Raw genomic sequence first — 144,179 nt, 5'->3', positions numbered from 1 at the left:
TCAAGGTCAGGACAGATTTAGTGATACAGTGTCGCTTGCTATGCCATACAAATGTAAGAAAGGCAGATTGAATTTGCCACAAGGTCCCCGCCAGTACTCTAACTGGGAGTGTTTCAAAAACGTAAAGCAATTTGGGTAAGATCGACATCTTAATTGCTGCTATGCGACCCAGTAAGGATATATGTAGAGGTCTCCACTTATTAAGGAGTGTGTTTATAGTAGCTATGACCGGCGGGAAGTTTGTTCCATATAAAGCAGGATAAGTAGGGGTGATATTGGCTCCCAAGTACTTAGGAGAGCGGTTTTGCCAGGAGCATTTATACGAGTGTTGTAAGGCTGAGGGTTTGTGGGGGTATATTTAAGGGTAATGCTTCCGTTTTTGTATTATTTATTTTATAACCTGATAGCCTACTATATGTGCCTATGGTGGCGTGCAAATTCGGGAGCGAGATAATTGGGTCCGTTAACGTTAAAAGAACATCGTCTGCAAAAAGAGAGATGGTGAAGGACCGGTCCCTTATTTTAATGCCCCTGATGTCTGGGTTCGTCCAAATCCGAGAGGCTAGAGGCTCAATACTCAGTATATAAAGAAGCAAAGCCTGGTCCCATTTCTAATGGGGAACACCGAGGAGCAGGCATGGGGTAGATTGATATGTGCCATAAGAGCTGAGTACAGTCCTCTAAGTGCTTGCAGAAATGGGCCTGTAAACCCAAACCTCTGCAGAGTATGTAACATAAAAGGCCAGCTAAGGCGGTTAAAGGCCTTTTCTGTGTCAAGGCTGAGGAGAAGAGCCTCTGTTGACTCCTTATTAACCGCATCAATCAAGTCTACCACCCGACGTGTATTATCCCCTGCCTGGCGGTACCGGACAAACCCCACCTGGTCTTTGTGAATCAGTTGGGGGAGCCAGTAGCTCAAACGATAATTGGGCAGTAGCTGGCACATTCTGAGGGATCTTTTTCTGTTTTAGGAATAATTGTAATAGAAGAATGAAGCATAGTTTTTTAAAATAGGTTCCCGTGCTAAAAAGGAGTTGAAAAGGGTGACCATATGTGGAAGTAAAATCTCAATGTACGTTTTATAATATTGATACGTGAGACCAACAGGTCCTGGTGCTTTGTTTCCCGGCATATCCTTTATTACCTCCTTCAGGTCCTCCAGTGTGATCTGCTGGTTCAGGTCCGCTAAAGCCTCTGGGGAGAGGGTGGGCAAAGTACAGTCAGACAAATATTCGTCCAACATCTGGGCCCTGACATTAGGATCTCTAGGGAGTTCTGAAGGGAGGGAATACAACTTAGTATAATAAGATTAGAAAATGGCTGCTATTTTTTCCGGGTTAAAGTATTGAGTGACTGAAGCATTCTTTATACCCAGGGGGGTAGTAGTAGCTTCCCGGTCACGCAATTGTTTCGCTAATAACATGTGGGGTTTATTGCCAGATTCGAAGAAACGCTGTTTGGAATATCTCAGTAACTTCTCTGTTTTATTAAGTGCAATTAATTTGAATTGGCTTCTGAGATCCAGAATCCTCCTCAGTAAGGATTTTGATGGTCTAGTGGCTAGGTCTTGCTCTGCCTGGTGCAGATCTGCCAGGCATTTTCTATAGTGACTATCTCTGTCTTTTTTGATCTTAGAAGCCGTTGAGATGCAGCATCTCAGAAAGAATGCCTTATGGGCTTCCCACAGAGTTCCAAGTGAGGAGACTGAGGGTGCATTAATCTAGAAATAATTTATTAAGTGAGTTTTCAGTTCCTCCCTTGAGATTACATTGGACAATAGAGTTTCATTTAAACGCCAATGGGTGCGTTTCGGGGACGGAGCCTCAGTCCGACCAGGAGATGGGACCTAATGTCGCTGAAGTCATTGCTCGGAGGGTCAGTATATTCCCAAAGAAAGAATCAATTCTCATATGAGTTTGGTGTGGATGGGAGAAAAAGGAGTATTGACGTGCAGTGGGGTTATCAATTTTCCATAAGTCATATAGGGAATGGGCATGTATGAGCTAAACGGGAGGAAGCTTGAGAAGGAGGGGAGGAATATAACGCTAATCTATCGGCTATATCCGAGAAGTGTACGTTAAAGTCACCACCAATTATTAAGGCCGTGTTATGGTATGGCCTCAAGGCCAAGAAGACAGAGGTAAGGAAGGAGATCTGTCCTGAATTAGGCGCATATACATTGCATAAAGTCACCTTCCTGCCATATAAGATACCATGGAGGATAAGGTAGCGACCCTGTGCGTCAGCCTCTGTCCTCTCAACCTGTAAAAGGCACGTCTTAGCTATTAATATGGCCACTCCTGCAGTTTTGGTCCGAGCATTCGCCCTGTAGGATGTAGGGAACCAGTGCTTTGCGAACACCAGTGACCCCGTTCCTGATAAATGCGTTTTCTGTAGAAAAATTATCTCCGCCTTAGACCTATGCATCTCTTGAAGAGCGAGTCTCCGCTTGGAGGGCGAGTTCAGTCCCTTAACATTTAGAGATAAAAACCTAACCATTTTGGAAGATAAAAACCCTGGGCAGCAAATTAAGGAGGGGTATGTAATGTCTACCACATTTTCCCGGGGTAATTTTTAATGACACTCTGCACCACCAAATTCAGCACATGCACCAGGCAAGGGATGTGCGTCAAACCGGCTAGTCCTAGAGCTGCTACGAGATTTCGGCCATTATCGCACACCACCAGGCCAGGCTTGAGGCTCACTGGCACCAACCATTCATCGGTCTGTTGTTCCATGCCCATCCACAGATCCTGCGCGGTGTGGGGTTTGTCTCCCAAACAGATACGTTTTAAAACGGCCTGCTGTCGTTTACCCTTGGCTGTGCTGAAGTTGGCAGTGAAGGTGTTACACTGACCGGATGAGGAGGCGGTAGAGAATGAGGAAGCGGAGTAGGAGGAGGAAGAAACAGGAGGCAAAGAGAAGCACCCTGCAATCCTCTGTGGTGGAAGGACATGCAAAAAGCTGCCACTGCATTTACCCAGTGTGCTGTTAGGAAAATATATTGTCCCTGACCGTGCTTACTGGTCCACGTATCTGTAGTTAGGTGGACCTTGCCACAGTTGCGCAGTGCACACTTGGATTTTGTCCCCCACTTGGTTGTGCAGGGAAGGGATGGCTTGCCTGGAAAAGTAGAGGCGGCTGGGCACAACGTACTGTGGGACAACCAGTGCCATAAGGCTTTTAAAACTCTGTGTCTCAACCAGATGGAATGACAGCATTTCAAAGGCCAGTAATTTTGAAATGCTGGCATTCAGGGCCAGGCATCGTGGGTGGGTAGTGGGGTACTTCCTCTTCCGCTCCAGTGTTTGGGAGGTAAAGAGCTGAACGCTTCCATAGGACATTGTGGAGATGCTTGGTGACCCAGGTGGTGGTGTTGCTGGCAGATCCTCTGTTTGCGGGGTGGCAGGTGCCACTGTCACTCCAGAGGTAGATAAAGAGGCTGAGACTGCAGAAGAAGAGGAAGCATTAGGAGCCAGAGACCTTTCTTGTTTTTTTGAGTTGTCTATTCCACTGCAGCTAGTGCTTTGCACTTAGATGCCTGGTCATGCAGGTTGTGCTCAGGTTGAGAACGTTTATGCCTCGCTTCAGGCTCTGATTGCACAGCGTGCAAACTACTCGTGTCTTGTCGTCAGCACATTGTCTGAAGAACTGCCACGCCAGGGAGCTCCTTGGAGCTGGCTTTGGTGTGCTCGGTCCCTTGCTGCGTTGGGCAGTAGCAAGGGTACTGTCTAGGGGACGTCCGCTCCGCTTTTGCACCCTGCTCCCTCTTCTGCTGTGCTGGTGGCTCTGTGCGACCACCGCCTCTTCCTCCGAACTACACAGGTCACTCGCATGACCTCGATTTCATGTGAGGACGAGGACCTCATCGTCCTCCACATCATCTTCCACCCAGTCTTCACTCCTGCCCTTCTTGTCAGTCTGCACACTGCAGAAAGCCACAGCAGTTGGCATCTGTGTTTCGTCATCATCCGAGACGTGCTGCGGTGGTCCTCCCATGTACTCATCCTGAAACATAAGTGGTTGGGTATCGGTGCACTCAATCTCTCCCACTTTTGGGGCAGGGCTATGTGGATGGCCCTGGGAAACCCTGCTAGCAGAGTCATCAAAAAGCAGAAGAGACTGCTGCATGACTCGGGGCTCAGACTGCTTGGCTGATTTGCAAGGGGGTGAGGTGAAAGACTGATGGACATTGGCTGCAGGTGCCAACTCTGATCTTTCTGCAGGAGACTGGATGGGAGACAATGTAAAGCAACTGGAGGCACTGTCAGCAACCCAATCTACTATCGCCTGTACTTGTTCTGGCCTCACCATTTGTAGAGCAGCATTAGGCCCGACCAAATAACGCTGAAGGTTCTGTCGACTACTCGCACCTGAGGAAGGTGTTTTACTTGTGCCAGTAGCTGGCACAGATCGACCACGTCCACTCCCTGCAACAGAAGCTCCACCAGCAGCACCACGACCAGGGCCACGTCCCTTATTTGACGCTCTCCTCATTCTCCGCAAATTTAGGATCTTGCCCAAAATGGGTGTTTTTTTTATAACAGAATATAACAGCAGTATCTAATGCGTTTTTTAAAACCCAGAATATTATTGCAGTATTTCAAGCCCTTGATGTAGGGTATTGCCAAAAATGGGTGTTTTTTTTAAACCCAGAATATTATTGCAGTATTTAACGCTTGTATTTCACAATGACAAATGCTGAAAAGGCCCCTGATGTAGGGTATTGCCAAAGTGGGTGTTTAAAAAAAAAAAAAAAAGATTATTATTGCAGTATTTCAAGCTTGCATTTCACACTAACAAATGCTGCAAAGGCCCCAGATGTAGGGTATTGCCAAAAATGGGTGTTTTTTTAAAACACAGAATACTATTGCAGTATTTCAAGATTGTATTTCAAACTGACAAATGCTGAAAAAGCCCCTGATGTAGGGTATTGCAAAAATTATTATTTTTTTTAAACCAAGAATATTATTGCAGTATTTCATGCTTGTATTTCCCACTGACAGATGCAGCAAAGGTCGCAAATGTAGTATTTTGCCCAAAATGGGTGTTTTTTAAATAACAGAATATAACAGCAGTATCTAACGCTTGTATTTCACACTGACAGATGCAGCAAACGCTGCAAATTTAGTATTTTGCCCAAAATGGGTGTTTTTTTAATAACTGAATATTATTGCAGTATTTCAAGCTTGTATTTTACACTAACAAATGCAGCATAGGCCCCAGATGTAGGGTATTGCCAAAAATGGGTGTTTTTTAATAACAGAAAATTATTGGAGTATTTCAACCTTGTATTTCAAACTGACAAATGCTGAAAAGGCCCCTGATGCAAGGTATTGCCAAAAATGGGTGTTTTTTTTATCGCAGAATATTATTGCAGTATTTCAAACTTGTATTTAATACTGAAAAGTGCAGCAAAGTGCCCAGATGTAGGGTATTGCAAAAAAGGGTGTTTTTTTAAACCCAGAATATTATTGCAGTATTTCAAGCTTGTATTTTGCCAGGTTTATCGAGTATAAAGAAGAATATAACCTTATATTCTTCTTTATACTTGATAAACCTGGCAAAATATCTGTAAGTACAGAGAATCGAAAATAAAATAGAAAAATCGGATATCTCTGAAAATTCGGAGACCCTTGTTTTAAAAAAAATCAGGTACTGCAACCACTTAATGAAATTATTAACACATGTTGAAACCCAGTGTGGAAAATTAAGGGATGATGTGGAGAGTTTAAAAGTCGAGGGTCTTAGACCACAGGTCACCCACTGAGGAAGAGATAAGCTATCTCGAAACGTGTCTGGCCGGAGTACCTGTGCGTGAACTCGACTGCGATTTACACATGGCCATGTACTAAAATCAACTATGCAAGAGAGGAATCCTGCTTGACTCACGAAAACCTACAGACGGACCAAGTCCCATGAGATTTTGAGACGAGATCCTGAAAGCTGCTGCAGAGGGAAACCAACATTGCTGGATTGGGATGTAAATGGTGGGACGCCACCTGAAATAATTCCCATACAAAGAACCTCTCGATCAGCGCAAAAGGTTGTGAGTTATCAAAAATATATTTCTATTCGTGAAAGCTGGTTGTATTGACTAACTATGCAGGCCTGAAAAGGCGAAACTGTGCTATTTATATAAGCACTGAAGATATAGCTTTGACATTTTCCACTGATATCTTCCACTAGGATTCTTGTGCTGGGACTTTAACTGAGATATATCTAGGTCTCCAGAAAAAAATCGAACAACCATCGATTAAGAATATTGCATTTTATTTGTATTTTTATGTATGTATTTTATTCAATTCGATTTTATTTGATCGATTCACCGCAATCGATTTTTTATAATCGATATTCTATCGATAAAACTGTACTATTGATGCTAGTATAGACACTCGATTTATTTTATTGTGCTTAAATAAATAAGTTTGGTTCCACATCCCTCTTGGTGTTTTGAGTGCCGGTCCAATTTCCATTCACTATTCACTTCAACAAGAGCAAGGGGTGGCTCTTTTTGTCCTGAGCACCTAGCGTGATTGTCCATAGTGAGCCATCTATTCATTTTCTCCATCGTCCCCATAGTGTTCCCGATCTATTTCGGTGGTGTTTCTGTCACTTTCTGACCTTTTCCAATGGACCAGGCACCCTCCCCTCTTCAGAGCAGGGGGTGCCTGGTTGTCTCCTATTGACTTCCATTATACTCGGGTGCTTGGCCAAGCACACGAATATAGCAATGTGTTCGGCCCGAACACCTGAATACTTTGGTGCTCGATCATCACTAGTAGCCTGATCTGTTAAAGAAAAGAAGTCAAAGCAAGAGGAAATTCCGGTTCCAAGTTAGCAGCATCTTCCAACCACCAGATGGTGCTGTTGTGCAGATGAAGATCTGGCACTTGTATCATGCCGCAGATGGGTAGAAATGCCACCTCCTATTTAATGACAAGTGGCAATGTAAGTAATTCATCATATGTTAAGAGGGAATGGTAGAGGGATCCATGTTAGAAAAGTAGCACTGGATGGTGTGCACCCATGCCCTATCTGGGGGTAGGTGCTATCTAGTCCCTGCTGCAACAGCTGCAGCAGCTGCAGGGGACCAGAAAGTGAGCATCTAGACCAGCAGGCTGCAGCAGAGGACTGGCAGAAAGGCTGCAGCATGCTTTAGAGAAAATGCTGCACATAACAGTTTGAGAGCAGGGAAAGAAGGTGTCTCCCTCTTGGACATGCACTAGAGGAAGTGGATGAGCAGTGTGTATTACCACCAGGAAGAATGTCAAGGAAAAGGACAAAACTGATAAGTGGGCCTAGGGAGCATAAAGACAGCAAGAGGTCATCAGTCATCATAAAATCCTGGTAACCCCTTTTAAGGTAGTCATGACACTTTAGAAGTAATTTTATTCCTTTTGATGCAACTTCATTTGCATTTCCAGAATTTAGTAAATCTTGTGACCACTGTGGTTTTTACTTCATTTATTTCCATTTCATGTGAGAAGAAGCTTTGGGATATATTTTAACAAGCTGAAAACCTTACACCTCTATGCTTTAAGCAGTTTCAATTAAATGGCTTTCCCGATCAATGAGTTTGTAAATACAGGACTTAGTACCATTGAGACAAACAAATATTTAAGTGTACGCCTGTGTGCAGTTAAAACCAGCCATTGATTCCCTAACGTGCTTTTATCTATTGGAAATAGCTGCACAACCCAACTACGACCAATACGTGCTTTAAAATATGTGCAGATTTTAACTCTTCAACCCAATTGTCAGTCCTTATTAAATTGCTATCCTATGCTGTCATGTACGCCGCGGTGTTGTGTCCTTTTCCATGCATGACTCATGTTTATCTCCTGTACTATTATTGTGTTCAATATAGATTGCTACATTTTGGTTATTTGTTGGCTATACAGACTCATTTTTCTTTTAGGAGGTGTGTGCTCCTCTCCCCAGTAGTGCCTCCTAAAATGAAATATTAATCAGCTATCTTCACTGTTAAGGCCAAGAGGAAGCACAAGTTAGTGCAAAATGGCTGACGTCTTCTCGTGTGCACCCCACGTCCTGCTGCATTCTTATCCCTTTCATGACCGGGATGAAGAAAGGCCTGAATGTCCATGCAATTTTTTGTGATTTTTATGCACTTGGTGGTTTAGTGCCCCTAACTTTTTTAATTGTTTGACTACCAAAATAATTTTTGCAATGTTTTTAATTTGACACTAAAGACTTTTTTATTAGCATGTTTTTTTTTAGAGATTTGTTCCCCTTTTTTTAGGTTTAATTTGGGGGAAATCCCACTAATTCTTATCAAAAAGTAATTTTCTTTCAAATGATAGCTTTTTGTTTCTTAAAGGATAACTGTCGTATATATATATATTTTTTTAAGTATTGGATTGTGGTGATTGCTATCACCTTGGTGGCCCTATTTCAACTTTTCACTGTGTATTCAATTACCCCTTAATTCCACATTTTTGTTCCCTGTACTGCCTACTTTTACCTGTGCTTAAAATAGGGTTGCTAGGCATGGTCCGTCTATGTGTTGAAGAACGGAGGATGCAGAAGCACGCAGTGTGCAAGGTCAGATTACTGACAGCCAGGGACTGTAAGTAAATGATTAAAGCCAGGTCCTCCCCAGCAGCTGATAACAGTGCCTGGGCTGTGTGCACTTCTCCCTGTCCCTGCGCTTGGCAGACGCTCCCTCACTCAGCAGAGCTGGAGAAGTAGAGTTGAAGCAGCGCACAACAGGGAAGGGAGATCTGCCGTCTGCTCAGTGTATAAATGAAAGCAACATGTGGTAAGAGGACCCCTTTGTGCTGCAGGAGATTAACCCTTTAGGGGGGAGGGCTCTGGTTACTGACACTTTTGGGGGGCTATTGTTACTGGCTAGTGAGGGCAGGCGGGATTAGCCTCAGGGTGAGGGCAGTGGCGGCCATCTTAACTGAATAGTGAAATTGCAGTTTTATGCAGACTGTTGCTAAGGGCTGAATCTTATTAAATATGGGGTAAGTCAGTCTAATAGTAACTGATTCTGGAATATGGGGGGTTCAGTCAGCGCAACCCTATGCAGGTGCTCATTGCTATGGCGAAATACAGATACAAACGCAAAAACACAAATGCAATTTCACTCTGCACCCAGCACTCTGCCCTGCCTCTATGCTGGATGTTGAATGAGGCATTGGTGTACATTTTGGCCAAAGCATAATAAGCCAATCACCACGTCAAAGTCGCCTCCATGAGTGGTCCCTAACACTAGTTCCTACCTGTTATGGGCCATGACAGCCACACAAAGTCCAGGGAGTGCAGTTACAGCATGCACGCCAAGCACACTCTGCTTTTAACCCCGTCCGGTGCCATTTCAGCTTTCATCGGATCCAGGGATGCAAGTACCAACATGCATGCTGAGCCCACTATATACTTCTCCTGGAGCCAAATGGCTACTGGTAGGTGCTATATAAGCAGACTCAGTTTTATAATGACTTTAAAACCAGCCTCCAGGGCAGACTAACTGGTCAGGTGTGCATGACTGCATGGAGATCGCCACTCCTCCAATATATACTACAAAGAAAAAAATGTGGGGGGTTCAGTCAGCACAACCCTATGCAGGTGCTCATTGCTATGGCGAAATACAGATACAAAAGCAAAAACACAAATGCATCGCACTCTGCAACCAGCACTCTGCCCTGCCTCTATGCTGGATGTTGAATGAGGCATTAGTGTACATTTTGGCCGAAGCGACCTTGACGTGGTGAGTGGCTTATTACACTTTGGCCAAAATGTACACCAATGCCTCTTTCAACATCCAGCATAGAGGCAGGGCAGAGTGCTGGTTGCAGAGTGCGATTGCATTTGTGTTTTTGCATTTGATTCTGGAATATCATGGTAATAGTAACTACATATGTGAAAATTGAAATTAGGGTCTAAATGTGACAGTTATGCTTTAAATATTAAAACTGACACAAAAATTAATTATTGCAATGGGTTCCCTGTAGCGCCCATTGCAGAAGTAGTGCCTACCTTTCATGAGTGTTTTCTTCACTGTTATATAGTACGATACAATACCCCTGTCCAAGAAGATGAGCCACCCGATCTTCTTCTCAGGAACCTGTATTTGACTTTTAGGCAACTGGCTACAAAGAAGCCTTTCACTGCTGGTCAGGAATCAGAAACACTAAGCCCAAACACCACCAAATACAGTATGTCAGATATCTGGAGAAAGCAGCTGTGATCTGTGTAGGATTTCTTCAGACAGGTAAACATTGTTGACCTTTATGATTTTAGCAAAGACGCAAAGAGGTATTACATTGAAGGGAACCTGTCATCATGAAAATGCTAAATAATCTACAGACATCATGTTATAGAGCAGGAAGAGCTGAGCAGCTTAATATATAGGGGGTAATTTACTATCCAGAAATACGCCTATTTTAGGAGTATTTCTAATGTAGATTGCAGCACAATGGTTATATATGCCGCAATCTACAACTTTTCCCCGCTGACACCAGGTCTAAAAAAAGTGTCCGTGGCATAGGCGGGGAAGGAGACGGGCTGGTAGGCCCGTCTCATTCATCATTTTCTATGCCTGTTTTAGGAGTAGAAAATGGTTTAAATGTAAGACAGCTAGGAAGCAGTCTTTACATTTAGACTGGTGCTAGATATGCCCAAGTTATGTAGAGGCCGGCACCTCTTCATAACTTCGGTGCCAGCTATAGTGGTTATTCTGGAATATAGTTTTCTGGAAAAATATTCAGTAAAACTTTTCATTCTTTTAAATCTCTACCCATTCTAGCCTTTGAAGTGAAGGAGGCGATCCTGTCAGTGTTCGACAGCTATCTCTGTATACACAGTCATAGAGGGAAGGCTGTCAATCACTTGCAGGATTGCCTCCTTGACTTCAAAGGCCAAAATGAGCAAGAATTTAAATGATAAATTACAAGTTTTGCTGAATCTTTTCCCATAAAACTATATATTAATCTTCTCCTGCTCTATAACACGCTGCCTTAAAGGGAAACTGTCATTAATTTTTTTTATTTGCTAGTTTATTAGAGCTAGGCATGTACTGTATACCTGAGTTAGTCTGTCAATGATTTTTAAAAAAATCTGTAATTACCTTATAATAACAGATTTCATTAATGTCCTATGTCCCTTTCCGCTGATCGCTTAAAAGACTGTTGCTAGGGCTTGTCTGTCTCTGGTTAAAAAGACAGGAAGACAGAGGGGCGGTCCTTCACACTGCATGCCTGCATTAGGCTTTAGAGGGAGGAGGCGTGTCTCTCAGAAATCCAATCTGATTGGCTGAAGAGAAGAAATGCTGAACTTTGCGTCGAGCGTGTGGACCTTAGGGGGCGCACTAACACAACCGCTCGTAGGCAATATTTAGGTTTTAGCTATTTTTCGCTTTATTCATAGTCTATGAATAAAGCGAAAAATAGCTGAAACCTAAATATTGCCTACGACCGGTTGTGTTAGTGCGCCCCCTACGGTCCACACGCTCGACGTAAAGTTCAGTGTTTCTTCTCTTCTACCGTTACCCGACTGGCAGGGTGGCTCCTGCCCAAGGCGATCGGACGAATCTAGGCTGCACCAACCGTTGCAATTCTCTTCTTTTGGCCTTCATTGTGGTTGCGCCCAATTGGTGCAACCTCAATAGGTAAGCAAACCATCTCTTATAGTAGAATTTATCTTTTATTGAACATACTCACCCTATGAGCGCCTTTCTCTATTTTATTCGCCACCATTTGCAATCTGATTGGCTGGCAGGGAGCTTCTGGCTACAGCAAGTGTGTATGGGAAGTGAGAGAAAGCAGTTTTGGCCTCAGAGAACTGGCAGAGGAGCCATCTTGAGAAGGTCCCCATATTGTAAATGTTTAAACAGCTGTAACTAGGGGAAAAACTAAAGGAAAACAGTGGTATGTGAAGAAACTAAAGATTGATGTGTGCATAAGGCTGCTGCAGCAGTAACATATAGTAAAATAGACCTGTCACACCATATTCAGTGTGACAGGTTCCCTTTAAACACTTTCTTGGAGCAGGCTGTCTCGCTTAATACCTAAACTCTTTTTTGTTTATTATACCAGGAATAACGGATATCACATAATTAAGGATATGGACAACTTCACAATAATACCACTTATAATTAATTGGGGTATATCTAGCAGGTCATATATTCACCAAATTAGCAAAGGTGGCAACATATGCCAACACAAGTCACTGGCAAAGGTGGCAACATATGCTAACATAAGTCATCTTCAGATTACCACTAATGTTATTCTAAGGTGCTGAGTATTTAGGTCTCATTTGTTGTGATGTCAGAGGTGTGATGTATACTCTGAACCATCAGATGTGTTCCCTCTGGTTCCTGATTTCTTCTCATATCTGATATAGACAATGAGGGAGAGAAATTCAGCAACGACTCCCTCCTTCTTGTCCATGATTTACTATTGTACTCTAGACTGATTGTTTAGTGAGTGAGGCAGGTAAAAGGAACATTACCCTCACTTCCCCTTACAAGAAAGTGTAACAAACTGTCATAAATTAAAGGTATAGTTTAATTATAGTTCAAAAGTCCTGTTTTTAACCACCACTAAGGCTGGGCACCTCCCACAGATTTATTAGACCATTTAGTTTTATCACAAATATGCTATTCATGGCTTATTATGAACATTTAAGATGGATAAAAAACACTGTGATAACAAAATAATTACACCAGACAAATAAAACCAGATATCCTTATTAACATTTACTTCCATATTTAATTTATTTCTTTAGCATTTTATAGAATGATTTATGCACAGTAATATAAATTCAATATTTTCTGGTTATAAAAATATCTCATCACAATGTGGAAGCTATGCAAGACTAGACGACAGAGAAGATATAAATTTTAATGAGAGGACATTTATTTACAAGACAGATAGTTTGCTTATTTTATGACTTGCTTGCTACTGACAACTCAACAGCCCATAATATAAGAACCTAGATATTGTTTCCGCATAATGACAGCCTATGGTAATATTATTTTATGTTTTTCCAATTAACAGCACATATCATTGGCTGCACTGTATATGATAAAGGCTATTAGTTAAAGGCTATGTCCATCCTTGCAGTATTTTTTATCTCTCAATGCATATACAATAAAAAATTCATCAACTTTGCAGTAGGTCTTTATTGAAATTTCCTGCCATTTTTTTATATAGCTACTGTGCAGACTATGCATCTCCATGGCAACAGACAGCAAACAAACTCTCTGTAGTCTGATCCAGTAGTCATATTACCTTCTATCTAACCTCTGCTTCTGGCTAACCTACCATATGTACATTAGCACAAAAAAAAAACAAGATTGCCAAAAAGAATTTGGTTTCTGTCAGTTACCATGGGGACACATAGGGGGTCATTTATGAAGCTGAAATACGCCTATATTACTTCACCCTGCTCACACCCAGTCAAAAATTTTGGGTGGGTAAGGGGACAGGCTGTTTCAGGCGTAAAAAAAGGTCTAAATGTAAGACAGCTTGGACGCTGCCTTACATTTAGAACTGGCGCAGGATCCGCCGACGTTTTGAAGACCAGCGTCTAAAATGCCTGTATTAATAAATGTGCTCCATAGTCTGCAGATGAGCTGTAGACAGAAACAACATTATTAAGATTAGAGATGTGAGAATTTATTTAAAATTCGATTTGCCGGTTCGCCGAATTTTTGGAGAAAAATTTGGTTCGATCCGAATATATTTGTGGCGAATTACATTAAAAAACGGCTAATTACTGGCTGCTGAGAGCCTGTATACTGGTGTAGAACACTGTGCCTTGTAGTAACACGCATAGGAAGTCTGCTTTGGTAGTGATATAATACTGTGAGTCCGTATGACAGGCGTAGCTCTTAGAATCACTGCACACTTAACTTATTAGGGCAGTCACGGGGCCAAAACTGTCCAAATAACTCAAGCATAAACTCAGCCTTACAGGTCGATGTTAGTGCAAATAAGAAGCACACTCCTTTTACACCGTCGCCAACTGATTCCACATAGATGTTATCAGAACCTGTTCTATTAAACGCTTATACAAGTAGAGCCCCCTCGACAGAGTGGAGAGGGTGTCGACAGTAAGTTTGTGTTGACCTCACTGATTAATTTGCCCTTCTGTCAGAACACTAACCCACAAAAAACGGATCCTGTCTGTGAAGCATCCGCCTTAACTTGGTCAGCATTTGCTCAATAATCCATCAGTATTGATAATGCCCAAAAAAACAGGACTGGATCTAAAACAGAGATGACATGTGAATGGAATATTTGCATGTCTTCTGTGTTTTGTACCCACTCCTGCTTTTGTCTACAAAATCATAAGCCAATTCTGATGGGACCATACAGGCCTTACAGCTCTTACACAGACAGGATCCGTTGTGCATCTCATTTTTCCTTCCTTCTGACAGATCAGAAGAAGGGTCAAACAAATGATGATATCAGCCAGGCCGAAAGTCAAAATAGTGGCCCAGTCATGAAATGGGGAGGGTGGGAGCAGCATGAGGAGACCACAGAGTGGCCCAATGACAGGGTCTGAAGGTTGCGGCAGCATCAGGAGGCCACAGAGTGGCACAATGACAGAGTCTGGAAGTGGCAGCAGCAGTAGCAGCATCAGTAAAGTGGCACAATGACAGAGTCTAGAGTTTGCAGCAATATGAGGAGGCAACAGAGTGGAACAATGACAGAGTATGGAGATGGCAGCAGTATGAAGAGGCTACCAAGTGGCACAATCACTGGGTGTGGAGGTGGCAGCTGTATGAGGAAGCCACCGAGTGGCACAATGACAGAGTCTAGAGGTGGCAGCAGTATGAGGAGGCCACCGAATGGCACAATGACAGAGTGCAGAGGTGGCAGTGGCAGCAACATAAAGAGGAGTGTGGCACGATGATGAGAGATTGTGGAGGTGGCAGCAGCATGAGGAGGCCACAGAGTGTCCGCTTCGTTTATTCATTTATAGGGAATATAGAACAGAAGGTTAACATTTCTCAACTTTATAGTGTTGATTTAATAATACAATAATACACGTTCACAAAAGGCTTGGCAAATTGATTGTCCATGAATTTCCCTCAAAGATCGGGATAATATATTGGCGAATTTAAGTTTACTTTCATATAATTTTAATCAAGTTTTGGTTCAATTTAAAAATTAATTCAATATTTAATAAATTAAATAATAAAAATTAAGTGTTGCTTAAGACAGGAGAGAATCCGCCAGTCTTCTGTTTATTCAATGACGTTGTTACGATGGAGAAAGCATTCCAAAAAATCAATTTCTCCCCACCTGGAGACGAATCCTGTCAAGATTGATGCAAGTGCGGTATCGGCTGCTCATCGACCCAGATACTTCTGGGGGGAACCTGCCTGGCATGAACAGGCCTCTAGTAGCTACAGACAATAAGAAGACAAAGAGTCAAGATAGCTTTGAGCCGGGGGCGTGGCCAAGCAGCCGAGAGAGATGGCAGCGTGACTTTGAGCTCCTGCTCCATGAAAGCTTTACAGACCTGCTAATCCCCTTCTGCAACCACCTAATAGCCGCTGGTTTCTCCCTCCTGGTCCCTGTATGCCTCCATGATGACTAGAGGCAGGAAGAGCCTAAAACAGCAGGGCAAACTGGACTTTTTTCTTATCCAGGAGAAGACTAAAGATGGCGCCGGCGGGGATGGAGCACGCAGCACATCGGGTTCCAGCCCTTCCTCCTCACCAGGATCGCTCTCCCCGTCCGGTCTCCAGCATTATCAGTCTCCCTCCAGCGCATCTCCGGTGGAGTCCCAGGCAGCAAAGACCTCACACAAGCTGCAGGGAATGACGGAGGCAGGTTTTCCCGCTCCCCCAGAGGACGCCATCACTCAGACCTCACCGACCGCTAGTCCTGATAAACAGCGGCCACGACATCGCGGTCCTAGCAACTCCGGTGAGTGCTTTCCTTCACTTGGGGGTCAGTCGGGCTCTCCCTCTATACATGAGGCACTGCAGAATCTGCAGACATCAGACCAGCCAGCCTCTGGGACCCTCCTAAAAGACATGCTTCTGGCATTTCACCACTCCATTACCGCACAGATAGCAAAATCTATAATCCCGATCCAGGCTACAGTTAAGGAACTGGGGGATAAGATGGTGCACGTGGAGACGAAGATGGGCGAATTTGCCACTTCTCACAATACTTTAATCGACTCGCACGAGCTTCTCTCAGAAGAAGTTAACCAGCTCAAAGCTAAGATGGCGGACCTAGAGGATCGCTCCCGCCGGAACAACCTAAAACTGCGGGGGGTCCCAGAAGAGATCGCCACATCTGAATTAACGGGATACATACAAAAGCTAATCCGTTTGCTCCTGCCTGACAGCACAGAACGCGATTTAATAATTGACAGGGCTCACAGGATTGTCAAGCCTAAGCATTTGCCAGATGATATTCCGAGAGATGTGCTGGCAAGAGTGCACTTTTTCCACATTAAAGAGAATCTCCTTATGGCCGCAAGGAAAATGGAGTCTCTCCCAGCCCCATATGAAGGGGTTAAGCTATTTGTGGACCTCTCAGCAGCGACACTGCAACTTCGAAAGTCCCTTGCCCCTATCACCACAGCTCTGAGGGCTCATTCCATTGCTTATAGATGGGGCTTTCCGGTCAAGCTCTTAATCCATAAGGAGGGCTCCATGGTAGTGATCCGGTCAGTAGCTGAAGGAAAAGCAACCCTCGCTTCATGGAACATTACAGTGGAACCTACACATGGTCCTGATGTTCCTAGACGTCACCACGGATCCGGAGAGTGGCAAGTGGTGGAGAATAGACGACGCAAGAAAGCGTATTAAAGGGGACCCTTTTTTCTGCTTGAGTTTATGGAGCAGTGAACCTATTGTTCTCTGTCCTGGCATTTGGTAGGACTTCTCCCCCAATGAGTGTGAAGGCGCAACCTAGTGCCTTACTTTGTGTTGTGACTTTTCAGTCATTGTTTTTGTGTTACATTGCAGTTTTAACCCTTTTTTATGTTTTAGGCAGAGTACCACTTTATGCGATGTTTACTTGTGTACGTCCTCGGCTGTTGGGATACGCCTCCCTCCACCTCAGGGTATCTTTTGCGTCAATAGCATCATTGATTACGAATGGTACTGAAGCTTAGCACTCTTAATGTTAGGGGGCTGAACAGCCCTCATAAACGCAACCTGATGTGGAGGGAGGCCCTCTCCCTGCAGTGTGACATATTCTGCGCCCAAGAGACACATTTAATAGCTGCTGATGCTGACCGTCTTAAACATAGATGTTTTCCAGTTATCCTCCAGGCTCACTGCTCTAAGAAGAAAAGAGGAGTATTGCTAGCAATCAAAAATACTGTGGCGTACACGGCGGTGTCCTCTACTGTCGACTCCGGAGGGCGGTACATCATACATGTCTGCTATCTAAACAACATATTGTACACCTTGGTAAGTCTTTATGCACCCAATACGCATTCCCAACGTTTTCTCCAAAGACTCCTCAATAAGGTCCAGTCTGTTCAACAGGGGAGGGTCCTTATTTGCGGAGATTTCAATCTAGTCCCTGATGCATCTGTAGACTCCTCCGCTCCCTCGAGACGGAATCCTAATACGTTAATGAGCACTCTCTCCAAATTGGCCCTATATGACATTTGGCGTCTACATCACGCCACGGAGCGTGACTACTCCTATTTCTCCCCTTCACATATGTCATATTCTCGTATAGACCTTGTGTTGGTTGATAGAGCATCCCTCTCGATCACCACTGGCTCAGACATTGGAACGATATCATGGTCAGACCATGCACCTGTATCAGTGACCCTCTCAGAACAATATAACCGCCCTCCGAACTCGACTTGGAGAATTAATGAATACTTATTAGCTGACCTGGATTGTCAAGCGGAGGTAAAAGTCGCGCTATCTGAATATTTCCAAAACAATGCAGGCTCAGTAGATAACCCTTCTGTCACCTGGGTGGCACACAAAGCCTACATTAGGGGCATTTTTATTAAACTAGGGCACAGAGCTAAAAAGAAAAGAGAGCATCTCATTACATACCTATTAAACAAAATCAGAGCATTAGAGATTCTGAATAAAGCATCTCCTACTCCTAGTTATTCAGAGGAACTAGGCTCTCTCAGGGCTCAGCTAAGGGAGCACATGCTGCATAACTACGAAATGTCCTTGAGGAAAATAAAAGCCTTGTACTACTCTCAGGCGGATAAAGCAGGGAAACTACTAGCCAATAGAATAAAGCGTAAGGTCCAAAACTCCCGGATCGCCTTTCTCTGGAATCCCTCCAAAACCCACAAATTATATGATCCAAAAGAGATAGTGAATAGGTTCATGTCATTCTATTCGCAATTGTATAACCTAGCTGATAATGAGGAGGTGGTTCAGCCTTCTGATCATGACATCAGTACTTTCCTCGACTCCCTCTCATTGCCTTCCATGTCCGAAGAGCAAAAAACTAATGTCTGTTTGCCCATCACACTAGAAGAAGTAGTGCGGATTATCAAGCGTTTACCCCTCAATAAAAGTCCTGGACCAGATGGCCTGTCCAATTCCTACTATAAGCTCTTTTCAGAGATCCTAGGCCCGCATCTTCACTCATCCTTAGCGAAGACCATGTCGGATGGCTACATGCCTAGAGAGATGCTAGAAGCCACTATCGTTACTTTGCCCAAACCTGGGAAAGAACCAACTATCCCCCAAAACTTCCGCCCCATTTCCCTCCTCAATACTGACCTGAAAATCTATGCCAAATTACTAGCAAACAGATTAGCGGAGATTATCCCGTCCCTGATTGCCCCTGACCAGGTGGGCTTTGTCATGGGGAGGCAAATCACTGACAACTCCAGGAGAGTGTTGAACCTCCTGGATAGAGTCAACAGATTACGGAGTCCTGCGGTGTTCCTCACGCTGGACGCTGAGAAGGCATTCGACCGGGTGAATTGGTCGTTTGCCTTCTCGGTGCTCCAAAAGATGGGTTTCCCGGTCGCCACCATCAGAGCTATAGAGGCATTATATAAAGGCCCTGCTGCCCGTGTTTTAACTAATGGGGTGTTGTCAGACTCCTTTAGTCTCTCGAATGGGACCAGGCAGGGGTGCCCCCTTTCCCCCCTTATTTTTATTCTATCCCTGGAGCCATTAGCGCAGGCCATCAGACAAAACGAGAATATATCAGGAATCCGGATAGGTGACAGGCAACACACCCTCTCTTTATACGCGGATGACATAATCCTCTCCATGACTAACCCAACCCTGTCCCTTCAGGAAGTGAAAAAGATCATTCATACCTACGGAGCTTTGTCATTTTATAAACTGAATGAGAGCAAGTCCCAAGCCCTTCCTCTTTTTATACCCCACCAAACCCTGAAGCAACTAAAACAAACTTACTCTGGGGATTGGCAGACTACAGGAGTCCAATACCTCGGGGTTCAACTTACCCCCACCATACCAAAGTTATATGATGCAAACTTTCCCAACTTCCTTACAGAGCTTCAAAAAGAATTGGATAGTATAGCAAAAACGGAGCTTTCGTGGTTAGGTAGAATAGCCGCTTTTCAACAGCATGTGCTCCCTAAGCTTCTCTATTTATTCAGAATTCTCCCAGTAGACCTCCCCAACTCCTTTTTTATCATGGCCACCAAGCTACTGAACAAGTTTATTTGGAAAAGGGGTCCACCACGCATTGCTAAGTCAATTATGTCCAAATTTAAGAAAGTGGGCGGCCTAAGCCTTCCAAACATTTATGATTACTACTTGGCCACTAGAGTTCATCAACTCAAGGAATGGTGGACAACTGACAACCCCAAACATTGGGTACATATCGAGCAGACCCTTGCCCCAACCCACAATTTAAAGGCAATACTATTAGCTTCCCTTTTTAAGGATATACCGTCACAGCCCCTCCCGTATACAATCTCCACCTCTTTGAAGGTCTGGAACAAATATCACAATGGAGGTAGTGGAATAACTGCTTCCATAGCGAAAGTCACACCACTGGAGGCGCTGCAATGCCTGATACCTGATCTCTCTTTAGAGGGATGGAGAGCAGAGGGAGTAGCAACGGTTGCTGACTTACTCCAAAGGGAGGTCCTTGACTCCTTTGAAAATCTGCAAAGCCGTTTCAACATTCATAAAAGCGACTTTTATAAATATTTGAGAATCGGCCACCTTTTAGCCACTAACTCACAGCTTGTACTCCATTCACATGTAGAGCTCCTGAACCAATGGAGCTTGCCAAATTCTAAATGGAAGGGAATACGCCCTCTATATACGTTCCTGGGCAACAAAAACTCCTTTCTAAAAACGTCGCCCATCATCGCATGGGAACACGACCTGGATCGCGTTATCCCCCCAGCGCAGTGGTCGACAGCTATCACTTATGCAACTAAACGATTGAAATGTGTATCCCACCTTGAAGCTTACTCAAAAACTCTACTTAGATGGTATTTTACCCCGCAGAGATTGAGCTGTATCTATCCTGGTGTGGAGCCACTGTGCTGGAGGGGATGCGGTAGTAGGGGGACTCTTCTACACATATTATGGAGCTGTCCCTTACTAAATAATTTATGGTCTAGTATTTTTCAACTAGTGGTAAAAGTAGCTGGCTGCAAGCTAGACAGAGACCCTGCCTTGGCCTTACTTTTTATTAACATTACGGAGATTCCGTACAAATTTAGGACCATAGCTATGCATTTGTTCCTGGCCACAAAGTTGGCCATTACTAGGTATTGGAAGAGCACAACGATCCCGAAGGTACAGGAAATCATCAACTCAGTAGACATCACTAGGTCTTTTGAAAAAATGATTGCACACAAAGGCTTTGCGCTTCGCAGATTTGAAAGGGAATGGGCGCAGTGGACCAACCCTTCCGAGGATTGACTAAGAGTCACTGGTACACTATGAATGGGCGCTAGAAGAGTACACACTGGAATGCTTGTACGGATTGCCGTTTAAGATGTACACTCCAAGGTTCTGGCCTTCTCTGTAATCTCTGCCTTTTTTTTAGTTTTTGTTTCCTTTTCCTTTCATCTTGGTTGATCCCTGTGTTTACTATATCAGACATTGCCATTGGATTGTACTGAGGCTATACCAATTGTCATTTGAATGCAATGTTGGAGTACTTGTTACTATCTTGCTCCTATGAATAATGTACACACTAATTCAATATGACCCGATGTACGGGTAATATGTACGATTCCTTTGACCAATTGTTTTACTTTGATATATGAAAATAATCAATAAAGATTTATTGAAAGATAAGATAGCTTTGAGCCCGGAAGAGTCGCAAAGTTCATCAAGATACATCAAGATTTTACCGCATATAACCGCAGTGCTGACCGCTGAATAAATTTAGTTTTTCGACCGAAATACTTCAATAAAGATTTTACCGCATATAACCACAGTGCTGAACGCTGAATCAAACATTTTTTTTGACCGAAATACATCAATAAAGATTTTACAACATATAACTGCAGCGCTGAATGTTAATAACATTTGTTTTTCGACCCAAATACGTCAATAAAGATTTTACCACAAATATTACTGCAGCGCTGAACGCTGAATATATTTCGTTTTTCGACCGAAATACGTCACTAAAGGTTTAAGTAATGAAATGCATATTTTTCTTTTTGTACTGAAAAAGGCCAGTAAGCACTTTTTGCAGAAATAAATGCACTAATGAAGTGCGTATAAACTGCAGAAGTGAAATGGGTATATATTTTTCCTTTCTGTACTTAAATAGGCCACTAAATGCTTTCAAGACATATAACCGCCGCTGAAGTGAACTGAGAATATATTTTTCTTTTTGTACTGAAATAGGCCACTAAACGCTTTCAAGACATATAACAACTGCTGAAGTGAACTGAGAATGTATTTTTCTTTTTGTACTAAAATACAAAATACCACATATAACCGCTGCACTGACTGACTGCTACCGCCAATACTTCCGTGAACCCCTGCACCTCTACTTCCTAGGTAGGTAGGCTGCTGTGAAGCAGGTGGTCTGCCCCGGGCACGTTTGGCTCCCAACCTCACACTGCTGCCACCATGCTGACTCACAACCATGCTTTCAACACACATAACCGCCAATGTGAACTGCGAACATATTTTTATTTTTGTACTGAAATAGGCCACTAAATGCTTTCAAGACATATAACAGTCGCCGACGTGAACTGAGAATGTATTTTTCTTTTTGTACTGAAATACAAAATAACACATATAACTGCCGCACTGACTGACTGCTACCGCCACTACTTCCCGGATAGGTAGGCTGCTGCAAAGCAGGTGGTTTACCACGGGCACGTTTGGCTCCCAACCTCCCACTGTTTCCACCCTGCTGACTCCCAGCCATGCTTTCAACACATATAACCGCCGACATGAACTGAGAATTTTTGTACTGAAATAGGCCAGCAAACGTTTTCTGCAGAAATAAATGCACCAGTGAAGTGCATATCCTATCCATAAGATAGGTACAGTCAGCATACCTTACAATGGCAGCCTTGTGCACTATGAGACATTAAAATCCAGCTCTCATCTGACTGAGAGTCAGTAAGCCTCAAAATTGCTTGATTTAAGTTGGATAGCTTGGGGGGAATCTGTGCATCTAGATCATTATTGTTAGGGTGACAAATTTATTTTATTTTTTTAATGACAGCTAACTCTTCTCTCACTCAAGACATGCAAATTAGCAGAATCTGCCTTGTTTTTCAGCTGAAACACTATTTGCATGTCTTTCCCATATTCAAGTTTATGCAAATGACTTTACATGACAAAACAGTATAGAAAGGTTATTGAATGCAATATTAGAACAATTAGAAGACTGAATTTTATGCAGCACTCTGGAGCTAATGATAATGATCTAGGTGCGCAGGTCCCCCCAAGCCATCCACCTTAAATCAAGCAAGTTTAAAGCTTACTGGCTTTCAGTCAGATGAGAGCTGGTCCTGGCAATATCATAACCCATGAGGTTTATCCGAGGTGTGATTATTGCTAGTTGTCTCATAGTGCACAAGGCTTCCATTATAAGGTATGCTGACTGTACCTGTCTCATGGATAGTTTGTTCGCTTGCACATGCCTGGTTTTTGGTATAGAGCCTTTGCGTGATTGTCTGTTATATGTTGTGTATTATACGCAATGATTTAATAATATAACATCTATAAAAATAAATAATTAATGATAGGTTAAAAAACACTTCCAATAAAAATGTAGTAATGATAGGTAAAAAAAACACTTGTAATAAAAAGATATTAATGATAGGTAAAATAATAGCTATGAAAAAAAGATATGGAAGATAGATAGCATAATAAAGATTGTAAAAAATCGAGAATATTCGCAATTACAAAGATATAGCATTATATATATTAGATCTTAGCGAATTCTCAAAGTGCCGATATTCGTGCTAAAAATTCGCGATTAAAAGATTCATGCTCAACATCAGTGCCTATTACGTATTTTATCGATAGGACATTAAATGGGTTTCTAGGAGTAGAGAAACTGTCTAGCTTATCTAGTCATTAGCTGTGTCTGGTACTGAAACTCAGCATCATTTGCTTAACTGGGGATGAGCTGCAATACCAGAAACACCGACTGTGAACAGATGTGGCACTGTTTCTGGAAAATAACAGAACATTTTCTTTTGCGATTCCTAGAAAAACCCTTTACATTGCAGAATGGGAAAACCAAATTTAAAGGATCAGATGATCAGAAAAATACAAAGATTAGACATAACTTTCTGAAAGTGTATGTACACCATTGCAACCATTTTTTCCATTGTCCTCAGACTCTATATAATCTGATTCTGCATGCCTATGTTACTCCACTTCTACTGTCTATATCAGCAAAAAGCAGGAGGCAGACATGTTTGTGCATCGTGTGTAACCATGAGACAGCAGTCTGCATAGAAGTTGTAGAAACAAAGTGGCAGGATATGTGAAATGAATTACATTGTAAAGCTAATAATACTATAGCTATTTTAACACAAACCAGGGACAACAATGGTGTGCTTAGTGAACATATAGATTGTGCTTGAATCGGCAAGATTCACAGTATATACATTTAAATTAATTAACTGATTAATTAATTAACTTAAATTGATGAATGCACATATCAGTGGCAGACAAAGCACTGGATCTAACAGCTTGTGCATGCAGAATACAAAGTGCAGTAGTGAACCCCTGTTAGTGGAACAGATTAGTTTCTACTTACATAAAGATTTTAATTCTCAAATGGATGATAAAGAACAAAGATCAGGTGGTGGATCTTGAGAATCTCAAGTGAGATTAGTGCTCTACGGATATAGCATTACTACTCTTAAGGGGTTGTCTCACTTCTGTAAATGGCATTTATTATGTAGATAAAAGTTAATACAAGGCACTTACTAATGTATTGTGATTGTCCATATTGCTTCCTTTGCTGGCTGGATTCATTTTTCTGTCACATTATACACATACTAGTTTCCATGATTAGAGACCACCCTGCAATCCATCAGCGGTAGTCGTGCTTGCACACTATAGTAAAAAGCACCAGCCTACATGCATTCCCATAGTCCCGGCCACTAGAGAGGCTGGAGCTTTTTCATATAGTGTGCAAGCACGGCCACCGCTGATGGATTGCAGGGTGGTCGGTAACCATGGAAACGAGTAGTGTATATTGTGATAGAAAATGAATCCAGCCAGCAATATGGACAATCACAATACATGAATAATTGCCTTGTATTAACTTTTTCTACATAATAAATGTCACTTACTGAAGTGAGACGACCCCTTCAAGCTAAGTTTGCCCCTGGTGTAAGTGGAATAGTCACAATTGTACAAAATACAAAATTCAATATTAGAAAAGTAATATGAATCTATACAATACAATAATCAATGTGGTTTGAATATAATCCATATACAAGAATAGTAATTATATTTGGGGGAACAAATGACACTATATTTTCTACCTTCATAGAGCTCTGTGCACACTGCGTTTCAGCCCTTTGCCCCTTTTTTGCTGTGACTCAATGTATAGGAGACTGCAGTTCTCTAAACAGTAGAAAAGAAGGCATACTGATGTATACAGTCCTGATGGAGGCCAATACCAATCTGACCTCTGTCAAGTTAATGGAACCCATTGATACATCTGATTACACATTACAGCTAAAATAAAAAATAGCACCATTAAAGACATTGTTTCATGAAGATAACCCCTTTTTAATAGAAGTCGGCCTGATCTCAATTAATTAAGATTCTGCAAGGCTGATGGATCACCTGATATAACTGAGTAAACCGTATCTGGCCATATATTTCCCTTGCAGTTGGCACCACAGGGGAAATATAATCTTACATGTCTGTCATCCAAATCATTGGCTGTCCATCTAATACCTGGATGGGCAAGGATCGATAGAGCTACTCTGTTGGTGACTCGACTTTTTGCCTTATAGAGGAAAGTACTTTTATGAACTATATGCTCTAATGAGTAGGGATGAGCGAACTCGAACTGTATAGTTCGGGTTCGTACCGAATTTTGGGGTGTCCGTGACACGGACCCGAACCCGGACATTTTCGTAAAAGTCCGGGTTCGGGTTCGGTGTTCGTCGCTTTCTTCGCGCTTTTGTGACGCTTTCTTGGCGCTTTTTGAAAGGCTGCAAAGCAGCCAATCAACAAGCGTCATACTACTTGCCCCAAGAGGCCATCACAGCCATGCCTACTATTGGCATGGCTGTGATTGGCCAGAGCACCATGTGACCCAGCCTCTATTTAAGCTGGAGTCACATAGCGCCGCCCGTCACTCTGCTCTGATTAGCGTAGGGAGAGGTTGCGGCTGCGACAGTAGGGCGAGATTAGGCAGATTAACTCCTCCAAAGGACTTGATTAACTGATCGATCTGCAGCTGTGGATCATTGAGCTGCTGATCCTCAATTGCTCACTGTTTTTAGGCTGCACAGACCGTTTGTCAGTCACATTTTTCTGGGGTGATCGGCGGCCATTTTGTGTCTTGTGGTGCGCCAGCACAAGCTGCGACCAAGTGCATTTAACCCTCAATGGTGTGGTTGTTTTTTGGCTAAAGCCTACATCAGGGTGAAGCTGTCACACCAAGTGCATTTAACCAGCAATAGTCTGTTCATTTTTTGGCCATATACAAAATCAGGGGCAAGCTGCGCCTGTCACCAAGTGCATTTAACCCTCAATGGTGTGGTTGTTTTTTGGCTAAAGCCTACATCAGGGTGAAGCTGTCACACCAAGTGCATTTAACCAGCAATAGTCTGTTCATTTTTTGGCCATATACAAAATCAGGGGCAAGCTGCGCCTGTCACCAAGTGCATTTAACCCTCAATGGTGTGGTTGTTTTTTGGCTAAAGCCTACATCAGGGTGAAGCTGTCACACCAAGTGCATTTAACCAGCAATAGTCTGTTCATTTTTTGGCCATATACTAAATCAGGGGCAAGCTGCGCCTGTCACCAAGTGCATTTAACCCTCAATGGTGTGGTTGTTTTTTGGCTAAAGCCTACATCAGGGTGAAGCTGTCACACCAAGTGCATTTAACCAGCAATAGTCTGTTTATTTTTTGGCCATATCCCAGTCTAATTCTGTCACTAAATCCATACCGGTCACCCAGCGCCTAAATACTAGGCCTCAAATTTATATCCAGCTAAATCTGTCCCTAGTGCTGTAGCTGGGCGAGTTATTTAGTGTCCGTTCAAGCACATTTCTTGTTCTGGGTTGAAATACAATTCCCAATTTAGCAATTTCATAATTTAGTGGTTTCTGCTATATCAGAGCTATTTGAAATCTATCCCTAAAAGGGTATATAATATTCAAGGTGCACATTGGGTCATTCAGAATAACTTCACACACACCCGCTACTGTGTATTTCCAAGTCTAATTCTGGCACTAAACCCATACCTGTCACCCAGCGCCTAAATACTAGGCCTCAAATTTATATCCCGCTAAATCTGTCCTTAGTGCTGTAGCTGGGCGAGTTATTTAGTGTCCGTTCAAGCACATTTCTTGTTCTGGGTTGAAATACAATTCCCAATTTAGCAATTTCATAATTTAGTGGTTTCTGCTATATCAGAGCTATTTGAAATCTATCCCTAAAAGGGTATATAATATTCAAGGTGCACATTGGGTCATTCAGAATAACTTCACACACACCCGCTACTGTGTATTTCCAAGTCTAATTCTGGCACTAAACCCATACCTGTCACCCAGCGCCTAAATACTAGGCCTCAAATTTATATCCCGCTAAATCTGTCCTTAGTGCTGTAGCTGGGCGAGTTATTTAGTGTCCGTTCAAGCACATTTCTTGTTCTGGGTTGAAATACAATTCCCAATTTAGCAATTTCATAATTTAGTGGTTTCTGCTATATCAGAGCTATTTGAAATCTATCCCTAAAAGGGTATATAATATTCAAGGTGCACATTGGGTCATTCAGAATAACTTCACACACACCCGCTACTGTGTATTTCCAAGTCTAATTCTGGCACTAAACCCATACCTGTCACCCAGCGCCTAAATACTAGGCCTCAAATTTATATCCCGCTAAATCTGTCCTTAGTGCTGTAGCTGGGCGAGTTATTTAGTGTCCGTTCAAGCACATTTCTTGTTCTGGGTTGAAATACAATTCCCAATTTAGCAATTTCATAATTTAGTGGTTTCTGCTATATCAGAGCTATTTGAAATCTATCCCTAAAAGGGTATATAATATTCAAGGTGCACATTGGGTCATTCAGAATAACTTCACACACACCCGCTACTGTGTATTTCCAAGTCTAATTCTGGCACTAAACCCATACCTGTCACCCAGCGCCTAAATACTAGGCCTCAAATTTATATCCCGCTAAATCTGTCCTTAGTGCTGTAGCTGGGCGAGTTATTTAGTGTCCGTTCAAGCACATTTCTTGTTCTGGGTTGAAATACAATTCCCAATTTAGCAATTTCATAATTTAGTGGTTTCTGCTATATCAGAGCTATTTGAAATCTATCCCTAAAAGGGTATATAATATTCAAGGTGCACATTGGGTCATTCAGAATAACTTCACACACACACGCTTCTGTGCATTTCCAAGTCTAATTCTGTCACTAAATCCATACCGGTCACCCAGCGCCTAAATACTAGGCCTCAAATTTATATCCCGCTGAATTTGAATACAATACATTGGGCCAAATAATATATTTGTTGTTGTGGTGAACCATAACAATGAGAAAAACATCTAGTAAGGGACGCGGACGTGGACATGGTCGTGGTGGTGTTAGTGGACCCTCTGGTGCTGGGAGAGGACGTGGCCGTTCTGCCACATCCACACGTCCTAGTGTACCAACTACCTCAGGTCCCAGTAGCCGCCAGAATTTACAGCGATATATGGTGGGGCCCAATGCCGTTCTAAGGATGGTAAGGCCTGAGCAGGTACAGGCATTAGTCAATTGGGTGGCCGACAGTGGATCCAGCACGTTCACATTATCTCCCACCCAGTCTTCTGCAGAAAGCGCACAGATGGCGCCTGAAAACCAACCCCATCAGTCTGTCACATCACCCCCATGCATACCAGGGAAACTGTCTCAGCCTCAAGTTATGCAGCAGTCTCTTATGCTGTTTGAAGACTCCGCTGGCAGGGTTTCCCAAGGGCATCCACCTAGCCCTTCCCCAGCGGTGAAAGACATAGAATGCACTGACGCACAACCACTTATGTTTCCTGATGATGAGGACATGGGAATACCACCTCAGCATGTCTCTGATGATGACGAAACACAGGTGCCAACTGCTGCGTCTTTCTGCAGTGTGCAGACTGAACAGGAGGTCAGGGATCAAGACTGGGTGGAAGACGATGCAGGGGACGATGAGGTCCTAGACCCCACATGGAATGAAGGTCGTGCCACTGACTTTCACAGTTCGGAGGAAGAGGCAGTGGTGAGACCGAGCCAACAGCGTAGCAAAAGAGGGAGCAGTGGGCAAAAGCAGAACACCCGCCGCCAAGAGACTCCGCCTGCTACTGACCGCCGCCATCTGGGACCGAGCACCCCAAAGGCAGCTTCAAGGAGTTCCCTGGCATGGCACTTCTTCAAACAATGTGCTGACGACAAGACCCGAGTGGTTTGCACGCTGTGCCATCAGAGCCTGAAGCGAGGCATTAACGTTCTGAACCTGAGCACAACCTGCATGACCAGGCACCTGCATGCAAAGCATGAACTGCAGTGGAGTAAACACCTTAAAACCAAGGAAGTCACTCAGGCTCCCCCTGCTACCTCTTCTGCTGCTGCCGCCTCGGCCTATTCTGCTGCTGCCGCCTCGGCCTCTTCCTCCGCCTCTGGAGGAACGTTGGCACCTGCCGCCCAGCAAACAGGGGATGTACCACCAACACCACCACCACCACCTCCGTCACCAAGCGTCTCAACCATGTCACACGCCAGCGTTCAGCTCTCCATCTCACAAACATTTGATAGAAAGCGTAAATTCCCACCTAGCCACCCTCGATCCCTGGCCCTGAATGCCAGCATTTCTAAACTACTGGCCTATGAAATGCTGTCATTTAGGCTGGTGGACACAGACAGCTTCAAACAGCTCATGTCGCTTGCTGTCCCACAGTATGTTGTTCCCAGCCGGCACTACTTCTCCAAGAGAGCCGTGCCTTCCCTGCACAACCAAGTATCCGATAAAATCAAGTGTGCACTGCGCAACGCCATCTGTGGCAAGGTCCACCTAACCACAGATACGTGGACCAGTAAGCACGGCCAGGGACGCTATATCTCCCTAACTGCACACTGGGTAAATGTAGTGGCAGCTGGGCCCCAGGCGGAGAGCTGTTTGGCGCACGTCCTTCCGCCGCCAAGGATCGCAGGGCAACATTCTTTGCCTCCTGTTGCCACCTCCTCCTTCTCGGCTTCCTCCTCCTCTTCTTCCACCTGCTCATCCAGTCAGCCACACACCTTCACCACCAACTTCAGCACAGCCCGGGGTAAACGTCAGCAGGCCATTCTGAAACTCATATGTTTGGGGGACAGGCCCCACACCGCACAGGAGTTGTGGCGGGGTATAGAACAACAGACCGACGAGTGGTTGCTGCCGGTGAGCCTCAAGCCCGGCCTGGTGGTGTGTGATAATGGGCGAAATCTCGTTGCAGCTCTGGGACTAGCCAATTTGACGCACATCCCTTGCTTGGCGCATGTGCTGAATTTGGTGGTGCAGAAGTTCATTCACAACTACCCCGACATGTCAGAGCTGCTGCATAAAGTGCGGGCCGTCTGTTCGCGCTTCCGGCGTTCACATCCTGCTGCTGCTCGCCTGTCTGCGCTACAGCGTAACTTCGGCCTTCCCGCTCACCGCCTCATATGCGACGTGCCCACCAGGTGGAACTCCACCTTGCACATGCTGGACAGACTGTGCGAGCAGCAGCAGGCCATAGTGGAGTTTCAGCTGCAGCACGCACGGGTCAGTCGCACTACAGAACAGCACCACTTCACCACCAATGACTGGGCCTCCATGCGAGACCTGTGTGCCCTGTTGCGCTGTTTCGAGTACTCCACCAACATGGCCAGTGGCGATGACACCGTTATCAGCGTTACAATACCACTTCTATGTCTCCTTGAGAAAACACTTAGGGCGATGATGGAAGAGGAGGTGGCCCAGGAGGAGGAGGAGGAGGAGGAGGAAGAGGGGTCATTTTTAGCACTTTCAGGCCAGTCTCTTCGAAGTGACTCAGAGGGAGGTTTTTGGCAACAGCAGAGGCCAGGTACAAATGTGGCCAGCCAGGGCCCACTACTGGAGGACGAGGAGGACGAGGATGAGGAGGAGGTGGAGGAGGATGAGGATGAAGCATGGTCACAGCGGGGTGGCACCCAACGCAGCTCGGGTCCATCACTGGTGCGTGGCTGGGGGGAAAGGCAGGACGATGACGATACGCCTCCCACAGAGGACAGCTTGTCCTTATCCCTGGGCAGCCTGGCACACATGAGCGACTACATGCTGCAGTGCCTGCGCAACGACAGCAGAGTTGCCCACATTTTAACCTGTGCGGACTACTGGGTTGCCACCCTGCTGGATCCACGCTACAAAGACAATGTGCCCACCTTACTTCCTGCACTGGAGCGTGATAGGAAGATGCGCGAGTACAAGCGCACGTTGGTAGACGCGCTACTGAGAGCATTCCCAAATGTCACAGGGGAACAAGTGGAAGCCCAAGGCCAAGGCAGAGGAGGAGCAAGAGGTCGCCAAGGCAGCTGTGTCACGGCCAGCTCCTCTGAGGGCAGGGTTAGCATGGCAGAGATGTGGAAAACTTTTGTCAACACGCCACAGCTAACTGCACCACCACCTGATACGCAACGTGTTAGCAGGAGGCAACATTTCACTAACATGGTGGAACAGTACGTGTGCACACCCCTCCACGTACTGACTGATGGTTCGGCCCCATTCAACTTCTGGGTCTCTAAATTGTCCACGTGGCCAGAGCTAGCCTTTTATGCCTTGGAGGTGCTGGCCTGCCCGGCAGCCAGCGTTTTGTCTGAACGTGTATTCAGCACGGCAGGGGGCGTCATTACAGACAAACGCAGCCGCCTGTCTACAGCCAATGTGGACAAGCTGACGTTCATAAAAATGAACCAGGCATGGATCCCACAGGACCTGTCCGTCCCTTGTGCAGATTAGACATTAACTACCTCCCCATAACCATATATTATTGGACTCCAGGGCACTTCCTCATTCAATCCTATTTTTATTTTCATTTTACCATTATATTGCGATGCTACCCAAAGTTGAATGAACCTCTCCTCTGCCTGTGTGCTAGGCCTAAATATATGCCAATGGACTGTTGCAGTGGTGGCTGACATGAAGCCTGATTCTCTGCTATGACATGCAGACTAATTCTCTGCTGACATGAAGCCAGATTGTCTGTTACGGGACCTCCCTCCTCTGCCTGGGTGCTGGGCCTAAATTTATGACAATGGACTGTTGCAGTGGTGGCTGACGTGAAGCCTCATTCTCTGCTATGACATGCAGACTGATTCTCTGCTGACATGAAGCCAGATTGTCTGTTACGGGACCTCGCTCCTCTGCCTGTGTGCTAGGCCTAAATATATGCCAATGGACTGTTGCAGTGGTGGCTGACGTGAAGCCTGATTCTCTGCTATGACATGCAGACTGATTCTCTGCTGACATGAAGCCAGATCCTCTGTTACGGGACCTCTCTCCTCTGCCTGTGTGTGTGCTGGGCCTAAATATATGCCAATGGACTGTTGCAGTGGTGGCTGACGTGAAGCCTCATTCTCTGCTATGACATGCAGACTAATTCTCTGCTGACATGAAGACAGATTCTCTGTTACGGGACCTCCCTCCTCTGCCTGGGTGCTGGGCCTAAATATATGCCAATGGACTGTTGCAGTGGTGGGTGACTTGAAGCCTCATTCTCTGCTATGACATGCAGACTAATTCTCTGCTGACATGAAGCCAGATTGTCTGTTACGGGACCTCTCTCCTCTGCCTGTGTGTGTGCTGGGCCTAAATATATGCCAATGGACTGTTGCAGTGGTGGCTGACGTGAAGCCTCATTCTCTGCTATGACATGCAGACTAATTCTCTGCTGACATGAAGACAGATCCTCTGTTACGGGACCTCTCTCCTCTGCCTGGGTGCTGGGCCTAAATTTATAAAAATGGACTGTTGCAGTGGTGGGTGACGTGAAGCCTGATTCTCTGCTATGACATGAAGACTGATTCTCTGCTGACATGAAGCCAGATTGTCTGTTACGGGACCTCTCTCCTCTGCCTGGGTGCTGGGCCTAAATTTATGACAATGGACTGTTGCAGTGGTGGCTGACGTGAAGCCTGATTCTCTGCTATGACATGCAGACTGATTCTCTGCTGACATGAAGCCAGATCCTCTGTTACAGGATCTCTCTCCTCTGCCTGTGTGTGTGCTGGGCCTAAATATATGCCAATGGACTGTTGCAGTGGTGGCTGACGTGAAGCCTCATTCTCTGCTATGACATGCAGACTGATTCTCTGCTGACATGAAGCCAGATTCTCTGTTACGGGACCTCTCTCCTCTGCCTGTGTGTGTGCTGGGCCTAAATATATGCCAATGGACTGTTGCAGTGGTGGCTGACGTGAAGCCTCATTCTCTGCTATGACATGCAGACTAATTCTCTGCTGACATGAAGACAGATTCTCTGTTACGGGACCTCCCTCCTCTGCCTGGGTGCTGGGCCTAAATATATGCCAATGGACTGTTGCAGTGGTGGCTGACGTGAAGCCTCATTCTCTGCTATGACATGCAGACTAATTCTCTGCTGACATGAAGACAGATTCTCTGTTACGGGACCTCTCTCCTCTGCCTGGGTGCCGGGGCCTAAATATCTGAGAATGGACTGTTCCAGTGGTGGGTGACGGGAAGCCAGATTCTCTGCTATGGAACCTCTCTCCAATTGATTTTGGTTAATTTTTATTTATTTAATTTTTAATTTAATTCATTTCCCTATCCACATTTGTTTGCAGGGGATTTACCTACATGTTGCTGCCTTTTGCAGCCCTCTAGCTCTTTCCTGGGCTGTTTTACAGCCTTTTTAGTGCCGAAAAGTTCGGGTCCCCATTGACTTCAATGGGGTTCGGGTTCGGGACGAAGTTCGGATCGGGTTCGGATCCCGAACCCGAACATTTCCGGGATGTTCGGCCGAACTTCTCGAACCCGAACATCCAGGTGTTCGCTCAACTCTACTAATGAGGCCACCAGCTACCATTTGCCATTTGTTATACTGGTAGAGGGAATTTTAGACTACCTCACCACCTCCTTATAGCTACAGTACCCTCCTGTAACAACCCATTGTCAATAGGGATAACCTGTAAAGCCAGTAATTATTTTAATTTCCCTGAGATTTACTATGCCAATATAGGGCTGCCAGGATTTACATGCTCTAAAAACTGCTTTCTCCACGTATATTCTTAACAAGCATTAATGGTGAAGGAGCAGATATTGATGCTAAATGGACTGTACATAGAATATGCATCAGATCAGCTATGTTTAGTGACTTCAAAAAAGATGGCTTGCACTGCTATTTTGTTAGGGCAAATATGCTTCTCTCTACATCTGGCACATATCAAAGTACATGATATTTCCTGTATATATCACAACTATAGTGTCCATCCTCATTTAATGTCCTCATTATACTGTAGAATGCTTCTTCCATTAAATATTCATTTATTTCATTTATATTACTCATTCATGAGCAAGCGCAGATCTGGACTGCATTTACTAACCATATCAGGGAATCACATTTTAAAATCATTTTAGATAAAGCTATTCTGCAATATGTAAAATGTGTAAAGTACAAAAATTTTAAGAACAGGCACATCAAGCACCACAGACAGCATATACATACAGCGCCTCCTATGGACATCAATAGGTGAAGCAGCTGTCCAAAGCACTGGATGATGTTGTTTTGAAGCTTTGAGTTTCCATAAAGAGAAGGTTGTCGCCCAAAAATGAGAGTACAAGAAGATAGAAATCATGTACCTCTGTAAAAACTGCTCCGTGTTAACTGTTACAACTAGCAAAGCCCCATTTATGGCACAAAAAATATATGTAACCTAAAAAGTGTTTGTGAAAAGCTCATAGTAAAATAGATCCAAGCAGTCCCAGAAGTACATAGAGGTCCGTATCAATCTCCTACCTATGTCTCAGGGCTCAAGTCCTGCGGGAATGGCGTTCCTGCACTTTTTTCACAGCAGAAATGCCGTTCCCTTTCACTGCCACCTGTATTTAACGCCGGGCAAAAGGACCAGGAAGCGGTGAAGGTTTTGTACTCACCGCTTCCTGGTCCTCTGTAGGTAACGCTTGAAGTTAAAATATACCATCGGATTGGAGAAAACTCAGATCTGATGGTATATTCTAAACCCAAGGCATTCCTATGGTGATGGGGATGCACCTCTGACAAGACGCTGCTATCCGCGGCACCTGAGGGGTTAATTGCATGGACGGCAGCTCCCTGTCAGAGGTCGGGTTCCGGGAATGTTTCTACAATGTTTGCATTGGTGGGCAGTGCGCCCCCCCCCCCCCCGGTATTAAAATCATTGGTGGGCAGTGCGCCCCCCTTCCCAGTATTCAAATCATTTGTGGGCACTGCGCCCTCACCCCTTCCCCAGTATTAAAATAATTGGTGGGCAGTGCGCCCTCCCCCCTCCATCATTGGTGGCAGTGGCAGTTCCGATCCGAGTCCCAGCAGTGTAATGCTGGGGCTCCGATCAGTTACCATGGCAGCCAGGACACTACTGAAGTTCTGTCTGCCATGGTCAGTTACTCTGCAGCATTATACTTACATGCGCTGTGGCCGCACAGTTGCTTCTTCTTCTTGCAACTTACAGGTCTGTGTGGCGCATTGCTATAAGCAATGCGCCGCACAGACCTGTAAGTTACAAGAAAAAGGAGAAAACGGGCGGCCACAGCGCATGTAAGTATGCTGCTGACTATTTGACCATGGCAGACAGGACTTCAGTTGCGTCCTGGCTGCCATGGTAACCGATCGGAGCCCCACTGCTGGGACTCCGATCAGAACTGCTGCTGCCACCAATGATGGAGGGGGGAGGGCGCACTGCCCACCAATGATTTTAATACCGGGGAGGGCGCACTGCCCACTAATGATTTTAATACCGGGAGGGCACACTGGGGGCTGATGGAGAGGCACTGGGGGCTAGTGAGAGGTACTGGGGGCTGGTGAGAGGCACTGACTGGGGGTCCGGGGGCTGATGGAGAGGCACTGGGGGCCGCTGGTGAGAGGCACTGGGAGCTGATGGAGAGGCACTTGGAGTGGATGGAGAGGCACTGGGGGCTGATGGAGAGGCACTGGGGGCTGGTGAGAGGCACTGGGGGCTGATGGAGAGGCACTGGGGGCTGCTTTGAGGCTACTGGGGGCTGCTATGAGGCTACTGGGGGATGATATATGGCTACTGGGGGCTGCTATGAGGCTACTGGGGGCTAATATATGGCTACTAGGGATTGCTATAAGGCTACTGGGGGCTGCTATGAGGCTACTGGGAGCTGTTATGAGGCATGGGGCTCTTATCTGAGGTCTGATTGGGGGTCATTTATATTGGGGTCATAGATGAGGTGTGATCTGAGGTCTTATTGGGGTCTTATTAACATTGGGGATCTTATTGGGGCTGTTAGCTGAGGTCTGATTGACATTGGGGGTCTGATTGGGGGTCTGATTGGGGGTCTGACCTAAGGTGTAATAATTTTTTTTTTTTTATGGAGCAGCTTGGAGAAAATAGGCCTCACAGTCTCCAACACTCCTTTTGCCTAGCCAAGCCAGCCAGCACCCCTGAGGCCAAGCCTGCAGCACCCCTGAGGCCAAGACAGCCAGCACCCCTGAGTCTTCATAACTGCAAGTAAATTATATGTATCTGCTACTGTGCAGTTGCGGGCGATTCTATGTTGGGAAAACAATCAGATGTATGTTCGAGAGAGTGAGGGAACACTTTAATTCTGTAAAAACAGGCAAAGGCTGCCCAAGGTTTATAGAACATATTAGAACTGCCCATGGAGGTAACACTGACTGTGTTTCCTTTGCGGGTCTGGAAACTGTGCCTGTTCCTGCGCAGGGGGGAGATAGACACCGTCTCCTCCTGCAAAGGGAAGCAAGATGGATTCTGCGGACCCAGGCTCTGGGTGAGCTAGGGTTAAATGATAGAAACGACTTAAGTTCATTTTTGTAGCTATGCAATATGTACACAGTCGTGATATGGAACGTACCACTGCACTGTTCTGTTTCTGTTTTGTTGTATTGGTCCTTGTGTTACATGTATATATATCCGTTGTTTTTATTAACCTTTAATGAAAGCACAGCTGTGTGGTTGATTGCTTTGACAACCACCGGCGCCGCTATTTAAAAGGGTGACGCGCAATATGTGCGCCGACGCAGAGCCTGAGGAAGCGCTTACTAGCGCAAAACGGCCGTTGCTCTTCTCAACATGTGTGTGTAAGAATTGTCTGCCCACTGCCGCATCTCAATTGGAATAAAGTTACCTGTTTGCAACAACACACTGGTGAGTGCCGCTACTGATTCTCTTCTCTCCACTGCGAATTTGATTACTGCCTCACTACATGTAGCTGTGCACCACCGCTAGTGTGTATACCCGCATCAGCCTACCACGAGTGTCAAGCTGTACCACGCTATTTTAGGTGATATACCTATGTAACTGTGCCGCCCCGGTTTTCTATTAATTTCAAATTATATATAAGGGGAGCTTATAATATAAAAGAGACGAATTACGCCTGAACAGACATATAGCGCAAATTCCAGTTTTTGTTTACGCTTTATGTTGCACTGAATTTTCTGCAAAATATATATATGTATTATTATAATTTTTTTTATTTTTTTTGGGGGGGGGGGGGGGTTTCGGGGTGGCAGTGGATCTTGGGTGAGTTTCCACACTTTTTTCCCGAGGACTTGACCCCTGTTATGTCTGTCTAAAAGGGCAAAATGTTGCAGATGAGATATTTTACTTTCTAACTTTTTACAATATTGTCACTATGTAGGATACTCTGCTGTGATGTTAATGCAAGGTTTCACAATGCATAACAGTGATTTCATATAAAATAAGTTATAATCTAATAAAAAATAATCTATCATTGTTGGTATATTTAAGATATTAATTATGTCTGGCAGTGAGATTACTGTATGTAATTTGGTTTAGTGAAAGTAATGAAATGGAAGCATGATTTTATATCATCTGAGTGACAATCCACTGTCAGCATGGCTATTAATATAATCAAAGCTACCTCATGTCTACTACAATATGTCCTAATACAGGCATCTACCTTTCAAAGATTTGCTCATCTCTTTTTCAAATGTTAAAGGGGTTGTCCGGGTTCACCCCTCCGGCCCCACCTGATATGAGCATCGGAGCATTTCATGCTCTGATGCTCTCCGTTGCCCTGTGCTGTATAGCTCAGAGCATGGGCTTTTTTGTTTACTTTGGTAGACTACTCTGATGCACCGGCTTTAGACAGCACATTAGTGCAGGTGACGTCACCAGGCTCACTGCTTGGTGGAAGCCTCTGCCTCTCAGTCCCTATGGAGAGCCCGGTGCATCACTGGATCTAAAAAAAATACTTTGCCCTACACGATTCATTGCAGGGCAAAGGAGAGGATCGGAGGATGAAATGGGGCCGAAGGGCTGAAGATAGGGATTTGTCTGGGTTCAACTCTGAACTGAGACCACCCCTTTAAAAGGTAGTGGCTTAGCTATAGGAGTCACAGCGGTCGCAATTGTTAACAGGCCCCTAAGCAGTCTGGTCCGAATGGAGAAGATGAGAAAAAAGAAAATCTACATCAGTGAAGAAGTTACTGGATGTAAAAGGTATGTGGCACTGTATTAACCTGTATGTTTTGTAGAGCTGTAAGTAATGTTTTCCAGGTATGTCTTTAACAGTAGTGCTGGAGAGAAGAGTTTAGGTTGAGAATTTGACTTGGGGGATGGGTGCCATTTCACTTTTTGCCAGCACAGCAGAAAGGCTAGGTCCATCCCAGCCCCTTGCCACAAAGCACTGAGGGTAGGGGGGCCCAAGCTGAACTTTTGCACCAGGTCCTTTGAGCCTTTAGCCATGCCCCTGTTAAAGGGTATGTATGTTCCCATTTGAACACCAATTTATAGTTTAAATATGGGAAGGAATTGATTATCACTGGGTACTTCTAGCTGCCAGCGAGTCTTTTGGGAAATTTTCTATGGGAAAAGTACCACTCTGAGGTAGCTATAAAGTCAGTGTCAGACCTTCAAAGGGCTTCAGATTCTTAGCCAACTAGTAGGTGGTATTAGAGAGTTAGGAAGAAGAAAACTATTTTGCATAGTTTACAGAAATATAGACTTGATCTAAATAAAAGGTTAAGAAAATGTATAAATATAGTTGTGATTGAAGATATTGTGATATATACTATAGTAAAATTGCTAGTTTCACATTAATACATGTGGTTATGCTCTAGTGTCGCAACACACCATGTGCATTTACCCAATGATGAGTTCACTTTTAAATACAATTAGGTAGTTTACTTGTAGGAATGACATAGAGGTTGAGTAACTTTGCAGATACTTTGCTTACCTTGTGCTGATCCCAAGTCTGTATGATGGATAGTCCAGAGCTGAATTCAAAATTATGTTGGTTGCTACTGGAAATGTTTTAAGCTTGTCAAAAGACATGCCCCTAACAGTTCCTTTATAGAAATGGAGTTACACAGTTGTGGAGTTAGACTTTTCTACTTCTGATTACTGGATAGTGGCAGAATACAGATGTCTAAAGCAAGCTCTGAACAGACACGTAGCTAGTCAACAATGATGAGCTCTAGAACTTGCAGAACTGTAGGGCAGCTCTGGGCTGTATCTCAGAATTTGTACAATTTACAACAGAAGCCTTGATCCATCATATCACGGATCCAAATAGACAGCATTGACTTTAAATGAGTCTCTGGAGAGTTTCCTCAAGATTTGCTACTCTGTTCTTTCCTAATTCAAATCGGAAAAAAAACCTGTAAATGTAAACTATGAAAAGGTGGTAGATGGTAAATGGACACAAGGTAGATCATGCCATGTTTTTCACAGACATAAAATTTGAGGAGGATGTCTATTCAAACGAAGTGAAGCTGCTCATCTGAACAAGTCTTTAGCATGATAGATCCACCTGTACCCTTGAAAAGGGATTCACAAAACATGCAATAAGAATAAAGCCTGCAGACAAGGCTAAGAATAATTGCTTAGCTAGATACAGTGATTATAGAACAGAAGCACATTATTGAAAGCTGTGACTAGCCAAGTCTATAGCTGCGGGGGAGAATACATGTTAATTTGGTTGAATTAAATAACTTAATATTGAGAAGAAACTCTCCGAAAATTCAACAAGTACTAAATGCACCACAAGTTAGAAGAAGTGGAAATGATTTGAATGTGAAAGGAGCGATATATCCAATTCACATAAAAACAAGGCTTTTATCGTTAAATGGTAATTGTCTTCCTTACTAAAATACATTTGAAATAAGGATCATATAGATTGCTAAAAGCATAGCAACAACATATGATAAACAGCAGTGGCTCAGATTTACTCATGTATCTATACCTAGAATCAGTTTATAAAAGTGGCGCAAACTGGGTGCAACTTTGTTTTCTACAGTTTTTTCCCTGACTTGCCCAAAAAGAGGCAGGGCTTAGTGGAAAGGGGTAGAGATTCATGTCAAAGGGTCAGGGCCTAGGAGGCACTGTTTTCAGCCAAAATTGTTGGTACAGAGTTCGACAAAATGTCTATTTCTGAGACACATTTATCATCCAGCCTGAGATCTTGTAATAAATCTGGTGCAGGTCTAGACAGCCTGTCTAAGTTTACACCATCTACAGAATTAGTGAATTTGGGCCAGTGTCTTTTTATGATCAGGATAATCTTCTCCTCATCTGATCAGTGTTTCATGTCCTCCATTCTGCCACGGTCACAATTTCCCTGTCTCACCGCCTCCATCAGCACCGCCAACTTGGGCTAATGGGAAAGGGACAGCAGCAACTCCATAAGGGAGAGGGGGGGCAACATACCATGGCTTTTCACCAAGGGTTTATAGCAGAAACTGTTGAAGTTAAACCTTAATTTCAATTTGCTACAGGGTCTTAATTTTATGCCTCTGCATACTGAATCATTTAGAAAGAAAAGAATGCAATCAGAGGAATCTAATGATCTGGAAGAAAACCTTTGCCTCCCTAAAGCTTCCCATATAGGCAGCTTATTACCATATGACAAAAATGATCTGCAATTTGTATAATAGCTGCTTAGAAAGGATATAGCAGACCCACAATTATAAGTCCATTTTATTCATGAGCCTGTTGCTCCCTTTTCCTCCCTCCCTCTTAATATAACTGACTGCCTGCATACACTTGGGTTGTCAAGAGTCAAGGAGAGTTCTAGGCTCTTACGCACAAAGGACTAATAATTAAGAGGCAGTTTTATCCTTTCATAGCATTTATTATACAAATATCAAAACATAGCCCAGTAGAATGGTCACCACAATATGATACCTTTAGATAGATACCATATTCTGATGACAGATACACTGTAACACAATTAACTTATATAAATAATTGTAATATTACTACAGATTATAAAACAATTTATTTTTCCGTTATATGGCTGGTTATACGGCAGGTTCATGCACATTGGCATTTGGAGGCTTGATACAATCCCTAAAATGTATGAAGCTCTAATATAGCACCCACAGCAGTCTATGGTTTCATACCATATGCCTCTGCAATGTGCATGAGCCAAAGCTGTGTCCCATTCTATGGAGAATAACTGATTTCCCAGCAGCAAAAAATAGTAACCTGTATCGGCAGCAAAGATCATTCCTTATATCGTTGTCGTTCCTCCATAATTTCTCCATCATGAGATTACAAAAATACAAAACATCTTAAAACAGCTGAAAATGTTAAATCCACTTAAATGTGAAATAATATTAATATCATAATATTCATATTCATATATTTGATCATCACATTTGTATTTCAAGGTTACAAATAATTAGAGGATAATTCTTTCAGATTTCACAATTGACATGTGGTTACTTGATGTCAACATGAGATAATGTAAAATATTTTTTAAAACATCTTAGCATTTTCCATATACAAAGTGCCTTGAAAATGTATTCACCCTCCCCCTCCTTGGTGTTTTACCTGTTTTGTTGCGCTACAACCTGAATTTTAATTTAGATTTTATGTAATAAACCTGACAAAATATTCCAAATTGTTACAGTGGAATGTAAAAATATACCTTCTTGAAAATATTTATTAAAAACTATTGAAAAGTTGTGAGTGCACCTGTATCTATCCCCTTTGCAATTAAATCCCAAAATATATCTGGCTCAACCAATGAAATTCAGAAGTCACATAATAAGTTGAATAAATTTGCTCTGTATTCAATAAAAGTTTCACATGATCAGTCACATGATGTTAGTAGTAATGAGCGACAGGGGTCATATTCCAATTTGTGATATTTTGCAAATATTTAGTAGAATATTCGTCATATATTCGCAAATTCGTATATTCGCTATATTCTACTTTTTTTTTACGCGAAAATCGGCAAGCTAATGATCGCGTAATATGCAAATATTGCATGCTCAATACAGGCGTGGGTCAAAAACAAATATATAGAACTATAGAATATAGTGCTATATATTAGTTTTTAGAATATTCGTTTTGAGACTGGGAAGGAGATCCAGCTATCAGCAGGACAATGACCCTAAACATAGTGCTAAAGCTAAAGTCAAAGCCCAGAACTAAATCTAACTAAGAATCTGCAGCATGATTTGAAGACTATAGTACACCAATGCACCATCTAGCTTGACGGAGTGGGAGTAATTTCAGCTAGAAGAGGGGGAATAAATCCCTGTGTCTAGATGTGCTTAGCTATAGTAATTGCAGCAACAGATGGATTCACAAATTATAGACATTCAGGGAATGAATACTTATGCACATTACATTTCTTAGTCCATTTGTCATAATTCTTATTTATGTCACAGTATAAAATATTTTGCACCTTCAAAGTGGTAGGCATGTTCTGCAAATGAAATGGTATACACCCCCCAAAAATACATTTTAATTCCAGGTTGTAAAGCTACAAATCAGGAAAAACACCAAGGTGGGGGGAATACTTTTGCAAGGCACAGCAGAATATGTACTTTTTTTTTGTCATTTAGACTAGTGAATACGGCCCTAAACTTTGTAACATTCATTTCTTGAACTGTGAATTCAATGCAGGAATATTTACCTGTCAGGACTCCATAATAACCATTAATCAGCATAAACCTCTAAATAATACTTGCATCTAATCCAATAAATAATAGTCCATGTTATATACTAGTTTCTCTGTCTGATGAATTAGCCACATTTGATTTTTTGGTCGCTTCAATGGGTTCTGTGTTGTTTAAAGGTTCTGCCTCTTTTGCTGCATTTATTTCATTATTTGCCAATTTTTCCTTTGCTAGTAGTCTGTAGTTGATGGCGTTTCCAATAAATAACCATATACTTGCCAAAATGACAATCATGCCACATACAAAGTACATGTATTTATAATTTCCAGTTAAATCCACCAGCCAACCTAAAAGACAAAAAGGAAATTTAATAAAAGTATTGCTGTGGTACAAACAATAATAAAATGGCTACAAAACAGCTACAATTAATCTGCCCATGACATTTTTGTGATAATAATATATACATTATTAATATCCACACGGTGGCTTAACCCCTTGGATACCAGAGGTTTTTAATTTTTTAGTTTATTTTTTATTTTTTCCCTTTCTTCATGGAGCCTTAACTTTTTTATTTTTCTGTTCACAAAGACATATGAAGGTTTATTTTTTGCTGAAAAAATCTGCCAGTTCCTACCTCTTCTTCTAGATAAAGATGGCTAGGTGAAGTGGCTATGTAGGATTTAACTGTGACAGATTCTCTTTAAGGTGCCAACGTAGCTTCAATAGCTGTCTTCTGGACAATCAGACAGCTATCTCTCTTGATTCCCCAATACACATACATACTTTTGTTGGGAGCTCCCCACACACATTAGATTATTGTCCAGTCCCACCAAAAATGTCATTTGAAGTACCATCCAGTTAGTGGAGCCATGAAGGGTAAAACAGGGAGATAACTGCTCTGTACTTGTCATAGCCATTCTACTGCAGGTGTGCTGCCCTCTACACGGCACCACTGCTCAACTCTTATTAGCCCTGGAAGCAATCCTAGTAAATCCTTGTAACATCTAAAAGAATATCCCTTTGTCCCAATGTGTTCTTCCTTATATAACAATAAGGTTCAACAGAAAAGTGTAGAGTATGCAGTCATGGCCCATCCGATACGGTTCATGATATAGATGCGACATTGAAAGTATTGTGCAACTATTGTAAATAAAACATATTCATAGCTCATCAATCTGTTTCTAATTAACAGCCCCATGTAAACAATCCCTAATAATATCCTTACATGCAGAATTCAGACTCTAATTTAAGAAACCATGACCATCCGTCAGTGACACGGATAATAAGTCCTCTTGCCTAATGTTAGAAAACTGAAGAAGTCAAAACTCCACAATCCACTGATCCACAAATCCAAAGTATGAAATTGGTGAATTGATCACAAGATGGAGGAGCAACAGGAAAAAAGTGATAGGCCCAGACCACACAATGTAGAGCTTACATCACACCAGCATGTGATGTAGACAGAATTTAGACAAATACCTTCCTTACAAGGGCTACTAGGAGAAAGAAATTACTTTCATGTTTTATTTACTACAGATCACAATTATGGTTTTTATCCCTTCGCCAAAAATATTAAGCAGCTTTTAGTTAGTACAGTGCATCATAATATCACTATTTTTATGTTTTGAACCACTGTACATGGTGTGACACAGTGAGAGGTTTGGTCTGGGAAAACAGGTATTTTCCTTCCAGCATGTGCTGCTGGGCTCATTTACAGCCAGGTGAGGTCAAATTCTGGACCAGATTTTAAGTGTCGATCCGGGTTTTGGCAGCACCTGGCTGTCCTTAAATAGGCAACTGGGCTCAGAACCGAGGTCTCTGTGTTAGGATCTGGAAGCCTTGTGTCTGGATGAAGGCTTGCTACCTGTTTGGTGTGAAAACAGGTTGGTGCTGCTATGCTCAAGGACTCTTTGAGGCAGAATTGCCACATTGTGTGAATTACCACCAACACCGCAAGGTGACTTTTTGCTTGAATATGACTGCTTGTTTTGTCACTTGCCTAAAGTGTGAATAAAACACTGAACTGTTTGATCCAAATAACTTTTTGTTGCCTCTATACTGCGTCCGCTAATCCTGTCTACCAGAGCAAAACCCCACAAATGGTACGGTTGTATGTCGTACATTAAACCAGCTGTATTACAACCAGTGCCGCACGACAAAACGGAGGATGTTGTGAAGGCCCTCATGGAGGCTAATCTGCAGCAGCGAGAGACAAACCTGCAGCAACGCGAGGCTAGTAAGCAGCTTTAGCAGTTGCTGCTACAACACATGATGGCTTTGCAGACAGCAGGAGCAACCCCGAGCGTCCACGATGCCCGGAAAGCAGTCAGTGCTGTGATTCCTAAGATGACCCTCGCAGACGACATCGAAACCCACCTGGTGATGTACGAGAAAGTGGCCATCAGGGAAAAGCTACCCTGTGACCAGTGGGCTGAGGTCCTCGCTCCATTCCTGGCATCCAATTCCTAGCGGGTGTATTTCAACTTGCTGGACGATCAAACGGCCGACTACCAAAAAGTCAAGGGTGAGATTCTGGCAAGGCTGGGGGTGAATGTGTTGGTCCGGGCCAAGCGGGTGCATAAGTGGGGGTTCAACCCGGCTGAGCCTGCAAGACCCCAGTATTATAACTTACTTCACCTCTTGCAAAAATGGCTACAGTCTGTCGTGCTGAGTCCCACTGCTATGCTGGATCGTCTGTTAGCCGATATGTTGTGGAGAGCTATGCCATACCCTCTCCAGCACTGGATCAGTCAGGTGTCTTCTGGCAATGCCCTTGAGATGGTGGACCTGGTGGAAAGCTATGAAGCCACCAGGAATCTAAAGGAGGGTTCTGTTGGGAGGGGGTCGGCAAACCCCGGATAGCTCCACCCCAGGCCCAGAGATTTGAGCCGATAAAACCTGCCCAGGATGTACCCACGGCGGACCGGGCTTCGATAGTCTGCTGGTGGTGTCAGGAGCCTGCCAATGTAAGGGCTGACTGTCCCCATTGGGTTGAGCCCATGGACACTAACTATGGCTACTGTCAGTCGCTATATTCCAGGAGGCTGTGTGCAACGGGTACCCCAGAGTCTCTAGATCACTTGTGCCAGGTGTAACTGGGAGACACTCCAGCGGAGGCTCTGCTGGACTCAGGGAGTCTGGTGACCCTAGTAAGGGCTACCCTAGTGCAGTCTACTGAGTATACTGGCTGGAAAGTCGGGGTGATGTGCATCCATGGAGACTTAAAAGACTACCTCACCGCGCTGGTGTCTCTAACCACGGTGGACGGAGATGGACCCACGAGGTGACTGTCGCCACAAATCTACATAATGAACTCATAATAGGGAGAGACTTCTCGGGCTTCCCGGCACTGCCATGAGAGTGACTGATACCCATGAGACAGGGATAACCCTAGCAGAGTGGCCCGGCTCAGGGGGGAGACCAGAACCCTCGGAACCTGAGACCGAAGGGCCAGTGGTAGGGGTAACCACCACTTCGGTGGAAGAGGGGGAGACAACCCTGCTAAGTGTGATGGTGGGAGACGTGGAGGACTTGCTGCGGGGTCCTGAATTGGCAGACCTCAAGGTCTCCGGAGAAAATTTTGGTACAGCCGAACATCGGGACCCAACCCTATCCTGCACCTGGGAAAATGTGTTAGTAGATGGTGAACCACAACAGCCTGGGGCAGAGTCAGTGTTTCCCCGTTTTGTGGTTCATCAGGGTATGTTGTATCGGGTAAACCAACTATGGGATGAGCATATTGAACAGTTGGTGGTCCCCAAGGCTTATCACAAGCTTGTGTTAGATCTAGCCCACCAACACGTTCTCGGGGGTCACCTGGGACTGCAGAAAACTCAGGATCATATTCTACAGTGGTTTTACTGGCCCAGCATATTCAAAGAAGTGGAAGTCTTGCCCGACCTGCCAGATAACTAGCCCCCAGCCACATTTCCGTAGTCCCCTAGTACTTCTCCTAAATATCGAAGTACCGTTTGACCGAATAGCTATGGACCTCATAGGCCCAATACCGAAGTCCGCCAGAGGGCATCAACACATCTTGGTCATTCTAGACTACGCCACTCGGTACCCGGAGGCACTGCCACTGTGACATACCTCGGCCAAACTCATAGCTAAGGAGTTAATGGAGATGTTTTCCCGAGTCGGACTACCTAAAGAATTCTTGACTGACCAAGGGACCCCTTTTATGTCCAAGGTGATGAGGGAACTTTGTAAGTTGCTGAATATAAAACAACTATGGACGTCCGTTTACCATCCACAAACGAACAGTCTGGTAGAACTGTTTAACCAAACATAAAAAAAAGTTTAAAAAGGTAGTGTCTAAAGATGGGAAGTACTGGGACCTCCTTCTGCCCTATCTCATGTTCGCAGTGCGACAGGTACCACAGGCCTCTACTTGGTTCTCGCCCTTCGAACTGCTATATGGCAGATACCCTTGCGGTCTCTTGGACGTGGCCAGAGAAGCGTGGGAACAACAACCTACTCCACATAAAAGTGTCATTGAGTACGTTACCCAGATGCAATATCGGATAGAGACAGTGTTGCCTCTTGTTAGGGAGCATATAGAGGCAGCTCAGCGAGTCCAGAGTCGGGTCTATAATCAGCAGGTTCGAGTCCGGAACTTTAACCCGGATGATCGGCTGTATCAATATAAGGTCTTACCCTTTGGTCGGAATGGTGCCCACGCCACTTTTTAGCAACTAATGGACATTGTGCTTCGTCCACATTGTCGGTACGCTTCAGCTTACCTGGACGATATTGTCATCCACAGTATCGACTGGGAAAGTCACCTACCCAAAGTGCAGGCTGTAGTGGACTCCCTTTCGGAAAGTGCGATAGGGTTAGAAGAGACTAAGTACCTGGGGTATGTCATTGGGTGCAGAGTCATCAAACCCCAAGTGAACAAAATAGAGGCAATACGGAATTGACCCCAACCTGTGACCACTAGGCAAATAAAGTCATTCCTGGGAATGGTGGGCTATTACATGAGGTTTGCTACTCTAGCCTTGCCCTTGACAGGACTCTTGAAGGGACACAAGTCAACGATGGTTCGCTGGGATGATCGGGCAGAAAAGGATTTCTCTGCTTTGAAGTCGTCCCTGTGCGGGTACCCGCAAACCCAGAACTGGTGTGTGTGTTTTTATAGGGCAGGGCAGCTGTAACCAACACCTCCAATCTCATCCTATTGATTGGACTCCAGTTGGCTGACACCTCACTCCAATTAGCTCTTGGAGATGTCATTAGTCTAGGGGTTCACATACTTTTTCCACCTGCACTGTGAATGTTTACATGGTGTGTTCAATAAAAACATGGTAACATTTAATTCTTTGTGTGTTATTAGTTTAAGCAGACTGTGATTGTCTATTGTTTTGACTTAGATGAAGATCAGATCACATTTTATGACCAATTTGTGCAGAAATCCATATAATTCCAGAGAGTCATATACTTTTCTTGCAACTGTATATATAAAGGAACATTAAAAGCAGTCTATATACAGTTGATATAAAAAGTATACACACCCCTGTTAAAATGTCAGGTTTCTGTGCTGTAAAAAAACAAGACAAAGATATGTAGCTGTCTTCAGAATTAAGCAATCACATTCATAATCATGTTAAATAGGAGTCAGCATACACCTGCCATCATTTAAAGTGTCTCTGATTAACCCCAAATAAAGTTCAGCTGCTCTAGTTGGTCTTTCCTGAAATTTTCTTAGTCACATCCCACAGCAAAAGCTATGGTCCACAGAGAGCTTCCAAAGCATCAGAGGGATCTTATTGTTAACAGGTATCAGTCAGGAGAAGGGTACAAAAGAATTTCCAAGGCATTAGATATACCATGGAACACACTGAAAACAGTCATCATCAAGTGGAAAAAATATGGCACTACAGTGACATTACCAAGAACTGGACGTCCCACCAAAATTGATGAAAAGACGAGAAGAAAACTGGTCTGGGAGGCTACCAAGAGGCCTACAACAACATTAAAGGATATGTAGTAATATCTGGCAAGTACTGGCTGTGTGGTACATGTGACAACAATCTCCCGTATTCTTCATATGTCTGGGCTATGGGGTAGAGTGGCAAGATGAAAGCCTATTCTTACAAAGAAAAGCATCCAAGCCAGGCTACATTTTGTAAAAACACATCTGAAGTCTCCCAAAAGCATGTGGGAAAATGTGTTATGGTCTGATGAAACCAAGGTTGAACTTTTTGACCATAATTCCAAAAGATATGTTTGGCGCAAAAACAACAGTGCAAATCACCAAAAGAACAACATACCTACAGTGAAACATGGTGGTGGCAGCATCATGCTTTGGGGCTGTTTTTCTTCAGCTGGAACTGGGGCCTTAGTTAGGTTAGAGGGAATTATGAACAGTTCTAAATATCAGTCAATATTGGCACAAAACCTTCAGGCTTCTGCTAGATAGCTGAACTTGAAGAGGAACTTCATCTTTCAGCATGACAACAACCCAAAGCATACATCCAAATCAACAAAGGAATGGCTTCACCAAAAGGAGATTAAAGTTTTGGAATGGGCCAGCCGAAGCCCAGACCTGAATCTGATTGAAAATCTGTGGGGTGATCTGAAGAGGGCTGTGCAGAGGAGATGCCCTCGCAATCTGACAGATTTGGAGTGTTTTTGACAAGAAGAGTGGGCAAATCTTGCCCAAGTCAAAATGTGGCATGCTGATAGACTCATACCCAAAAAGACTGAGTGCTGTAATAAAATCAAAAAGTGCTTCAACAAAGTATTAGTTTAAGGGTGTGCACACTTATTCAACCATATTATTTTATTTTTATATTTTTTATTCCCTCCACCTAAAAGATTTTAGTTTGTTTTTCAATTGAGTTGTACAGTTTATAGGTCACATTAAAGGTGGAAAAAGTTCTGAAATGATTTATCTTTGTCTCATTTTTTTACATCACAGAAACCTTACATTTTAACAGGGGTGTGTAGACTTTTTATATCCGCTGTACCTTAGAGAAGGATACAACTTTAAGAATTATTTAAAAAGTACCTGCTGTTTTCTAAGAAATTTCAGGTGGTACATATTATTTAGAGACTACAATATTTAGAGTTCACCTAGAAACACTGCAAGGATAACAATAAGCACGTGGTCCTGAAAACTATACAAATGTAATGTTCTGTATGGATTTAAAAAAAAAAAAAATTACATTTTTTTAGGTAAATTAAGCAATTGAGCTTTTATTTTGCCTCCCTTATGGGATACAGTATTGTAATGTCATATCTTTGCTTATTATTTAAAAATGGAAGAAATATGACCTCTATAGATTTTATGAGAATACACTACTTGTGAGAATTATATTGAAACTCCACAAGACATTTTAAACATGTCAAAAGAGTGAACTGCATTATTACTAAGTGTAAATTTCCAACATTGATTGTTTGATCTTTTTTGGTTCATTTCATTATGTGCTAATAAATTTCAAAAGGTATTTTTGAAATGATTGGGATTTCAGAAGAAGTTTCACATTCCCAGCTTCCATTTTTACAAAAGTTAAAAGATTAAATTCTGTTCGCCTGAAGCCAGCACTAGGGGGAGCCTAGGGCATATAGATTCATAAATATGTAGTTTATCATGATTTCAATAAAGAATCCACGTGCAGTAAAATCCTAAGCTACCCTAGTGGCAGCAGATGTCAGCCAGAACGTGTATAACTTCTAAATATATTGATATGATAAATTAATCATTACAAAGAATAAATAAAATAATGTTAAATGGTTAACACTCACTTTATGTATGGTTTACTGGAACCAAAGCAGAATCGAACTGAACACACATTTCCTGCTCTGCTCCATGACATTGGTGACTAGGCAAGCTCCGTACTTCCCCTATGCAGTACTTTCCCTATCCAGCTTTTTCTTTAGTATACCCATAGTATAGTACAGATATAGGGAATTAAGGCATGTTAGTTTCTCAGCTACCAAGTTTATAGATGCTGGTCGTGTCTCTTGAGTCTGAAAACGAATGGATTCTTCTATGCAAATATTCCAAAACTCCTCTTTTTATATACTGGTAATATATATATATATATATATATATATATATATATATATATATGTATATATATATATATATATATTTATTTTTTAAATATGTGCAATATGTGAAAATAACAGAAAGGTGGCAATCTACACTACATTATCAAATGTTTTGTTATGGAATAGAGTTCTTTATAGAAAAGCAATAGATGACCGAATCACATATTCTATAAAAATCCATGCATGTTATAGATTTTAATTATCATCTCTGATTAATGCTGCACCTCTATGAAAAACTTCCTATTGTATTTTGGCTAGGGATGAGCGAACCCGAACTGTATAGTTCGGGTTCGTACCGAATTTTGGGGTGTCCGTGACACGGACCCGAACCCGGACATTTTCGTAAAAGTCCGGGTTCGGGTTCGGTGTTCGTCGCTTTCTTCGCGCTTTTGTGACGCTTTCTTGGCGCTTTTTGAAAGGCTGCAAAGCAGCCAATCAACAAGCGTCATACTACTTGCCCCAAGAGGCCATCACAGCCATGCCTACTATTGGCATGGCTGTGATTGGCCAGAGCACCATGTGACCCAGCCTCTATTTAAGCTGGAGTCACATAGCGCCGCCCGTCACTCTGCTCTGATTAGCGTAGGGAGAGGTTGCGGCTGCGACAGTAGGGCGAGATTAGGCAGATTAACTCCTCCAAAGGACTTGATTAACTGATCGATCTGCAGCTGTGGATCATTGAGCTGCTGATCCTCAATTGCTCACTGTTTTTAGGCTGCACAGACCGTTTGTCAGTCTCATTTTTCTGGGGTGATCGGCGGCCATTTTGTGTCTTGTGGTGCGCCAGCACAAGCTGCGACCAAGTGCATTTAACCCTCAATGGTGTGGTTGTTTTTTGGCTAAAGCCTACATCAGGGTGAAGCTGTCACACCAAGTGCATTTATCCAGCAATAGTCTGTTCATTTTTTGGCCATATACAAAATCAGGGGCAAGCTGCGCCTGTCACCAAGTGCATTTAACCCTCAATGGTGTGGTTGTTTTTTGGCTAAAGCCTACATCAGGGTGAAGCTGTCACACCAAGTGCATTTAACCAGCAATAGTCTGTTTATTTTTTGGCCATATACTACATCAGGGGCAAGCTGCGCCCGTCACCAAGTGCATTTAACCCTCAGTAGTGTGGTTGGTCAAGCTGTGACACCAAGTGCATTTAACCAGCAATAGTCTGTTCATTTTTTGGCCATATACAAAATCAGGGGCAAGCTGCGCCTGTCACCAAGTGCATTTAACCCTCAATGGTGTGGTTGTTTTTTGGCTAAAGCCTACATCAGGGTGAAGCTGTCACACCAAGTGCATTTAACCAGCAATAGTCTGTTCATTTTTTGGCCATATACAAAATCAGGGGCAAGCTGCGCCTGTCACCAAGTGCATTTAACCCTCAATGGTGTGGTTGTTTTTTGGCTAAAGCCTACATCAGGGTGAAGCTGTCACACCAAGTGCATTTAACCAGCAATAGTCTGTTCATTTTTTGGCCATATCCCAGTCTAATTCTGTCACTAAATCCATACCGGTCACCCAGCGCCTAAATACTAGGCCTCAAATTTATATCCAGCTAAATCTGTCCCTAGTGCTGTAGCTGGGCGAGTTATTTAGTGTCCGTTCAAGCACATTTCTTGTTCTGGGTTGAAATACAATTCCCAATTTAGCAATTTCATAATTTAGTGGTTCCTGCTATATCAGAGCTCTTTGAAATCTATCCCAAAAAGGGTATATAATATTGAAGGTGCACATAGGGTCATTCAGAGTAACTTCACACACACCCGCTACTGTGTATTTCCAAGTCTAATTCTGTCACTAAATCCATACCGGTGACCCAGCGCCTAAATACTAGGCCTCAAATTTAATTCCCTCTAAATCTCTCGTTACCCACCGCTGTACTGTTGTTGCTGGGCAAGATATTTAGTGTCCGTCAAAGCACATTTTTTGTTCTGGGTTGAAGTACAATTCCCAATTTAGCAATTTCATAATTTAGTGGTTTCTGCTATATCAGAGCTATTTGAAATCTATCCCAAAAAGGGTATATAATATTGAAGGTGCACATAGGGTCATTCAGAATAACTTCACACACACCCGCTACTGTGTATTTCCAAGTCTAATTCTGTCACTAAACCCATACCTGTCACCCAGCGCCTAAATACTAGGCCTCAAATTTAAATCCCTCTAAATCTCTCGATACCGTTGTCCTGTTGTAGCTGGGAAAGTTATTTAGTGCCCGTCAAAGCACATTTTTTGTTCTGGGTTGAAGTACAATTCCCAATTTAGCAATTTCATAATTTAGTGGTTCCTGCTATATCAGAGCTATTTGAAATCTATCCCAAAAAGGGTATATAATATTGAAGGTGCACATAGGGTCATTCAGAATAACTTCACACACACCCGCTACTGTGTATTTCCAAGTCTAATTCTGTCACTAAATCCATACCGGTGACCCAGCGCCTAAATACTAGGCCTCAAATTTAATTCCCTCTAAATCTCTCGTTACCCACCGGTGTACTGTTGTTGCTGGGCAAGATATTTAGTGTCCGTCAAAGCACATTTTTTGTTCTGGGTTGAAGTACAATTCCCAATTTAGCAATTTCATAATTTAGTGGTTTCTGCTATATCAGAGCTATTTGAAATCTATCCCTAAAAGGGTATATAATATTGAAGGTGCACATAGGGTCATTCAGAATAACTTCACACACACCCGCTACTGTGTATTTCCAAGTCTAATTCTGTCACTAAACCCATACCTGTCACCCAGCGCCTAAATACTAGGCCTCAAATTTAAATCCCTCTAAATCTCTCGTTACCGTTGTCCTGTTGTAGCTGGGAAAGTTATTTAGTGCCCGTCAAAGCACATTTTTTGTTCTGGGTTGAAGTACAATTCCCAATTTAGCAATTTCATAATTTAGTGGTTCCTGCTATATCAGAGCTATTTGAAATCTATCCCAAAAAGGGTATATAATATTGAAGGTGCACATAGGGTCATTCAGAATAACTTCACACACACCCGCTACTGTGTATTTCCAAGTCTAATTCTGTCACTAAATCCATACCGGTGACCCAGCGCCTAAATACTAGGCCTCAAATTTAATTCCCTCTAAATCTCTCGTTACCCACCGGTGTACTGTTGTTGCTGGGCAAGATATTTAGTGTCCGTCAAAGCACATTTTTTGTTCTGGGTTGAAGTACAATTCCCAATTTAGCAATTTCATAATTTAGTGGTTTCTGCTATATCAGAGCTATTTGAAATCTATCCCTAAAAGGGTATATAATATTGAAGGTGCACATAGGGTCATTCAGAATAACTTCACACACACCCGCTACTGTGTATTTCCAAGTCTAATTCTGTCACTAAACCCATACCTGTCACCCAGCGCCTAAATACTAGGCCTCAAATTTAAATCCCTCTAAATCTCTCGTTACCGTTGTCCTGTTGTAGCTGGGAAAGTTATTTAGTGCCCGTCAAAGCACATTTTTTGTTCTGGGTTGAAGTACAATTCCCAATTTAGCAATTTCATAATTTAGTGGTTCCTGCTATATCAGAGCTATTTGAAATCTATCCCAAAAAGGGTATATAATATTGAAGGTGCACATTGGGTCATTCAGAATAACTTCACACACACGCTTCTGTGCATTTCCAAGTCTAATTCTGTCACTAAATCCATACCGGTGACCCAGCGCCTAAATACTAGGCCTCAAATTTAATTCCCTCTAAATCTCTCGTTACCCACCGCTGTACTGTTGTTGCTGGGCAAGATATTTAGTGTCCGTCAAAGCACATTTTTTGTTCTGGGTTGAAGTACAATTCCCAATTTAGCAATTTCATAATTTAGTGGTTTCTGCTATATCAGAGCTATTTGAAATCTATCCCTAAAAGGGTATATAATATTGAAGGTGCACATAGGGTCATTCAGAATAACTTCACACACACCCGCTACTGTGTATTTCCAAGTCTAATTCTGTCACTAAATCCATACCGGTGACCCAGCGCCTAAATACTAGGCCTCAAATTTAATTCCCTCTAAATCTCTCGTTACCCACCGCTGTACTGTTGTTGCTGGGCAAGATATTTAGTGTCCGTCAAAGCACATTTTTTGTTCTGGGTTGAAGTACAATTCCCAATTTAGCAATTTCATAATTTAGTGGTTTCTGCTATATCAGAGCTATTTGAAATCTATCCCTAAAAGGGTATATAATATTGAAGGTGCACATAGGGTCATTCAGAATAACTTCACACACACCCGCTACTGTGTATTTCCAAGTCTAATTCTGTCACTAAATCCATACCGGTGACCCAGCGCCTAAATACTAGGCCTCAAATTTAATTCCCTCTAAATCTCTCGTTACCCACCGTTGTACTGTTGTTGCTGGGCAAGATATTTAGTGTCCGTCAAAGCACATTTTTTGTTCTGGGTTGAAGTACAATTCCCAATTTAGCAATTTCATAATTTAGTGGTTTCTGCTATATCAGAGCTATTTGAAATCTATCCCTAAAAGGGTATATAATATTCAAGGTGCACATTGGGTCATTCAGAATAACTTCACACACACACGCTTCTGTGCATTTCCAAGTCTAATTCTGTCACTAAATCCATACCGGTCACCCAGCGCCTAAATACTAGGCCTCAAATTTATATCCCGCTGAATTTGAATACAATACATTGGGCCAAATAATATATTTGTTGTTGTGGTGAACCATAACAATGAGAAAAACATCTAGTAAGGGACGCGGACGTGGACATGGTCGTGGTGGTGTTAGTGGACCCTCTGGTGCTGGGAGAGGACGTGGCCGTTCTGCCACATCCACACGTCCTAGTGTACCAACTACCTCAGGTCCCAGTAGCCGCCAGAATTTACAGCGATATATGGTGGGGCCCAATGCCGTTCTAAGGATGGTAAGGCCTGAGCAGGTACAGGCATTAGTCAATTGGGTGGCCGACAGTGGATCCAGCACGTTCACATTATCTCCCACCCAGTCTTCTGCAGAAAGCGCACAGATGGCGCCTGAAAACCAACCCCATCAGTCTGTCACATCACCCCCATGCATACCAGGGAAACTGTCTCAGCCTCAAGTTATGCAGCAGTCTCTTATGCTGTTTGAAGACTCCGCTGGCAGGGTTTCCCAAGGGCATCCACCTAGCCCTTCCCCAGCGGTGAAAGACATAGAATGCACTGACGCACAACCACTTATGTTTCCTGATGATGAGGACATGGGAATACCACCTCAGCATGTCTCTGATGATGACGAAACACAGGTGCCAACTGCTGCGTCTTTCTGCAGTGTGCAGACTGAACAGGAGGTCAGGGATCAAGACTGGGTGGAAGACGATGCAGGGGACGATGAGGTCCTAGACCCCACATGGAATGAAGGTCGTGCCACTGACTTTCACAGTTCGGAGGAAGAGGCAGTGGTGAGACCGAGCCAACAGCGTAGCAAAAGAGGGAGCAGTGGGCAAAAGCAGAACACCCGCCGCCAAGAGACTCCGCCTGCTACTGACCGCCGCCATCTGGGACCGAGCACCCCAAAGGCAGCTTCAAGGAGTTCCCTGGCATGGCACTTCTTCAAACAATGTGCTGACGACAAGACCCGAGTGGTTTGCACGCTGTGCCATCAGAGCCTGAAGCGAGGCATTAACGTTCTGAACCTGAGCACAACCTGCATGACCAGGCACCTGCATGCAAAGCATGAACTGCAGTGGAGTAAACACCTTAAAACCAAGGAAGTCACTCAGGCTCCCCCTGCTACCTCTTCTGCTGCTGCCGCCTCGGCCTATTCTGCTGCTGCCGCCTCGGCCTCTTCCTCCGCCTCTGGAGGAACGTTGGCACCTGCCGCCCAGCAAACAGGGGATGTACCACCAACACCACCACCACCACCACCTCCGTCACCAAGCGTCTCAACCATGTCACACGCCAGCGTTCAGCTCTCCATCTCACAAACATTTGATAGAAAGCGTAAATTCCCACCTAGCCACCCTCGATCCCTGGCCCTGAATGCCAGCATTTCTAAACTACTGGCCTATGAAATGCTGTCATTTAGGCTGGTGGACACAGACAGCTTCAAACAGCTCATGTCGCTTGCTGTCCCACAGTATGTTGTTCCCAGCCGGCACTACTTCTCCAAGAGAGCCGTGCCTTCCCTGCACAACCAAGTATCCCATAAAATCAAGTGTGCACTGCGCAACGCCATCTGTAGCAAGGTCCACCTAACCACAGATACGTGGACCAGTAAGCACGGCCAGGGACGCTATATCTCCCTAACTGCACACTGGGTAAATGTAGTGGCAGCTGGGCCCCAGGCGGAGAGCTGTTTGGCGCACGTCCTTCCGCCGCCAAGGATCGCAGGGCAACATTCTTTGCCTCCTGTTGCCACCTCCTCCTTCTCGGCTTCCTCCTCCTCTTCTTCCACCTGCTCATCCAGTCAGCCACACACCTTCACCACCAACTTCAGCACAGCCCGGGGTAAACGTCAGCAGGCCATTCTGAAACTCATATGTTTGGGGGACAGGCCCCACACCGCACAGGAGTTGTGGCGGGGTATAGAACAACAGACCGACGAGTGGTTGCTGCCGGTGAGCCTCAAGCCCGGCCTGGTGGTGTGTGATAATGGGCGAAATCTCGTTGCAGCTCTGGGACTAGCCAATTTGACGCACATCCCTTGCTTGGCGCATGTGCTGAATTTGGTGGTGCAGAAGTTCATTCACAACTACCCCGACATGTCAGAGCTGCTGCATAAAGTGCGGGCCGTCTGTTCGCGCTTCCGGCGTTCACATCCTGCTGCTGCTCGCCTGTCTGCGCTACAGCGTAACTTCGGCCTTCCCGCTCACCGCCTCATATGCGACGTGCCCACCAGGTGGAACTCCACCTTGCACATGCTGGACAGACTGTGCGAGCAGCAGCAGGCCATAGTGGAGTTTCAGCTGCAGCACGCACGGGTCAGTCGCACTACAGAACAGCACCACTTCACCACCAATGACTGGGCCTCCATGCGAGACCTGTGTGCCCTGTTGCGCTGTTTCGAGTACTCCACCAACATGGCCAGTGGCGATGACACCGTTATCAGCGTTACAATACCACTTCTATGTCTCCTTGAGAAAACACTTAGGGCGATGATGGAAGAGGAGGTGGCCCAGGAGGAGGAGGAGGAGGAGGAGGAAGAGGGGTCATTTTTAGCACTTTCAGGCCAGTCTCTTCGAAGTGACTCAGAGGGAGGTTTTTGGCAACAGCAGAGGCCAGGTACAAATGTGGCCAGCCAGGGCCCACTACTGGAGGACGAGGAGGACGAGGATGAGGAGGAGGTGGAGGAGGATGAGGATGAAGCATGGTCACAGCGGGGTGGCACCCAACGCAGCTCGGGTCCATCACTGGTGCGTGGCTGGGGGGAAAGGCAGGACGATGACGATACGCCTCCCACAGAGGACAGCTTGTCCTTATCCCTGGGCAGCCTGGCACACATGAGCGACTACATGCTGCAGTGCCTGCGCAACGACAGCAGAGTTGCCCACATTTTAACCTGTGCGGACTACTGGGTTGCCACCCTGCTGGATCCACGCTACAAAGACAATGTGCCCACCTTACTTCCTGCACTGGAGCGTGATAGGAAGATGCGCGAGTACAAGCGCACGTTGGTAGACACGCTACTGAGAGCATTCCCAAATGTCACAGGGGAACAAGTGGAAGCCCAAGGCCAAGGCAGAGGAGGAGCAAGAGGTCGCCAAGGCAGCTGTGTCACGGCCAGCTCCTCTGAGGGCAGGGTTAGCATGGCAGAGATGTGGAAAACTTTTGTCAACACGCCACAGCTAACTGCACCACCACCTGATACGCAACGTGTTAGCAGGAGGCAACATTTCACTAACATGGTGGAACAGTACGTGTGCACACCCCTCCACGTACTGACTGATGGTTCGGCCCCATTCAACTTCTGGGTCTCTAAATTGTCCACGTGGCCAGAGCTAGCCTTTTATGCCTTGGAGGTGCTGGCCTGCCCGGCAGCCAGCGTTTTGTCTGAACGTGTATTCAGCACGGCAGGGGGCGTCATTACAGACAAACGCAGCCGCCTGTCTACAGCCAATGTGGACAAGCTGACGTTCATAAAAATGAACCAGGCATGGATCCCACAGGACCTGTCCGTCCCTTGTCCAGATTAGACATTAACTACCTCCCCATAACCATATATTATTGGACTCCAGGGCACTTCCTCATTCAATCCTATTTTTATTTTCATTTTACCATTATATTGCGAGGCTACCCAAAGTTGAATGAACCTCTCCTCTGCCTGTGTGCTAGGCCTAAATATATGCCAATGGACTGTTGCAGTGGTGGGTGACGTGAAGCCTCATTCTCTGCTATGACATGCAGACTGATTCTCTGCTGACATGAAGCCAGATCCTCTGTTACGGGAGCTCTCTCCTCTGCCTGGGTGCTGGGCCTAAATTTATGACAATTGACTGTTGCAGTGGTGGGTGACGTGAAGCCTGATTCTCTGCTATGATATGAAGACTGATTCTCTGCTGACATGAAGCCAGATTGTCTGTTACGGGACCTTTCTCCTCTGCCTGGGTTCTGGGCCTAAATTTATGAAAATTGACTGTTGCAGTGGTGGGTGACGTGAAGCCTGATTCTCTGCTATGATATGAAGACTGATTCTCTGCTGACATGAAGCCAGATTGTCTGTTACGGGACCTTTCTCCTCTGCCTGGGTTCTGGGCCTAAATTTATGACAATGGACTGTTGCAGTGGTGGCTGACGTGAAGCCTGATTCTCTGCTATGACATGCAGACTGATTCTCTGCTGTCATGAAGCCAGATTGTCTGTTACGGGACCTCTCTGCTCTGCCTGTGTGCTAGGCCTAAATATATGCCAATGGACTGTTGCAGTGGTGGCTGACGTGAAGCCTCATTCTCTGCTATGACATGCAGACTAATTCTCTGCTGACATGAAGCCAGATTGTCTGTTACGGGACCTCTCTCCTCTGCCTGGGTGCTGGGCCTAAATTTATGACAATGGACTGTTGCAGTGGTGGCTGACGTGAAGCCTGATTCTCTGCTATGACATGCAGACTAATTCTCTGCTGACATGAAGCCAGATTGTCTGTTACGGGACCTCTCTCCTCTGCCTGGGTGCTGGGCCTAAATATATGCCAATGGACTGTTGCAGTGGTGGCTGACGTGAAGCCTCATTCTCTGCTATGACATGCAGACTAATTCTCTGCTGTCATGAAGCCAGATTGTCTGTTACGGGACCTCTCTGCTCTGCCTGTGTGCTAGGCCTAAATATATGCCAATGGACTGTTGCAGTGGTGGGTGACGTGAAGCCTCATTCTCTGCTATGACATGCAGACTGATTCTCTGCTGACATGAAGCCAGATTGTCTGTTACGGGACCTCTCTGCTCTGCCTGTGTGCTAGGCCTAAATATATGCCAATGGACTGTTGCAGTGGTGGGTGACGTGAAGCCTCATTCTCTGCTATGACATGCAGACTGATTCTCTGCTGACATGAAGCCAGATTGTCTGTTACGGGACCTCTCTGCTCTGCCTGTGTGCTAGGCCTAAATATATGCCAATGGACTGTTGCAGTGGTGGCTGACGTGAAGCCTCATTCTCTGCTATGACATGCAGACTAATTCTCTGCTGACATGAAGACAGATTCTCTGTTACGGGACCTCTCTCCTCTGCCTGGGTGCCGGGGCCTAAATATCTGAGAATGGACTGTTCCAGTGGTGGGTGACGGGAAGCCAGATTCTCTGCTATGGAACCTCTCTCCAATTGATTTTGGTTAATTTTTATTTATTTAATTTTTATTTTAATTCATTTCCCTATCCACATTTGTTTGCAGGGGATTTACCTACATGTTGCTGCCTTTTGCAGCCCTCTAGCTCTTTCCTGGGCTGTTTTACAGCCTTTTTAGTGCCGAAAAGTTCGGGTCCCCATTGACTTCAATGGGGTTCGGGTTCGGGACGAAGTTCGGATCGGGTTCGGATCCCGAACCCGAACATTTCCGGGATGTTCGGCCGAACTTCTCGAACCCGAACATCCAGGTGTTCGCTCAACTCTAATTTTGGCCATTGAAGTAATTCTAATACTATCATCAGCAGACTTGGTTCTATAATATGACATATCAAAGGAGTTATATTTTATGAATTTTGCCTAAATACAGGAAATGGTATATAAAAAAAAAATCTAATCACTACTTACTGTTTAAATTGTCTGCCACTATTACGCCAGTTGTTCTGAAGCAATAATGTCACATACATCATTCACATGACCATTGCACCCAGTTTCTGGCCTTATTCTTCACATGCTATAAATGTCAGCATGAGGGATTGGCTGTAACTGTCACATTCACAATGTACATCATGTCATCATTGCTGGACTGGCAGAGACTACCGCAGTGTCGGCATTGGAGTGGTGGAGGAATAAAAAATTTCAGAACCCCCTTCAACATATACTAATGATGATCTTATACTTTAGTTCTTATTCTGGTATGAGACAAATTTATATATTTTCTTTGGATAATGTGTAATTATTTTGTGTGTTATTTACTTAATTTACTATTGTTATGCATAGACAAACAGATAAAGGTATTCTTACCTCCCAAAGGAGGCCCGATTAGAACAGGGCAACATTCCACAATTGTCACAAGTCCAACAGCACTGGAGAATCTTGCTGCTCCAACAAGGTCCATCAGGGTTTCAAACAATACACTGCTTACCATACCAAAAGCAAACCCAAAAAATATTGAATATATGACCAGTCCAGTGTAATCATTAGCAAATGGGCACAACACATGGCAAATGCCATTATATAGAATGGCAAAACTGAAAAAATACTGTATCTTTGGGCGGATGTATTTGGAGTTTGCCACCATTCCCATGGAAGGTCGTGCAACCATGTCTACAAAAGCTAGGATAGACAATAAAAATGCAGATGAATATTCATCAATGCCCATATGCTTAGCATAGGGGGCGAGGAAAACTATTGGCGCAAAGAATCCTAAGAACATGATTACATTCCCAGATAGGTAAATGAGAAACCCCCGGTGTTTAAAGAGTGACAGGTCTAAATACTTGTTAATGTTTTGGCATACTGATAACTTTTCTTTCTTTTTCTCATGAGGTTTCTGATCTGCTTTTTCCTCATCTTTCTTTATGGGTTTAGGTCCAAAGGGCCTCATGAGGGATCCAGCCACGCAACAGTTTAATAGGAGACCTCCTAAAATTAAAAAGCTTCCTCTCCATCCAAATGTATTGAAGAGAAATTGATTAAGAGGAGCCAGTGTGCTCAAAAACACTGGACTTCCTGCCATGGCCAGTCCATTTGCAATAGGACGCTTTTTGAAGAAATACTTCCCAATAATTGTCAAAGATGGTTGAAGATTAAATGCCAATCCAAAACCTGTATGGAGAAGAAAACAGTGTTCAATTTGGAATATATTATCAATAAGCTTTATTTAATGCAAAGCTAAAAAAAAAATATGACAGGCAAGCATTAGGCATCAAGCATTGTTTGCAAATACAGATCAGAAGAAGATTTACCATACTTTTTGCTTTATAAGATGACCCTGATGATAAGACACACCTAGGTTTTAGAGAAGGAAAATAAGAAAAAAAAATATTTTTCATCAGACCTCACCTCAGATCAGACCCCCATATCAGACCTCAGATCAGATGCCCATATCAGCCCTTAGATCAAACCCCCTTATGAAACCTCAGATTAGACCTCAAATAAGGCCCACAAATCAGACCTCAGATCAGACCCCCATATCAAACCTCAGATCAGACCGCCTTTAGACTTCCATGTCAGGCCTCCATATCAGATGTCAAATCAGACCCCCATCAGAGCTAAAATAAATTAACTTACCTCTCCTGCTTCGCTGCTACTCTGCTGGTCTGGCGGTCTGTCCTGCAGTCATGATCCCTAACCCTTTCCGGACCCGAACTGCACTGTCACCTGACTGCTTGGAGCATCAGGTTATAGTGCACTATGTGCTGATCCTGTATGCCAGTGGTCCCCAACGTTTTTTGCATCAAGGACCTGTTTCATGCAAGACATTTTCCCCAGGGACCGGGTGGGGTGGTTCTGGGGCGGGCCTTAGGGGGTGGACGGGGCTTAGGGGGGTGCTGGTCGGCGCTGACTGATTCACGCACATAACAAAACACAAGGTGCATATTAAAATATATAACACTATATAACAATGGGGTTAATGGCATCAGGTACATGCTGGAGTAACTTGCTGTTAATATGAGGCACTTTTTTTTTATCAATTTGGACCTGCATGTGCCTCACATTAATATTAAGTAACCTCATCATGTGTACCTCACATTAATGGTTAACCCAATGTTGCCCATTATTTGATGAGGTGCTTGGGGCCACTTACTTTTAATGTGAGGTACATGGGGGTACTAATGTAATAGCACCATGTACCTAAGATGAATAATAAGTGACCCCTAATAAGTGATCTTCTCAAAATATTACTACTGGCAACATTGCGGTTAATGAGTCACATTAACCCCAAATCTTGCTGGCGGCCTAATACTTGTTTTTTTGCCTTTATTTGCCTTTATTTTGAGGCAGGCTAATAATCTTGCAGTGTGCGGCGGAGTGTGGGCCAGGTACCTGTGCCGGCTGCTTTTCAAAGCACTAATGGCTGGGGACTGGAGAACACAAGCCTCAGGAGGAGGAGGAGGCTGCTGCTGTTCGCCAAGCACACTAGCTGAGACGGCGCAGCTGTAAACCCTCCTCCGTCCCTCCTCCAAATTCATTGGTGGCAGTGGTGCGGGCAGTGTCAGAGCCTGCTCATTTTATTGGGCTCTACGACAGCTGTGTCATGGGAGGGATTCCCTCCTTCTCCACTGACTCTGGCCACTCTGATGTGTGCGTTGGGCGCACTTGCGCCGCTACTCTCTCCTTTGCGGCCCGGCAAACAATCTTTCAGGGCCCAGTCCTGGGCCACGGCCTGGCGGTTGGGGACTGCTGCTGTATGCACTCAGGAGGGTGCAGCGCAAGCCCGGAAAAGAGCGGTAAAACATAATTTACCAATCCTTGCTACTCCATAATGCTACATAATGGAATTTTATATCTATTAAACAAGGTGGACACCCCAATAACAGTAGAACAAGCATCCATAATAGAAGCGCTCACTAGTATTCGCTTTAGAAGACGCATAAAATGGCATCTTATAAAGCAAAAAATATGGTAACTTCTGATATGTCATACTTCTGCCTTAGACAATATCAGCTGAAGAAGAGTAATAATTGGAATGTCCTAAGGTGTCTATATGCACTAATAGGCTCATGAACACACGTTGACTTAAATAGATAAATGGCTGGTACATAGGGTGATTACAGTGGTTCTCATACATACTGTAATATCTCTCCAAATATAAAGAATCAGGGCTGATGAACACTGTGGCTGAGTGATACCCATATTTATCCATTATTAGCCTGTACATGGATGCTAAGATGAGTCTGAACTATAGCATATAAAAATTATTTGGCTGCATGTAGCTTTTTCTCAGTACCAGATGTAATAAAATACTGTTTTTGATACTCACCACCAACAACACCAATGCAAATGTACAGTTCAAGCACACTGTTGCAGAATGACGCTGAAATCAATCCTACGCTGCAGAGCAAGCCTCCTGCTATTACCACTGGGCGACTGCCATATTTGTTTACCAGGATACTACTTATAGGACCTGTAATGCAATAAGAAATGGATTTTAGATGATACAAATGAAGGCATGGAAAATGAAAGTCTACTTATAAAAAGTATGCAGTAGGTAGATAAGAATATCATGTAAAATATTTGATAAAAGTAACTTTGTTAGCAGTTACCTCTGTAATTATAGTTTTATTAAGTAAAAATTTTCATTTGTGAATGAACCCATTTGAAAAAGAGAAGAATTGCTAAAAACTTTAAAAAGTGCTTTACAAAAAGAAAATTATTGAGCACACACTGTTCCATGGCTTGCAGGTTTTGTAAGGCTGCATATTGTAATGAAATGTTGTGTTTTTAGATCTACATTTTAGTTTATATGTTTTAGAAATATTCCCTCAAAGAATATTTTTTCTGAGTACAATGCAAAAACATAAAACACAAAATAAATGCTCATTGGTTGGCATCTGAACAGGCTAAAAGGGATTTTCTGGGACTTAGAAATCAATGGCTTATCTTCAAGATAAGTCATCCATCTCAGATTGATTGAGCTCTAATACCAAACACCCCTACAAATTGGCTGTTTAGGGAAGTGGATGGGGACAGTGGATGGGGACAGAAGCTGGGACACTGCAGCTCAACTCTCATTTACTTGGAGTAGATCAGTGCTGGAAACTACTGTACAAAGTAGATGGAGCCTTCCATCGACTGCAAAGTTTCTTTTGACGGTGGCTGTCAGAAAAGAGCTGAACCATGGGAGTATCGGATATCAGATCCCCAAGATCTGATATTGATGACCTATCCTGAGGTCGGATATGCAGTACTTTTTAGTCCAGCGGCTTTCGCTGTGCACCGCCGTGCTGCGCCAGAGCTCCGCCCCGTCCCCATTTTGTGAAAGCAGGCGTATCGCGGGCCTCAATCAATATTTGGTGGAAGCAGGTATATCAATCCCCTTAATCAGTATTTTGTGGAAGCAGGTGTATTGCAGGCCTCAATCAGTATTTTGTGGCAGCAGGTATGTTGTGGAAGCAGGTATATCACACCTTTCAATCAGTATTTTGTGGAAGCAGGTATATAGAACCCCTTAATCAGTATTTGGTGGAATCCGGTATATCAAAACACTTAATCAGTATTTTGTGGAAGCAGGTGTATTGCAGGCCTCAAGCAATCTTTTGTTGAAGCAGGTATATCAATCCTCTTAATCAGTATTTTGTGGAAGCAGGTATATCAATCCCCTTAATCAGTATTTTGTGGAAGCAGGTATATCGAACCCCTTAATCATTATTTTGTGGAAGCAGGTGTACCGCAGGCCTCAATCAATATTTGGTGGAAGCTGGCATATCAATCCCCTAATCAGTATTTTGTGGAAGCAGGTACATCAATCCCCTTAATCAGTATTTTGTGGAAGCAGGTATATCGCACCCCTCCATCTGTATTTTGTGGAAGAAGGTATATCAAACCCCTTAATCAGTATTTGGCGGAATCAGGTATATTGCAGGCCTCAATCAATATTTGGTGGAAGCAGGTTTATCAATCCCATTCTTTCTAACTACTGCAGGCTGGCTACCATTATTTTCATGGGCTGGTTGACACGGCACGGGTGGCAACTAATATTATGCACACCTATGATATGCATTCAGCTATATGTTACTTTGGGTAATTTTACATCAGACTCACTAGAGTGTGGTTTAGCACCTTAGATTTTCTGGTTTGTTCCCCTGTCAGTACGGTGCATGTGAGGGTGGGGACTGCTGCTCAGATACACGGGGCGTCCCGTCCTCCCATGACCGTGTGCCTTATGTCATTGTATGTTTATTTTTCATGTATTAATGAAACTATATATATTTTAGATGAGTGTCTTCCTCATTCTTTTTGGGGTTATTGTTATTTTTTTGGTCTTATCAATCCCCTTAATCAGCATTTTGTGGAAGCAGGTATATAGAACCCCACAATCAGTATTTTGTGGAAGCAGGTATTTCAAACCCCTTAATCAGTATTTTGCAGAAGCAAGTATATCGCAGGCCTTAATCAATATTTAGTGGAAGCAGGTATATCAATCCCCTCAATAAGTATTTTGTGGAAGCAGGTATAACACACCCCCAATCAGTATTTTGTGGAAACAGGTATATAGAACCCCATAATCAATATTTTGCGGAAGCAGGTATATTGCAGGCCTCAATCAATATTTGGTGGAAGCGGGTATATCAAACCTTTTAATCAGTATTTTGTGGAAGCGGTGTATCACAGGCCTCAATCAATATTTGGTGGAAGCAGGTATTATCAATCCCCTTAATCAGAATTTTGTGGAAGCAGGTATATTGCACCCCTCAATCTGTATTTTGTGGAAGCAGGTATTTCAAACCCCTTAATCAGTATTTTTTGGAAGCAGGTGTATCACAGGCCTCAATCAATATTTGGTGAAAGCAGGTATATCAACCCCCTTAATCAGTATTTTGTGGAAGCAGGTATATAGAACCCCTTAATCAATATTTAGTGGAAGCAGGTATCTCAAACCCCTTAATCAGTATTTTGTGGAAGCAGGTATATTGCACTCCTCAATCAGTTTTTTGGGGGGGCAACAGGTATATCACACCGTTACAAATATTTGTTCCAATAGCGCTTGTTCCACTATATACCTGCAGAACCGCACACAACAGCTGTACAATACAAATGCACTATAATCACAAAATAGGTAAAAATACGGCTCTCATCTGCCCCTTCTCTGCTGTGAGCTCAGAATAGCCGCACCAGGCTGCGAACAACTTGAAATCCAAATGAAGAGCAAAAGTTTCGGAGAGGTTAAAACTGTACTTTATTTAAGCGGTTAAAAATACATCCAGTATAACTAATCTTAGTCTACGCGTTCCGTGCTACCTGAGATATAAGCCCTTACACATGACCTAGTAAGACACAACTGAGTGCAGCAGATATAGTGGGTCAGCACCTGTGCTCCTGATTAGGCTATCACCTGACCCAAAATAAATGCCGTCATCTACATGTATCAAATCTTCAAGTAATCAAATAAAAAGCCATATGCTTCATTTACTAAAAACATGTCTATATTCGACAATACATCTAAGATGGGAAACATATATTCCTATATCTGATTAGATTACTGCTGTAAAATTAAATCCAGTCTTTTATTCAGTCCCTCTGACTGACGTCTACTCAGCTGGAAAATCCAGAACGACTCCCTGTTTCCTCCTGTGATCACCTCCTCTCCTGGGTGCTTTAACTTTTTTGATCCCCTGTACTAGCATACCGGATATGTCCCCACCATGTGAAACCACAAAGTGCAGGCTGGCCGCAGACACCCCACGGCTCCCATGGTGCGGCACGTCCGAAATATGCTTGTGTATTCTCACCTTGATGGCATTGGTAGTGCAGCCCACATACTGTAAGATACAAGTCCCACATGTGATTAAATATACTGCATATGTAGTGTTACAGTTAAGATATTTGAAAATCCTTACCATTGGCAGTGGACTTAAATGACCTAGCTGCCACAATATGGTCACATCACACACATTTAGCATGTCCACATCTGTAATTACCATTTGTTTTTAGCCAATTTGGCTGTGATATTTTTCTATCTTGGTAGAGACTTGGACTAACGTATGTAGCTACTGTAGGAGCTCTCCGGGCCGCACACCTGACACCTCCCGCTGCTATTTTTGCTTCTGCGACTGTGGCTATATGCACATCCACCTTTAGGAAACCCATAGCAGGTAATACTATATTACACAGACTATATCACTCACCACACACTGTACATAATATACCCAAGGGTGAGATGATCCGCGCCAGATGGAATTGTACAGAGGTAAATTCCTTTATGGTAGAAGCAGATGTTATTATGAATAGATTGGCACAGATGGCATATTCACGAAAACATGTTGGCAGGTATATACAACAAACATAAGATATGGACAGGAACCTGCTAGTTTATCCGGTAATGAAACAGGAACACATTAAGCCACAGATATTGTCAGATATGACTCCCCAGAGTACTTTTGTGACACAATATAGTGTTGAGTATCCCAAAATTTGCAAGATCATTAAACGACACTTCCCGATTCTGGCTTTTGATAAACAATGGGTGAAAATAGCAGCGGGAGGTGTCAGGTGCGCTGCCCGGAGAGCTCCCACAGTAGCCACGTACTTTAGTCCGAGTCTTTACCAAGATAGAAAAATACTGCAGCCAAATTGGCTAAAAACAAAGGGGAGTTACAGATGTGGACATGCTAAATGTGTGTGCTGTGACCATATTGTGGTAGCTAGGTCATTTAAGTCCACTGCCAATGGTAAGGATTTTCAAATAAAATCCTATTTTAACTGTAACACTACATATGCAGTATATTTAATCACATGTGGGACTTGTAACTAACAGTATGTGGGCTCCACTACCAATGCCATCAAGGTGAGAATACGCAAGCATATTTCGGACGTGCCGCACCATGGGAGCCACGGGGTGTCTGCGGCCAGCCTGCACTTTGTGGTTTCCCATAGTGGGGACACATCTGGTATGTTAGTACAGGGGATCGAAAGAGTTAAAGCACCCAGGAGAGGAGGTGATCACAGGAGGAAACTCCTGAACAGGGAGTCGTTCTGGATTTTCCAGCTGAGTAGACGTCAGTCAGAGGGACTGAATAAAAGACTGGATTTAATTTTACAGCAATAATCTAATCAGATATAGAAATATATGTTTCCCATCTTAGATGTATTGTCGAATATAGACATGTTTTTAGTAAATGAAGCATATGGCTTTTTATTTGATTACTTTAAGATTAGATACATGTAGATGGCGGCATTTATTTTGGGTCAGATGATAGCCCAATCAGGAGCACAGGTGCTGACCCACTATATCTGCTGCACTCAGTTGTGTCTTACTAGGTTATGTGTAAGGGCTTACATCTCAGGTAGCCCGGAACGTGTAGACTAAGACTGGTTATACTGGATGTATTTTTAACCGCTTAAATAAAGTACAGTTTTAATCTCTGCAAAACTGAGCTGGATTTTTGATCTTCATTTAAATGCACTATAATATACTTTCTATGTTAGAAAGTATAAGTATATCACACACCTCAGTATATCACACCTATCGATAGGACAACTGTACCAGTCCTTATAAGGACTTTTGTGGCCCTATTAGCTAGCTTTTGGTGTCCCTAACAGTCTGTCCCTGCTCCACACAGCAACCTCTCTCTACACTGGCAAAACACAGAATGAAAATGGCTGCCAGATCGGGTTCTGTTATAGGGTAGTTGTGTCCATATGCTGAAATATCTCAATTGGCTGTCCTGTCCCACCTGATGGATGTGTCATGGGTCAAAGTTCGTAGCAATGCAAAAAAATATGGAGCATGCGAACATTGCCATATGTTCGCATGTTCGGCAAATCACGAACGCGCAAAGTTCCCCAGGAAACGACCGCCGGGCGAACAGCTAGGCCATCTCTATCTAAGTCCCAGAAACATATAGAGAGTTTAATAAATTACCTATAGCTTGTAACATTAGTATGACAGTAACATACAGGGTCATCTATATAGACCGGCATTTTGGACTTCGGTCTTAATAACCCGTATAGCTGGCAGGAGATTTGCCAAAATTATGAAGAGGAGCAGGCCTCTCCATAGCTTTTGCGCATCCACCGCCAGTCTAAATGTAAGCCATCTTCCTTGCTGTCTTACATTTAGACTATTTTCTACGCCTAAGACAGGCGTAGAAAATGATGAATGAGACAGGTCTGCCAGCCCGACCACGCCACGCATACTTTTTTTTAGCCTTGGCGTGAGCTGGGAAAAGTCACAGATTGGGACTCAAATAACCTTTGCACCGCAATCTGTGCCAGAAATACGCCTAATATCGGCTTATTTCTGGAGAGTAAATGACCCCCATAGTTGTTTTTTTTTTTTCATTCTTTCTGTAAAATCTAGAATTGCTTATTGACAAGACCAGGTTATGGTAGAAAACATTTCTTGCTGTAACCCAAAACAATAATTCCATTATAATTCCCTGTGAGTATGGAGGATTTTTTTTAGGAAGGATTCTGTGGATTGTTTCTGATTAGTTCTAGTTGCATTTATCCAGCATACATAAGAAAATTATAAAGGCTGACAATATTTCAGTCAGCATACTAATAAAGTGAAACAGATATGTGGATGGACATTATTATATACAGTAGAATACCGCACCATACCTGTTACATCCAGTCACGTCTCCTGTGATGTAGACTTTCCTCAACGTCGTCATTCAAAGATAAGACCGTCATGATACCTTCTTTCAGTCTCTTCTCGTCTCTGCAGAGTTTCACATAAAAAAAATGGTCTCCTCACTTTACTATCATCCTCTCCTTCCTGGTGTCTCAACACTGTCATCCTGCTGCCCCCCAATACTGTGCTAGAGTGAGACAAAGAGTCCCCCCATTCCCCATATTATTCCCCCTGTATATTATAATGGCCCCCTCTTTATCATTAATGTAATGGCCCCTCTTTATTATTAATATAATGGCCCCCTCTTTATTATTAATATAATGGCCCCCTCTGTATTAGTATTGTTATTAATATATTGGCCCCTCTTTATTATTAATGTAATGGCCCCCTCTTTATTATTAATATAATGGCCCCCTCTTTATTATTAATGTTATGGCCCCTCTTTAATAACAAAGAGGGGGCCAATACATTAATAACAAAGAGGAGGCCATTATATTAATAATAATGTATTGGCCCCCTCTGTATTATTAATATATTGGCCCCCTCTTTATTATTAATATAATGCCCCCCTCTCTATTATTAATGTAATGTCCCCCTCTTTGTTATTAATGTAATGGCCGCCTCTCCACTCTTATTACTATGATGTCCAGTCAGTGGTCCTCCTCTTTCTGCTCCTCCCCCACCCCCATGGTGCCCCCAGTCCCTCTGCAATTAGGGTATGGTACATAAAAAAATAATAATAATAATACTTACCTCTCTTCATCAGAGCTTATGGCATCCCAGCGCAGGCGGTCACGAACGCCTCACTGTGCCTTCCCGCGCCGTTTCATTTTGCAAGATCCGACGCAGGAGGTGAGGTAATTGATTTGTGACCGAGTCCTGCGTCGCTCTACTGCCTTATAGGCTTCAGGCCTAGTGGCCTGAAGCCTATGAGGCATAATGGTGGGGACGGGAGCCATAGCCTCATTGAAATTTCTGCTGTCTGGCGCCCCCTGCAATTTGGCGCCAGGGGCAACGATCCCCATCAGCCCCCTCATGCTATACCACTGCAAGGAAGACAATGATAAATGGTGCCTTTACTGAGGAAAGGAAGAAGGAAAGAAATACACTAAAACTACACTTGGGATCCTGACAGCTATGGCATCATACATGCTTCTGATACATTATAAACACACAATTAGTAAGCTAGCACCTGTCACCAGGATCTTGGACTATTATGTACAGTAATACATGAGTAGTACTGCAGAGAAGGAGTACAGTTCTCTATTTTTTTATTTTTCTACTGCCCCTGTCAGTGCTTATAATACATAGTCTTGACTGTTAAGCACGACTTATGAGTGCTCTCCATTCTATACGCAAGCTCAAAAGTCCAGAGACAGCGCTGACATGGGGGAACAGGGACCAGTAGGCAAATATAACGGCAAATATAACATAGCAATCTGTACTAATCAAGTATTACTGCAGATAGGAGTCCAAGATCATGGTGACAAAGTCTAAGATTAAGATAAAACAGAGCACCCGTTTATCTGGAGGGGGGTGGTAAAATACAGTTCTACACAATGAGTCATATAGCCTAAGGCCAGCTCCATCCACTTAAATGTTTATAAGCTACAATACCAGGCACAACCCAATGACAAGAGTGGTGTCCATGTTAAATTGTTTTGTAGTCGGAAAACCTTTTAATCTAACATCTAATGTGGCTTTTGCATAATAACATAATTTCAACCAAAGAATAAGTGGGTATAGGAAGGGAAAAGCCAGAATTCCACCCATTTTCATAGGCATTAGGGCTTATTCACACGACCGTATGGTCGCTGTGCCCATGTTGTGGACCGCAAATAGTGGCCTGCAAAAGACGAGCACCGGCGGTGTGAACTACGCATCACAGAGGCTGAGCCATTGACTTGGCATGAATCGGAAGCCCACAGAAACACTCGGAAGCCCTTCTGTGGGCTTTCGGGTCCATGTATCCGCACCACAAAAGATAGGACATGTCCTATCTTTTGTCGTGTCTTGCGGATCGCAGACCTATTCAAGTCAATGGGTCCGCACCACAACACAAAGTTCCTATGGCCAGTGCCCGTGTTTCGCAGACCGGCGACCATACAATCATGTGAATGGGCTATTAATGTTATTTAGTTCTTAGAAATAATCAAAGCCTTTTGTTTTAAAATGATCCTCTGTTCCTGCTGTGACCATGTCTTGAGGTAGACTAATCCACAGATGAACAGTTCTTGGTGAAGAAGCTTTGTGACCTCTAGAGACTGAACTTTTTTTCTCCATGCGAAGGAAGACCCCTGTTGTCTTTTGAGGGAATTTTACATGAAACAGCTTTTCACCATATGTTTCGTACGGGCAGTTTATATTTTTATATAGATTAATCATATTCCCCCTTAGCTGCACCAAAGCTTTGTAAAGTGGTAATATTATGTTTTTATAAAACGCCATAGCAGATAGCGCAGGCGTTTCAGACTGAGGATGGGCATCAGGGGTTGCTAGATGGCCTTTCTGGCTGGCTGACCAAGTTAGTGCAGAGCAGGAAAGGGTGTAAAGGCTGGGGGTGGTCAAGCCAGGGCGCCCCTCCTCTTCCCCCCTTAGAGTTAATAAAAAGGAGGGTCTCCTGGGTTTTGGCCTCTTGCTCCAGCACCTAGCAGTGGGAAGCTTTTCCGCCCTCCCTCCCATTATGCAGTATTTGCTGTTGGTTTGATGTTTCCATTGCTTTTCTAATTAAGTCACAGCTGGAGGTCGGTGTTTTAAGAAAATGGTACAGCGGAGGAGAAGGCGGACTTGCGCATCAATGTTTGGTGCGGCATAGCGCTTCTCGCTCTCCGGCATTTAACAGTTGGATGGTTGTTAAAGAGTTAACAAAAAAAGAAGAAGATAAATAAAGCCGTGACCGACTTTGCACCCACAAAAACGTCTTGCTGTGTTTTATTTCTGGCAGACAGACAGGGTTAGTTCTGTAAAGGTCAGATGTCGTCAGTCTGCCCAACTAATGCATGTCCTATTTAACATTTTCCCAACAGTAATAAAACACAAGAAAAACTATGAAAATGAACTAATAAAACCCATAAAACTGTGGTGGAATTGCGTTTTTTCCAATTTTGATTTTTTTTTTAAGCTTCCCACTACATTGTGCTCAACAGTACATGGTGCCATACTTTCCCCACAAAGAACAAGCCTTCATATGTCTATATGAACAAAAAAAATAGTTATGATGACTTCAAGGAAGCAGGGGGTAAAAAACTAAAACAAAAGCAAAAACTGAAAATTGCCGTGTCAGGAAGGGGTTAATACATGATAATATCCTGTTTTCCTTAGAAGCCATTGACATTACATGCTGTTATTTAAAGGGGTTCTCTGGGAATTCAGAAAATGGAAATACTTAAATATTACTTTATTATAAATATGTTCCCAAATACCTTTCATTAGTTATAATAGCTTATTTTCTCTGGGGAGAAATCATTAGGATAAATAAAATAGCCGCTGTCCTATTTGTACACACAAAACCTTCCTAATCACACATGACTACTTCACAACACTGAGGTAAAGACCTGCCTCATCCTCCTCTCTGCTCTGCTTGTCAGGGATTATGATCCTGAATACAGCTAATAAGATCTTCAGCTAAATCTCTGTAGAAATTGAGTTTATAAGGAGACATGAAGTAAAGAGAGGAGGTGGGGATGTGGATAAAGAGCAGCACCTGTATGCAGTTTCCATTACCATAGTCCCACATTACCACAGTCTGTCCTGCCATCCTCTGTACTTCATGTCTCCTCATAAACTCCATTCCAACAGAGATTCAGCTGAAGATCATATCATCTGTGTATGGGATCATAATCCCTGACAAGTAGGAGAGGAGAATGAGGCAGCTCTGTAGCTCAGTGCTCTGAAGTAACTTATCCTGCTGTGTGATTAGAACAGGTTTTGTGTGTACTAATAGGACGGCAGCCATTTTATTTCCTCTAATGATTGCTCCAGAACAAAACAATTCATTAAAACTAGACCAAAAGTTTGGACACACCTTCTCATTCAAAGAGTTTTCTTCATTTTCATGACTATGAAAATTGTAGATTCACACTAAAGGCATCAAAACTATGAATTAACACATGTGGAATTATATACATAACAAAAAAGTGTGAAACAACTGAAAATATTTCATATTCTAGGTTCTTCAAAGTAGCCACCTTTTGCTTTGATTACTGCTTTGCGCACTCTTGGCATTCTCTTTATGAGCTTCAAGAGGTAGTCACCTGAAATGGTCTTCCAACAGTCTTGAAGGAGTTCCCAGAGATGCTTAGCACTTGTTGGCCCTTTTGCCTTCACTCTGCGGTCCAGCTCACCCTAAAACAATTCTATAAGGGGTTCAGGTCCGGTGACTGTGGAGGCCAGGTCATCTGGAGCAGCACCCCATCACTCTCCTTCATGGTCAAATAGCCCTTACACAGCCTGGAGGTGTGTTTGGGGTCGTTGTCCTGTTGAAAAATAAATGATGGTCCAACTAAACGCAAACCGTATGGATAGCATGCCGCTGCAAGATGCTGTGGTAGCCATGCTGGTTCAGTATGCCTTCAATTTTGAATAAATCCCCAACAGTGTCACCAGCAAAGCACCCCCACACCATCACACCTCCTCCTCCATGCTTCACGGTGGGAACCAGGCATGTAGAGTCCATCCGTTCACCTTTTCTGCGTCGCACAAAGACACGGTGGTTGGAACCAAAGATCTCAAATTTGGACTCATCAGACCAAAGCACAGATTTCCACTGGTCTAATGTCCATTCCTTGTGTTCTTTAGCCCAAACAAGTCTCTTCTGCTTGTTGCCTGTCCTTAGCAGTGGTTTCCTAGCAGATATTCTACCATGAAGGCCTGATTCACACAGTCTCCTCTTAACAGCTGTTCTAGAGATGTGTCTGCTGCTAGAACTCTGTGTGGCATTGGCCTGGTCTCTAATCTGAGCTGCTGTTAACCTGCGATTTCTGAGGCTGGTGACTCGGATGAACTTATCCTCAGCAGCAGAGGTGACTCTTGGTCTTCCTTTCCTGGGGCGGTCCGCATGTGAGCCAGTTTCTTTGCAGCGCTTGATGGTTTTTGTGACTGCACTTGGGGACACTTCCAAAGTTTTCCCAATTTTTCGGACTGACTGACCTTTCTTAAAGTAATGATGGCCACTCATTTTTCTTTACTTAGCTGCTTTTCTCTTGCCATAATAAAAATTATATTCAGTAGGACTATCAGCTGTGTATCCACCTGACTTCTCCACAACGCAACTGATGGTCCCAACCCCATTTATAAGGCAAGAAATCCCACTTATTAAACCTGACAGGGCACACCTGTGAAGTGAAAACCATTTCAGGTGACTACCTCTTGAAGCTAATCAAGAGAATGCCAAGAGTGTGCAAAGCAGTAATCAAAGTAAAAGGTGGCTACTTTGAAGAACCTAGAATATGACATATTTTAAGTTGTTTCACACTTTTTTGTTATGTATATAATTCCACATGTGTTAATTCATAGTTTTGATGATTTCAGTGTGAATCTACAATTTTCATAGTCATGAAAATAAAGAAAACTCTTTGAATGAGAAGGTGTGTCCAAACTTTTGGTCTGAACTGTATGATACATGTAAATATTATGTACTCAAATTCATATTTTTACATTTATCCACATTGAATCTTATGCACAAGCATAACATGGCATGGAAGATGGATCTCACAGGCCGGAAGCTGTATGAGTAATACACACAGTATTATTCATACAGCCAATGCATTCCAATACAGAAGTATTGGAATGCATTGTAAAGGATTAGACCCCCCAAAAGTTCAAGTCCCAAAGTGGGACAAAAAATAAAGTGAAAAAAAAGTTGAAAAAACAAAGTCCCCCCCCCCAAAAAAAATTACAAGTTTGAAGTAAAAATAAACATAAACGTCATTTTCCCCAAATAAAGTGAAAAAAAATTGGTAAAAAATATAGGGAAAAAGAAAGAATACATATTAGGTATCGCCGCGTCCATATCGTCCGGCTCTATAAACATATCACATGACCTAACCCCTCAGATGAACACTGTAAAAAATAAAAAATAAAAACAAAAAGCACAACAGCAAGCGATCAAAAAGGCGTTTGCCCACCAAAATAGTACCAATCTTACCATCACCTCATCCCGCAAAAAATTAGCCCCTACCTGAGACAAAAAGCGTTTATTATGTAAAACTTACATAAATAAAAAAGTATACATATTTGGTATTGCCGCGTTCGTATCGACCGGCTCTATAAAAATATCACATGACCTAACCCCTCAGATGAACACCGTAAAAAATTAAAAATTAAAACTGTGCTAAATAAACCATTTTTTGTCACCTTACATCACAAAAAGTGTAATAGTAAGAGATCAAAAACACGCACCCCAAAATAGTGCCAATAAAACAGACATCTCATCATGCAAAAATCATACCCTACCCAAGGTAATCGCCTAAAAACTGAAAAAATTATGGCTCTCAGACTATGGAAACACTAAAACATGATTTTTTTTTTTGCTTCAAAAAATAAATCATTGCGTAAAACTTACATAAATAAAAAAAGTATACATATTAGGTATCGCCGCATCCGTGACAACCTGGTCTATAAAAATATCACATGATCTAACCTGTCGGATGAATGTTGTAAATAAAATATAAAAATGGTGCCAAACCAGCTATTTCTTGTTATCTTGCCTCACAAAAAGTGTAATATAGAGCAAACTAAAATCATATGTACCCTAAACTAGTACCAACAATACTGACACCCTATCCCGTAGTTTCTAAAATTGGGCCACTTTTTTGGAGTTTCTACTCTAGGGGTGCATTAGGGGGGCTTCAAATGGGACATGGTGTCAAAAAAAACTGTCCAGCAAAATCTGCCTTTCAAAAACCGTATGGCATTCCTTTCCTTCTGCTCCCTGCAGTGTGCCCGTACAGTAGTTTACGACCACATATGGGGTGTTTCCATAAACTACAGAATCAGGGTCATAAATATTGAGTTTGGTTTGGCTGTTAACCCTTGCTTTGTAACTGGAAAAAAATTATTAAAATAGAAAATCTGCCAAAAAGTGAAATTTTGAAATTGTATCTCTATTTTCCATTAATTCTTGTGGAACACCTAAAGGGTTAACAACGTTTGTAAAATCAGTTTTGAATACCTTGAGGGGTGTAGTTTCCTAGATGGGGTGACTTTTATGGAGTTTCTACTCTAGGGGTGCATCAGGGGGGCTTCAAATGGGACATGGTGTAAAAAAAAAACAGTCCAGCAAAATCTGCCTTCCAAAAACCGTATGGCATTCCTTTCCTTCTGCGCCCTGCCGTGTGCCCGTACAGTAGTTTACGACCACATATGGGGTGTTTCTGTAAACTACAGAATCAGGGCCATAAACATTGAGTTTGGTTTGGCTGTTAACCCTTGCTTTGTAACTGGAAAAAAATTATTAAAATGGAAAATCTGCTAAAAAGTTAAATTTTGAAATTGCATCTCTATTTTCCATTAATTCTTGTGGAACACCTAAAGGGTTAACAAAGTTTGTAAAATCAGTTTTGAATACCTTGAAGGGTGTAGTTTATAGAATGGGGTCATTTTTGGGTGGTTTCTATTATGTAAGCCTTGCAAAGTAACTTCAGACCTGAACTGGTCCCTAAAAATTGGGTTTTTGAAAATTTCTGAAAAATTTCAAGATTTGCTTCTAAACTTCTAAGCCTTGTAATATCCCCAAAAAATAAAATATCATTCCCAAAATGATCCAAACATGAAGTAGACATAAGGGGAATGTAAAGTAATAACTATTTTTGGAGGTATTACTATGTATTATAGAAGTAGAAAAATGGAAACTTGGAAATTTGCACTTTTTTACAAATTTTGGGTAAATTTGGTATTTTTTTTATAAATAAAAATGATTTTGTTTTACTTCATTTTACCAGTGTCATGAAGTACAATATGTGATGAAAAAAGCGTTTTAAACTTATCAGTACTTAAAGTGACACTGGTCAGATTTGCAAAAAATGGCCAAGTCCGTAAGGTGAAATAGGGCCGAGTCCTTAAGGGGTTAATCAAATTTTCAGTATCATTGATAAATAAGTTAAATAATACTGGGTGGTATAATTATTTTATTTCTCAGGCCTACTGATTTGCTTTCTAAATATGTTACCCCACATCAACCTAGAGGAATGTTAAGCTGCTCAGTGTGTAGAAAATGTGTTTATTATTGAAACCTGTTCTATTGCTTCTTTCCTTTCCAAGTATGGAGTCTTGATCGAACTGTCAAATAATTATAAAAATGTAACAAACACTGTGACCCATGACATTTGTTGTGAGTAACCTGACATGTAAAATGATATATTGCTGCAATAAAGCCTCTAATACAGTCTTTAGTAACTTGAAACAATGAAAAAGTTTGGAACAAGAGTCTTGAAAAGAAGCATATTTGGATGTCTTGACATTTCTGAATAAAGATCTGGTGGAAAAATGAACTATTTACCCATGATGGATGCATATTTCATGATCAATCTCTTTAAAGCAATAAAGAACATCCTTTTAGTTTCTTAAATTTTTGGGCTTGCTTTGCTTAGTTAAAAGTCTTAACTGAGTTTATAACGGGGGTGATTCTGCATAGCAATGATCATCACCCCTTAAAAATAGTGCACTTGAACAGACCCCTTGTGTTTTGCACTTGGACTGTTAATTTGCCAGTAAAGCTAGCTGGACACATATTCTATGTTGCAATAGAAACCTGAAGAGCTGTTTGCAGACTGCTTCCAGTAACGTACCCTAATGCACCACTGCTGTTACTGGAGCCTGCTGTGGTAAGCCTTCCAAGACTGGTGAAAAATCCCTGAGTATCTTTCAAATAGTGCCAGACCACTTTCAGTGTGTTCCCATACTCATGTTGCACAGATTGAAAGTATGACCAGAAACTGAGACTCTGTCAGGCTTGTGGAGGCCCTGCATTTAACACATACAGTACTATGAGATGCTCTTTGAGCTTCGCAGAAATTGCATGCCTAATTGTGTGCCATTGCTTGTAAACTAACAGCAAAGTGCCTATTAGAGACGGAAAACTACAAAACTATGTAACCATAGGGACTGTAACCACCAAGATGTGTGCCTATCCTTGTAACTGCCAAAGCTGCATGCCCAAATATGACTGGAAGTGCCAAGCTCAGCACCACTGTTTGTCACATGTGTTGTTGCTTCAACTACGGTAAAGTCCTACATAGTAACATAGTACATAAGGCCGAAAAAAGACACTTGTCCATCCAGTTCGGCCTGTCATCCTGCTCTTCAAAACTCTGCTCTACCTGCCTCAAAGACTTTATTATTCTCTACTGAGGTACTGTGTCAGGGTGAGGAGCCAGACATCACAAACTGACCTTCTTACAAGTTGATGCTTTAAATCTAGTGTTTAGCAAGCACCAAAGTGTGACCGAACACATCGGTATGCTCATGTGTTCTACCGAGCACAATGCAAGTCAAAGGGAGAACCCCAGGCACTCCTTGCTCGGAAGATAAGAGGGTGTCTGGTTCACAAAAAAAGGTTAGAAATTGATGGAAACCCCATCAAAATGGTTTGGAAACAACATTAAAAGGATAGCTGGATGCATCTTGGACTCGTGTTATCTATGACATACAATAAACAACCACACAAAGGCTATATGCCAAAACCCAGGTATATCCAAGCCATTAATCTATCCATGAGACAGATGACAGGCTTAGTCAGAATACCTTAAAATGGCAGCCTTGTGCACTGTGAGACATTCCAAACCAGCTCTCATCTGACTGAGAGCCAGTAATCCTCAAAGTTACTTTAGGTCTGTTGGATGGCTTGGGTGGACCTGCGCACCGAGATCAATTTCCTTAGGGAGACAAAAAGTTTTCTGATTGTCCTAACATAATATTCAATAATCTTTCTATACAGTTTTGTCATGTAAAAACTAATTTGCATAAACATGGGCATATGGGAAAGACATGCAAATGAGCAGAATCTGCCTCGTTTTTCAGCTGAAAAAAGACTGTCATGAACAGCGCCATCTATTGGTTTCATAGTCTTATGACAAGAGTAATAGTATTGTTGCAAAAAAGACCACACTTCGCTGTAGATGACTTTAGTATGGTGAATTTATTGGTCACATATTACAGCATAGTGACGCATTTCAGAAACGCGTCACTATGCTGTAATATGTGACCAATAAATTCACCATACTAAAGTCATCTACTGCGAAGTGCTGGTCTTTTTTGCATTGCAACATTGTTTCTTGGGACGCCAGCCCGCTGACACGTGCACTGCATACTGTGAAGCAGTGCCGACCAGTTATCTACTAAGAGTAATAGTATTGTCATAAGACTATGAAACCAATAGATGGTGCTGTTCATGACATTAACAGCGCCATCTATTGGTTTCATAGTATTATGACAAGATTATTAGTGTAGCCTTTTGCATGGAAATTTTGTGCTAAAAATTAGCGATTAGAATATTCGCGGTCTACACAACTCATGAACAGCGCCATCTATTGGTTTCATAGTCTTATGACAAGAGTAATAGTCTTATTTTCAGCTGAAAAACAAGGTAGATTCTGCTTATTTGCATGTCTTTCCCATATGCCCACACATAAAGTGCAGGACATCGAAAATGAAACATCCTGAAAATTATGCAATACCAATAGAAAGAATTTAGCGACATTAGCATATTTTGATCATTCAGTGCTGTAATATGTTGAGAGATATAACGTTATAAAATGACAATAATTGTGTATTTGAAGGCTCAGATATGTAAAAGCACCTGTCTTGACATGAATAACAATGATTTCAAACTGAATCCTTTATGAATTTTCAATGACTCGACTAGATTCATTTATCCCAGCTAAAAATAAAAACTTTATAACCGATTAATTTAAAAGTATTCTAATATATTAATAAATGCAGCATCTTCTGGCACTGAATAGTAGGAAATAATAACAAGCTTACTAAGTACCCATTAGCCATTAGCTGAACTACACCAATAATATCCCCAAGGCACTCATTTCTATCCTCCTTACATCAGCAGAATAGTGTAATGATACCTTAAAGTTTATTGTTCGTTTTTGTATCCTTGAAAGTTGCTGCATGCACAGATTATCAGTGTTATTACAAACCTAATAACAGAAATGATTGCTTCCTGTCTACACCCCAGTGTTTGTAGTCCAACACCTTTATGATTATAACAAATTATCGCGACCACTTTAAAAACTGTGGGTTTGCAGTTTGCTATAAATTGTACTAATGATTTGACTTTAGTGACCTTTACATACTTTCTGCCTTCATTTATCTCCTGTGGAAATAAATAAACAAAAGCCATCCAACAAACATGTTAAAGAATGATAATTATGTTTATCGCTTATTTCATATTGAGAATTCATTATATAAAATTACTGTAAACCATCTGCTAGTCCATATGCTGTTTTGGCTCATTCTAGAATATATCTTTAGCAAAGATTAAAATATTAATAAATGCCAACCAACTACGAACACAAACAAGATGACCATGAAAGGATTATGCAGCAGAACTAGTTGCATTTAAATGTTATTCTAAGTAATAGGTAATTTGGGAATTAAGTAGCTGTCCTCGGAATATGTGTGAAGAAATGTGAAAACATACTAAAAAAATTAATTATAAATCAACTTTCATTTGTTTGTCAAAAAATGTAACTGGAGGCCATGTTTAGAAGTAAAAAGATATATGTATTACATAGACAAAATAACTGAGTTTATCTAATCTATGATTGGGGGTTGACCATTAGGCAATCAACATTGGAGGACCAAATAATTCATCATTTTAAAAGACAGCTTATGAGACTTTATTACAAGGAAAGACAAAAAAATTACACTAAAAAATGATTACCAGTGGCATCATGTTTCTTCCTGTAATTATTGTGCTTTGGGGAGCTCTCAATCTGTTTAAAGCTGGCCAACTGCTTTAAATATTTTTTTAACTTAGAGTAAGCATAATCCATATGTGCAGTTTCAACAATGTCAACACCATACAAATTTGTATCTGTATTGTTAGGTCACAAGCTCAGGTCAAGAACCTCAAAGGTAATATTTTCTGAAAAACTACCGGTACTACAAGCCATACCAGAAAGGCAATGGGAGATTAGGGAGGTTAACAAGAGGCTCATAGATGGTGTAGGAAGGAGGAATTTGGGTTCATTGGGAACTGGGCTGACTTCTCTATCAGCTACAGGTTTTATCGTAGGGTTGGGCTGCACCTCAATGAGGAAGGTGCAGCTGTTTTGGGGAGAAGATGGCTAGAAAGTTGAAGGAGTGTTTAAACTAGGGGCTCGGGGGAAGTAATTACATTAAAGAAGGGGAAGATAGTGCAGATAGTGACCTTGGGTGAGGTAATGGAACTGGGGTGGAATGGAGGGAGGGACTAGAAAAGTTCATAAGGAAAGGTTTAGGGCCGGGGCATTGTTAGGTTAAAACATTTGGGGCCTTGGCCCTGGATGTTTTGTCCCAGGCCCCAAATGTACTGCCTGCCAGCTAGATACAAGATGCTGCCAACTAGATACAACTATATTGCTGTCCTCTAAAGAGGAGAAGTGGTGGGAAGAAGCTATGGTGAGGTCTGCTGCATAAGGAGAGTTAAGTGAAGGGAGAGGCAGAGCAATGCTGGGAGTTGTGGTTATTAGACTGGGACTGAATCTTAGGGCTGAAGGGACGGATGTTATTTACATGGGACTGAGTGTTGAGGGGGTGATGTTATTTACATACGGAACTGTGTGTTGGAGGTGGCTGGAGAGGGGATGATGTTATTTACATGGGACTGTATCTCGATGGTAACTGTGGGAGGGAGTGATGTTATTTAAATGGACTGTATGTTGATGGAAGCTGTGGGAGGGAGTGATGTTATTTACATGGAACTGAATGTTGGAGGTAGCTGGGGAGGGGATGATGTTGTTTACATGGGATTGTATGGTGAAGGTGGATGTGGGAGGGAGTGATGTTATTTATATGGGACTGAATGCTGGAGGGGGTGGTGAGAGGGGGTGATGTTATTTACATTGGACTGTGTGTTGAACGCGGCACTCTGCAGAGACGAGACGTAGCTGAAAAAAGTTGTCCTGACCGAGTGGAGAAGATGATGATAGAGAAGATCTACATCAGAGGAGAACATCTACATCAGAGGTATGTGCTGCTCTATAGCTAATACAGTACAATGCAGTGTGTGAGGAGGATTAACTTAGGGAATTGGGCCATACTCATTGCGGCTTAGGCCCCAGATCTTTTGAAACACTAGCAACTCTCCTGGTGTAGGGTAAAAAAAAGATAATTATATACAACAAGCTTAATTGTACGTATAGTAATGCCAGAAGCCTGAGTAATAGAACTAGTGAACTGGAATTAGCAATATCTGCGGAGGACTATGACATAGTGGGAATAACTGAGACATGGCAAGATATCTATGAATGGACGGTTAATGTAGAGGGATAGAAAGGATCATAAACACCAAAGGGGGGAAGGGGTCTGCTTTTATGTAAAGTTCTGTCTAAAGCCCATACTTCAGGAAGATATATGAGATAGAAATGAACATGTGGAGTCACTGTGGGTAGAAATACATGGAGGCAAAAAAAACATTAAAAAATGATAAAATACTGATAGGGGTTTGTTATAAGCCACCTAACATAACAGAGTCCACAGAATATCTACTAACAGAAATAAATGAGGCAGCAAAAAATAATGTGGTTGTTATTTTGGGGGACTTCCACTACTCAGATACAGACTAGGAAACCGAAAAATGTGGATCTCATAAAAGAAACAGGTTCTTGGCAATAACCAAAGACAATTACCTTTCCCAACTAGTTCAGGACCCGACTAGAGAGACGGTCATACTGGACTTCATACTAACCAATAGACTTGACAGGGCAACAGATGTGCAGGTTGGGGGACACCTGGGAAATAGTGACCATGAAATAATAACCTTCAAATTGTCATTCAAAAGAATGTTTCTTCAGGGAGGCAGAAAAATACTAAACTTCCAAAAAGCACAATTTGACCACATAAGAGAGGCCGTTGGACTTACTAACTGGGACAATGTCCTCGGGAATAGGAATGCAGCCACAAAATTTGATATTTTTAGATGCATCCTAAACTCTAATTGTGGGAAGAAAAGGGTGAGGAAAAAAAACTATGGGGGTAAATAGAAATGTAAGGGTATGTAAATCACTAAAACAGGAAGGTATTAAGGAAGCATTTAAAAACTATAAGGAAAAAAAATAAAATATCTAAAAGACAAATAAAAGCAGCCCAACTGGAGACAGAGAGATTAATTGCCAAAGATGGTAAAACTAACTCTAATATTGTTCCTTAATTATATAAATGGTAAACCGTTTAAACCTGAAAGTGTTAGCCATTTACAGAAAGATGAGGAGAAAGTGAAGTTATTAAATATTTTTTTCTCCACTGCATTCACTGAGGAAAATGAACTGTCAAATGAAATACAGAGTGTCAAACTAAATTCCCTATTAAAATTGCCCTGTCTGACCCAGGAAGAAGTGCAGTAGCATCTTAAAAAGATTAAAACAGAAAAATCACCAGGTACAGATGGCATACTCCCCATATCCTAAGAGAATTAAGTAAGTTATAGACAGACCCTTATTTCTGATGTTCCACAGAATTGGCGATTAGCAAATGTAGTGCCAATACTGAAAAAGGGGTCAAAATAGTGCCTGGAAATTATAGATACTGTAGGTAAGTTTAACATCTGTCTTGGGTAAACTGTTTGAAGATTTTCTAAGATATGCTATTTTGGAGTATCTCAATGAAAATAAGCAAATAACACCATATCAGCATGGCTTCATGAGGGATTGGGGTCATGTCAAACTAATTGAATATGTTTTTATGAGGAGGTAAGTTCTAGACTTGACAGGGGTGAGCCAGTTGATGTAATATATCTTGACTTCTCCACTGTGCCACATAAACATTAGTACATAAAATGAGAATGCTTGCTCTGGGAGAAAATATCTGTATGTGGGTAAGTAACTGGCTCAGTGATGAAAACAGAGTATGATTATTAATGGTAAACACTCAGATTGGGTCACTGTCACTAGTGGGGTACCTCAGGGGTCAGTATGGGGCCCTATTCTTTAAAAAATATTTATTAATGATCTTATAGAAGGCTTGCACTGTAAAATATACATTTTTGCTGGTCACTAAACTGTGTAGAGTAATTAGCACGGAAGAAGACAGTATATGGCTACAGATGGATCTGGATAGATTGGAGGTTTGGGCAGAAAAGTGGCAGATGAGGTTTAACACTGACAAATGTAAGGTTATGCACATGGGAAAGAATAATACAAATCACCCGTACATACTAAATGGTAAAACACTGGGTAACACTGACATGGAAAAGGACATTTAGGGAAAAGGATTTTAAGGAATTTTAGTGGACAGCAAACTTAACTGTAGAAACCAGTGTCAGGCAGCTGCTGCCAAGGCCAATAAGATAATGGGTTGCATCAAAAGGGGCACAGATGCACGTGATGAGAACATAGTCCTGCCACTTTACAAATCACTAGTCAGACCACACATGGAGTATTGTGTACAATTCTAGACTCCTGTGAACAAGATAGACAGACAAATGGAATGGGTGGACTACAGTACCCAAAAAGATTATCAAAACTAGGGTTAATCACTTCAGAAAAAAGACGACTAAGGGGAGATCTAATAACTATGTATAAATATATCAGGGGACAGTACAGAGATCTCTCCCATCATCTATTTGTACCCAGGACTGTAACCGTGATGAGGGGACGTCTTCAGCGTCTAGAGGAAAGAAGCTTTCTACACAAATATAGAAGAGGATTCTTTATGGTAAGAGCAGTGAGACTATGGAACTCTCTGCCTGAGGAGGTGGTGATGTATTTCTGGAGTGTAATAATATTACAGGTTATAGTTATAGATTTCTGGAGAAGGGTCGTTGATCCAGGGAGTATTCTGATTGCCTGATTGGAGTTAGGAAGGAATATTTTCCTCTACAAAGATCAGATGGTGGGAAAGACAGACAGCTCCCTTCGACTGAAGTGGTGGAGCCTTGACTGCATGAAATTGGGTGCGTGCAACTGGGTAATGCAGCGATTGCTGCGGGAGGCTGGGCCACCACATCGGAGCCACGGTTCTCCAAGGCCACTTTATGGTGACGCTGCATGTGTTGACGCAGGGCTGTGGTGCCAACATTGGCACCCTGGCCATGCTTCACCTCCTCCGGTGGCATAACAAAAAATTGCCACACCACCGAGTATGGCATTTTCCCCCCAACACTCCGCGCTGACTGCCTGCTACTGCTGCCTCCATGAACCTCTGCATCGCTACTTTCCAGGCAGGTAGGCTCCAGTTAAGGAGGTGGTCTACCCCGGGCACGTTTGGCTCTCGACCTCCCACTGCTGCCACCCTGCTGACTCACGGCCACACTACAACCTCGATGGCTCCCTCTTTTTCTGATGTTGATGATGAAGCCCCTTCTTCACCCGGCTCCCAAGTGCCATCGGCTACATCATCATCATCATCCGCTACTGTAGGCACGTCACTGATGTCCCCCGCAATGGTCTCAGGGCCAGGAACCTGAGTGCTCACAATACCTGCTCCCAGGCGACTCTCATCATCACTACTTGCCCGCCTACCAGATTTTGGCTGGGCAGTAGCTACTGACTGTCTTCTAATGGCTCGTCCTCGTTGAGAAGTGGAGCCGAGCTTACAGCATTTAATTCTTCTCACACTAAGAGAACAGAAAATTACAGAGGCAGGTTCAGGACATATGGAGGCACAGGGCCTGCTCCCGGGCCATGCCAACTAAGCATCGTGTCAGAGGAACCCACCGTCTCTTGGCTGGGGGTGTCTGATGTCACTTGCGACGAAGTCAAAGACTGAGTCAACCATTCAAGCACCGCTGGGTTGCTGGTGAAGACACGACCACTAGATGACACCGGGAGCTAAGGCCTCTCTCTGCCACTTCTGCTGCCCCCCCCTCTTCTGCTGCTACTTCTGCCTGCGACAGAAACATTTTGGTGAATGCCCGTTCCCGTTGAAGGGCCTGTCACCTGCCTGTCTGACATACTGTATAATAAAAAATAAAAAATAGTTAAAATAAAATAATACATCCCAAAATAGGAAGGTACAATGTAACTTCACTGCAGAACAGCAATTAAGACATATATTTTTTCCTATAAATAAATCCCCCCCAAAAAATATAACAATAACAATTCACCACAGAACAGCTAATAGGATGTATGTATATTTCCTTCTAATACACCCCATGTATGGCTGTAGTACAATGTCACTTCACCGCTGAACGGCAATTAAAGGGACTCTGTCACCACTTTCTAACCCCCACTTTTAAAACGATTGTTCTGTCCATGGAGCCCCTGTGATTACTAAGGTGTTCTTATAAGCGAAATCTGCTGGCTCGTTTTGATAAAAAAACCTTTTATCTAACCTGTCAGTCATGTAGATAAGGTGCCCAGGGCGTTTCTCCTGGTCTGAACATGCCGCCCGCCGCCGCCGCCGTTGGTGCCCAGCTCCTCCTCTGCTCTGAATTAGCGCCGCCTGAATGTCAAGAAATACGCCTCCGGCTCTCCCTCAGTCCCCCCTCCTTCTTTTCTAAGATCCCGCGCGTGCGCACAGGCCTGTGCCTGATGCGCCCGTGCAGACTTTTAGATTCAGCCTCATTGAGCGAAGTGCGCATGCGCGCGCACTTCGCTCAACCTCGTCATAAGACGAATACTGCCGCCAGCCAGTCAGAGCCTGCCAAGAGCTGTCCGGAGCCGCACGTCTGCCCACGTCTGTGCGCACGCGCGGGATATTAGAAATGAAGGAGGGGGGAGTGAGGGAGAGCCGGAGGCGTATTTCTTGACATTCAGGCGGCGCTAATTCAGAGCAGAGGAGGAGCTGGGCACCAACGGCGGCGGCGGCAGGCGGCATGTCCAGACCAGGAGAAACGCCCTGGGCACCTTATCTACATGACTGACAGGTTAGATAAAAGGTTTTTTTTATCAAAACGAGCCAGCAGATTTCGCTTATAAGAACACCTTAGTAATCACAGGGGCTCCATGGACAGAACAATAGTTTTAAAAGTGGGGGTTAGAAAGTGGTGACAGAGTCCCTTTAAGATATATATTTTTTCCTATCAATAAACGCCCCCCCCCCCCAAAATATAACAATCATAATTCACTGCAGAACTGCTAATAGGACATACACCCTCCCGGTGACATAACTTTTCTATTTTTTAATACTGCATGGAATGTAGTGGGAAAATCTGATATTTTAGCTTTCTTTCTTTTATGCCATTCAGCGCATGGGAAACATTTTTTTATATTTTAATAGTACAGGGAATTTTGCATGCAGTGATGCTCAAGACGTTTTAAATTTTTTATTGTTTAAATATTTTTAGTTTTATTTTGCGGAAAGTGGGATTATTTGATTCAATTTCTTTTTTTTCCTATTTTTTTGGGGACCACAACATGCAATCAGACTGCAATTTGTATAGAGTAATGGCATTTTCACCATTACCCTATATATATATATATATATATATATATATATATATATCATTATATTACAATTCAGTGCTGCCAGCTTCCTACTTGAATTGCAATATACAAGTAATGAGCCTAGAAGCCTAGTACAGGCTCTGGCTCATTATTTACAAGGAATGCCTTCCACATCCACCCACAGGAGGAGTTCCTGCCCGTGAAGTGCAACTTCAGGTTTCCGACCTCACAGATGCCATTGTCACATTTGACCACGGCATCTGAGATGTTAAATGTCTGTGATTGGCATTGACATTAGCCACAGATATCTGCATATCGCAATATAGCGAATAGTCGAAAGAAAACGAATATAGAGCAATTTAGCTAATATGTGCTATAATCTTCTTTGTCTAATAGTTGTAATTTTTTTCTCATCTGAAGTTCAGATTGGAAAAAAAATTACAACTATTAAAAAAAAAGATTATAGCACTATATTAGCTAAATTGCTCTATATTCGTTTTTTTCGAGTATTCGCTATATTGCTATAACTTAATTTTTTCGAATATTCGTAATATTCTAAAACAAGAATATATAGCAATATAGCGAATATTAGAAAAAAATGAATATAGAGCAAAATTCACAAACACCACTACTCCTAAAGTCAAGTATATTGCAGCCTTCTTATTGGTGCACAAGCAGGGAGGAATCATGTGTGCTGATAAAAATAAAAAATAAATCGAATAAAAAAAAAAAAATCAAATATTCAAAATTACGAATATATCACTATATTTATTTTCGAAGTACCTATATTCGCGATAAAAATGCGAAATTAAAATATTCGTGATCAACACTATTCATGACTATGAAAATTGTAGATTCACACTGAAGGCATCAAAACTATGAATTAACACATGTGGTATTATATACATAACAAAAAAGTGTGAAACAACTGAAAATATGTCATATTCTAGGTTCTTCAAAGTAGCCACCTTTTGCTTTGATTACTGCTTTGCACACTCTTGGCATTCTCTTGATGAGCTTCAAGAGGTAGTCACCTGAAATGGTTTTCACTTCACAGGTGTGCCCTGTCAGGTTTAATAAGTGGGATTTCTTGCCTTATAAATGGGGTTGGGACCATCAGTTGCGTTGTGGAGAAGTCAGGTGGATACACAGCTGATAGTCCTACTGAATAGACTGTTAGACTTTGTATTATGGCAAGAAAAAGCAGCTAAGTGAAGAAAAATGAGTGGCCATCATTACTTTAAGAAATGAAGGTCAGTCAGTCCGAAAAACTTTAAAAGTGTCCCCAAGTGCAGTCACAAAAACCATCAAGCACTACAAAGAAACTGCCTCACATGCAGACCGCCCCAGGAAAGAAAGACCAAGAGTCACCTCTGCTGCAGAGGATAAGTTCATCCGAGTCACCAGCCTCAGAAATCGTAGGTTAACAGCAGCTTAGAGACCAGATCAATGCCACACAGAGTTCTAGCAGCAGACACATCTCTAGAACAACTGTTAAGAGGAGACTGTGTGAATCAGGCCTTCATGGTAGAATATCTGCTAGGAAACCACTGCTAAGGACAGGCAACAAGCAGAAGAGACTTGTTTGGGAATGGACATTAGACCAGTGGAAATCTGTGCTTTGGTCTGAGGAGTCCAAATTTGAGATCTTTGGTTCCAACCACCGTGTCTTTGTGCGATGCAGAAAAGATGAACGGATAGACTCTACATACCTGGTTCCCACCGTGAAGCATGGAGAAGGAGGTGTGATGGTGTGGGGGTGCTTTGCTGGTGACACTGTTGGGGATTTATTCTAAATTGAAGGCATACTGAACAAGCATGGCTACCACAGCATCTTGCAGCGGCATGCTATTCCATCCGGTTTACGTTTAGTTGGACCATCATTTATTTTTCAACAGGACAATGACCCCAAACACACCTCCAGGCTGTGTAAGGGCTATTTGACCATGAAGGAGAGTGATGGGGTGCTGCGCCAGATGACCTGGCCTCCACAGTCACCGGACCTGAACCCAATCGAGATGGTTTGGGGTGAGCTGGACCGCAGAGCGAAGGCAAAAGGGGCAACAAGTGCTAAGCATCTCTGGGAACTCCTTCAAGACTGTTGGAAGACCATTTCAGGTGACTACCTCTTGAAGCTCATAAAGAGAATGCCAAGAGTGTGCAAAGCAGTAATCAAAGCAAAAAGTGGCTACTTTGAAGAACCTAGAATATTACATATTTTGAGTTGTTTCACACTTTTTTGTTATGTATATAATTCCACATGTGTTAATTCATAGTTTTGATGCCTTCAGTGTGAATCTACAATTTGCATAGTCATGAAAATAAAGAAAACTCTTTGAATGAGAAGGTGTGTCCAAACTTTTGGTCTGTACTGTACGTGTAAGCAATATGATTAAAAACTTTCCATTTCCATTACATCCAGAATTGATGTCATGTAAGTGAAAAGAGCATAGTACGATATATTAAAATGCATTGTAGCCAAAACAGAACTGCATATAGTGTTCACTGAAATTTTTTTTTTTTTGCTAATACGTATAGAATAGAATGCTTTAACCCCTTAATAACCAGCAAGTTTTGGGACGTAATTACCAAGTTATTTAAATTTTTTTAATTATTTTATTCATCGCCTTCCAAGAACTATAATATATATTTTTTTATTATTCTTTCTATGTAGCCATATGAGAGCTTGTTTGTTTTAATGGTGTCATTCTGAGGTACACATAAATTACTGATTAACTTTTATGAACTCTTTCTGGGAGGGGAATAGGAAAAAAAACAGCAATACTACCACTGAGTTTTTCTGTTATAATTTTTGCAGTGTTCTTTTTTTCTCATAAATAACATGATAACTTTATTCTATAAATCAGTACAGTTACAATAATACCAAATACATAAAGTTTTGTTTACATTCATTGGTATTATTTTGGGGTACATGCATAATACTTTTTGATCACTTATTGCTTTTTTGGTGATGAATAAGCAAAAAGCATTTCATTTTACGGCGTTCACCATACGGATAAATTACATGATAACTGCGTCATTACAGGCACAGCGATATGAAATATGTGGAGATTTTATTTTTACATTTTTTTCCCATTAAAAAAAGTGTATTTTATTAATTGGATGTTTTTTTTTTTTATTTCTATAGTACATTGTATTTTAATGTCAGTACTATACTGACTTTTACCAGCAGGCTGCGCCAGAGAGATGCGGCCTGCTAGGAAAAGCCGGAGGCATGGGGGTCACTAAGGGGTTAATAAAGAAGGTAAGGTCACTGAATGCCATACTTAGTTGCCCTCAAAATTTTACTATAAAAGCTATCCCATTTACGTTAACAGATGTTATACAAATGATTAAACAACTGTATTTTATTATAGAAGGTAAATATCATAATGCAAGAAGTCTTCTGTCTCCCTTTTCTCTTTATCTAAAATGTATGCCTGTAGGCACACCCAGTCTACAATGCTTGTTAGAGTTTGCTGCCTTTTTACACAATCCACTCCCTTGTGTCTGAGTCAAACATCTACCCACATAACCGGTTGTAATGTAAAGTATTGAAAATGTTCCCTCAAGCAGGACTATCAGCCCTTCTGTGCCCATCATGTTTGTGGAATGGGTTCATATTATTGCTGTTGTAGTTCTTTAGAATGATTATTGAAACTGCTCTGCTCATAAAAACAGTGGGTTATTTTATTATTTGATTCTGCATTCAGAAACATGGTTTCAAACCCAAAACTTAATTTACATGGCTGCATGGATATTATCTTACAAAGTACAGAACATTTAAACCATATGACAAAGTCTGAGGCTGATTTTAACAGTTCCTAGAAGAGACAATTTCCCTTCTGTGCAGCTGGGAATAAAACGCATGTGTTACAGATGTTCTCTTCTTCCGAGATACCTAGTCTCTGGGCCAATAATGTAAATGTAAAACATTATCACAGGCTTCTTAGCATTCGGCTCTGCAAGAAAGCTGCAGACTTGTCCTTGAGCTTACATATCAGGTCAGGGATATGTGATATGTTACAAGGGCTTGTGGATCAACCCCACAAATTGTTCTTGTGAATAGGAATCATTGTGAAGATAATATTGTAGACCAGACCAAACAATCTGACACACTACTCAGATCCTGAAGCCATTATTTTCTCCAGATTGAATTTGTAGCTCTTACACAATTATGCTGCAAATACAAGAGCGTGTTCAGGATACAACTGGCCATGAACCATAGATATTTGCAGATCAGCATTTAAAAAAAAAAAAATCTATTTATATAGCCCCACCATATTCCGCAGCGCTTTACAAATTAGGGTTCATGTACAAAACAAAAGTAACTGGATAATATGCAACTGAAACACAAGGAGTCAGGGCCTTGCTCGCAAGAGCTTACAATCTATGAGGAATTGGGGGTGACACATAAGGTAGTTGATTGTGATAAGTAGGATTGAGCCATTATTGAACTGACAGGAGTGGTGCCGGACGATCTGCTTCGGGTTTGGGACTACTAGAGGATTGAGTTTAGGCCAGAGGAGATGGTGGGGGAGAGGTTTAGTCTGGGAAAAGTCATTTTAGGTAGCTTGAAAAGATGTGTTTTTAAGGCACGTTTGAAGGTGGAGAAGTTGTAAATTAACCTAATATTCCGGGGTAGAGTATTCCAGAGAGTAGGTGCAGCTCGAGAAAAGTCTTGGAGATGGGAGTAAGAGGTACAAATTATGGAGGTTATTAATCTTAGGTCGCTAACAGAATGGAGAGCAAGAGTAGGGTGGTAGATGGAGATGAGGGAGGAGATATATGGAGGTGCAGCACTGTGGAGATCTTTGTCAGTGACAATGAGAAGCTTGATATTTGAATCGTCTCATTTAAAAAAAGGGAGAAATTTATCATAAGGGTAATATTTGAAGCCGGTTTTGCTTGAGTTTGCGTTAGTGTACTTTATTCCACATTTATCAAATGTCACAGGTTGTTTGATAAATTTGTCTTATCCTTAAGCCTAAAATGTTTGTCTAGAAAAGCTACTCCAGTTTTCCTTCTCCACCCTTCTACTTGAGTGAGATTGCAACTTTTGTTTTGTGACTTAAAAAAAAAGTCTCATTGATAAATCTGGAGTGAAACTTATTAAATAGATCAGTTCTTTTGGCTCATAGAAGGGGATCGTCTTGTACAATGTCCATCAGACAAAAAAGAGCATAGGGCCAGCAGACAAAAAACATTTAACAAATACAGCAACACAGACATGCCTTCCAACTTTTGAAAATCACAAATAGGGACAATATGTGCACTGCACTAAGAGCGATGCAGTAATCTTTTCATACGAGGCCATGCCCAAAGCATAACTTTACGCACCCAGTCCGCTTAATGCCCCTCACATAGTAATGATTCCCCCTTTGTGACAGCACACAGTAGCAATGCCCACACTGTGCCCCCTTCACAATAGTAATACACACATTTTTCCCCCTATACAGTAGTTTTGCCACATGTGCCCCTCACAGTAATGTCCAGATGTTCCCCTCACAGTAGTTATGCTCACATGTTCTCCCTTTACAGTTGCTATGCCAGATGGGCCACCTTCATAGGAGTTATGCACAGATGTGCCCCTTCACAGTTGCTATGCCCAGATATGCCCCTCACAGTAGTTATGGACAACTATGTTCCCCCTTCACTATAGTTATGATCCGATGTGCCCCCTTTACAGTAGTTATGCCCAGCTAAGTGCCCCCTTCACAGTAATCAAGCTCAGATGTGCCCCCTTTACAGTAGTTATGCCCAGCTAAGTGCCCCCTTCACAGTAATCAAGCTCAGATGTGCCCCCTTCACAGTAGTTATGCTAAGATGTTTCTCCCTCACAGTTGCTATGCCCAGCTATGCCTCCCTTCACAGTAGCTATGGCCAGATATGTGTTCCCTTCACAGTAATTATGCCCAGATATGTGCCTCATTTACAGTAGTTATACCCAAAATATGCCCTTTCACAGCAATTATGCCCAGATATAGTCTATAGTCAAATGAGCCAGTTTTCTTTTATGCAGATTCTTATAAATGTCCCCTTATATATTGTCTTGCCAGATGAAGTTGCTTATCAATGGCAGCCAATGTGGATTTTCTTATTTATAATAAAAAGGAATTATTATAACATAAAAGAGCTTAGGGTAAATACAACCCCATGATTGTTGGATAGGGCTGGTGGAAACATTTTTGCTGGCATGTAACAAGTGACCATTGATACCACTTTTTAGATATCAAGCCTTATTATGAATTATTTGAATTTGTGGACAGATCCTACAGATAATGACAACATCTCGATCCACAGGGCTCTAAAAGATGCTCATCCAACCTAACCACTATAACTACAAACATACATTGGACAAGTTTTAGCTATTAATATTCAATTCCCTATATATTATATATTGCCAGCTTAAAGGTTTACTTTACAAAGAAATTATTGATAAGGGAATTACAGAGCTAACTCACAGATGCATGCATACACATGTAGTGTTTTAATATTGGGTTTTGGACATTGAAAACTTACCAACTGATTGCGAGATATTTCAAGCCTTTATTTGGTATAATTTGGATGATTATGGCTTACAGCTAATGAAAACCCCAAAGTCACAATTTTGAGGTCCCCTTTGCTCAGGGGGTATGGATTAATTAGCTGACTAGAGTGTGACACTTTGAGCCTAGAATATTGAACCTTTTCACAAAATTCTAATTTTAAGCTGCATTAATGGAATTCCTTTTCATTTGCATTACTGAAATAAATGGACTTTTGCACGATATTCTAATTTTTCGAGTTTCACCTGTATATAGGAAATAAACACATATTTAGACTTTGGTAGCCATTTATGGTTCTCTATTTTTGACAAGTTGAATGTATTTGAAGCTTGGTCAGTAGGTATAGAACAGTATCACATGCCAGTAAGGAGTTCCTCCTGAGGCAGTTGACTAGAGTGTTGACTCGCACTGCATACACAGAAGGGCACTTCAATTGATCCCAGTTGCTTTGTACTTGAACTGTTGATGCACCAGTGAATTTAACTAGAATGTTCTGCTGTTTTTTTATGTTATGCACATGTTTCCCAATGTGTTCTTTATATGCTTGTACTGTACCTATAAAAGGAGTTGTGAATGATTTCCACTGTATATTGATGGGAATGTGGGCTGGCATGGTCTCCAGTCATTTGTGCACATGCAATAGTATAGCACCACATGGGCTCCATGCTCCAAGTTGAAGACACATTGTTCAGTGAAGACTTCCGCTTATTAACTCATCTTTATATTTTAACAAACCAATTATATATTCAATTTTGCTAAAATAAAACAAAATGTTTTCCAACTTACCCCCAGCATACATAACAGCCAGCATAATAGAGGATATCCATGCAATTTCACTGTATGAAGTACTGAAAATTTCCTGGATTTCCTTGAAATATACTGTAATGGCTTTGGGAAATGCATATGAAAATCCAATTGAAATGAAAGATGCGAAAACTACAACCCATCCCCATCCTCCATCTGGAGGGGTATATTGCAGTGCCACTGGCATGTCTGGCATTTTTTAAAGTAGAAATATTCTGAAAAAGAAGATGTAAAGTTCTTGTTTAAAATGACATAAAACATATATAGTACCGTTAAATCATGGAGAACATAAACAAGTTTATTCAGATACGTATCTGGGGAGAGATTTATCAAGCCTCTTATCCAGTTGCGTACATAGAGAAGTAAGGGCCCCACAGCAAGGATCAAACCAGGCCCCCCACACAGGACAGAAGGGTTTCTGCCTAAACCCTTTTCAATGACCCTTGGGCCATTTTTCCACTGCCTCATTTGCTAAAAGTTGTTTCTTTAGAGGAAAGAGTCCTGACCAAGTTTTCACCCCCAGTAGAAGAGGGGATGATCCTCTCTGGGCCCCCTCTTGCCCTGGGCCCCATAGCAGTCGCATGGTCTGCCGCTATGGTAGTTACACCCCTGCTCTTATCTTATGCCAGAATACAGGTGCCAAAAGTGGCACATTTTTGCACCCTTTGGGAATGCATGGCCAGACACATTTTAGATTACAAAATCTGAAATCTACACAAGGTCCTAGCTAGAGTAGATTTAAGATTCTGGTCAGCAATTCTGCCAAAATGCACCAAAATTATTGAGATGTGAGCGTCTCTCACGCTTATACCGCTAAGAAGATCAAAACTGGCATTCAAAATTCGACCACTCTCCCCCTCAGTTTTTAGTGGAGCATAGCACCTGGAGAAATGTGAATAATATAAAGACAAAAATAAAATAAAACCGGTGATAATTTAAATAATATTAAGAAATATTTAGGGATGAGCGGGGTGAGCTTCAGATCCTAGATCTAAAGTCGCTTCGCTCAAAACTTTGGTTTAATGCTGTGTGGAGATCCGTCTCTGTACAGCATTAAAATGCATGGCCTCCGACGAGGCGAAGTGAGTTATTACCGAAGACTGGGTTATTACTTTCTGATAGTATAAGGCCCTATGGTGCATGGTGTTGCAAATAAGGATTTTTGTTGTTCATTGTGTCACATCTTCCTGTCACCATTTTCTAAAACAACATCACAGTTATAGAAATATTTGACAGTAAAAATCATAAAAGTAACCCAAACTAAAACTCTTAATACATTTGCCCCATTGTGCCATATAGTGCCCAGGTAGTGGCAGTGCCCAAAGAAGGATATGGTATAACTAAATATTGCCACCCTAGGTATCTGCTATATTCTTTCTAGAAATATCCACGCTGTGCCCAAATAAAAAAAGGGCATTAAAGAGCACATTATTTACCTATCAGAGAGTCAACCACGGCTTAACTAATAGCTTATTTCTGCCCTGCTTCCTAAGTCTCTTGTACTGTGAGGGAGAATGATGCTGCCCCCTACTGGTATCAGTTGGTAAATGTAGTTATGAATCATCTGCATTACTAGTTTTACTATGCAGACAGTTTCCTTATCTTGATGATCCTCCCAACTAGGGTGGATACCTAAGGGCTCATGCACACGACCGTTTGTATTTTGCGGTTCTCAAAAATATGTATCTGCCAAAAATACGGATGACGTCCGTGTGCATTCCATATTTTGGGGAACGGAACAGCTGGCCCCTAATAGAACAGTACTATCCTTGTCCGTAATGTGGCCAATAAAGGGACAAGTTTCTATTTTTTTGCAGAACGGAAATACGGACATATGGAAACGGAATGCACACGGAGCAAGGCCTCCTGCACACGACCGTATGGCTTTTTCAGTATTTTGTGGTCCATTTTTCACAGATCCGTTGTTCCATTTTTTGTTTCAGTAGTGTTTCCACTTCTGTTCCGTTTTGCTGTTCCGTTTTTACATTTGGTTTCCGTTTTTGATCTGTATGCGGATCGCAAACGGAAACGGAAGCATACAATAATTTTTAAACAGTAAGTACATAAAAAAATTGGGCTGAACATAAAATTTTCAATAGATGGTTCCGCAAAAACGGAACGGATACGGAAGACATACAGATGCATTCCGTATGTATGCCGTTTTTTTTTGCGGACCTATTGACTTGGATAGAGCCACGGATCGTTATTTGAGGGCAATAATAGGACAATACGGAAAAACAGAAATAGGGAAATGGAAGGCATACGGAGTACCTTCATTTTTTTTGGGGGCGGATCCATTGAAATGAATGGTTCCATATACGGAATGCAAAAAACGGAACTTGAACAGAAAAAAAAACATCTGCGTGCAGGAGGCCTAGGTTCAGTTCTTTTGGCTGATCCATTGAAATGAATGGTTAATGGAACTGACACAGAAAGAAAATACGTCCGTGTGCATTAGCCCTAAGACAGTGGAACTGTGTCTGAAGTCTAGGAAACTGTACAGCTAAGATTTTTGGGACAGAATGATTCAGTCTTAAACAGGAAAGGCATTGAAGTCTTACTAGATGCATATCCTTCACACAAACGTATTTTGCATTCCGTATATGGACCGTTTTCTGCATTCTGCATACGGTCCGTATAAGGAATCATTTATTTCAATGGGTCCGCAAAAGATGCGGACAGCACTCTGTGTGCTGTCTGCATCTGTTGCTCTGTCCCGTGGCCCCGCAAAAGTCCTGTCCTATTCTTGTCAGTTTTGTGGATAAGAATAGGCATTTCTATAATGGGCCTCCTGTTCCGTTCCGCAAATTGCGGAAGTCACACGGGCGGCATCTGTTTTTTGCGGACCGCAAAAAAGGGCACGGTCGTGTGAACAAACCCTTAGGCTACATGCACACAACTGTATGTGTTTTGCGGTCCGCAAATTGTGGATCAGCAAAAAAAAAAATGATGACGTCCGTATGTCATCCGTTTTTTTGCGGATCCATTGTAACCATGCCTATTTTTGTCCGCAAAACGGACATGAATAGGACACGTTATATATATTTTTTTGCGGGGCTAAAGAACAGACATAGTGATGCGGACAGCAATGAACGAGCAGCCGATTGTTGGGGAGGAAGTGTTCTGCAACATTGTGCGGTGTAAACCCACCTTTAGGTCAATGATATTGGCCGTAAGAAGGAGAAATGTTTGATCCTTTTTGTGCAGGACATTTATTGATTTTGTGCACCCATATAGCGCTACTATTACATTAGCATCAAGCAGTCTCACAATCTAAATATATCCCTATCAGTATGTCTTTGGAGTGTGGGAGGAAACCGGAGTACCCGGAAGAAACCCACACAAACACGGGGAGAATGTACAAACTCCATGCAGATGTCCTTGGTCAGATTGGAACCTAGGACCCCAGTGCTGCAAGGCACCAGTGCTAACCATTGAGCCACCGTGCAAACGGTTGTGTGCATCATTCATACACTGTGAAGTACAGGACTGGCATTGTGTGACAGATTGAGGATCATTTACTAAGCTCACCATGGTAGATTTGGTGGGAAATTTTTTTGTTTTCCAACTTTTTAAACACTCGTGCATCAATATTTTGTTGCACTCGCTTTTGTACGCCATTCATGCAACTGAGGAGTAGCAGGGACGTGGCAGGGAAGTGTCGGAGGCCATCTGCCCCCGCAAATTCACTAACATTTACCCCACTAACATTTCCAGGAGTAAATTACATCTGAAACTAGGCGCACAGACTGCCGGAGGATTAAAGATGAAGCGCATGCCTCCTCAAAAAATTGGCACATTCTCAGACAGTGCAGGGGTTATCAAAGACCGGCGTAAAACATTGGTGTTTGATAACTGACCCCCAATGTGTTTAGAAAAGGCTGACCAACAGTCACTGCCCAGAATCTACAGGCAGCAGCAGCTTACATGGAATGGAAACTCTCAATGTCTCAACATAACAATGAGTTAAAAAAAAACTGAGTCACCCTTTCCATTTATATCTATACAAATGCAGCACACATCAGGTGACATGTCAATCTAGCTCCAGTTCGAAGCATGTGACTGAAGTTTGCATTTTCAATGACACGACTGGCTGTGACCCTGTGCTGAGGATGTTATTCAAATTGGTAAAAGTCTGTTTAGCATCAAATGCTTACAAAAGTAGATAAAAACCCACAGAATGCATCATTATAAAACTTCCTTTACACAATCTATGGCCTAGAATATATAAATCATTCTCAATAAATATTTATCATAACTGTAGGAAAATATTTACGATAAATACTAAATTGTTGTCTTAACCATAAGCTAATATATGACACCAGATATACCCTTGTCTAGTATTATCGCCATTCATTAAATCTGCGCACGTCATACATTAATGCTGACCGCCACCAATGTCTGCTGCTGACATGTCTGAAAAGTAATAACAAGGTTTTCAAAGAACATTGCTTTAATTTACAATTGAAACTGTAATAACTGGAATGGGGAGGGGACTACAGTACCCAGAAAGGGTAAATCAACATTAGGGTTATTCACTTTAGAAAAAAGACGACTGAGGGGAAATCTAATAACTATGTATAAATATATCAGGGTTCAGTGGCGCACCGACTTGGGGGTCCAATGGGTCTAGACCCCCCCAAACCATTCATTTATTTATTTTTTTATCCCTCAGTGCCGCACTGCCAATCGCCACAGGCGGCACGGCCCTGGTTCTCATTGCGGGTGGTGGTGGGGAGGCAGTAGGAGATGAGTGCTTCCATTGTGGAAGCGCTCATCTCCATATTACCCTAAGTTCAGACCTGAGCGTTTTACAGCGCGTTCCTACGCGCTGTAAAACGCTCAACACGGAGAAACCAATGATTCCCTATGGGAATGGTTCTCACCTGGGCGTTTTACAGCGCGTACGATCGCGCTGTAAAACGCCTGACGCTCAAACAAGTACAGGAGCTTTTTTTGGCGCGCTTGACGCGCGTTTGGGCCATAGACTCTTTGGACAACACTGCTGTCAATCACCCAAACACGCGTCAAACGCGCGTTCACTATTAAAAAAAATGCGCATAAAAACGAGAAACCAGGGTTAATCTGTATCAGTGTCCTCAGTACAGCGATGCAGATGGCTGTGCTGCAGCAGAGCAGGGGAGGGAGAGGCGTCTCCCTTCCCCGTTCTTCAGATAGGCTGCAGGCACTAGTGGTGACACTAGGGCATTTCTTACTGGCCAATTTTTTTTGGAGGGGGGCACTATGGGGGCATTTATTTCTGGCCCATTTTGGGGAGGTATCTGGGGGCATTTTTTTACTGCCCCATTTTGGGTAAGCACTATGGGGCATCTGGTGGCACTATAGGGGCATTATTTAGGATGACTTCTCAAACAAAAGAATAGCTGATCTTAAGGAGACCAGCTAAAAAAAAAACACAGCGGAGCCTCATTTAAGAGCCTCAACACAGCAATCCAAAATGCAAAGCTCCCTGGGAAACAGTAATATGCAAAATAACTGTAGAGCCCCAGTTATGGATCTTCAACACATGTAGGATGAGGGTGAGACTCTTACTTTCATCCTCAATATAATTTCAGCTGTACAGTGTTTGTTGGGAGTGGCCTATTATATGTAGGATGGGCTTAGAAAAATAGGTGTGCCCAAAAAAAAAATCGCTGCACACCGCTTTTTTTCTTTTCGGACCCCTCCTAGACAAAATTTCTGGGTACTCCCCTGTCAGGGGTCAGTACAGAGATCTGTGACTGTGCCAAGGGGACACCCTCTGCGTATGGAAGAAAGAAGGTTTGTACACAAACATAGAAGAGGATTCTTTACGGTAAGAGCAGTGAGACTATGGAACTCTCTGCCTGAGGAGGTGGTGATGGTGGACTCACTAAAACAGCTGAAGAGGGGCCTGGGTATATTTCTGGAGTGTAATATTATTAAAGGCTATAGTTACTATAGAGAGGTTATTGATCCAGGGAGTTATTGTCATCCTGATTGGAGTCAGGAAGGAGTTTGATAGCTGTAGGCTTTCCAGACATGCTGGGAGTTGCAGTTTTGCAACAGCTGGAGGGAAGCAGGTTGGGCATCCCTGATCTACACTATTACTCCTGGCATGGGCTGCAGGGACTAAAGAAACCAGCACAGGCTGCACTGATAAAGCGCTCCAGATCACTACGGGAGACCCACACTGGAAGTACCTGGGATCCCACTGTATTATGGCATTGTACTCATTTCCAGCTAAAAATCTTTTTTTTAAGTTGATCTTTATTACAAATAAGGAGCACATTTTTCTCTGTACAGGGCTGAGATGCTCTAATGTCAGTCAGCTAATCTGACGGCTTCTTATATCTGATCTCTGACATTATAAACATTTATTATAGCTCAGTTCTTATCTTACTGATAAGAATGTGGTTTAAATTAGTGTTTATGACCACTTAGTAAATTAGAGATAAAAGTTATTAGATGACCGGCACAAAGTGAAAGTAAAAAGAACATTCACACAGCTAGACAGTTAACCCCTTTGTGACAGAATGTCTCAATATTTTTAATAAAGACCAATGGAAAAAATGATTTTTAGCCCAAAATGAGTAAAATGTAATCATAATTATATTTTTGGCCTCCGGAGGTGTATAAAGCCTTTAAGTAACTAGCTATGTCTCATCTGTATATAACAAAATAGGTTATCTGTAACTTCAGAAGCAGATAAACCGGTTTATTTAAACTGCCCAACTTAGTGATAAAGTGATTGCTGCATTTACTATGTATACGTGACTGAAAATCAAGTTGTTCTGGTTCCTGTGATCACGTTATGAAAACAAGCAACTTTCCATCTGATGTAGTTGATGTCTTGACTAAGAAGACATTCCGATTTATCATCAAACTGCAAACATCACAGCAAAGTCACGATCACTACACCAAAGAGGATGTCTAAGGAAAGTATTTCCACCTGTCAGTACAGGAAGAGTCCTCAAACACAACAAATGTATATTTTGCCTCTAGAAGCATAAAAAGCTTATGAAGAGCCTAGACATTAATAATCACCTTGCCCCAGTATTTTCCAGGATTTGTTTACCGATGGCCTATCCTGAGGATTAATATGAAATTGGAAGGGGTTTGACACTCCACAACCACGAGGGTCAGCAGTCCAGGTGTAGCTCCAGTGCCTAAAATAAGCGCCAGACCTATACAGCTCTGTCCATTGTGTACTAGATGGTGCTGGTTACTGCAGTGCAGCTTTGATTGGGAGCAGCAGTGAATTAGCTAGCTCTGTCCACTACACCGTGAATGAATCGGTGTAGTTCCAGTGCCAGAGCTACTCGGAACAGCATATTGTGGGATGCAGGGTATTGAACCCCTATGGATCTGATATTTATGGCCTATCCTGACAGTAGGCCATAAAATAAAAAAATCCTTTAAAGTGGTTATCCACGTATACATTTTCCCTTTCCCTGTTCTCGCCCTGCCAGGCCCTGCAAATTACTAATGCACTTGTGCTACTTTTTATCTCTAGGGAGAGTGGCCACATGACTGCCCCCTTCTGAGGAGACTGGATTTCCTCTGATATCACAACCAGGTCTCCCATGATGCCCTCTTTGAGAATCGCCACCTGAAAACAGTACTTAGGTGATATGATTCATACATATAACCATATTGCGGATCTATGTTCTGCATATTGTGGTAAATTTTGTAAGATAGACAGCACATATATCAGTACTAATCAGTGCGGGCGCCACGTTGTGACACGGGCACATTAGCTGAAGGCATTGCTGCCTTTTTGAGGACTTCTAACAAAGCAGTTTACAAGTAGATTTGTTGAGCAAACACATTTATTTCTTGGCACAGTGCACTGTAAAGTAAATCATGGATTTTGGATGGGAATGGATGGAATTTTAGCTAACAATGTTAAGCTCAGTGGCATATTGAGTAGATGTGACTAGTCTGTACAGATGCTCGAACAGGTAAAAATAACAACTCGAAGGTCTACAACATGAAATGGGTTTGAGGAGTGGAAACTCATTTATGCAGTAGACATTACAGGGGTTGACCAGTATTAGAACTTACCCGTGCATACAAGGAGCATATCAGCTCATGGTGGGAGGTGCAGGGCCTAGACCAGTATATTAAACAAAACATTGTACCACGAGGCCTTCGCATATCCCTCACCCCGGCAAACCGTATCCGTAACCCCGACCTTCTACGCAAGTGGGAAATAGAGGCGACAAGTAGCTCCCTGAGATTCATGCAGTTACTCCTGGACGAGGAGAGGACGCTTTTGGAACGGGTGGAAAAAAACTTAGCAGACCAGATAGATATTACCAAAAAATTTCATCAGGATCCTGAGTTTAACAGTAAAGAAATCCAACTACAGAACACCGTAGAGCGTTACCAGTATCACCTGAAGGAACGCAAGCATAGGCAGTTTACGAGAGATACTCAGGACTTTAAAGATAATAAGGCATATCTATTTCTGACGAATCGTGACAATCCCCAACAAACAGACCAATCCTCAACTGAAACTGAGATCTCAGATAACGAGCAAGACAAATACCCCAAAACGCGGGGCCGTGGCCGGGGTGGCTACCGTGCTAGGCGCCGGGGCGGTCGATATAATACAAATCAATTCACCAATCAATCACAATGTATTCCACCTGTCCCACAGTCGTCCTCTTCCTCGCCTTTTTTAGACCAGGGGATGCATTACCCACTACGGAACCGTCCCAAACAACCCCCGGCAACACAACAGTACTAACTGATGACAGGCTGGTGATTAACCTGTCATCCCGTCCCCTGTCCAATACAGAGACTAGGGTCCTTAGACGTGGTCTATCGTTTGTGCCTACCACAGGTTTTGACTCATTCCGTTGGACCAAGGATCTCCACCTGTTTGCCCGGAAATTAAAGTGGCACAAGCACTTTCAGCTTAAAGATAAGAAAGAAAGCCGAGAACTAGGGATACCGGTGGAGATCCTTGGTGACGTCCGCTTTCTGTATAATTTGGACAATATACCCAGCAACCTAGAGGGCATAGGTCCCTTTACGGGCCTCAAAAACCGAAGCACCAAAATGCCACCAATAGGGGATATTTCGTGCATTGATGTCTTCCTGAAACATACCCTCTCTGAACTCTCTACCATGGACCCCATCTCTATGAGGTTCAATTGTAGTAAAGAAGAGAGGAGTGCACTCCGGGTCCTGGAAAAAGACAAACAAGTAACGATCAAACCCTCAGACAAGGGGGGCAACGTGGTTGTTATGGACACCTCAAATTACAAGGAGATGTGTTTAGCGATCCTCCAGGACAGCCAGGGGTATGAAGTCTTGTCCTGTAATCCCACCCCCAGATTCCAAAAAGAGTTGCTGGAAATACTTACAAAGGCAAAAATTGACAAGCTCATTAGTGCTGATGAATTTGAGTTCCTCTATCCCCTCCACCCAGTAATAGCAACGTTCTATTGCTTGCCTAAAGTCCATAAGGAGACTCTTCCTATCAAAGGGCGTCCTATCGTCTCAGGGGTGGGGAACCTGTCACAGAACGTAGGCATTTATGTAGATCACATCCTCTGCCCCTTTGTACAATCACTGCCCTCATATGTGAAGGACACAGGAGATCTCCTCACGAGACTGGAGAATATAGTGATTGAACCACACTGGCTCATGGCATCAATCGATGTCGAGGCCCTATATTCGTCCATCCCGCATGACAAAGGGCTCGAGGCTGCGGCACATTATCTGAGAGCAAGGGGCTTACAGTTTATTGCACATAATAACCTGGTTTTGAATCTACTCAATTACGTTCTCCGTAGTAATTTCTTCCTCTTCGATGGCCGTACCTACCACCAGCTCAGGGGCACCGCGATGGGCAGTTCATGCGCGCCATCCTACGCGAATTTGCTCCTGGGCTGGTGGGAGGAGACTGTGGTCTTCGGTGACACACCAAGACGGCACTCGGAGCACGTCGCCCTCTGGTCCCGCTACATAGATGATATTTTCATCTTGTGAAGCGGACCAGAGGACGCCTTCACGGAATTTGTTAATAACCTCAACCACAACAGTCTTAACCTTAGATTTACTTCCACCATCGTGCGGGACCACCTCCCGTTTTTGGATATTTCCATATCCAGGGGCGACAATGGCGGCCTACAGACCACCATTTATCGTAAGTCCACATCCACGAATTCCCTCCTTAGGTGGGATAGCTACCATCCCACCCCTTTGAAGCTCGGTATACCAGTTGGGCAATACCTGCGGCTCAAACGTAACTGTTCGGAAAAAGGTGAATTTAAGCGTCAGGCGAACGACCTGAGAAGACGTTTTCAGGAACGGGGTTACCCCGATAGGGCACTTAAAAAGGCCTATCAAAGAGCATGTGCCGAGACGCGTACTACCCTTCTACACCCCACTAAAAACTCTAGCACAGTCCCTCAAAAGTTGATACGGGTTGTGGGGACCTTCGACTCAGCAGCTACAAGAATAAGGGAAATCTTAAGTCGGAACTGGGGCACTCTCCTCATGGACCCAGATTTAGCTGCAGTCCTGAGCCCCCAACCCTCGGTTACTTTCAGGAGAGGAACCAACCTAAGAGATAGGTTGGTCAATAGTCACTATAGCCCACCAGAGAAACAACGTACATGGCTAGATAGCCCGGTCAAGGGCTGTCATAGATGCGGACATTGTAGCTTCTGCTCCTATCTCACCCAGGGTAAATCCTTTGCGCCGGACCCCACGGGTCAGTCTTACCACATACGTGATTTCATCAATTGCCGCACCACGGGTGTTATCTATCTTCTCACCTGTGAATGCGGCAAGAGGTATGTAGGTAAGACCAGTAGGGAACTGCGTAAGCGGATGGGGGAGCATATCGGAGATATCCGCAACGACAGAGATACGCCGGTGGCCAGACATGTCCACACTGACCACGGCGGACGTACCTCAGCCGTGACCTTTATGGGCATCGAACACGTCCAGAAACCTCTACGTGGGGGCGACTGGGACAAACGCATATTGCAACGTGAGTGCTGGTGGATTTTTAAACTTAAAACCACCAATCCCCATGGCCTCAACGACCAATTACAGTTTGGATGTTTTCTCTGATAGGCCCTCAGCCTTGTATTTGCCCTATGTTACAATATTCCCTCCATCAGTCTCTTCAAACGAGGTCTGGGAGATTGTAACGTTACTCATCCCACTCCCACTGGTGTCCCACTCTCGGTTACCATGGTTTTTCCCTGCCCCTTAATGTCCACTGTGTTGTCCTTAATGTAGGATCTGTGATCATGACCTTCCACACACATCCTATATTAAAGTGGTCTGTAGTAGCCGGACAGTGTATCTCTGCCTCGCTCCACCCACCTATCCTTTGAGCGAATTGCTGCATCTGCCCATCATGTGCCCACCCGATGTGCCCGCCCACGGCTCTCCAGCGTGTCCGCCCACATAAGGCACTGAATGGGTCAGCCTCAGCGCTCAAACAATCAATGACGCGCACTCACGTGACGCGCGACGCAACACGTGATACCTCGTCATCACAATGCGACCGCGTCCCGTGCGCGCATGCGCGGATTAAATCTCCGCCCCCCTTCACTTTAAAACAACATCAGCGCCTCACATAGCGCTGCCAGACGCCACAGACCCGACCTCACACTAACTGCTTGATGCGGGCCCAGACGGAAGTTTGCCATACGCACCCCAGGCTGCATGTAAGTAATGACACTCTCTGCCATTTGTATACTTAGATGCATATTAGTGTTTTGCCTGCCGGTCCTTACCTGTGTTAGGGGATCGGCATGCTTCTTCATCATCAGAGACGTGTCTAGCGGGCGCTCCCTTGTTTGTGTTCGTGTGTTACAGGTATTCCTGGACCCCTCTTTGCCACACGCATTCTGGGTATATAGTTACCTCACCGCACATCAACTAGTGGTTAGAGCAAGTCTGCGCTCTTTTCACCGCAACTGCCTATTATTATCCTCATACTAGATGCAGTTGAGGCTAACCCTAGTGTTAATACACCTTGTACCACGAGTGGTTTAATTTAGTTTGCCCTTTCTAGCGCGCCCAGCAATAACCTTGCCACCGTGCTACCAAGGACAACTACCACTTGTACTAAACCCCCGTCCCCTGATGATTCGAGGGGTTTATTATAATTACCTTACAGTATGTTCCACCGAAGAAACGCGTAGGGACAGGTGAACATACCCTACTCTTGGTACCCACGTTTCTCCATTTCACTTTACTAGGTGTCCTCCTCATCACCCCGGCAGGGTCTTACAGGGACCTTAGACCAGGGCGAGGTTCCGGACGGGACCACTCCTTGCGGGGCACGGATCCCGTGTTAGGCTGTCAGGGTCATATTAGGCCAAGTAGGGTGCAACAGGGATAGATCTACTCCCTGCAGTACTCCACAAACACATGACCCTGTCCAAGACAACCCTATCCCAAAGGACACCACTTTTAGGCGCTGAGAAAGGACCATCATTTCCGGTGACCTCCTGAACTTGCCGAATAAACGCGCCTATCAACCTGGCTCCGGTAAGATCCACCCATTGTCTTCTTACCATTATTAGGCATTGTCCTGGTGTCCATATCCCGGAACTCAGGACATTTGTTTATTCTCACCACCAAGTGTGACTCCCCTTGACCCTTGGGGCTCACTCTACGTCAATAAGGGTCAGCCCGAGGGGCCTCATCTGCCGCTATCCGCCTATTCGGCGGCTCATGTGTTAGTGGGGTCCCACGCGTGTTTGTCTGTTTCTGTTTGTAAGGGGTTTCATGTGTCTTTTAGTTGTACCATTAAAACTTGAATATTTTAGAATGTTACTGCCCCTTTAATTTTCAAATAATACAGTTGACCAGTATTAGATAAACATTGATGCGTTTTTCCAAAAACAGTACCCAAAGCCAGTATGTAGCATTACAAATTAATCTCATTCACTTCAATGAAGCTGCGCTGCAATACCAGACAACCTGTGGACAGGTGAGGTGCTGTTTTCTTAATCCTGGACAATTCCTTATAGCCCCCCACCCCCAATGCCTCACCCTAGGGAACCAGGGTCCGATTTTGATGACTGCTGCTTCTTCTACACTCTCTATACCTAGGAAATGTGTCATAGACCACCAACTTTGTCATTAGGTAAGAAATGTCAGATGACCAGGAATGACATAAGTTGTCAGTGGTGCAGGAATGTGACCTTTATGTCTGTAAAAGTTTTTAAATGAGTACATAAGATTACCGTACGTGTGCTTCAGGCAGTTTACTATGGCGTGTGTCCCCTGCACCAACTAATTAGAAGATTCATTCTTTTGACCTTGGCCTGAAAGTTGGTTATAAATATTCATAAGTTTTGCTGTAATGGTAACCCATCCAAAATTAAGCAGAATGAACGCTTTAGATGTTCTGCAGCTTAAAAACCCCACCAGAGGCTACATATTTATAGAAGTTCAGAAGGCAGTATTCGCCTTGATGAATGGAGAAACTGGTAATATCTGAAGAATGCAGTTGAGTAAGTCTACAACTTGTAGGTCCCCAAAAAGTACTTAGCTTTGCTGTGAATACAGCCTGAAAGACAAGTAACACAGAAATGTTTAGGTACAATTATGCTTTAAATCCCTTTCCTCCATGCCAGGAGCTATTATTGAGCACGTGGACGTGGAACTAGAGTCACAATTATATCACTGGAAGATTATACTAGGGTAAAACCCATAGGCTTTAGGCTAGGTCTACACGACGACATTTGTCGCGCAACAATAAGTCGCACGACAGATAGGGCACAACTACACTGCAACATTTGTCTCACTAGTGTCGCGCAACAATTTTTATAATAGTAGTCTACGGTGTCCAATGCAACATGCGACATGCTGCGACGTGGCAGTCACAGAAAAATCCATCTCGAATGGATTTTTTGCGACTGTCGCGTCGCAGTCACAGCATGTCGCATGTCTCAGTGCGACACCATAAACCATCATTATAAAAATTGTCACGCGACATTGGTGCGACAAAATGTCGCATGACAAATGTCAACGTGTAGATCTAGCCTTAGGCTACATGCACAAGGTAGTTGTTTTGGTCCGCATCTGAGCCGCAGATTTTGGGGCTTGGATGCAGACTTATTTACTTTAATGGAGCCACAAAAGATGCGGACACCACTCCATGTGCTGTCCGCATCCGTTGCTCCGTTCCGTGGTCCGCAAAAAAAATATAAACTGTCCTATTCTTGTCCGTTTTGCGGACAAGAATAGGCAGTTATATTAATGGCTGTCCGTGCCATTCCGCAAACTGCGGAATGCACATGGACACCATCCGTGTTTTGCAGATCCGAAATTTGTGGACTGCAAAACACACAACGGTCGTGTGCATGTAGCCTTAGTCATATGTTTGAAAAAAATAAATAAAATGTTTTTCCTATTCAAGGTGATGCAATAATACCTTTCATATTAGACAATTTTACACAAGCATATTCAGTCCGGGAAACACGTGTGAGAGCAGTATTTCCCAGGCCGAATGCTGCTCCCGTGACACAAACTCACGACATTATAACAATTTATAATGCTGTGAATTCCAGCCTGAGCATGACTGCACTGAATTGTACTCATGGCATTATCTTAATACAATTCAGTAGATCTGAGGTCTGGCAGGAACCCACAGCATTATAAATCATTATAATCCTATGAGTCTGTGTCACAGGAGCAGAATTCAGCATGGGAAATGTTAGACTTAAAGGGAACCTGTCACCAGTTTTATGGTGTCCTAACTAAGGGCAACATAAAATGCTGGGTCACTTTCTTTAATTGACCCAGTCAATCTGCCAACATCTTGTATTGAAAAGCTCCAGCTCATAATGATGAGTCCTGAATATTCATGAGCTCTTGACTCTCCCTGCCTACCTGCTGCTGATTGACAGTTTTTTCCCCCCATATGAATCAGCAGCAGGTGGGCAGGGGAGTGGCTATAGCTGTTAATTAAATAAACGCTGGACATTAGCATGCGGCATGTGGCATCATTGTGTGTATATTATAAGGTAACCATCTGTCACACCAGTAAGTGAATACATCTATGGCACTTTCTAGTAGTGAATGATTGTATATAATTAGTTAGATTATAATCAAATAGCCACATGACAGGTTCCCTTTAATACGTTCGTGTGAAATTGCCCATAAGGTCTGTGATTAGTAGAGCAAATGACATAAACATAAAACAGAATAAAAAATCTATAAATGTGGTATTGCTGTAATCGTACTAAAGCTAATAGGATTTTACTGCACTTTGTACACGTTGAAAATGCTTTTTTTTTTTTCATTCCAGTCACAAATAATTTTTTGCAGTTTCCTAATACATTATATAGAACATTAAATGTTTCCATTGAAAATTACATATCGCCCTGCAAAAAAAAAAACAACACCCACAGTTATTTCAATGTAAAAATAAAAAGTTATGTCACCTGGAGTTCTGGTAGGAATAGATTAAAATGTTGCTGCCAAAACTGGCTTAGTCCTTAAAGGGAATCTGTCAGCAGTTTTGACTATGTAAACTAGCTGAGAGCACTAGGTAGGGGATAGGAAGAACCGTACAAACTAACTTTTTCTGGAGCTTTTATTATCAGGTGTAGTGTGAATATGAACTTTTATTCTGCCAAGCATGGCTCTTGCAAATGTCCAGGAGGTGGTCTTCATTGTGAAGTGCTATATGCTTTGAACTGCTTCATAAACTTGCCCTCTCTGAGTGACAGCTGTAGAGCTCTTCTGGGTGGGCGCTTCAGCTGTCACTCACAGCAAAAGGAGAAAGGCTTTTAAGCAGTTCAGTGCAGAGACCGCCATGCCGTGGTTGGGATGGGGACCCCTTGTGGCAGCGTACTGTATTGATATGTGACCTGCAGAGGGATCACATTAACTCATAAACCAAGTTGCTTGTTTGGTGTTCCCTGTTAATGGCCGAACGGTTTTGCAGGTTACTGAAAATTGAAAAACAACTCAGTTAATATGATCCCATCCAAGGCATGGCCATAGTGCATGTCCGTTCCCTAAAAGTTTCCATTCATGTTACTCCTGATACCTATAGCTTCTTCTTTCCAAAGCCACTACCGACTGCTGTCAGCAGTTTTGCATGGTTGACTGCTGACAGACTCCCTTCAAGGGGTGAAATGTTCATCAGTATATATTTTCTAACACTGAGATTTGTTTTACACAGATTTTTGGAAGCAGCAAACAATAAAATTGAATGCCATGCTACCCTGTTATGTGATATATTGCAGATAACATTTACTGATTATGGAGGAGGCATCTGCTATAAACAGCAGATTTCCCACTTAATCCAACTGAAGGATTCTGCAATCAGGCTTAAAAACAAATGGATGATGTGTACCGTAGAAGGGACAGGTCGCTGAAGCACAGCAGATTTCTTCAGACACACTACTTTGTAGCCTATTCCCTATTCTCCACCATAAGGAACACTTCCACAGCTCTCTCGATGATTATTAAACCAGTACTGTAATTCTGTTTTCTATATATACAGTATTAAATATTTTAATTTAAACAAAGGCAAATGTAAAGTGAATGAGGAGTCTATAATCACATTCTTCTGCTATTACAGGCTACAGAATATATAACTCCTGGTTATTGCCATTAGTGCATCTGTGACTACACAGGAAGAAGCAACATCCTTCATAGTGAATTAGCCTTACTGGTAGATCTAATTATGTAATGCTAAAAACGAAATCTTCTAACTGTATCTGAGCTACTTTGGATGAACAGGAGGTCCACGCAAACAACACAAGGGCATCACTAGAAATCACAGAGAACAATATCAGAGATTGGAATGGTTCCCTCTTCTATCTAGTTCATAGTTGGTATAGCTACATTCAAATTAACTGGAGGAGTAGACAAGTGGAGGACCCTAGCAGATATTTCCCAAAAAGCAGTGGGGTTGGATTGCATTGTAATAGTTGTGGTGCATACATTGTCCAGTCTGGTAGTGAATTGGTCATTTAGCCCCTAGTTTCTAGAAGGTACTCATACTTTTCGAGTTTAGTTGCTGATAACCACAGGAAGATACAAAGGCGCAGTGACATTTTTTATCTTTTATGGCCATGTGGTCTGCTATTTTTCATGTTCGGTATCTGGAGGAATGCTCCTGCATCATGTCATCTCTGGTTTGTAGTCTAGCTGAGGTGTGGAGGAAAGGAGACCTGTGTGAATTGTATTGGTGCATTTATTTTTTGCCCTTTGTCCAGAATAGATACTACCGTAGTTGTTTTAGCAATTTAATGTCTGCTCTATGTTTTTCACACGTCCATGACTATGATAATGTCAGTCGTCCTTACATGAAGATGTCTGGGGTGGGTTCATTGTTGGTTGGTTTATCAGATTTTTGCCCAACATGAGTCATCTGTATTCCACATCCACATGTACTGCGAGGCTGAAAGAGGGATTTCCAGAGCATCTCTTACCAATGGTCAGTAAAAACCACTGATAGAACACGGATGCCATCTAAGTCAGTGTTTTTCAAGAAACCAAAGACTTTAATGGGCATGTTTGCTCTGCATCACGGACCAAAATAGTACATGTCTCCTTTACTTTTCCACTGACACATGGTCATTGGAAATACAAGAATGTGTTAATAAGCATATTAAAATCAATGTATACATGTGCTGCCCATGGAGAACATGGATAGCACATGTCCGCGATTTCCTGATGTTTGAAAAGGCCTCACAGAAGGGTGCTATATTTGTCCCATTACATATAGTAGTTATACTGTACATCCTATATATTACTTTATGTAAAGTGGAGTACCTCCAATATAGGCAGACCACGTAGCTGCTATGGGGCCCATGGAAGAAGGGGGCCTGCTGTGCAGGAAAGGCCCCGCCGCTAGATTAATAAGAGTGTAGCTATAGGGGAAGCAGCGGAAGCGGTTGCTTTGGGGCCCTGACCCAGAAGGGGCCCATCCAGGAGGAGGAGAACTAAAAGATTTTGTCAGGGCCCCCTCAACAGTATTACACAATGAAATTATATACAGTGACAGTATAGACAGTGTAGAAAACGGATGAAACAGCTGCCAAGCCTGGTCGAAGAGAGCAATCTTTACTAGCCACAGGAATGGGGGCAACATGAAAGGAAGTGGTTGCGAAAAAATTACTAAGGGAGGGGAGCCCATTCAAAAAATTGCGGTGGGGCCCAGTCATTTCTAGCTACGCCACTGACACTTACATTGCTATGTGTGAAAAGAACGATATGCAGAAGGACCTGCGATGATCTCATCATGGTATGATCAGGGCAGGAATACACAGCTTAGCAGGTGAAGGACCTGTGATGATGTCATCATCATCATGTGACTAGTGCAGGAACACTGAGCTGAGCCATGCAGAGAAAAAGTGGTGAACAAGCTGTGGGATGTGAAGGGGAGAAGCTTCTGTGCTGTGCCTGTAGAAGAGGTGAGTGGTGTGCTGGGATAGTCCATAACATTCTAGAAATACTAGGGGTTGTAGTTTTGTCCTACTGTATCCCACTCCATGTAATGTTCACTGATTTCCTATAATAATCTGGACATGCTGGGAGTTGTAGTTATCTCCTCTTATAATATCCACTGATGCTGTATAATAACAGTCTGGCAATGCTGGGGGTTGTAGTTATCTCCTCTTATACCTTCTCCCTATAATGTTAACTTGTGTTCCATAATAACAGCCTGGACATGCTGGGAGTTGTAGTTCTCTCCTATTTTACCCTTCCGTGTATTGCCCACAAATTTTCACCAATAAGGCTTGTTTTACAATGCCAGCAGTAGTTCCAGCAGAGAACAACCTGCTGTAGATCTCTGGATCTTGCATTACTGTAGGTTACCAGAATGCCTGGTGTCACCATTGTACCCAGAGAGCTCCAGCAGGCTGTACTCTGCCAGAACAGTTTGCTGGAACTACTGCCAGCAGTGTGAAACAGGCCTAGACTGTTGATGATGAGACTTGTAGTTCTCTTATCACTAAATGATGTTCTGCAGCAGCTGAGGTGTGTATTAGGCTTTGTTCACATCTGTGCCAGTGATGTTCGCTGATCTGCTCTGTCATAGTAGCACAACAGCGAAAATCACAGTACTGCCTGATCTGGCGCATCCGGACATGGGGGCCCAATTCAGATTCTTGCTATGGGGCCCAATGATTTCTATATACGCCTCTGACAGTGGTTTTCCAGTAACAAATACTTAATATTAGCTATGCCCTTTCCAATATGGCACTGTGGTAGAATACGTCCCAGATCCCATTATTGGTGGAGAAGGACATGGCGCTAGCCCTTTGCAGTGTGAGAGCGCAAAGGCATATGATTACCACGTGCCTCACACAAGTGAGTGGCTAAATGAAAAATCTCTCGCATTTGGGGAGTTCAGGATCTTTGTTGGGTAACTGCTTCACTCCTGAGCCAAGTTCATTTAAGGCAACAGCCTGGGTGGAAACCATAAGGGTGTTCCAGCCCCGTCAGAATTAAAATGCAGAAAAAAAGATTTTTCACATCCCTGAAGGGATGTAATGCCTTCAACATGCTTATATATATATATATATATATAGATATATATATATATATATATCTATATATATCTATATATATCTATATATCTATATATCTATATATCTATATATATATATTTATATATATATATATATATATATATATATACACATACACACACACAGATTTTATATATATATATATCTGTGTGTGTGTGTATGTGTGTGTATATATATATATAGAGAGAGAGAGAGAGAGAGAGCAGTTGTAAAGTCATTGAAAGTCATTGAAAAAGTCAATTAAAAGTTTCTTGCCATAGTTTACTTAACTTGCTAAGAATCAAGATGAGGATTGTTACAAAGCGATATTGTCAGAATCAAAATGCTGAAATTTCCTAAGATTTGTCCCAGTGAATCACGTGGTTTATGTAAAAAGATGATACTATGTTGGAAACCAGGATGATTTACAAAGTGTAACCAACGTGACTGACTCATGACTGAAAGTTTTTTATCTTATACTGGTTTCTCAACCACAGTGCACTAATGTAGAGAATCTTATCGTTAGAATTGCTACATAAAACTAAAACTTTAATAGAAGAAAACTATACAGCACCTGGTAATGCAGCAGGAAGGAAGAAGGATATCCCTGCAATGTCCTGTGCCGCCCAGCGTAGAATGCTAGGAGTGAGTTTGAGTCGTTCCAGTGGCTCTCGCCACCCATTGGTTGCTGCCACTCACACCCCTGTTCATTGTTTCCATCAATGTGCTAACCTATTATGAAGAGAACGACCTCTACAGCAGATATTCACATTCAGCGTGTCTGTTTCTAGGTATTTTCTAAGCGAATGCATACCTTTCAGCACGGTTAAAGAACAGGCTTGGCATTCCTGCTCAGCGTATTCATTGCATGTGGATGATAAGCTTAGCAATAACCTATACGTACACACCGAGCTGACAAATTCATTTCAGTCTGCACCTTCTATTCACTGAACGGTTTTCCAAGAAGTTACTATGTCATTTATCATGGCCTCATGCACACAGCAATGCGTAGACCCCTGTACAGTAGCATCTTACTGAGACACATAGGGGCAGAATAATCATGCCTTCACTCCAGAATTCTTTTTGTATTTTTACATCGCTCACTCCAGTTTTGCCATGGGGGTGGAATAGTGAGTTAGCTATGTTAGCCATGTTAATTAGTTTCACCCCAGATTTATCATTAAGACTTTTAAAAAAAGTCGCAATCTCCTTTCAGTAGGAGGGTAGAGGAGGAAAACTGGAGTAGCTTCTCTAGGCAGAAGTTTTAGGTTTGAGGATAAGACAAATTTATCAAACAACATGCGACCTATGATAGATGTGGCATAAAGACCTCCAACTCACGGAAAACTAACTTTGAATATTCCTCTTATCATAAATTCCGCCTATAGTGTACAGGCATCTCGCTGACGCCGCCTCTTGGAAGTGGCTCCCTGTGAGTCAAAATCTGACTTTTCATTAAGCCTTGGGATTTGACAAGGGAATATACATTTCTTTCGAGATACCTCTGCATTTTCGTTTCCCATGGAGTATTGCCAATGTCCCCACACCATGGTGTACTTCCATTAGTCTCCTTACAGGACTGGTCTCTTTAAGGACATTGAGCACCCTGCCTAAACTCTATGCATTGTAAGGCCCCTTTCACACGGGCGAGTATTCCGCACGGATGCAATGCGTGAGGTGAACGCATTGCACCCGCACTGAATACCGACCCATTCATTTCTATGGGGCTGTTCACATGAGCGGTGATTTTCACGCATCACTTGTGCTTTGCGTGAAAATCGCAGCATGCTCTATATTCAGCGTTTTTCACGTAATGCAGGCCCCATAGAAATGAATGGGGTTGTGTTAAAATCGCAAGCATCCGCAAGCAAGTGCGGATGCGGTGCGATTTTCACGCACGGTTGCTAGGAGACGATCGGGATGGAGACCCAGTCATTATTATTTTCCCTTATAACATGGTTATAAGGGAAAATAATAGCATTCTGAATACAGAATGCATAGTAAAATAGCGCTGGAGGGGTTAAAAAAAATAAATAAATTTAACTCACCTTAATCCACTTGTTCGCGCAGCCCGGCGTCTCCTTTGCTGAACAGGACCTGGGGTGAGCATTAATTACATGAACAGGACCTGTGGTGACGTCACTCCGGTCATCACATGATCCATCACATGATCTTTTACCATGGTGATGGATCATGTGAGGACTGTGACGTCACCAAAGGTCCTTGTTGCTACAAAAAGCTAAGAGGAAGACAGAAGGAGATGCCGGGCTGCGCGAACAAGTGGACTACGGTGAGTTAAATTATTATTATTTTTTTAACCCCTCCAGCGCTATTGTACTATGCATTCTGTATTACGAATGCTATTATTTTCCCTTATAACCATGTTATAAAGGAAAATAATACAATCTACAGAACACCGATCCAAGCCCGAACTTCTGTGAAGAAGTTCAGGTTTGGGTACCAAACATGCGCGATTTTTCTCACGCGAGTGCCAAACGCATGACAATGTTTTGCACTCGCGCAGAAAAATTGCGGGTGTTTCCGCAACGCACCCGCACATTTTCCCGCAACGCCCATGTGAAAGGGGCCTAAAGGGTGAAATCTGTAGTGGGAATCAAAAGCCGTAAATTAAAATGCTACATATTTAATATCCGCACCACAAATCACTTTACACTGTAGATTTTCTCTTCTGTAAGTGGATGAGATTTTGTCAATTTTCATTTTTTTTTTTGCTGTACTGTAATATGCTGCACATTTTACTACTACGATTCTAAGCAAAAATATATACGTAATGTATCTGCCACATGTGAACATACTTATAAGGGTTTAATGCGGTATAACCATCACAGCCAGGGGGGAGAGAGTCATGGCTGCCTGAGAAGAGTCCTGGCTATTCATGAGCCCCTTCTCTCCACCCACCGGCTAATCACTGGCAGTTTTTTCCTTAGTTTTCTCCCTAGGAGAGAACTGCCAATCATCAGTAGGCAGGCGATAACCATGACTCCTCTCAGGTAGGACTCTTTTCCATGCCCAGGCTACAATGATTATACAGCAAGTTCTCAGGAACTGATTAATTGCAGCATGTGAGCGACAAATCGCTGAAGTCAGCATTCCTGTCACTTCTTTATGCGGCTCTAAGGGCAGCAAAAATTTAAAGGGGTTGTCCGCTTAGCCTACATTTATGACCTATCCTCAGGGTAGGTCATCAATATCAGATCGGCGGGGGTCTGACCGGAAGATAGAAGATTTCTATCTTCATTCAGCATGACCTGCGCTGACGTCACCAAATTACCAGATTACGTCATCAAAGGTCCTTTGGCAGGTCCTGAAAGAAAAAATAAACAAGAAGATGCCGGCTGCGCGAACAGGATGAGGTGAGTTCATTTTATTATTATTTTTAACCCCCTAAAGCCACATTTTAGTAAGCATTCTGTATTAAGAATGCTATTATTTTCCCTTATAATAATGTTATAAGGGAAAATAATACAGTAAATTGACTTTTATGAATTTACTTACATCGTCTCCTAGCAACCATGTGTGAAAATCGCACCGCATCCGCACTTGCTTGATTTTCATGCGACGCACAAGTGATGCGTGAAAATCACTGCTCATATGCACAGCCCCATTAAAGTGAATGGGTCCGGATTCAGTGCAGGTGCAATGCGTTCAACCCACGCATTGCACCCGCACTGAATTCTTGCCCATGTGAAAGGGGCCTAAAAGCAAAACAATGAAATATAAATATGGAGCCAAGGGGTTCATAAATCATAATTTTTTACTTATGTGGGAGTAAAACTGGTGTTCAAGCGTGGACATTCACCTTAAAGCCACATGCACGCAGTGCGTATTAAGTGTGGATTTTCTGTTATTCAACAAAATACGGTACCAACAAAGTAGATGACATTTTCAATTTTATTGACACAGTGTGGTAACTTTCCGCATGGAATTTGATCTGTTGTACGAATTTTGAAATCCACAGAATGTCAATTATTTGTGTAGATTTTCAGTGCAGATTTCAGCCTTTGCAAAGAGGAAAATCTGCATAAACTACTTTGCTGTGTGTATGTACCCTCAAGGCCTCATGCACATGACCGTATGTATTTTGCGATCCGCAAAAAATGAATCCACAAAAAATACGGATGACGACGTCCGTGTGCATTCCGTATTTTGCGGAACGGAACAGCTGGCCCCTAATAGAACAGAACTATCCTTGTCTGTAATGCGGACAATAATAGGACATGTTCTATTTTTTTGCGGAATGGAAATACGGAAACAGAATGCACACGGAGTAACTTCCGTTTTTTTTGCGGACCCATTGAACGAACGGACATGGAAAGTAAATACGTTTGTGTGCATGAAGCCTAAGTGTATGCTTTATATGTGTGAAATAGAGAACAGAAAGAGCATAGTGCTTGTCTTGACTAGTCTTGCAATGTCTTTTGGTTTTAGAACAGGTTTACTTAATTCAGTTCTGTCAAACTTTTAATATTTAATCAGATTACAAAATCCTTTTTCAAGTCACATATGTTCTTGTAATGCATATTCTCTTTGACAGGGCTAATGAGTTTTTCTATAGGGGTAGATAAAAAGGAACACTGTTTACAAAAAATATTTTTGGTCACATACTTGCAGTAGCTATAAACTGGGGACTGCAGATATCAGTACATATTCTGCAACAACAAAACAAAACCTGTATAGAGCCACAGGATTTCAAGCAGGGGACTGTATGATATGTATATAAAGATTCAGGGGCTGGATGGTAAATTTTAGCCTGTAGGGCAAACACATGGCACTGGCCAATGAGTGGTGGCCCATCCTTAGGCCTCTTGGACACGACCGCATGGCTTTTTTTGTATTTTGCGGTCCGCAAAAAACGGACCCGCAAAGAATATGGATGATCTCCGTGTGCATTCTGTTTTTTTTTTGTGGAACATAACAGCTGGCCCCTGATAGAACAGTACTATCCTTGTCCGTTGTGCGGATGGAAAAACAGAAATACAGAAACGGAAGGCATAGGGCATAACTTCCATTTTTTTGTGGATTCATTGAAATGAATGGTTCTGTATACGGAACGCAAAAAAAGGAACGGAAACAGAAAAAATAACATTTGTGTGCAAGAGGCCTTAACCTGTTTATCTCTGCCTTCTGTATAAGGCCTCATTCACACTTCAGTGTTTGGTCAGTGATTTCCATCAGTGATTGTGAGCCAAAACCAGGTGTGGGTCAAAACCACAGAACAGGTGTAGATCTTTCCTTTATACCTTATCTCTGTGTGGCCTCCACTCCTGGTTTTGGCTCACAAATCACTCATGAAAATCACTGACCAAACACTGAAGTGTGAACGAAGCCTAAAGGCACCAGAAGTAGCTGGGCTTTACATTCAGCCACAATTAAACAATGGCAGGAGATGGTATTTATATATATTAACCCTTTCCAGACGAGCGTCGTAGTAGTACGGCACTGGCAGGGTCTTTAAAGATAGCGCCCAATCCTGAGCAGAGCGGTTGCCATAGCTGCAGGTGGCATGCTGTTTCTTATAGCAGACACCCGCTGCTAATATCCGCAACCGGCAGTAATGCCAATCGCGGACATTTAACCCCTCAGATGCCTTGGTCAATCCTGACCACGGCATCTGAGCTCGTGAAACACAAGAAGTGCGCACTTCCGGTGATGCTCCGGCTCCCCCGTGCGGCCATAGGAGGAGCCAGAGCTTATGTGAAGCAGCCAATGTCTTTGTGAATGACAGGAGGCTGCTGCATACTATTTCCTATAGAGCCCTTGCCTGTAATAGGGCTTAATAGGAAACCAGCAATTTTCTCATAGACCCCGGGTCTATGAGAATAGCAATCTAATGATTGCTTGTTATAGATCTCTATGGGAAGTATAAAAAAGTGTAAAAAAGTTTTTAAAAATAAAAAAGATAACAAAAACATAAAAATTTAAATCACCCCCCTTTTCCCAAAGTAAAAATAAAAGAACAAAAAAAAATAAAAAAAAATAAAAAAAAATACACATAATGGGATGGGTGTCGCCATGTGCGAAAACGGCCATAGTATAAAAATATAAAAATATATTCCCCATACGGAAAAAAAAGCATCAAAATGGCTGATTCGCCGTTTTTGGTTGCTTCATTTTCTACAAAAAAATGTAATAAAAAGTGATCAAAAAGTCATACACACCCCAGAATGGTATCAATAAAAAGTTCAGATCGCCCCGCAAAATAATGAGCCCCCACACAGCTCCGTACACATAATAACAAAAAAATTATAGGGATCAAAATATGGCGACGAAAAAATAAAACAGATTTTTTCCCATGTTTTTTATTATTTTATCAAAACGCTATAAAAACTATACATATAAGGTATTGCCGGATTCATACTGACCTATAGAATAAAAGTAACTGGTCAGTTTTATCGCACATCGAACGTCGTAAATAAAAAAAAAAACTGTAAAACTGTGATGGAATAGCTTTTTTTTTGCAATTTCACCCCATTTGGAATTTTTTCCCCGCTTCCCACTATATCATATGCAATATTAAATGGTGGCAAATGGTGGAAAGTACAACTTGTACTGCAAAAAACAAGCCCTCATATGGTTATGTAAACAGACAAATATAAAAGTTATGGCTCTGGGAAGGCAGGGAGCGCAAAACAAAAACGCAAAAACAAAAAATCATCCGAGCTAGAAAGGGTTAATCCAGAGAGGGCCTCTATCCCATTCCCACTACAATATACTATATGCAGACCACCCCCATTACCTATTATATAAACATCATCAAATAATTACAATATTTCAAATACAATACATATTTATGTGTAATCTAAATAAACACTATGGTATGCAAGTCATTTACTACCCAGACGGTGTGCTTTTCCACCTCCTAGGCTAGAATTTAAACTAGTTTGCTACACTCTGGAGATACGTATGCATACCCGCATAAATCATACAGTGACTACAGTATTGATCAGAAGAGGACAAGGTAAAATAAACAATAACACTCAGTGAGGGAGAGTTCGCATTGGCGCCCGCCACATGTAAAGTGCTGACAGAGGAGCGGACTCCCTCTGTCTCCCATCGGCCCCCCCGCAAATGCGATGTGTGTGAAGGCTGCCTGGGGTCTGATGTAGGCCCCAGACCAGCCTTAAATAATTTCCAGCAGGCTGCGCCTCTCTGGCGTAGCCTACTGGCCAATGTTAGAATAGCATTGCCATTAAAATGCAATGCGCTATATAGTGCATTGCATTTTAAAAGCAATCAAAAAGCTGTCTGTTATAGTCCATTTTCCATTGAATATATGCTTTTTAATGAAAAAAATTGGAATAAAATCCTCCCCATATTATGTTATTTATACCGAAAAATGAAATCTGTCAAAATTATAATGTAAAAACGCAGTGGCAGTATTGCTGCTTTTCCCATCTCCCTCCCAGAAAGAGTTAATAAAAGTTAATCAGAAAGTTATCTAAAATGCCCTAAAATGGCGCCATTAAAAACTACAACTTTTCCCGCAAAATCAAGCCCTCATAAAGATCTATAGACAGAAAAATAAAAAAGTTATAGCTCTTGGAACGCGACGATGAAAAAAGAAATAAAAACTCTTGGTCAGTAAGGCCCAAAATAGGCTGGTCACTAAGGGGTTAAGAAGCATTTCATTTTGCTCCGTCCTAATACATGTCTATGGGGACACATAACGGTTCAGTTTGGTTCCGTTATACATGACGGAAAAAATAGTCCTGTTGACAGTAGGGATCGACCGATTATCTGTTTTACCGATATTATCGGCCAATATTCAGGATTTTGAAAGTTATCTGTATCGGCATCTATTTTGCCGATATGCTGATAACGAATCGGGAACAAGGATCGCGCTGCTCTCAGCGCGATTAGTGTTCCCTCAGCAGCACAGGGGAGAAGGAAGCAGTGTCTCCCTCAACCCGTGCCGCTGCCACCAATGAGAAGATAGAGGACAAGAGGAGGGGAGGGGCTGTGGTCACTGCACCACCAATGATGTTAACTAACTCATTCATTCAAATTCAACAGGAGGCAGGAGCTGGCTGCAGAATCATATAGTCGGCTGGTCCAGACCGTCATGATGATTTCTCCTAGATTTGACTTGTCTCTGCAGCTTACTGCCCAGATTTCCTTGGTTGCTTGATTTTTCAGTACAGCCTAACATCATAGGGGTCATTTACTAAATTATGTATATCATTATTATGGTGCACGCCATATTTGTGCCGTAATTTGTAACGTTTAAAGGTTCTCACCACTTTTGTAAAGCTTTATGTGGCCTGCAAAATGTTATTATATTATAATTATATCTTACGCCAGAAACTGTTATAGCCAAAATTTACACCAGCCCCTAGCTCTTCAGTTTCTGGTGTATGGACTGTCGGAGATGCAACTAATTTGTTAAGAGGCACCTGTCTCTTAATACATTAGGCGTACATCAGTCCAGTGCACAGGGATCAAGACTGGCATATGGGAACACCGGTCTTGATAAATGTCCCTCTATGTGCCCTGATTATAATGCCTCCACTCAATGCGCCCCCTAAATATAATACAGCTACATACGGTGCCCCCTGAATAATGAATTAGCCAAAAGATGCCCTTGAACAAAGAAATTAGCCACACTGTGCCCCCCTAAATATATATCAAGCCTCACTGTGCCCCCTGAATATTTCATAAGCCATGCTGCAGCCTGATTATACAGCAAACCATGCTGTGCCATCACAATGAAATAAGAAGCTCACCTCTTGATGTTCCCGTACCATTCTTCCAGGTGCTGTGTTGGGTTTTTTGGGCTGGGCTCCTACAGAACGAGGCAGGCAGTGCTATGAGATCATCATACTGTGTCACACAGAAGGCATTGAGCAGAGGGAAGGGGAGACAAATAGGGCTTCCTTCAGTGCTGTTTCCAAATTCAGTTGTATCTGCGTCTTAGGAAAGTGAATACAATTGATTCTAGTGAAGCACGTGTTGAAAACGATTCAAATTACTAGGCCAGGGGGCCCTGAACTTCTACTAAGGGACTGCGCCAGATGATACACGCTTTCCCGTCCCAGCCGACCCCTTGTATTATTCTGAGGGCTGGAACATTTCATACACAAACACAGGAGAGGAGGAAGTAAGACACTGATGTGGAAGATCTCTTATGTCTCTTGCACACGAACAATACGGATTAGGTCCGGATGCGTTCAGGGCGCGTTCAGGAAAACTCGCACCATTTCGCCAGCAAGCTTAGTCAGTTTTGTTTGCGATTGCATTCAGTTCAGTTTTTATCACGTGGGTGGAATGCGCATTGATGCGTTTTCCACGCGCGCGATAGAAAACTGAATGTTTACAAACAACATCTCTTAGCAACCATCAGTGAAAAACACATCGCATCCGCACTTGCTTGCGGATGCGATGCGTTTTTCACGCTGCCCCATTCACTTCTATGTGGCCAGCGTTGACGTGAAAAATGCAGAATATAGAACATGCTGCGATTTTCATGCAACGTGCAAGTGATGTGTGAAAAACAACGCTCATGTACACAGACCCATTGAAATGAATGGGTTCGGATTCAGTGTGGCGCAATGTGTTCGCATCACGCATTGCACCCGCACGGAAAACTCGCTCGCCTGAAAGGGGCCTTAGGGAAGTTAAAGGAGTTGGAAAGGATTCAATATCAATGTTGTTTTTGTACAGAAACAGCAACCAACCTGTCCATGGGTTGTGTCTGGTTCGGCAACTCAGCTCCTTTGACATTAATGAAGCCGAGCTGCAATACCACGCATAACCTACAGACCAGTGTGGTACTGTTTTTGCAAAAAAAAAGCATGTTTTGCTGATCATCTACAACCCCTGTACTTACTGTAGGAGTTATATTACAAACCTGAAGAACCGATATGTTTGATTTCTCAACTTAAAATAAGCCTGGAAAAACACTTGTACAAAATGACTCATAATAAAAACCACTACTAAAATGGCACGTAAAATACACCATTAAAAAACATTTAAACCGCGGGCATTTTTACACATGTTTTACAAGCCTTGTGGTGTTATTCTAAAGTGCACCGTTACATTTGTAGTTGAAATACACCTAAATTAGACGAATATTGCTACTTCTCCCTGCTCACGCCAGGTCTAAAATTGTGGGCGTGGCATGGAAGATGACTGGTAGGCCTGTCTGATATACCTTTTTCTATGCCCGTTTTAGGGCTCGTTCACAGGACCGTTTTTTGCGTTCCGTATACGGTCCATATACGGAACCATTCATTTCTATGGGTCCGCAAAAAAACCTGAATGTACTCTGTGAGCATTCAGTTTCCGTATGTCCGCATTTCCGTTCCGCTACATTTTGAGTCTTGTCCTATTGATGGGTCCGCAAAAAAATTGAACACATACGGAAATGCATCCGTATGTCTTCCGTATCCATTCCATTTTTTCAGAACCATCTATTGAAAATGTTATGCCCAGCCCAATATTTCTATGTAATTACTGTACACTGTATATGCCAGGCATCCTCAAACTGCGGCCCTCCAGCTGTTGTAAAACTACAACTTCCATAATGCCCTGCTGCAGACTGATACAAGTATCGGACATGCTGGGAGTTGTAGTTTTGCAACAGCTGGAGGGCCACAGTTAGAGGATACCTGGTATATGCCATACGGAAAAACGGAACGGAACGGAAACACAATGGAAACAAAAAACGGAACAACGGATCTGTTAAAAATGGTCCGCAAAACACTGAAAAAGCCATAGGGTCGTGTGAACAAGCCCTTAGGCATACAAAAAGGCCTAAATGCAAGACAGCTCAACCTGCGCCTCCTCATAACATCGGCAGATCCACCTCCAGCTTCTAAAGCGCCAGTCTTAATAAATGTGCCTCTAAATTCTGAGAATTCACCAGCATTTTACACAAGCAGCAAAGTGGATGAGAATATGAGAAGTGTCATCCACTGTGTGGTGTAAAATGATCTGCTGTGTGGATTTTAAACCCACAGCATGTCAATAAATGCTAATGGTTTCTACCATGGATTTTGCCCTTTGCAAATGATATTGTGAAACCCATGGCAAACCTGCCACCAAATCTGCAAGAAATCCACATGTAACTCATGCAGATTTTACCATGGGTTTGTTGCAGAGTTTTCTGTCATAAGTTCCACCAAGTTATATCAGTTATATCAAGTTATTCCCCATCATAGTAAAGGGTATAACCAGGGGTGCACCTAGCCTTTCTGCTGCCTGAGGCAAAAACTGAAATGGCGCCCCCCGTGCCAATTTCTTAACCTAACCCCTTTGCCACTATAAAAGAGCTCATTGCCCATGGCCCTTCTGCTGCCCCCCGCTTGCCCCTACCTGGTGCTGCCTGAGGCGATCGCCTCACCTGGCCTTATCTTTGGGTATAACTATTAGATTGCTGGGGGTCCTACTGCTGGAACCTCCACCACTCACAACCACAGGGTGGCCGGTCAGGAGTGCATGCAGCTGTTCCATTCATTTCTATGGGAGTTCTGGAGCTAGCCCAGCGCTGTACTCAGCTCTCTCCAGAATTCCAATAGAAATGAATAAAGCAGCTGTATGCATGCCCATCCAACCACTCCGTTCATTTTGGGAGGCTCCATGAGGTACGAGGCCCCCCATTCTCATGATCGGTTGTGGTACCAGTGGTAGGACTCCCACCGATCTAATAGTTATCCCCTGTCTTGTGAATAGGGGATAGCAATAAATTGGTTGGGCTAGGAGCGCTGCGCCTCCACTGATTTCTAAAATGAGGGGAGAGAAGTGTCCTAATCCTGAGCTCTCTCTTCTCGCTACACAAGGTTTTCTATTGAGTCCGTCTCGCTTCCTGTCAGGCAATGAGGAGAGAGTGCCATATGTGCTCGCTTCTCTCCCTCATTCTAGAAAAAGGTGGGTGTCTCAGCACTCAGACCCCTACTGATCTAAACTTTTGATACACTGACAAGCAAAAGGGCAACAATGTTTTGAACTTTTAACTTTTGGGCTCCATATCTCACCATCCACTACAGCTTCAAACGTGAGACTTACCATCAATTTATAGACCATCATCTTGGCTGCAACATTTCAAAAGTTTGTTCAAAGTACAGTGCCACTTTACACCACGCACCTAAAAACACATGCTAAACTTGCATAACTGAGGGTAGAGCCACACGGTCAGGTGTCTGCATGCAGTTTTGGAAGCCAAAACCAGGAGTGGATTCAAAAAATAGGAGAAGCCATATCTGTCCTTTATACTTTCTCTGCTTTTATGATCCACTTCTGATTTTGCCTCGCAAAACTGCATTCAGAAACCTGACCACGTGGCTGCACCCTAAAAGTTTTCCACCCTTCTTTCAGCTCTATATTGCTCTAAGGCAGTGGTGGCGAACCTATGGCACGGGTGCCAGAGGCGGCACTCGGAGCCCTCTCTGTGGGCACCCACACCCTGGAAAAAGTCTGAGTGTACCAATATGCCTTAGACCTTTCCTGCCATTCATCAGCGCAGGGCACTCCATGAACAGCACAGGCAGCGCACTGAATGTAGACAGGCTATTATAGCTACTACATGATAAAGTACATGAAAGATATACTATATTGGACTGTAGGATTCAGGTTAACTTACCGCGTTGGCACTTTGCGATAAATAAGGGGGTTTTGGGGTTGGGGTTTGGGCACTCGGTCTCTAAAAGGTTCGCCATCACTGCTCTAAGGCGTCATGCAGGCAACCATATTCATTTTGTGGTTTGCAAACCACCGACCACAAAATATGGATACCAGCTGTGTGCATTCCACAATTTTCTCACTCTCGGTAGTGAAAATTCCCATTCTTGTCTGCAAAACAGACTATAATTTGTGGAACAGCCACATAGATACGGACAGCACACAAATGATATCCGTGTGATGTCTCTATTTTTTTGCCAACCCATAGAAATGAATTAGATCCGTAAAAAATATGAATCGATTGTAAACCAAAACCACAGTCGTATGCATGTGGCATCATGGTGAGATAAAACTTCAACTGCCCTCCTGAATGTCACTGCGAATACAAAGTATTCACGTTAATGGTATGATTACCTGCCCTGTCTGTAAAGTAGTAGAAGAAACAGTCCACAGTTACAGCTTTTAACAATAAATTATTTTAGAACAAATTTTATTTGCATTGTGTTAGCCCTCTCTTATTCCACTTAGAAATATAAAACTAGATAACTGGCTAACTGTCTGCTTTGCCGAATAAAATAAATAAATTGGCTGCATGACAAATTACGTATGGTCCATGATGGACCATGTGATGAGCACAGTGACGTCATCATAGGTCCTTTAGCCAGATCCTAAAGAAAGTAGAACTAAGGGGAGATCCGCTACGTGATCAAGTGGATGGGGTGAGTTAAATTTGTTTACTATTTTTAACCCCTCCAGCCCTATTGTACTATGCATTCTGTATTCAGAATGCTATTATTTTCCCTTATAACCATGTTATAAGGGAAATAATAAAATCTACACAACTAACCCAAACCCGAACTTCTGTGAAAAAGTTCGGGTATGGGTACCAAACATGCAGATTTTTCTCACGCGCATGCAAAATGCATTAAACCCTTTGCAGTCGCGCGGAAAAATCGCACATTTTCTCGCAACGCACTCGCATCTTGTCTGGCCCTCACACACGCCCGTGTGAAAGAGGCCTAAAGGAACAACTTTTAGCAAATGAGGCAGTGGAAAAATGGCCCAAGGGTCTTTGAAAAGGCTTTAGACAGAAACCCTTCTGTCCTGTGTGGGGGGTCTGGTTTGATCCTTGTTATGGGGCCCTTACTTCTCTATGTACGCCACTGGTGTGTAGGGGCAAAACCCCAAGTAGCACCACCCAGTGGCCACTCTATTGATATATTTGGAGGTGGAACAGTACAATGCAGAGTTGTAAGAAAAGATGCATCAGAATTGTTACATCCTGGGAAATATAAGTACTGAATTTACTATGAAACAGACATTTCAGAAGAGGAGACAGATCCTCTATATCCGATCAATTGTATGAAGGAATGCATGAAATGAATAGTTTTTCTACTACTTTACAGACAGAGCAGGTAACCATTCCATGAACTTGAATACTTTGTATGATAGCATTTGTACCGACAGTCAAGGAGGCATGTGAAGTCTTACGTTTGACATCTCACAATACAACAATAGAGTTGAAAGAGCGGTGTAAAATCTAACCTTCAGTTATTCAGGTTTTGTGCCTTTAGGTGTGTGTGCTGAGTCAGTATATTGCTGATTTTCAGGCAAGAAAGTTAGGTACAAACTACATATTTTTTAGCTCTAAAAATCTAAAACTGAAAATTATTTTATACTCTTCAATATTGAATATCACCAGGGGCGTAGCTATAGGGGGTGCAGAGGTAACAGTCGCGGCTCGGCCCAGGAGCCTGAGGGGGCCCAAAGACCCTTGTGCCGCATAAGAAGACACTGGTATTATAGAAAGTGTATGCTGGTCAAGTTACACCAATTTTTGCCTCAGGCAGCACGAAGGCTATGTGCTTCCCTGTCCCTAGCTAAAAAGCACTGAGGGAAGGGGACCCAAGCTGAACTCTTGCACAAGGGCCCATAAGCCTTTAGCTACGCTCCTGAAGATCACAGACTGATATTTTTTTATCACAAACTGTTCAGTATGATAACTGTAGTGCCCCATCAGAATTTCCCAATGATGCCATCAGGGATTATAGAAGTGAAGCCCACCATAACAAAAATTTAAATGGGGTATCTTGCATTAAACACCCCTACATCGAGAGGCAGTGCTTGCTCACCACTTTAATAGGTAAACATCTGCTTGGTCTCAGTCTGATTTCTGAGTCCACACAGAAACGTTAGGTTTTGAGATCTGTTCACGTGGCGCTGCATCGTGGCTGCTAGTGCTGTAGTGCTGTGCCTTTGGTTGGTTGGCCCAGTGCCAGGGCTCAGTGGTGTAACAACAACTGGCTGGGCCACGCAGCTAATTTTTGAAGGAAACACAGCTTCTCCGCTAACCGCAAAATCACGTGCAACCTCCTGTAGCTAGTCATGATTGAGTTCTCAGACAAGGTCCGCCAGCTGTTCCATCTGTTTCCTACTGTGTCATCGCATATCATTTCATTGTATACTACTGTTGAGGGGGCCCTGACAGTAAAATCTTTTAGTCTTCCTTCTGAGGGGGCCCCTAGTGAGTCTGGGCCCCAAAGCAGCCACTTCCCCTATAGTTACGCCCCTGCCAGGGGTGCTGTTAGGATACTAGGTCTCGACGCCTGCAGGTGCTGTATTGGGGTGTTGATGGCTGCCATATGGTGCTGAGTAAATTAGTGTAGGGACCCTCTCAAAAGAGGTCACTGAGATGTAAATGGACCTATGCATTTTCATCAAAATGTGAAAATCTTGCCTCGTGTTAATTTTTATTAATAGGAATAGAGCAATGCATAGCATGTGGATGCGCGATCCATGTCTTTTTCTCTACAGTTTGGTTTGTTCACCCCTCAGTTTCCATTCTTGCAGAAAAGGGCAATGTGAAAATCAGACTTTTCAAAGTACAGTTCCGCGCCTACATGGATTACATGAGTTTCACCATGACTTTCACTTGATAGCTGCAGGCTATCTGATATGTTTGTCCTTGCCATATTGACTGTATTATTATAATCTGATTGTTGTGCACCTAGAATTATTTGCTGTAAGGTGTTGTTCATAATGCTTCAACTTTGCAATTTGTCAATTTTACCTCCATTTATATAAATCTGTAGGAACAGAAATTCTGTTCATATTTGGATGGTAAACGTGTTAATTTAAAATCTGGGAAACCGGCATACCATACTCCTCTAATCTGATAAAAGACAACATGTGATTATCATCAGCCAGGAATGCTGCAGTCTATAAAAGTTTGAACGTTTCTGCTCTAAGGGCTTGTACACACGAACGTGTGCTGTCTGTTGGCGTATTGCAGACCGCATTTGCGGATCCGCTATATACGGGCACTGTTCACTTCAATAGGTCCGCAAATCCGGAGATGCGGAACGGAAGCACGGAATGGAACAATACAGAAGCACTACGGAGTGCTTCCTGGTGTTCCGTTCCGTGCCTCTGCACCGCAAAAAGATAGAACATGCTCTATCTTTTTGCGGAACGGAGGGATCGCGGACCCATTCACGTGAATGTGTCCACGTTTCCCATGTGGCTGCCCCACGGACAGTGCCCTTGCATTGCGGACTGCAATTTGAGGTCCACAGCACGGGCACGTTCGTATGAATGAGCCCTAAGAAAGCTGAAGACCATTCGTTATATATGGTAGTGCCTGTAAAAAAATTTTTTACCCCTAGGGGAAGATTTATTTTATAGCAAGATAACAATTAATGGTTAAAAAACAACAAAGTAAGGGTACTTTCACACTAGCGTTGTTAGAATCTGGCAGGCAGTTCCAGCAACGGAAACAATTTTCCGGATCCGTTAGACGGTATTATCTGGAATAACGGAGCCGGTATTTACATTTTTTCAAAGATCAAAAGCAAAAATAGCTCCTCCTATGTCCCGGCGCATGTGCAGAAAAAAAAAAAAGAACACATACTGTATGATATACCTGTATTGCCCGTACCATAAGACGCACACCCTCCCTCAAAAGTGTGGGGGAGAAAGAATGGCAGTGCATCTTATAAGGAAAATACTAATGAGTGCTTCCATTCTGGAACCAATCACCAGTACACCATAGGAACGGGGATCTGTGAATACAGTGCTGCTGTCTGTACTCACCGATCCCTGGTCTTCTGCTGGTGCAGCACTCCGATGTGTCCTGATGTCTCACAGCATAAGCACACACTGTAACATGATGCTGTGCGAAGTCAGGTCACAGCACAGCGCCGGCAGAAGAAGGCCAGGGAGTGGTGAGGGTAGGAAGAGCGTCCGGAGCAGAAGAGGTAAGTTATTTTATTTATTTTATCTCTGATCTCAGGTCTGATGAAGATTTTGGGGTCAAATCTGAGGTTTGATAAGGAATAGGGGTATGATCTGATGTGTGATGAGGATAGGGGTCTTATTTGGGAGTCTGATCGGAGGTTTAATGAGGACTGAGGGTCTGATTTGGAGGGCTGATGAAGATTATGGGGTCTGATCTGAGGTCTGATGAAATTTTTGTTTTCTTATTTTCCTCCTCTAATCCCTAAGTGCGTCCTATGGTCAAGTGTGTCTTATGGTGCAGGGAAATTGTACTTTTTATACATACATTTTTTTATACATTGGGCAGTAAACTAAACTGCATAATATGAGCAGATCCCCAGTGCTCTGTAGTGGCCACATCAGATCAAAATCTAATTCAGACTTAGACCTCATAAGGCAAGGGCTGGTTGCCAGAAATGTAGGGTAGTGGCGATCCCACAGAAATGAATAGGATTGCAGGGCAAGTCTCAAAAAATCCAGCAGTGTTGGTTGTTCTGCGATCCCATTAATTTCTATGAGATCACCACCATTCTGCAATCCTGGCTGCAACAGCTGTTGCGTACTCCGTGTTGCCCTAGCCCAGGGATGGGGAAACTGCTGCTCTCCAGCTGTTGTAAAACTACAAATCCCATCATGCCCTGCTGTAGGCAGACTGGGAATACTTGGAGTTGTAGTTTTACAACAGCTGGAGAGCCACGGTTTGCCCATCCCTGCCCTAGGCTAGAACTTGGCAGAGCGCAGTTTTAAAAAGCTAAAAAGGAGAAAAACAGCTTGCATGCGAAGCTATCCACTATGACTGGAATGCAAAGGTACTCCTACTAAATACTGTAAAGGAATATGAATAGTTCTCCATTCAATTCTCTAATAATTGTATGCAATGATATTAGGTTAATAATTCTAATTTGGTGCAGATTAGTTTAGAATTAGTCCTTTTGTGTTGAGCATTGTCAAATAATCCAATTACATCCCTTCCCTATTGTTACCGAATAACATCTGGAAAAGTCCAGGGGGGAAGGCAGTGACTTAGAGGAACCATTGATATAAAATAAGCAGTACTGTTATATTAGGGTCAGTATCTTGGAGCTCTCTTATACAGAATCTGTAGACAAAGGAGGAGGTGAGCGTGTGATCCGCGGGCTTGTATCTCTGATGCAATCTGGTTCTGTTGTTCCATTTGCATGCTGTCTGAAAGCTGTATTTGATTATCCTACAGAAGGGTATGATTAACCAAGCAAAACTGTGCCATGCTTCCCACTAATGTACTACATCCATTACAGCTGAAATGCCAGATTCGCATGCAGTTCTCAACCTCTGAACAGCAGATTTGAGGATACCATATGGTCACATATTTTCTTGGGCATTGCATAAGCAGAACATACTGTACAATGAGCACCCAAGGTCTTTTTTACCGTTTACATACTAAGTAAACCAGGCATAATAGAGCACAGATTGCCAAAGATTATTATAAATGAAGGATGATTATGGCGCACAACAAAGCCTGACTATTTGCTTGTAGTTGGTTAGTGATGGACGTGAATAAGGGTCATCACATTTGGAGGTAGTATACTCAGTTAGTACAGTCAGTGATTTCGTCCATCCCCAGTGAGTGTAAACATGGCAGGGTGAGAGCGTGTGTAGCCTATTCTACGTCACAATGACACATTGATTCCTCTATGCTGGCAGCAGGGAAGACGCTCACCGCCCTCCTAAATGTAGGGCACGGAGATATTTCACAGCACAGGCAGAGCAGTCTTGCATAGCCACATTTACTAAGTTTCAATTTAGAAAATGCTTCACAAGGGAACATCAAAGACAGACAAGCAACGCGAACAGCCAGCCAAAGACTATTACTACACTGCACATTAATATTTCCATGGTGTTGTATAGGAGGAAGCAGACTGTAGGCTAAATCTGAAAACACATCATATGACAACAGAAGAAAAATAAGCTCAATCTGGTTACCTGAGTAATGGTGGAATTCCTACTCACGTCTTGCTTTTTAAATCTTTTTTTTGTTTAGTATGAATGAATGGATACTCTAGAGTGTTTCCCTGACGTTGGGAATGTTTTAGGAGGAGGAGGCGGACAATGATCCGAGGAACTGGGAGGGGTTCGGAGCGGTTAGAGCTGATCCTGAAGATGCCGGCTCACTCCCTGGCCTTCAGAGCACTTTTCTCAAACATGTCTTGACGTCAACCTAACCAAAAATCCTTCTTCATATCAAAAGTATAAATTGGAAATAAGCACGGCATAACAGAAATTATAGAGGGCAAACAGAAACGGTAAATGTATTTATGTACATTATGTATATGCTGTACAAAAACTGTAGTCAGATCAGACATTGCCCACAACAGAGCTTATAATCTCATGGCTACTTCACACTCCATGGCCGTGGAACCCTACAAGAAAGACATATAAGCAACATGTCAGATTTGAGGGGGTTTTGTCACTTCAGCAAGTGGCATTTATCATGTAGAGAAAGTTAATACAAGGCACTTACTAATGTATTGTGATTGTCCATATTGCCTCCTTTGCTGGCTGGATTCAGTTTTCCATCGCATTATACACTGCTTGTTTCCATGGTTATGACCACCCTGCAGTCCATTATTGGTGGTCATTCTTACACATTATAGGAAAAAGCACTGGCCTCTCTAGTGGCCAGGACAGTGGGAGAGCACATAGGCTGGTGCTTTTTCCTGTAGTGTGCAAGTACAACCACCGCTGATGAATTGCAGTGTGGTTATAACCATGGAAACGAGCAGTGTATAATGTGATGGAAAACTGAATACAAACAGCAAAGGAAGCAATATGGACGATCACAATACATTAGTAAGTGCCTTGTATTACTTTTCTCTACATGATAAATGCTATTTGCTGAAGTGAGAAAACTTGTGGCCCCTTATATTGTCCAGTATATAATGCATTAGCGGAAATATCTATTTTTTTTCTTACTGGCAAATTTCATACAGTATTTAAATGTTTGATACCTCAAAATGTCTCATTTCTGTTAATATATTGTGCAAAGCAAAAAGAAAAAAGTAAACCTCCATTAACTTGTACTTGCCATTAGTTTTATTCTACCATTTTTTTTAATACCATACAGCTGTTGCTATAGGAAGCGTGCCAACCTTATTTACTCTATTTTCAGCTCGTTTCTTAATGAGCATGCATTAAGATACAGCACTGTTGGGGGTTCTACGTACAAATAGGAACATTGTGCTTGTGTTACATTAGGATAAGAAGAAAGCACCCTGAAAATAGTGCAAGCATTGGCATAATTGATTCCTTTTCCTATATATACTTGAAATACAGTGGTGTGCCTGGGGAGGGTGCGGGGGGTGCGGACTGCCCCGGGTGCCGGCTGTCAGGGGGGTGCCAGAAACACAGATGGCAGCGCTCATTGCTGGAGTGCTGATGCCAACATACTGCAGCAGGGTAAGGGAGCGGTAGTGAAATCCCGGCACAGGTGTGTGTGATGACGCCATCGCGCGCGCCTGTGCTGGGACGCAGCAGCACAGTGAAGTGTGTGCGCCTTCCTCTGCGAGCAAGCTCAGTTGTGTATTTAGCTTTTAGTTTGGGTCAAATAGAGGAGAAGAGGAAAGAGAAGGTCTGCATGACAGGAAATGTCCCTGGATGTAAGAGGTACAGTCATGTGAAAAAATTAGGACACCCTTTGAAAGCATGTGGTTTTTTGTAACATTTTTAATAAAAGGTTATTTCATCTCCATTTCAACAATACAGAGAGATTAAAGTAATCCAACTAAACAAAGAAAACTGAAGAAAAGTCTTTTCAAGATCTTCTGTAAATGTCATTCTACAAAAATGCCTATTCTAACTGAGGAAAAAGATAGGACACCCTTGCCCCTAATAGCGAGTGTTACCTCCTTTGGCTGAAATAACTGCAGTGAGACGGTTCTTGTAGCCATCTACCAGTCTTCGACATCGGTCTGAGGAAATTTTACCCCACTCCTCAATGCAGAACTTTTTCAGCTGTGAGATGTTTGAGGGGTTTCTTGCACGTACAGCCCTTTTCAAGTCACCCCACAGCATCTCAATGGGATTCAAATCTGGACTTTGACTTGGCCATTCCAGGACTCTCCATTTCTTCTTTTTCAGCCAATCTTTGGTTGATTTACTAGTATGTTTTGGGTCATTGTCATGTTGCATGGTCCAGTTCCGCTTCAGCTTTAATTTTCTAACTGATGGTCTCACATGTTCTTCAAGCACCTTCTGATACACAGTAGAATTCATCGTGGATTCTATGATGGTGAGCTGACCAGGTCCTGCTGCAGCAAAGCAGCCCCAAACCATGACACTTCCACCTCCATGCTTCACAGTTGGTATGAGGTTCTTTTCTTGGAATGCTGTGTTTGGTTTACGCCAAACATGTCCTCTGCTGTTGTGTCCAAATAATTCAATTTTGGACTCATCTGTCCAAAGAACATTATTCCAGAAGTCCTGGTCTTTGTCAACTTTATCTCTGGCAAATGTCAGTCTGGCCTCGATGTTTCTCTTGGAAAGCAAAGGTTTCCTCCTTGCACACCTCCCATGCAAGTTAAACTTGTACAGTCTCTTTCTGATTGTAGAGGCATGTACTTCTACATCAACAGTAGCCAGAGCCTGCTGTAGTTCTCGAGATGACACTTTAGGGTTTTTGGAGACCTCTTTTAGCATCTTGCGGTCTGCTCTTGGGGTGAACTTGCTGGGGCGACCAGTCCTGGGCATGTTGGCAGTTGTTTTGAAAGCCCTCCACTTGTAGACTATCTTCCGGACAGTGGAATGGCTGATTTCAAAATCTTTTGAGATCTTTTTAAATCCCTTCCCAGACTCATAGGCTGCTACAATCTTTTTTCTGAAGTCCTCTGACAGCTCTTTTGCTCTCACCATGGTGCTCACTCTCACTTCAACAGTCAGGAGCACACCAAACTAAATGTCTGAGGTTTAAATAGGGCAAGCCTCATTCAACATGCAGAGTAACGATCTACTAATTATGTGCACCTGGTGTGATATACCTGTGTGAGATCTGAGCCAATTTAAGAGGGAATACATGTGAGGGTGTCCTATCTTTTTCCTCAGTTAGAATAGGCATTTTTGTAGAATGACATTTACAGAAGATCTTGAAAAGACTTTTCTTCAGTTTTCTTTGTTTAGTTGGATTACTTTAATCTCTCTGTATTGTTGAAACGGAGATGAAATAACCTTTTATTAAAAATGTTACAAAAAACCACATGCTTTAAAAGGGTGTCCTAATTTTTTCACATGACTGTATGTGGTTTAGGACTCTTTCACACGACCGTATGGCTTTTTCAGTGTTTTGCGGTCCGTTTTAAACGGATCCGTTGTTCCGTTTTTTGTTTCCGTTGTGTTTCTGTTTCCGTTCCGTTTTTCCGTATGGCATATACAGTATACAGTAATTTCATAGAAAAAATTGGGCTGGGCATAACATTTTCAATAGATGGTTCAGCAAAAAAACGGAACAGATACGGAAGACATACGGATGTGCATTTCCGTATGTGTTCCGTTTTTTTGCGGACCCATTGACTGGAATGGAGCCACGGAACGTGATTTGCGGGCAATAATAGGACATGTTCTATCTTTTAACGGAACGGAAAAACGGAAATACGGAAACGGAATGCATACGTAGTACATTCAGTTTTTTTTTGTGGAACCATTGAAATGAATGGTTCCGTATACGGACCGTATACGGAACGCAAAAAACGGCCCGCAAAACGGGAAAAAAAAATGGTCGTGTGAAAGAGCCAGTATTGGGGGTGCCAGAGAAAGGACCCGCCCGGGTGTCAAACACTGCTGGAATGATAACACTATGCACTTGCTACAATTTGCCTTAGGTATTACATAGTGGCCCTTATACAAGAGCAGACGCCTGGATATATATGCATTTGTTTAAAACCTATTTTAATATAACATGTTATATTAGACCTTTTTGTTGCCTCCTGAATACGAGGAAATGTGCCCAATAGAATGATTTATACAGGTGGCTACTTACCTGGGCTGCAGTACTGAGTACGGTCACAGGGTTGGTTATGTTCTCATGGAATTATGAACATAAGTACAGCATTGCCTCTGGAGATGAATACAAGTAATACAATTATACAATAGAATGTGTATTTGGTGTTATTTGTTCCGTTCAACAGCTATAACAAGTGTACTTCCTCTGATCAAAATACTCAGCAGCGCTAAACAAACATCATTCCCTGACTGTAAAGACGGGAGCAGCTGCTTCCATCCTTCCTCAGGTAGGAGGAGAAAAGACGTTGCAAAACTGCCATATGGCTATAGCTTTCTTTTAAATCCGTTCACAATGTCAGCTTCTCTCCCTGAACTGAGTGAGAGAGGAAGAAAGAGAAGCAAGAAAGGAGGGAGAGAAAGACAGAGAATAGAGAGTGAAAGACGAAGAAGAAATAGGGAGAGAAAGCAAGAATAATAGAGAAGAGAAAAGTGAAAGAGGAAGCATAACAAGAGAGAAGAAAGAGAGAGAAAAGTGAAAGAGAGGGAGGAAATGTGAGAAAGAAAAAGGGAAAGAGAGAAATGAGGGAGAGAGAAAGAAGAGGAGAGAAAATTGATTGAAGAAAGGAAAAGAGAGAGAGTGAATACAAGACATAGAGAGGGTGACACCCCAAGTAAATGCTTCATTATTCAACATGATTAATCTTCCTTGGTGACTCAGATTTAGTTTTTGCAAACAGACACATGACTGCATATGCTTGAGGTAGGTTAGAGATCCACGGGGTCATGAAGTTACCATTACTATGATGTATACACACTTACACAGAGAATGCTATCAATTACTGATAACACCTCCTCCATGCATTGGCGTACTAAGGAAGGGGGGGCGTGGGGAGCAGTCCGCCCCGGGTGCTGGCTCTCAGGGGGGTGCCAGAAGCAATGAGCGCTTCCATCAATACAGATGGAAGCGCTCATTGCTGGAGCGCTGGGAGCTGCGGTCCTGTCACTCACTGCTCTGCTCCCTGCGCTCCTCCCCTCCTTCAGGCTGATGGAGCTCTGAATGGTGAAGGCAGAAAGACTTCTACCCGCAGCACCATTCAAATGGTGCTGCCAGCCTATGTGGGTGGAGCCTGCAGCCTGGAAATCTGCATAAGCTCTGCCCACACAGTGCTGCAGAGAGATCTGTGCCTGCGGGGAAGAGGTATGTGGGCCTCAGGAGCAGGACAAGGAGTAGTTACAGTTTTTTTTTTTTTGTTTTGTTTTTTATACAGAGGAGGCACATAGGGCTTTATTACTATGAAGGGGACACATAGTACTTTATTACTATGGAGGGGACACAGAGGACTTTAATACTATGGAGGGGGCACAGAGGACTTTAATACTATGGAGGGGGGCAAATAGGACTTTATTACTATGGAGGGGGCACAGAGGGCATTACTACTATGGAGGGGGCACAATGGGTATTTCTACTATGGAGGGGGCACAGAAGGCTTTACTAGCACAGTGGGCATTACTACTATTAAGGAGGCAGAATGGGCATTAATACTGTGAAGGGGGCACAATGGGCCTTATTACTATAAATGGGGCTCAGAGGGCATTACTAATGTGAAGGGGCACAATGGGCATTTCTACTATGGAGGGGGCACATAGGACTTTATTACTATGGAGGGGGCACAGAGGGCATTACTACTATGGAGGGGGCACAATGGGGATTTCTACTATGGAGGGGGCACAGAAGGCATTACTAGGACAGAGGGCATTACTACAATAAAGGAGGCAGAATGGGTATTAATACTGTGAAGGGGGCACAATGAGCATTATTACTATAAATGGGGCTTAGTGGGCATTATTACTATAAAGGGGGCACAATGGGGATTATTACTATGAAGGGGGCACAATAGGGATTATTACTGTGAAGGTGGCACAATGGGCATTATTACTGTAAAGGGGGCACAATGGGGATTTCTACTATGGAGGGGGCTCAGAGGGTATTACTAGCACAGTGGGCATTACTACTATTAAGGGGGCAGAATGGGCATTATTACTGTGAAGGGGCACAACAGGCTATATTACTATAAAGGGGGCACAGTGGGCATTATTACTATAAAGGGGGCTCAGTGGGCAATATTACTATAAAGGGGGCACAATGGGGATTATTACTATGATTACTATGAAGGGAACACAATAGGAAATATTACTATGAAGGGGGCGCAATGGGGATTATTACTGTGAAGGGGTGTCATGGTCTTACCTTCGTTTGACATGTGCTGGCGGCCATCTTGGTTTCTGGGTTTCTTGTAGCCTCCCACCCTGCGGCTTCTCCTTCCCACTGGGAGGAGCTGGATGCCTAGCTCATATATATAGAAGGTCTGTGGCTTCAGTTCCTTGCTTGGTCCTCCTGTGTTCACATGCTTCTAAGACTGCTGTTGCTTCTGGTTCCTGATCCTGGCTTTGTCTGACTACCCCGTTGGTTCCTGATCCTGGCTTCGTCTGACTACCCCGTTGGTTCCTGATCCTGGCTTCGTCTGACCACCCTCCTGGTTCCTGACCTCTGTCTACGCAAGACCCTGCTTCGGTTTAGCCATCCGTTTGGACTTTTGCTACGGCTTGATTTCCAATAAAGCCTTCTTATTTCCACTCATCTCTGTTGTACGTCTGGGTTATGGTTCCATGACATTAGGACCAAGCCATGAATTCTGACGGTACAGGGCCATCCTCGCTAACTTCGCTGGTTGCCAGACTTGATCAGCAGGATCACCTGTTGGGTCGGTTCGCTGTGGCGTTGCAAACCCTGCTTGAACGCACGGCTCATTTCGCTTCCGTTGCCGATGGGTCGGTTGTCGCTCCTGGGCCCGCTCCTACTGCCGCCCCGGTTGTTGCGCCAGAGTCTACCCCGACACCTGTTGCTGCGCCTGCGGTGTCTCGGGGTATGACCGGTTCTGCCCCCCTTCCACAGCGCTTTGGGGGAGAGCCAACTCAGTGCCGAGGTTTCCTTAACCAGGTGGGCATTTATTTCGAGTTGCTGCCACATGCCTTTCCTACTGAGAGATCAAAGGTGGGCTTCTTGATCTCGCTGCTCTCGGACAAGGCCTTGGCCTGGGCCAGCCCTTTATGGGAGAACAACAATCCGGTGGTTGCCGAGTTTTCCGGTTTTGTTGCTTCTCTTCGGAAGGTATTCGATGTGCCGGCTCGTGCTGCCTCTGCTGCGAAGCTCCTTATGTCCATCAGACAGGGTTCACGATCCGTAGCTGAATACGCCATTGAGTTTCGTACCCTGGCAGCAGAGGTGGGCTGGAATAATGAGGCTCTGGTCGCTGCTTTCTCTCATGGTCTCTCGGATGCCTTGAAGGATGAGGTTGCAGCTAAGGACCTACCAGTGGAGCTCGAGTCCCTTATTTCTTTCCTGATTTTGATTGACACCAGACTCAGGGAGAGACCTTCCTTTAAGGAGAGCCTGCGGAGGTCTCCTAACAGATTGGCGCCTACGTTTGCTGTCCCACCCGTGCCTCCCTCTCCTCCCACGCCTCCTGGGGATGACTTGTCTGGGGGTGAACCCATGCAGCGGGGTTTGCTCGCCTGTCCGAGGGGGAGAGGGCACTCCGGAGACGCGAGGGCCGATGCATGTACTGTGGTCTCGGTGGGCATTTTCGGTTGGCATGTCCGAACCGTCCGGGAGAACGCTCGCACCTGAGGTCCTGTCGGGGGCAGATCTTGGGTGGAGTCTCCTCGTCCCCGGTTTCCCGTGTTGACAAACCGCTGATCACGGTTGTCCTCTCCTGGGTCGGGGGCTCGGTGACGACCCAGGCGTTGGTGGACTCTGGTGCTGGTGGTTTGTTCATTGATAGAGTGTTCGTTGCCGCCAATTCCATTCCTCTGCAGCCTCGAGGTTCCCCACTGGCTCTTGAGGCGATAGACGGCAGACCCCTTCTGCCGCCACACGTGACTCATGAGACCCTTCCAGTGGGGATAGCCATTGGTGCCGTTCACAGAGAGTCGGTCTGTCTCCAGGTTATTTCGTCTCCACACTACTCGGTGGTCTTGGGGTACCCCTGGCTCCAGAAGCATAATCCGACTTTCGATTGGAGATCGGTCGAGATCCTCTCGTGGTCACCGCAGTGTGGGGTTAGTTGCATCCATGGGCCTGTCAAGTTGCTGTGTACTTCCTCGGACTCTCTGTTGCCTCCTGAATACGAAGAGTACTGGGATGTATTCGATAAGGTGCGCGCGGTTGCCCTACCTCCGCACCGCCCATACGATTGTGCCATAGAGTTACAATCCGGTGCCGTTCCTCCTCGTGACAAAGTCTATCCACTGTCGGTAGCGGAGAATGAGGCCATGGAGGAGTACGTGAGGGAGGCGCTTTCACGCGGACACATTCGCAAATCCTCGTCCCCGGCAGGGGCTGGATTTTTCTTTGTGAAAAAGAAGGGCGGTGAGTTGAGGCCTTGCATCGATTACAGGGGTCTCAATCGCATCACGATTAAGAACGCTTACCCGATACCCTTGATTTCCGAGCTGTTCGATCGCCTCAAAGGGGCCACGGTCTTTACCAAACTCGACCTGAGGGCGGCATATAACCTGGTAAGGATCAAGGCGGGCGATGAGTGGAAGACCGCGTTTAACACCAGGACCGGTCATTATGAATCCTTGGTTATGCCCTTTGGGTTGTGCAATGCGCCCGCAGTCTTCCAGGAATTCATCAACAATGTTTTCCGTGACCTGTTGCAGCAGTGTGTGGTGGTCTATTTGGATGACATCTTGGTATATTCTGAATCCATGGAGGCCCACATTATGGATGTCAGACGAGTGTTGCAACGGTTACGAGAGAACAGGCTGTTCGGTAAGCTTGAGAAATGCGAATTTCACCGATCCCAGGTAACCTTCTTAGGTTACATCATTTCCGCTGAGGGGTTCTCCATGGATCCTGAGAAGGTTTCGGCTGTCTTACAGTGGCCCCAGCCCAGTGGTCTCCGTGCCCTGCAGCGCTTTTTGGGCTTCGCCAATTATTATCGGAAGTTCATCAGGGACTTTTCCATGCTAAAAAAGCAGGTAACAAGTAGGGCACACCAGACACTTAATGTCACACGGAGGGTTAATTTGCACGTTATTTATTAAATGTAGTACATATGATAATTAAAATTAGTAATTAAAATGCATTAGAATACACGAAAAACCTAAAAACTTGAAAATAATTTAAAAATTAAAACATATAAAGTCCTTAAATATATCCAGTGATGAGTAAATGAAACGTTGTAAATATAAAGGAGTCTTTCTTGAGAGTTATTATAAAC

At 43.0% G+C, this 144,179-nt stretch overlaps 1 protein-coding gene across 2 annotated transcripts; it reads right to left on the bottom strand.

Moving 5' to 3' along the window:
• Positions 1 to 41,058: 41,058 nt before the first annotated feature.
• Positions 41,059 to 135,000, bottom strand: LOC122927985 (monocarboxylate transporter 2-like). Of its 2 annotated transcripts, none has more exons than XM_044280390.1 (5): positions 134,884 to 135,000; positions 96,488 to 96,720; positions 64,303 to 64,446; positions 61,341 to 62,144; positions 41,059 to 43,057 (listed from the first exon to the last, which is right to left on the bottom strand). In XM_044280390.1, exons 2-5 carry the CDS (start codon positions 96,699 to 96,701, stop codon positions 42,810 to 42,812), a joined length of 1,410 nt encoding a protein of 469 aa, XP_044136325.1. In that variant the 5' UTR covers positions 96,702 to 96,720; positions 134,884 to 135,000; the 3' UTR covers positions 41,059 to 42,809. The 2 variants fall into 2 exon arrangements, with proteins under 2 accessions (XP_044136325.1, XP_044136324.1); XM_044280389.1 differs by lacking the exon at positions 134,884 to 135,000 and adding an exon at positions 116,585 to 116,699.
• Between the last annotated feature and the right edge of the window lie 9,179 nt (positions 135,001 to 144,179).

The sequence above is a fragment of the Bufo gargarizans genome, chromosome 2 (genome assembly GCF_014858855.1).
Source record: "Bufo gargarizans isolate SCDJY-AF-19 chromosome 2, ASM1485885v1, whole genome shotgun sequence".
NCBI lineage: Eukaryota > Metazoa > Chordata > Amphibia > Anura > Bufonidae > Bufo > Bufo gargarizans.
Note: the sequence above shows the minus strand (reverse complement) of the source record. Positions and strands in the feature narration are given on the sequence as shown.

Bases quoted from the DNA above. Each gene is read 5' to 3' on its own strand.
- LOC122927985 (XM_044280390.1), bottom strand. From the start codon at position 96,701: ATGCCAGACATGCCAGTGGCACTGCAATATACCCCTCCAGATGGAGGA. The intron at 64,447-96,487 runs GTAAGTTGGAAA...ATTGCATTACAG, and splicing joins GGCTGTTATGTATGCTGGGG to GTCCTATAAGTAGTATCCTG. The intron at 62,145-64,302 runs GTGAGTATCAAA...TTCTCCATACAG, and splicing joins TTGCATTGGTGTTGTTGGTG to GTTTTGGATTGGCATTTAAT.